This window comes from Microtus oregoni, unplaced genomic scaffold, assembly GCF_018167655.1.
Source record: "Microtus oregoni isolate MIOR12 unplaced genomic scaffold, Mior012 000074F_ref0000038, whole genome shotgun sequence".
Classification (NCBI taxonomy): domain Eukaryota; kingdom Metazoa; phylum Chordata; class Mammalia; order Rodentia; family Cricetidae; genus Microtus; species Microtus oregoni.
This window is the reverse complement of record NW_024544004.1, coordinates 7,340,726-7,484,904: the sequence shown is the minus strand read 5'-3', so window position 1 is coordinate 7,484,904 and position 144,179 is coordinate 7,340,726. Positions and strand designations below refer to the sequence as shown.

Here is a 144,179-nt window from a genome sequence, read left to right as displayed (position 1 = left end):
TGGCCCTTCCACTACTGCACTGTGATCTGCCTGAATTTTCTCACTGTCCTTTCCCATCTCACTGGATCCAAGGCCCTTAGAACACTTGATTCCTTTGAAGTTTTGGGCAAGAAAAGCAGACCTGGAATGCACAACTAGATTGTTAAATCTGTACTGATGTCAGTTGAACACAATGTTACCTTTCTGATGGGTAAAAGGAAAACCGGTTCAAGTCCACTCTGGACTATATAGAACATTTGAAGCCAGCGTAGTTGTCTTAGTTGGGGCTACTATTGCTGCAATAAAACAACATGACCAAAAAGCTAGTTGGGAAGGAAAGGGTTTATTTGGCTTACACTTCAGCACCTGAAGGAAGTCAGGACACGAATTCAAGCAGGGCAAGAACCTGGATGCAGGAACTGATACAGAGGCCACAGAGGGGTGCTGCTTACTGGCTTACTTCCCACGGCTTGCTCAGCCCACCTTCTTTTTTGTTGTTGTTGTTTTTTGTTTTTCGAGACAGGGTTTCTCTGTGGTTTTGGAGCCTGTCCTGGAACTAGCTCTTCTAGACCAGGCTGGTCTTGAATTCACAGAAATCCGCCTGCCTCTGCCTCCTGAGTGCTGGGATTAAAGGTGTGCGCCACCACCGCCCGGCTCATCCCACCTCCTTATAGGAACCAGGATCTGCAGCCTAGGCATAGCCCCACGTACAATGGGCTTGGCCCTTCCCCATTGTTCACTAATTTAAAAAATGCCTTACGGCTGGCTCTTATAGAGGCATTTTCTCAATTGAGGTTCCTTCCTCCCTGATGACTCTAGCTTGTGAAAAGTTGACATAAAAATAGCCAATATAATGGTCTACATAATTAGGTCATATATCTAATCAGACAAACAACTGCAAAGACAATTTCCTGAACCACTTAAGGAAATATAGACCCAGCCTGAGTACCTTTCAAGACCCCATCTCAAAGTGAAAATTTAAAAAAGGTTGGGAATATGATTCAGTGGTAAAGGGCATGCTCCATTCATGGTCTTTCTTTCTTTCTTTCTTTCTTTATTTCCTTCTTTCTTTCTTCTCCTTCTCCTTCTCCTTCTTCTTCTTCTTCTTCTTCTTCTTCTTCTTCTTCTTCTTCTGTTTGGCTTTTTGAGGCAAGGTTTCTCTGTGTAACAGTCCTGGCTGTCCTAGAACTCACTTTGCAGGGTTTCTCTATGTAACAGTCCTGGCTATCCTGGAACTCACTTTGTAGATCAGGCTGGCCTTGAACTCACAGAGATCTGCTACCTCTACCTCCCGAGTACTGGGATTAAAGGCACTTGCAACCATTTTTCAGCCCATTCATGTTATTTCTAATAAAATCTTCAGACGCCTCTCAGATTGAATTGGAGGTCTTCTCATGATCAGCCTTCATTCATCTGAACCTTCACCTCCAATTCTCCTGTCTCCAAGGTTAAGCTGTGCATTTTGATCTTGCTATTCAGCACAGGTCTCAGGCACATGGTGGCATCCCCTCTCGTCATTTCTAAAACTTGGGCTCTTTCTTTTGATTGAGTTAGGAGTTAGTTCCTTAAAGAACTTTGTTCACCTTCATTGCCCCCACCAACCATGTGACTTCATCTTTCAAAAATATTTAAAAATTTTTAAATTAAAAAAAAAGAGGGCTGGAAAATGGCTCAGTGTATAAGCGTACTTGACTGCTTTTCCAAAGGATTCCACTTCAATTCCTATCACCCACATGGCAGCTTACAACTGTCTGGAACTCTAGTTCCAGGGGATCCGATATCCTCACACAGACATACATAGAGGCAAAACATCAATGCAGATAAAATAAATCAATCTTTAAAAAAAACAACAACAGACCAAGCCAAAAAAAAAAAAAAAACCCCAAAAAACAAAAAACCTCAGGCCAGGTATGGTGCTGCCTGCTTACAGTCTTAGTACTCAGGAGTCTGATGCTTGCAAACGGCCTTGAAATGTGAAACCAAACTGGGCCACATGGTAAGTTTGAGAGAATGCTAATCAGACCACCATGCTAGTCAGACCCTGTCCCCCCAAAACAAAAGCACCAAGCAAAGAACAAAAATGTGATAGAATTTGAACCTAAAAGGGGGGGGGGGGGGCGTCACCAGTAATCCCAGCATCCAGATACATTTTATCTTGTATCTTCGCAACAGGTTTCATGATAGACAAAACAAAATCATACTATAGTATGTACTTACTATTCTCTCTCCATTTTAGATTATTACCTTGGTTCCCAATGGTCCTCTGTTTGACATGTAATAAGTGAAGAAGTTTGCTTCAGGTAATGTACAACAGAGAATTGTATATATTTTCCAGAATTGCATAATCTATTATGTTTAAAATTAGCAATTTACTTATTCATTTGTCTATTCATTTAATAGTAGGTATATTGGTTTTGTAGAGACAGGATCTCATTATGTAGCCTTGCTGCCCATGAACATCACCACTATTACAAATAGTGCTTTGATGAGCATCATGATGGGCAAATATTTGTGGTGAAAGGTCATTGTGTGTGTAGACACACAGAAGCAGAACTGTTAATGCCAAGTGTAATGGTGCACATCTTTAATCCCAGCACTCAGGAGGCAGAGGCAGGCAGATCTTTGTGAATTTAAGGCCAGCTTGGCATACGAAGTGGATTCTGGGACAGCCAGAGCCACAGACAACCCCTGTCTTGAATAAACGAAAAAAAAAAAGTGGAACTGTTAGGGAGTGTGCGTACTGTCAAGCTGTCAGTAAATCAGCCAAACTCATAATAGCACATCCTCACTTTCTCAAGCCTAACCAATTCTTCCCTCCTGGTAGTGGTCTCCCCGGGAATACCGTCCTAGGCCTAGGGAAGACCTAAGCCCACTCTTATGCTTTATTCTATTTGTTTACAGTTATCCCGTGTTTGCTGTCACCATGTTGTTGCTCAGCAGAAGTGCCAACTGTCAAGTCGGGGGATTTGCTTTGGCCTGCATAGCATGGCTCCTCTGCAGCATCTCCACAGGCCTCCCACAATGGCGAGTCTGGTACTTTAATGAAACAGTTTTCTCTGAGCCTACCACAGCCTTCATAGGGATGTGGAGAGTCTGTTTTTACCACCAAAACATCAAGCCCAGCAATGCCAGAGGGTGTCATGAATATACCTACCTTGACAACTTCATTCCATTGGATATTCGTATCGTTCAACATTTGTTACTGGGCTCCAACATTCTCGGGTTATTTGGAACAGTTGCCACCATTCTTGCTGTTCGAAATATGTACACAGGGAAAGTGCAGAAGAATACCACCTACAATCCATTCGTCATTTCAGCCATTCTCAACATCATTGCCAGTACCTTTGTTCTCCTGGCTGTCTTATGCAATTATTTCTCTGTCATTCACAAAGCAGCAATTACATTTCCACCATCTTTCCATATTCCTTTATATCCATCTTATCAGAGAATTGGAATTGCTAATGTAGTGGCAAGTCTAGCTGCCCTCATGTTTTTAGGCAGCAGCATTATTTTTCTGTCATACACTTCTGTGGTGGAAAACCAAGTGTATCCTGAAGTTTGAAAATAAATTCACAGTTTACATCATCCTTTAATTCCCAGGGATTATAGGAAGAATTCTTTGCTTGTTGCATGTTATTTGTTTTTACATTTCAACCACGGCCCCCCCTCCTCCTAGTCCCTCCCTTCATCTCCCCTCTTCCCCCACCACCCGCCCTTCTCTCCTCCCAGTCCCTGCCATCCAACCTCCCATCTCTCCACCCCCATCCACTCCCCTTCCTTTGTTTCTCTTTGGAAAAGGGGTAGGCCTCCTACGGGCAGCAACCAGCCATGGAATGTCACGTTATAGCAAATATTCTTAAGGCATTTACATAAATTTTTCCAAGGACTCAAAACCACACCAGAATAGTCTGTGACAGAAAATGGTCAAGTTGGCCTTCTATTTTTGTCTTGTTTCATCATTTCCTTGGTTGGATTATGGGCTTTTGCTAAATAAAATCTTGTTAATGTGTTGATTTTGTGAGATCCAAGTTTTGACTGTTGTTGGCAAGGGTAAATAATAAGCAAACACATTATTCATGGAATTGAATGTTGGAGTTTACTAATCTCTCACATCACCTTCTGAATCCAGATGAAAAACAAAAACAGATCTATGCTCCCTGTCATGATGCTATCTTTGTGATGTTTTCCAAATTTTGCCTATATGTTACAGGACTCAGCAACTCTGAAGGTTTATGGATTTCCTCCTTTCTTCAGCCCATTTAAGCATTTTTTTCATCCCCATATATTGGTGTAGGAGGTGCTTCTTTCTGTATGTTGCTTGTATGAAGAAACTGCCTTGGCCTGATAAGGGCAGAACTTAGGTAGGCAGGGAAAACACAATCAAATGCTGGAAGGAATAAGGGTGGAGAGAGAGAGAGAGACGCCATGGATCCTCTGCCTGAGACAGATGCCAGTTCGAATCTTACCCGGTAAGCCACTGCCATGTGGTAATACACAGATTAATGGAAATGGGTTAAATCAAGATGTGAGAGTTAGCCAATAAGAGGCTAGAATTAATGGGCCAAGCAGTGATTTAATTAATACAATTTCTGTGTGGTTATTTTGGGGCTAAGCTAGCTGGGCAGCCAGAACAAACAAGCAGGCCATCACCTTGCAACAACTGGCACTCCAACATGGTCAACTAAATCCACATTAAAACCTGAGAGTGAGCCGGGCAATGGTGGCGCACGCCTTTAATCCCAGCACTCAGGAGGCAGAGCCAGGTGGATCTCTGTGAGTTCGAGACCAGCCTGGTCTAGTTCGAGGACAGGCTCCAAAGCCACAGAGAAACCCTATCTCAAAAAAGCAAAATAAATAAATAAATAAATAAAACCTGAGAGTGCTGCGAGAGCTCCATCTGTTTCTTCAGCCAATAGCCATTGAGATACCAGCCCACTGGGGCTTTGTCTCTTTCTCTTTAAAAAGCAGCAGCAGCCCTCCTCTCTCTCTCTTGCTTCTGACTCTGGTTCCGACGACTATACTCCTTTCCTGGTCGTGTAGTAGGCTGTTGTCTAGGATGGCATTCTGTAAGTTTTTTTCCCTCAAATAAATAATCTTTTTAATAATAATTTCAAACTGGTGTGGGATTTTTTTGTGCACTATCTGGCACCCACTGTTTGGTTTTAGAACCACCCCCCAACCCCCATCCCCCTGCTCTACTGCCTGCCGCCAGCTCAGCTTGGCATGAGCCCTCCCTCAGCCACGGCCTGTGCATGGAGTCAGCAGTTAAAAACTCCCTGTCTCCTGAGATTCACAGCCCGGACAGTCTCTGCCCACCTGGTTTGATCTTGTCTGAGCAGGTGTTAAGCAAGGCTTGGGCAGCGCAAGTCAGCCACATCTGACAGAAGTGCTGTTTGAAATCCCCGCCAGTCTGGGCAGTCAGCCATTCTTGCAGCTGCTGTGTCAGGACCCCCTGTATCAGGTGGGAGCAGGGCAGGCACCCGGGGTGAGCCACGCTATTTATCAGCTGCTGGAAGCTCCCTGGGTTTTTTTTTTCTTTGTGCCTGGACTCTGGGTTTTCTTCCTCTGTGTTCATCTAACCTCTCAAGTACCACAGGATCTATCCTGACACCGTTCCATTGATTCAGGTCACGACCAGAAACAACGCCATCTTCTGGTTAACAGCTAAAATGGCAGGTTTCGTTTATAATGGGACTCTAGCCAAGGTTTTTGCTGAAATCACACGAGGCCTCTATGACCTCAATTTACCGGTTATTAGGTTTCAGTTTTCTTCTCCATATTATGTCATTATGGAAGTATATGACATTGATAGGATTAATACCATGATAGGCAAAATTGACTCCATATCTAAGGGTACTAGGAACTTACCTGAAAGGGTCCAGGCTGTTGAATTTGACTTTCAGAAGTTATCACAGAGTTTTGATAAGGTAACAGACAGAATATACCTGCAGGATGGCAACTTACATGATATCTGGGGGCAGTTCAAGGAGGAGATGTTATCTTTGAAAGGAAACAGTAAGACATTGGAATCACAGGTGCAGAATGGGGACCAGAAAATTAGTACCATAGGGAAATCACTAGAAACCTTTGCAGGTCAGGAGATTCAGGGCTTATGTGAGACAATGATTAAGAGATTTGAAGTGATTGAGGAAATTATTAGGGGTGATGAACTGGGTGAGAAGACACAAGGGCAGGATACACTGTCACCACCAGCTGTCAGAACTGGTTTAACCAGGGTTTTAGTGACATACCCTCTAATTTATTCTGACAAAGCATCAACTTCTAAAGGTTCAAAGGGAGCCAAAGAAGGTAGATGGACATTGATAGGACTGAATGATCTGAAAAAAATTAAGCACATCGTCATTACTTATGGCTTGCACTCTACATTTGTCAGGGAAATGATAAGGACTTGGGCTTCTAATGTCAGAGCTACACCCCATGATTTCTCCCAGTTATCATCAGTGGTCTTGGAAGATGGACCTTCTTTGATGTTTGGAGTTTATTTCAGAGAAGAATCCAAACATATGGAACAGCAAGGAAGAGCAAAACATGTGGAGGTTTCCCAAGATCAAATTCTTGGCATAGGAGTGTATGCTGGTCTTTATGATGAAGAAGTATTGTCCCTATGCCACAAAGCAGCCATGAATGCCTGGGATATAATACCAGAACCAGAGGAAAAATAGAATCATATACCAGGGTTAAGCAGGGACAGGGGAAAAACCCTATACTGATTTTTTGCTAAGATTAATTAAGGCTCTGAACATAGTAGTAACAGACCCAGAAGCTAGATGACTAATTCTTGAATCACTGACTTTTGAAAATGCAAACTTAGATATAAAAAAGATAATTGGGCCTTTAAGGTCTAGATCAGCACCTATGGATGAATAGATCCAGCATATTATGAATTTTCAGACCTTTAACTATGATAATGAATCTTGGGTAGGAGAAGTGATTTCCAAAGCAATGAGGGGACATCAACAGGCCAAATGTTTTAGTTGTGGTAAATTAGGACACCTGAAAAGGGATTGCAGGCAAGGAATTTCTAGGAATACCATTTCATCTAGGAATGGCAAGAATAGGAGACCTCGGCCTTCAGGTATATGTAGGAGGTGTAGTAAAGGACAGCATTGGACCAATGAATGCAGATCAACAACAGACAATAAGGCAACCCAATACCATCGGGAAACTCCTGGAGGGGTCTCTCGCAGGCCCCAAGCCAAAAGTGGCTCAGGTGTTCCCAGTAACCATGGAGGACATGTCACACCAGGAAAATTAAAAACTCTAGAACCTTCTGTGCAAGAGCATAAGGTTCTAAATGATGGCTCAAAATTGAAGCATAAGTCAGAAATTCAAATAGAAAATAAGAAGCATATATTTTGGCAAACTTCTATAAATGATCAGAGATCAAAGCTGAGAGTGTGTATAAATGGAATTGTGATTGTTGGCTTGATAGACAAAGAAGCAGATGTGAGTATCATCACTCCAGAATCTTGGCATCCAAATTGGCCTTTTCAAAAGGCAGATGTTCAATTACTAGGAATTGAAACCATATCTCGAGTTAAACAAAGCAAGAGATGGGTTAACTGTATTGGTACAGAAGGTCAAAGAGGAAAGCTAAGGCCATATATAGTTGATACTGCAATAAATTTATGGGACTGTGACCTGCTACAACAATGGAATACTCAGATTAACATTCCTGCAGTCTCAAGAACTCATAATTCTGGGAAGGATGTAATAAGGCACTATGCACAAAGGTGACCAGCCACCCAGGCTGTACAAGAACATAAAGCAACTAACAAACCTTTAGAGGTACCAACAGCCCTACCTTTAACATGGCTAACTGAGAAGCCAATGAAGGTTAAGCAATGGCCTCTAGCTGAAGATAAATTCCAGGCTTTAGAACAACTGGTACAGGAGCAATTAGATGCTCAACATATTGAGAAGTCAACTAGCCCTTGGAATTCTCTGGTGTTTGTTGTAAAAAAGAAATCTGGTAAATGGAGAAGGATAACAGATCTAAGGGCTGTCAACAAGGTGATTCAACCTATGGGCCCTCTACAGTCTAGAATTCCGCTGCCTTCTTTTATACCCAAAGGATGGTCTCCTATAGTTATTGTTTTGAAGGATTGCTTCTTCACTATACCTTTACAAAAAAAGGATAGAGAAAATTTTGCCTTTACAGTGCCTACTTATAATAAATCTCAGCCTACTAGGAGATGCCAATGGACTGTCCGACCACAAGAAATGCTCAATAGCCCCAGGCTGTGTCAATATTTTGTAGGTCAACCACTGGAAATAATACATAAGCAAATCCCTAAGTCTATAATTTACCATGACATTTTGCTATCTGATTCAAACATAGATACTTTAGAAAAAAATGTTTGAGGAAGTAAAGATAGTTTTGCCTAAATGAGGATTACAAATTGCTCCTTAAAAGATTCAAAGAGGAGATTCTGTTAATTACCTAGGTTACAGAATAGGTTTACAGAAAATTAGGACACAAAAGGCACAAATTAGGAGAGACCGGTTACAGACTCTTAACAACTTTCAAAGTTTGTTAGGAGACATTTCCAGTCTACGACCAGCTGTTGGGATAACACCTGATCTAATAATTCATTTAAACAAAACCTTAGATGGTGACAAAGTTTTTAATAGTCCCAGAGAATTAACAGCTAAAAGACAAAAGATAAAATAGATCTAAATATTGTAACTGTAATTCTTGCTTGATAACTGGTTTGTTATATGTAATTTTGCTATGTTAAAGTTAAAGCCTTCCTTTTTGTTTAAACAGAAAAAGGGAAATGATGTAGGTGGGTATTCTTTCTATGTGTTTCTTTCATTGGTTAATTAATAAAGAAACTGCTTGGCCTGATAGGTCAGACCATAGGTGGGTGGAGTAGATAGAACAGGATGCTGGGTAGAAGGCAGTGAGGAAGATGCCATGGCTCTCCTCTCCGAGATGGATGTAGGCTAGAATCTTCCCAGTAAGCCACCATCTTGTGGTGCTACACACATTAATAGAACTGGGTTAATTAAGATGTGAGAGTTAGTAGCAAGAGGCTAGAGCTAATGGGCCAAGCAGTGTTTTAAAGAATACAAATTGTGTGTTGTTATTTCGGGGGCTAAGCTAGCCATGCGGGAGCTGGGCAGGACAAAAAGAAGGCCCGCAGCTCTCACTACAGTGAACTTATTTGGCAGAGAAAATTTCACATAACATGTATTCCATGGCATGGCTATTACTGATTATTCTTAGGTAGATCTACAACCAAATAAAGCAACAAATGGGGCAAAAAATGTGCAATTTGGATAAGAAAAGAGCACTAGGATGTTTAATGTTATGGCAAAGTCATGTGCCAAAGAAATTGTGATTTTTCAGTTTAGATTATTAAATGGGCTTTAGGATATCTGCCCAAGAGGGCACTGTGACCTACCCTACAGTCCAAGGAGCTCTGGGACTGGTCACATATACATAAGGGCTCTATCACCTTCACCGTCTGCTGAAAGGGCTAATTTCCAAATACACACAAGGGTCTCTAGGACCTTCCTTTACTGCTCAATATGCTCTGGGACTGGCCACCTATCTACAAGGGGATTTAGTATTTTCCTCATCTGCCCAACGGCCTTTAGGAATATCCACATATACAGAAGGGTTCTAGAACCTTCCCCATCTGCTTAAGGGACTCTTAGAACTCTCATATATATTCAAAGGGCTCCATGACTTTTTTCATATGCCCAAATGCCCCTGGAATCTTCCTTATCTGTCCAACTGGCAATCTGGGATCATCTGAGTCTGCATAAATGGGATTCAGATCAATCATCTCTTATGAAGGGGACTAAGACATTCACCCAAGACAGAACTGTTTTATTTCTTCCAAAAGGAGCATGAAGCATGCTCTCTATGACAAAGGTAGCTTCAGAACTTTCCACATTAGACCAAGAAGGCTTCAAATCTACCTGTTCTGCCAAAGGGGAGCTCATATCTTTCCTTCTTACAAAAAAAGAGCTGAAGACCCTACCACTACTTCCCAAGGAAGCCATATACTTTTCACATCTTCCAATGGGCCCTAAAACCTTTCCTATATGCCTAAGGAGCTCTGAAACGTGCTACATCTGATAAGGGGCTTTGAAACCTTCTACATCCACCCAAGGGGCTCAAGAACCATCCACACCTTCACAACAGGGCTTCAGACATATCACTTCTCATGAATGCATCCTCAGACATTTCCCCTCTCCCCGATGGGCCCCAAGCATTCTAATTCTAATATCCAAAGGAGATTGAAACATGACCCCTTTGTACAAGAGGGCTTCAGAACTTCCCCATCAGAACAAGAAGGCTTCAAACCTTCCAATTTGCTTCTTCCAAATGCCAGGGAAAGGTTCTCAGATTCTCCCCTTCTGCTAAGATAGGCACAAGGTCTACCACTACTCAAAAGCGCCTTGCATTTGCCAGATCTGTCCAAAGAGGTCTCAGTCATCCTTCTTTTACCAAAGAGGGTTTGAGATATTCTCTTTCTATCCAAGGAGCCTCAAACATTCCATTTCAGCAAAAGAGGGTCTTAGGGCTTTCCATTCTGCCCAAGAGAGTGGCCAGCGATCTCTTACTAATGAGGGTCTCAGAGTATTGTATTTTGGCCTAGAGAGCCAAACAGCAAACTCCTCTGTCCATGGAGACCTCAGATCTACCAAGAGAGACACAAATATTGACCTTCCATCCAACAGGGTATGCTCCGCACCAAGCTAAAACAGCATCTTCCCTTTCTATCCAAGGAGGACTAAAAAGTGGGGTGCTGAGATCTGCTCTCACCCCTAGGGTGATGTGGGAGTGATTTCTTATTAATAAAGAAACTGCCTAGACCCACTTGATAGGCCAACCCTTAGGTAGGCAGAGTAAACAGAATGGAATGCTGGGAGAAAGAAGCTGAGTCAAGGAGTCGTCATGATTCTCCCACTCCAGGAAGACGCAGGTTAAGATCATTCCTGGTAAGCCAGCTCTTGGGCTACATAGATTATTAGAAATGGGCTAGTCCAGGTGAGAGAGTTAGCCAAGAAAAGGCTAGATATAATGGGCCAAGCAGTGTTTAAAAGAATACGGTTTCCGTGTAATTATTTTGGGTAAAGCTAGCCGTGCGGGCGGCCGGGTGCCAGGAAAGTAGCCCACAGCTCCTATTACTACAGAGTGGCGCCCAGATGTGATGGACTAAATCCACTTAAAAAACCTGGGAAGGCTTAAAAATAAGGGAGAGAGAGTTTAACACAGATTTTTGCTGTTTGTTGGTGGCGTGCTGTAGAGAGATTTCCTGATTCGGCAACAGCAGCAGAAAAAACGCTGTGTCATTTTAAAGCACAGCTTTTTGGGGCTGTGCTGCCAGCGTGAACTCTGGCTTCAAAGCATTTCAATGGCTTTTATGGGACTGGATGTTTGTGTTCCCACTTGGGATTGGAAGGAAAGTGCTCTGAGACTGTGCTGATGGCTCAGCACTTCCCGAATCAGGCTTAGGCAGGCGGGAGAGCATGGAGGATTAGGACTGCGCAGTGCTCTGCGTGTCAGATTTGGATGTAACTTGGATGAAAAGAATTTCTGTGCTGCACGCTCAGTCTCAGAATTAAAATGCTGAGTGTCGCTCCTACCTGGCGGCCCCAGACCTAGCATAAAATGGTACGTCCTCCATATTGAATTTTCCTGACTCAGCAGCAGGAAAAAACTGGCTGTTTTAAAATGCCGGCTTTCTGGGCTGTGCCGCCATTGTGATCTCTGTCTGGCTCCTGCGGGAGACAGAGCTTTTGAATGGAGCATTTGGAGAAAAGTGCTACGATTTGTTTGATGGCAACTAGACTCGCTGTGTGCCTTAAAGAAAGTCATTGCCTGCTGCGGCTCAGAGGCACGAGCAGCTCCACCATGTTGGACTGGGCGGGGCAAGCTGGCAGTACCTGTTTTTGACTTAGGAATGTCACAGCTTAGATTCTTATGCGCCTAGTGATTTAAAGGTGCAAATCAAAAGTGCTCCAGAATAGTAAAAAATTGCAGATTCACAATAGGACAGATTCAGACCACTAAATGAGTCACAGTGTTGGATAAATGTACTTAGGCTTGGGAAAGAGAAGAAAAAGAATATAGAGAATAAAGTTAATGGTTTTAAAAAAAGGTAAAGTCTTTAAAGAGACAGAGTACAGATAGTTAAGAGATTAAAAGAAATAAAGGAAAATAAGCCACGTAAAAATGGAAAATTCACAGAGAGTCTGGATTATGTACATTGTGTTTTCTTTAAAATTTTTGACTGTGACGGAGCAAAGTACAGAGACACATTTCATTACATGGGCTGCCAAGCTAAACCAGAATGGATATAAGGGTATTACAATTTCAAAATTTGGGTCTAAGGATATGATGCTTTGGAGAGGGTCTTCTTTTGTTTTCACAGAGGACCAGTGATGGAGGAAGGTCATTGGTTAAAAAAATAAAGAAACTGCTTAGCTGGCCCTCATAGGTTAGAACACAGGTGGGTGGAGAAAACAGAACAGAATGCTGGGAGGAAGAGGAAGTGAGCTCAGACTTGACAGCTCTCCTCTCGGGAGCAGACGCCGCCCCAGAGAGACGCCATGCTCCCGGCTCCTGGGCAGACACACATGATGAAGCTCCAACCCAGGATGGACGTAGGCTAGAATCTTCCTGGTAAGCGCACCATGGGATGCTACAAACATTATTAGAAATGGACTAGTCCAGGTGCAAGAGTTAGCCTAGAAGAGGCTAGATAGAAATGGGCCAAGCAGTGTTTAAATGAATACAGTTTGTGTGTTGTTATTTCGGGCATAAGCTAGCCAGGCAGCTGGGGTGCTGGGGATGCAGCCCCGCCGCTCTTATTACTACAAAAGGCACCCAGACGTGATGGACTAAATACACTTAAAAACCTAAGAAGGCTTAAAAATAAGGGAGAGAGAGTTTAACACAGATTTTTGCTGTTTGTTGGTGGCGTGCTGTAGAGAGATTTCCTGATTCGGCAACAGCAGCAGAAAAAACGCTGTGTCACTTTAAAGCGCAGCTTCTTGGGGCTGTGCTGCCAGCGTGAACTCTGGCTTTAAAGCATTCCAGTGGCTTTTATGGGACTGGATGTTTGTGTTCCCACTTGGGATTGGAAGGAGAGTGCTCTGCGACATGCTGATGGCTCAGCACTCCCCGCATGCACCTGGGCAGAAGGCCGAATCAGGCTTAGGCAGGCGGGAGAGCATGGAATACAGAGACATGTTTTCAGACTGTGCAGTGCTCCGTGTGTCAGATTTGGATGTAACTTGGATGAAAAGAATTTCTGTGTTGCACGCTCAGTCTCAGAATTAAAGTGCTGAGGGCCGCTCCTACCTGGTGACCCCAGAGCTAGCACAAAATGGTACGTCCTCCATTTTGAAATTTTCCTGACTCAGGAGCAGGAAAAAACCAGTGTTGTTTTAAAATGCTGGCTTTCTAGGCTGTCCTGCCAGGGCAAACACTGACTGTTTGAGGCAGGAGGGCTGGCTACAGAGAGAGGACTTGAGTGTTGTCTGTTGTAGCTCGCTGGCTGGCAGGGAACTTGAAACGCCACAGAGTTGTGGCTATAAACATGGCTACAGCCTGTATCTCCGCCATGAGGCTGCAAAGCTAAGGAATAGACTGGATCTAGCTGCCAAAGCCACGGCTTTAGTCCTACTGATATTGGTTGGTAAATTAAAGACTCATGTGGTCAGAAAAAGAGAGATATAGAGTAAAGAGAGATTCAAAGACAAAGAAAATTTTTAAATGATTTACAGTGTGTTAAAAATATATGCAAGCTAAAAGTTGAAGTTCTTAAAAAAAAGGAAGAGAGTTGTGTGTGGTAGTACACACCTTTAATCCCAACACTTGAAAGGCAGAGGGAGATTGACCTCTGTGACTTCAAGGTGTGGTAGCACACGCCTTTAATCCCAGTGCCTAGAATGCAGAGACAAAGAGATCTCTGTGAGTTCAAGGTGCAGTAGCGTACACCTTTAATCAGAATGCCTGGGAGGCAGAGACAGGCGAATCTCTGAGAGTTCAAGGACAGCCTGGTCCACAGAGTTATTCCAGGTCAAAGATATACAGAGAATATAAAATAGAAGTAAAAAGAAACGAAATAGAGGTTAAAACAAAGCTGTACAAAGATGGAAAATAAACAGAGAATTTTGATACTGTATGCTATTATGCTCTCTTTGAATTGTTTGAATGCTGAGGAAGGAGCAAGAGCTGCTAAAAGATATTTGTTTATAAATGCTGCTGAACTAATCCAACATAGATATTTTGAAAATGCCTTGACTTTGAAATTTGGATCTAAGGACATGATGCTTTGGAAATGAGTTCCTTATTTTGTTTTCACAGAGGGTGAGAGTCTGTGGATTTCTTCTATCCAAATATAGTATGATGGACCACGTCCTCCTGAAGGGTTGCTGTGAACATCTTCAGAAAATTGCTTCGCTCAACTGCCAACTGAGATGAAACTAGCACACAGGTTATACCATGAAAGACCTAATTAACGATGCCCCCATTCAGCAGGAAGCAGTTTGGAGAGAAAAAGCTGCGCCCATGTTCCCAAATATGGTTTATAAACGTTCTTTAACATTTAAAGGGGGATATGATATAGATATGAATAATTTGCATTGGTATGGATTTTAAGGTCAATTTTGTTATATGTATATGTATTTCTGGTCTTGATTAAGGTATTGTGATTGTGTAGTTCATTTTTAAAATGTAATGTATAATTAGGAAATATAGGTTGCTGATAGATAATCATAAAAAATAGTCAAACTTGTAGTCATGTTAGTTAGATTTTCTAGATATATAGAGATATATTTCAGATAGGCATTCTTCATATCTCTCAAAGGCTGCAGAATATGGCATTTAAAATGTTTTAATAACTTAGCACTTTTCATGACAATGAGACACTCTGCTCCTGGCAGCACCAATCTACTTCAAGAGGAAGATGGGCATCGAAGATGATCCTTATGGAGTTTGATAGCCATTTGGGCAAGAAACTGTTCTTGCCTGGACTATTTCATAAACTGGACACAAAGAACCCGCAGAGAGAGGACTGCTAAACTTGCCTAAAGGTGAGATGGTCTTTCGGGGTTCCTAATTCATGAAAGAGTCTGAAAGACATTCTTCAGGACAAGCAGATAGTGACTGCCTTTGAAATTTCCTGCTTTGTGGAAATGTCTGCTGGATAGCATGGGCCTGAAGGCTGAAGATGGATGCCCCAACGGTACAGAGGAACTTTGGGTGACTGTCGAGGCAGTGAGATGTCTCTGTCATTTCTAGAGTTTGCTTATTTCTTGTTTGCTTAGGTAATATTGTATCTTCCTGGAGTCTTTGATGGAGTTAAGAATAGTTAGTTATAGTTATAGTTTTCCTTAGTTATGATAAAGATAAAATAGATATAAATATTGTAATTTTTACTTGATAACTGTTTTGTTATATGTAATTTTGCTATGTTAAAGTTAAAGCCTTCCTTTGTTTTTGTTTACACAGAAAAAGGGGAAATGATGGAGGAAGGTCACTGGTTAAAAAAAATAAAGAAACTGTTTGGCTGGCCCTTATAGGTTAGAACACAGGTGAGTGGAGAAAACAGAACAGAATGCTGGGAGGAAGAGGAAGTGAGCTCAGACTTGACAGCTCTCCTCTCGGGAGCAGATGCCGCCCCAGAGAGATGCCATGCTCCCGGCTCCTGGACAGACACACATGATGAAGCTCCAACCCAGGATGGACGTAGGATAGAATCTTCCTGGTAAGCGCACCATGGGATGCTACAAACATTATTAGAAATGGGCTAGTCCAGGTGCGAGAGTTAGCCTAGAAGAGGCTAGATAGAAATGGGCCAAGCAGTGTTTAAATGAATACAGTTTGTGTGTTGTTATTTCGGGCATAAGCTAGCCAAGCGGCTGGGGTGCTGGGGATGCAGCCCGCCACTCTTATTACTACAGACCACACCCTGTGGATTGCATCTATCCCGATATGGTATGATAGACCACGACCTCCCGAAAAGTTCCTGTGAACACCCTCAAAAAATTACTTCACTCAACTGCCAACTGAGATAAACCTGGCACCTAAATGGTAAGTTACACCCTAAATGATTTGATTAACAGCGCCCCCATTCTGCAGGAAGCAGTTTGGAGAGAAAAAACTGTGCCCATGTTCCCAAAATATTGTTTATAAACGTTCTTTTACATTTAAAGGGGGAAATGATATAGGTATGAATAATTTGCATTGGTGTGGATTTTACAGTCAACTTTGTTATATGTATATGTATTTCTGATCTTGATTAAGGTATTGTGATTGTGTAGTTCATTAAAAAAATGTAATGTATAATTAAGAAATATAGGTTAATGGATAATCACCAGTAATAGTCAAGCTTGTAGTCATGTTAGTTAGATTTTCTAGATATATAGAGATACTTTTCAGTTAGATAGACATTCTTCATATCTTTCAAAGACTGCAGAATATGGTATTTAATGTTTTAATAACTTAGGACTTTTCATGACAATGAGACACTCTGCTCCTGGCAGCACCAATATACTTCAAGAGGAAGATGGGCATCAAAGAGGATCCTTATGGAGTTTGATAGCCATTTGGGCAAGAAACTGTTCTTGCCTGGACTGTTGCATAAACTGGACAAAGAGAACCCACAGAGAGAGGACTGCTGAACTTGCCTAAAGGTGAGATGGTCTTTCAGGGTTCCTGATTCATGAAAGAGTCTGCGAGACATTCTGCAGGACACAGCAGAAAGTGACTGAACTGTCTTTGGAATTTCCTGCTTGATGAAAATGTCTGCTGGATACTATGGGCCTGAAAGCTGAAGATGGATGCCCCAACGGTACAAAAGAACTTTGGGTGACTGTCCAGGCAGCGAGGTGTCTTTGTCATTTATAGAGTTTGAAGTTTCTTAGTTCTTGTTTACTTAGGTAATATTATATCCTTCTGGAGTCTTTGATGGAGTTGAAGAATGGATATGTAGTTATAGTTTTCCATTGTTATGATAAAAGATAAAGTAGATATAAATATTGTAACTGTAATTCTTGATAACTGTTTTGTTATATGTAATTTTACTATGTTAAAGTTAAAGCCTTTCTTTTTTGTTTAAACAGAAAAAGGGGAAATGATGTGGGAGTGATTTCTTATTAATAAAGAAACTGCCTAGACCCACTTGATAGGCTAACCCTTAGGTAGGCAGAGTAAACAGAACGGAATGCTGGGAGAAAGAAGCTGAGTCAAGGAGTCGCCATGATTCTCCCACTCCAGGCAGACGCAGGTTAAGATCATTCCTGGTAAGCCAGCTCTTGGGCTACATAGATTATTAGAAATGGGCTAGTCCAGGTGTGAGAGTTAGCTGAGAAAAGGCTAGATATAATGGGCCAAGAGGTGTTTAAAAGAATACGGTTTCTGTGTAATTATTTTGGGTAAAGCTAGCCGTGCAGGCGGCCGGGTGCTGGGAAAGTAGCCCGCCGCTCCTATTACTACACTAGGGAGTACCAATCTCTCCCATGACAAACAGGGGGCCTCAGGCCTGCCCCTTCTCCCATTGGAGACCATAAATATCCCTACATTTTCCAATGTAGACTTCAAAGGACTTCCATTTTCCAATAGGAAATGGAAATATATCTGCTGTTCCTAAGGAGCCTTAATACCTTTTCCTTCCTATCAACAGGGCCTTCGGCTTTCTTACTCTAATGAAGGTGGCATCAGACATAAGCCTTTTAATAAAAGGGACCTCAAATTTTCCCACCCTGGACAAGGCGGCCTTAGACTTGCCCCTTCTAATAAACTTGGCCTCAGATATGCTCTTTGTAACCAAGGGGAGGGCACTCAGAAATATTCCCTCTGATCAAGGATGGATCAGACCTTCACCCTCTGTCCTCAGAGGTCTCAGACTACCCTCTTCTGCATAAAAAGGCCTCAGATCTTCTCACTCTGTTCAGTGGGGATTTGCATGGGTCCTATTTAAGAGGGGGTGTCTGTTACCTATTCTCTCTTATGAAAGGAACTTTAGTTCTTCTCCTTCTATGCCAAGTCCTCAGACTTTTCTATTGTTCCCAAAGCGGCCTCAGACATGCTCCATCTGATCAAGGAGGGCTTTAGATCTTCCACTTTTGGTAGATGGTGAATCAGACCTATTTCCACCCAAGAAGGCCTCGAAACTTCTTCAATGGATCAAAAAGACCTCGGACCTATACTTTCAGAACTTGGGGGATTCACATCTTTGACTTCTGCCAAGAAAGCATTAGATATGCTACCAAGGATCAAGAGGCCAAGAGCTCTAATCAGTCTGATTAAGGGAGCCTGTGACTCACTCCTTCTACTTAACAGGGTCATGGACCTGACACAACTAACCAAAAGAGCCTCATACATTCCACCTGTACACAAGAGGACCTCAGAACCTCACCTACGGGCCTACATGGCCTCAAATATGCCCCCTTTAACAAGTTGGTCTCAGAATATTTTACTCTCCTCAAGCAGGCCTCAAACATTCTCTCTCTTAATGAGAAGACCACAAATCTCTTTCCAAGGGGACTTTTAGAGTTTCTTTCACAACGGGGGCCTTAGAACCCCCACTACTGCACAAGAGAACTTGAGACCTAGCTGCTCTTACCAAGGGACTCTGAAAGAGTGTTGGAGTTACCACTTATGCACAAGAGGTCTTCAGATCTATTAACTAAGAGGACTTTAGACCTTTCCCACTGCCAAAAGGGACCTTAAATCTACTACTTCTAACCATGCGAACCAACCACTTTCATGTTTTGCCTAAGGGAAATCTATGGACTCTCTCCTTTAATCAAGGAGACTTCAGACATTCCCTTTCTGCACAAAGGGGACCTGAGATATTCCCCTTTAATCATGTGGGCTACTGACCTGGCCCAGTGACCAAAGGGATCTCAGACCATCACACTCTGATCAAGGGTGCCCCAGGTATCTCCCACATGACCAAGGAAGCTTAGAGCCTTCTGTCCATGAGTGCCTCATATCTACCTCTTCAACTAAGAGGGCCTTAAATTTTCCAGGCCTGAACTAGGTGGCCAGGCAAATAAACACACCTGTGCCCAAAGGGACCTCAGAGAACTCTGGATTGAAGTGGCAGAAATGTAAAATGCTTAGCATAGAACCTATGCCATCTACATTCAAATCGGTCATGGGAAGTGGAGAGGCTACATTTTTCATGGCAACACTCATACAGCTGAATGTGAGCGTAAGGGGAACACGGAAAAAAAGGACTGCCATTGAGCTTGTTACAAGAATGCTCAAATTGCTGCTAGTCCTGCAATGGAGTTCCCAAAGATTTGTAAACTGGTGAGGGAGTGCCTGACCCTTTCTACATCGTGCAATTTACCCTGAGACACTCACTTTCTCCAAAGGTCTTAGACCTTCCTTCTCTGTCCTATAATGCCTAACACTTTCCCCTTACTGACCAAGGAGGTCTCCCACCTTATAGTTCTCACAATGGGGCCGTCATGTGGAATTCCCCTCTGTATGCTGTGAATACCATTGGTTAATAAAGAATTTGTATCATCCAGTGGCTTAGTAGAAAACTAAACTGAATGCTTGAAGAAAGGAGGAGTCAGGGAGAAGCCATGGAGCCACTGCCAGAGACAGATATGATGAAACCTTGTCCGTAGGCCACGAGCCTCATGGTAAAATATAAAATAATGGAGATGGGTTAATTCTAGATGTAAGAGTTAGCTAGCAATACGCTTAAGTAAATGGCCAAGCAGTGATTTAATTAATACATTTTCTGTGTGGTTATTTTGGGAGTCTGGGCAGCTGGGGAAATGAAGTGGCCTTATTACAACAGGACTGTGAGAAATTCTCTCTCTGAACAAGCCTAGAGTCTAGACTCTATAACCAAGAGTCTGGAACCCCAGTTACCTGCCTTTAAGCCAGTCATGAGAAGTGGAATGGCCTGCCCATAGCTGGACAGACGAACACAAACTAGAGGAGGCAATCTAGCCTGGGACAGACATATAACTTGCTTGAAGAATGATGAGAGCTGGGCGGTGGTGGCGCACGCCTTTAATCCCAGCACTCGGGAGGCAGACGCAGGCGGATCTCAGTGAGTTCGAGACCAGCCTGGTCTACAAGAGCTAGTTCCAGGACAGGCTCCAAAACCACAGAGAAACCCTGTCTCGAAAAAACCAAAAAAAAAAAAAAAAAAGAATGCTGAGACTGGCGAATGGTCTCCTCTTGGTGAATATTCTAAACTGAAGAATTGGAGCATGCTGAATCAGTGCTGGGAACTTACTCCATGGTACAAGATAGAGGGAACATTCCATTTCCTTTCCTTCCAAGGCTGTATGGGACTTTTCCTTTCTGCCCAAGGGTTCAGACCTTCACTTTTGACCAATTCAGCTGCAAAATATCCTCACAAGATGATCTTGGTGTTTCCTCTATTCCCAAGGGCTCTTACTCCTTCTCACTTAATAGGAAGTCTGTCTCAGACCTAGGTATTTGTCCAAGGGTGTCTTAAACATTCATTTTGTGTAAAGAAGTCTCACACTTTATCGAGTAGACCTCAGACCAAGGTAAACTTAAACCATTCCCTCTGCACAAGAGAAAAGAGGTGGGGCTATGATCTTTCCACTTTGACTAAGAGAACTTAAGACATTCCATTTTTGCTCAAGGTGGTCTGGAACATGCCATTCTGGTAAAGGGACCCTGTAAATAAGGGGCCTCAGACCTATATTCTCTGTTTAGTGGGCTTCAGGCCTACCCCTCTGACAATGGAGGCTTTAAAAGATCCTCTGTCTGTGACTAACTAATACCTATTTCATTCTAATGAAGATGGCCTTAAAGCATCCCTGTCTCAGCAAGATAGCTAGGCAAATATTCTTGAGACCCATGGCACCTCAGACATTCTTAGTTTAGATCACAAAGTTGAACGAACCTGGCCATCTGCCTTCAAGGTGGTCATTAGAAAATGACCAGGTGGTGGTGGTGCACGCCTTTAATCCCAGCACTTGGGAGGCAGAAGCAGGTGATCTTTGTGAACTCGAGGCCAGCCTGGTCTACAGCGCAAGTTCCAGTACAGGATCCAAAGCTACACAGAAACCCAGTCTCAAAAAAACAAACAAACAAAAAAAAAAAAAGAAATGAAATGCTTTCATCTTTCATTCATAGACCTGAACAACTGAACAGAACACTTGGAACATCAACAAGTTGGGACAACCACTCATTGTGTTAAAACCATGTTCTGATTGTTCTTTGATCTAAAGATTCCATGACATGTATGGATATTTGGAACTGGGAAGTGCTGGAAGCTAATGTGGTAATGCTGGGACCTTTCTCTACTGTACAAGGTAAACTGGGACCTTCATCTGTCCAATAATTAGGGAACTAGATCTTTCTATTGGGCCAACTCAGCTAGGGATTTTGCCCCTCTCTCCAGAGAAATTCAAAATATCCCCATTTAGTTCTCAGAACTTCTTTTTGACAAGGTTGTGTCCAAGCCAACCTCTTCTTAAGAGATACACATTCCTCATCTGATAAAGGTGTCACTAGAACTATCCCTGGATCAGAATTGACTTTCTTTCTTCCTCTTTAACAAGGTGAACTCAAGACACTCCCTCTACTAAGAGGATATAAAAACTTTCTCTGACCAAGGGGAACTTTTCCTTATTTCCCAAGAGGACATACAATGTGTCCCTCTGATTCAGGGAGCATCAGATCATGCCCAGTACTCCATGGGGCCTCAGACCATTCTCTCATATCCAGGGGGACTAAGACCACTATTCTTTTAACTAAAAGAATCTTACATCTTCCCACCATGACCTATGTAGTCAGCACCTATGACAAAAACAACTTCAGACCATTGGGCCAAAGATATGGCCATTCTAGACTGTTAGGAACATGGGGACTGAGTCCTGGGAGTCCCTAGACTGATGGAGGAAGGTCATTGGTTAAATAAAAAGAAACTGCTTGGCTCTCATTGGTTAGAGATAGGTGGGAGAAGTAAACAGAACAGAACGCTGGGAGAAAGAGGAAGTAAGCTCAGACTCCACAGCTCTCCTCTCGGGAGCAGACACCTGAGAGAGACGCCATGCCCCGCTCCCAGGCAGACACACACCATGAAGCAAGCCGCCAGGTTAGACATGCTGAACCTTTCCCGGTAAGACCGGTGCTCACAGATTATTAGAGATGGGTTGATCGGGATAACAGAATTAGCCAGTAAGGGCTAGGGCTAAAGGGCCAAGCAGTGTTTAAAAGAATACAGTGTCCGTGTAATTATTTCAGGGCATAAGCAAGCCGAGCAGGCAGCTGGAGTGCTGGGGACGCAGCCGCATAGCCCTTATTACTTCAATTGGTGCCCAACGTGATGGACTAAATCCACTTAAAAAACCTGATAAGGCTTAAAAATAAGGGAGAGAGAGTTTAACACAGATTTTTGCTGTTTGTTGGTGGCGTGCTGTAGAGAGATTTCCTGATTCAGCAACAGCAGCAGAAAAAACGCTGTGTCATTTTAAAGTGCGATTTCCTGGGGCTGTGCCACCATTGCGATCTCTGTCTGGTTCCTGCAGGAGACAGAGCTTTTGAATAGAGCATTTGGAGTAAAGTGCTACGATTTGTTTCATGGCAACTAGACTCACTGTGTTCTCGGGTCTGCTCTGCTTGTTAGAGGCAAGCAAGCGCTCTCATTCTAAGAGAGGCTTCCTGACGCAGCTTTAGCTGCAAAGCTTGCAGCTCTTTTAAGAGGTCCTGCCATGAAACATTTAAACAGTGTTTGACGAAAAGCTGAACGCATGCTTTTCAGTTTTCAGCCGTAGCAGGAAAAAAGCTGCGCCGCCGTTTAAAAATGCCAGCTTTCTGGGCTGTCCTGCCAGGGCAAACTCTGACTTTTTTACGCAGGCGGTTCGAGCCGTTTGCAAGCACAGGCTGCTGAAGCTCGCTTGCTGGCAGGGACCTTGAAATGCCATAGAGTTGTGGCAGTAAACATGGTTACAGCTAGTACCTCCGCCATGAGGCTGGAAAGCTAAGGAATGGGCTACATCTAGCCGGCAAAGCCACGTCTTTAATCCTACTGATATTGCTTGGTAAATTAAAGACTCATGTGGTCAGAAAAAGAGAGATATACAGTAAAGAGAGATTCAAAGACAAAGAAATTTTTTATATGGTTTACATTGTGTTAAAAATATATGCAGACTAAAAGTTGAAGTTCTTAAAGTAAAAAACAAAAAAAAAAGGGAAGAGAGTTGTTGTGTGTGGTCCCAACACTTGGAAGGCAGAGGGAGATTGACCTCTGTGACTTCAAGGTGTGGTGGCACACGCCTTTAATCCCAGTGCCTAGAAGGCAGAGACAAACAGATCTCTGTGAGTTCAAGGTGTAGTAGTGTACACCTTTAATCCCGAATGCCTGGGAGGCAGAGACAGGCGGATCTCTGAGAGTTCAAAGACAGCCTGGTCTACAGAGTTACTTCAGGTCAAAGATACAGAGAACCTATCTCAAAAAGCAAAAAGTTAAAAGTAAAAATAAACAAAATAGAGGTTAAAATAAACGAACAAAGATGGAAAATACACAGAGAATCTTGATACTGTATGCTATTATGCTCTCTTTGAACTATTTGAATGCTGAGGAAGGAGCAACAGCTGCTAAAAGGTATTTATTTATAAATGCTGAACTAATCCAACATAGATAATTTGAATTTGGATCTAAGGATATGATACTTTGGAAAGGAGTTTCTTATTTTGTTTTCACAGAGGGTGAGAGTCTGTGGATTGCTTCCATCCCAATGTGGTATGATAGACCACGTCCTCCTGAATGGTTCCTGTGCACGCCTTCAAAAAATTGCTTCCCTCGGGGGCTGTAGAGATGGCTCAGTGGTTAAGAGCATTGCCTGTTCTTCCAAAGGTCCTGAGTTCAATTTCCAGCAACCGCATGGTGGCTCACAACCATCTGTAAAGAGCTCTGGTGCCCTCTTCTGGCCTGCAGACATGCACACAGACAGAATATTGTATGCATAATAAATAAATTAATTTAAAAAAATTGCTTCCCTCAACTGCCAACTGAGATGAACCTAGCACACAGGTTATACCATGAAAGACCTAATTAACAATGCCCCCATTCAGCAGGAAGCAGTTTGGAGAGAAAAAACTGCACCCATGTTCCCAAATATGGTTTATAAACGTTCTTTTACATTTAAAGGGGGATATGATAGAGATATGAATAATTTACATTGATATGGATTTTGTTTTAGTGATTTAAATTTAAGGTCAATTTTGTTATTATGTATGTGTTTCTGATCTTGATTAAGGTACTGTGATTGTGTAGTTCATTTAAAAATGTAATGTATAATTAGAAATATAGATTGTTAATAGATAATCATAATAGTCAAGTTTGTAGTCATGTTAGTTAAGATTTTCTAGATGTATATAGATATATTTTAGATAGGCATTCTTCATATCTTTCAAAGATTATAGAATATGGCATTTTAAATGTTTTAATAACTTAGGACTTTTCATGACAATGAGACACTCTGCTCCTGGCAGCACCAATCTACTTCAAGAGGAAGATGGGCATCGAAGAGGCTCGTTATGGAGTTTGATAGCCATTTGGGCAAGAAACTGCTCTTGCCTGGACTACTGCATAAACTGGACACAGAGAACCCACAGAGAGAGGACTACTGAACTTGCCTAAGGTGAGATGATCTTTCAGGGTTCCTGATTCATGAAAGAGTCTGCGAGACATTCTGCAGGACACAACAGATAGTGACTGAACTGACTTTGAATTTTCCTGCTTTATGGAAATGTCTGCTGGATAGCATGGGCCTGAAGACTGAAGATGGATGCCCCAACGGTACAGAGGAACTTTGGGTGACTGTCCAGGCAGCGAGATGTCTCTGTCATTTCTAGTTTTAAAAGTTGCTTTTTTGTTTGCTTAGTAGTATTGTATCTTTCTGGAGTCTTTGATGGAGTTAAGAATAGTTAGTTATAGTTATAGTTTTCCTTAGTTATGATAAAGACTATTGTAACTTTTACTTGATAACTGTTTTATGTAATTTTGCTATGTTAAAGTTAAAGCCTTTTTTTGTTGTTGTTGTTTAAACCGAAAAAGGGGAAATGATGGAGGAAGCTCATTGGTTAAATAAAAAGAAACTGCTTGGCTCTCATTGGTTAGAGATAGGTGGGAGGAGTAAATAGAACAGAACGCTGGGAGGAAGAGGAAGTGAGCTCAGACTCCACAGCTCTCCTCTCGGGAGCAGACACCTGAGAGAGACGCCATGCCCCGCTCCCAGGCAGACACACACCATGAAGCAAGCTGCCAGGTTAGACATGCTGAACCTTTCCCGGTAAGACCGGTGCTCACAGATTATTAGAGATGGGTTGATCGGGATAACAGAATTAGCCACTAAGGGCTAGGGCTAAAGGGAAAAGCAGTGTTTAAAAGAATACAGTGTCCGTGTAATTATTTCGGGGCATAAGCTAGCCAAGCAGGCAGCCGGGGTGCTGGGGATGCAACCCCATAGCCCTTATTACTACACTAGACAAGATCATCTACTCAGTGTTCCTCCACTGCACAAGGTATCCTTTAGCCCAACAGGACCTGGAAACCTCCTGCTCTACCCTACTTTGCCTGACACTTTCCCACGGGGGCAACCCAAGGGGTTTCACACCTATTCATCTGGTCCAAAAAGTGTCCTCGATCTTCACTCTTATTTGAGTGAGCTTCAATATCTCCCTAACCATGGGGTGGGGCTTTGAGCTTCCCCCTTTCTATGATGGCCTCACATTTGGGAGGTTGAGAGGCCTTGGTAGCTGGTTTAGCTATGGTGCTTGTGTCACTTACTGATCTATGGGTAGATAAGCATACCACCTCATAGTCTTTCTACCACGGATGGGGCCCAAGACCACCACAACCTCTCTACCACGATGGACTGTGCCTTCTCCAAGAGCCAAAACAAATCTTTCCTTTCTAAAACTGTTTTGTTGGGTATCCTGCCACAGAAACAAGAAAAGCTATTCACATCGTTCTTTCATTTGTCAGATGTCAGAGATACCAGGCAAGACGAAACGAAGAAAAAGAAAACAGTCACTATGTTCTCTAATATCAAAATAGAGCAATTTATTCAAGACACTGAATATGATCTGTTGATTCTCTCTTGAAACAAATGAGCTACAACACACAAGGTGATTCTTTTTTCTTCTTGAAGAGCGTGAGGGGTGAGCGGGAGTGGGGGAATAGAGGACAGAAGGGGAGGGGAGTTTTGATGGTGCTTAACAGAATGTGGAAGATGCGGAAAGAGGACCATGTCTGGCTGTACGTCTGACACAGACAATAAAAACTGCACAAGCCAGAATTCAAAACTTCAGTGAGCTGCGGAACAAACATTTATGCATTTGACAACAGAATGGAAAGGTAGAACGAAAGGTTTGAAAAGGGAAAAGCAACAAGGAACAAAGCAGATCCTTACATGTGACAAAGTGCACTTCACTTGGCTCCATGATCTATTTCTTAGTTAGACAGAACAAAAAGTCAAGTCCTACGGTGTTGAGTGGGGTCAGAGAGTTGAACCTTGTAATGTCCATCTGGCCCTTCGGTCCTCTACAGGCAACATCCTGATGTGCTGGGAATGGTGTGTGGTTACTTCAAACTCAAGGAAAAATACCTGTAAAGGCTATGTCACTACACTGCTTTCAAGGTTGAATTTGGTCACAAGACTTTAACCATTCCTCACAATGTTTTAGGAGTTATAAACAATGTTAGGTAACAAGCATTACACACGGGCCACCCCTTCACCACAAAGATGATGCACATGCCCTGTGACAGCAGGGCAAATGATGGTGTCCAAATGCTGGCTGCTTCAGAAACAGCTGTAGATTTAACTGTTTTATGGGGATGGACTTCAGGGGTGTGGGCTGCATTCTTCTGCTTGGTCCCCTTGTGGCCAGCACTAAATTCCTGTCCATGTTTTACTGCAAGGCCAGGGAAATAAATGGTCTCTAGGTTTCTCCTTGTGTAGATTGAACCTTTTTGTCCTAGTCTCACAGCCATTGACACCAAAACAGTAATTCTTATGTGGCTCAGATTCATCTGGGTGGGTGTAGCCAGGACACCCAGAGATTGTCTGATGAACCCCTTATGTGCCATTTACCCATCACCATCGTTCAGCAATGTGGAACTGTCAAATGACAGCCATGTCCCTACAATAGGCTGAATTTTAACAGCTGATCTTCTATAGAGATGAACAGAAATTTGGGGAAGAAAGATGGGTTTTAAGTGGACTTCCAAAATTATATTCTAAAGCTAAAGCAGTCTCAGGGCAGGAAACATCATATCCACAGAGACACCTGCTATAATCAAATTCCCCATGGAACTCAGGCTTTCTTTGCTAAGTGTTTAGGTGCCAGAGTCCAAACACACAGCTCAACTCAGTAACACAACACTTGCATACGAGGGCTCACATAATTTACATGTGAAAGCAGAGGCCAATTCACATTCTTGGTCTTACATTTGTTTGTTGTGGAGGAAGCGCCTCACCTTCCTGCTGGTTGATTTTTGGCTCCATATATGGATACTTTCCTCTAAGTAACAACTTTGCCTCAGCTGTAGACTGGACCCTGTATACTGCCATTTGCAGCCCCACTGACTTGGCCCAGCCCCCTTCTGGTCTACCTATCCCCCTTTACTAATTAAAAAAACAAAAAAAACCAAGTCTGTATCAAGTTATGACAAAACCAAGGTCACCTGATTCAATGATGGCAAACTTTACCAGGCACACAACTCCTTAGTTTAAAAAAAAAGAACAGAAACCAAAAAACTTCTTCCTTTTCCTCATTTTTTAAAAAAGCGTTGTCCTAATCTTCTGTAAGAGAAATTGTAAAGTGGGCAGAAATGATTTATGACATTCTACCTGGGTCATAATTCATTTTTAGGATTCAAAGTCTCCCTTGATACTCATTGTCTTCACAAGACTGAGTGGCACTGAGGCCCTTGGGTCGGTTTTGCGAGATTCACCTAGCACGCTCTTGATAAAGTGCCCATCTGTAGCTACACTGCTGTGAGAAAGTAGCTGGCAGGTGCCATGGAGCCACACTGTGGATCAGGGTGGCTTCTTCACTGTCTTCCTATTGGCTGCTGAAGTAAATGTGCATCGAACAGTTCAGCATTCGGCTTGGTGCCGAACTGGTGGGGCTCTTCCCCACCAGCTGCCAAAACAAATCCCTTGTTCTTCCATAGGACGCTTCCCAATCCACGGTTTTCCTAACTGCCTTTCATGAAGCTGAAGGGAAAGGGGTAATTAGACACCTCAGACTCTGCCAGTGTCTTCTTAGTCTCTTAAATATGAATTTCACAAAACTCTCTATGTCTGATGGCCATTTTAGGATTTTAAAGTCATTTTAACATAAAAATATTTTTTTCAAAAAATACTCCAGGTTCTTTCTCTTATAAGTCTTTTTTTTTCTGTAAAAAGTCGCCCTCCCCGCCTTCTTACATAAAGCACTTACTAAGCTCTGAAAGTGCCTTTGGGACCTAATGTGAAGCAACTATGAGAAAGGGACAGAGAGTAAGCGATGGGAAGGGGTAGGATGAGAGGGAAGGAGAGTGCTGTCCATCAAAGATCCGTTGTGTGCATGTGGCCATATCTATGTAGGATTTCATTAAAAGTGAGACCACACCAGAGCAAGGACATCAGAGGAAGGAGTGGGGAACAACAAGGGAGGACAGAAAGAATAAGCCAAAAACAGTATCCATCTGAGGTGGGAGGCCCCCAGACCATAGAATTTTAGCAGATAGAAAAACCACCAAAGAAGGTTCTAGAAAATACAGCGTTGGGATTACAAAGTCACACGTTTCATTGGTACAAACTGGTCTTTTGGAGAGCAACTGTAGTATCCAAATTGATAGGAGGGAAATACCATAAGGGACAGGTTTTTCCTCCCTTTTGGTTTATCACAGCATTTTTCTTTTTTGTTTTTGTATTTTTTTTGTTTTTGTTTTTCTTTTTTTTAAACCTTTTATTTTTTGGCACAGCTTTATGTTCTTCCTTCCCTGTTCAGTCATTAGAGCCTGTTCTGGATGGAAACCAAACCATGCATCATGTAGCTGATGGCTTCATCCTTCCCCAGATGAACATTTTAGGTGGAAACCATATTCCTGTGATACAACCATGTGTATGACTTTGTATTTGTTTGTTTTAAACTTCTGGATGTAGATTAGGGGTGGGGTGGGGGGGGAAGAATCCTGTGGCCAGGGACAGGTGATTTCCAAGTAGACTCGAACAAGTCAAGTTCACACAGTTTAGAGCCCATCATAGGAAGGATGCTGCAATCCTACACATTCACTGCTGGTCCATTAGAATGGTTTTCTACATTTTGTGTTTACTTTCGGAGATCTAAAACACAGACCTGGAAGGAAAGATAAAAGTGTCTGTTACTTTGAGAGATAATATCAGGTGCCTTCAATCAAATGCTGGCAAGGTACAGTTTAGCTACCAACTTGATGCTTGTAAAGTTTTTATAATGGAAGACTCAAAAAGAGAGAGAAACCCTAGGGGCTAGTTTCTGAACATCAGAACAACCAAATTCTAGCAAAGAGCAGGGAAAGGAAAAATCAAGTCATGGATGATTCCAGAACTCACAGTGTCTAAGGTAATCAGCAGGGGTCACAAATAGGATGCCTACATAGTTGAGCAGATAACAACAAATTTCTGGCCACACTAATAACTTGGTCCATCAGTCAGAATTGCACCTCATCCTAGAATTATTGCAACCTCAAGTTCAGAGGCAAATTAAAAATTACACATGCTAATGGACCCAATAAGATCCACAGAAACCAGGAGGCCTATCTGATGAAAGCTATGGCTTATCATGACGATGTTTGGCCAGAACATACACATAGCAACGGAATAGGAACAAGCTTCTCAGCCTATATACTAATGATATTTGTGGCCAGATATTTCTTGGCCAAAGTGGGGCATCTAGAGCATTGTAAGAGACTTACCAGCATCCTTTGACTCCACCAGTAAATAGCACCCTGCGCCAAAGTAGTGACAACCTAGTATGACTCCAGATATTCCTTAATATACTAGGGTACACACATGTGTGTAGAGTCACTGCAGCTAAAAATAATCAAGTTCACTGACATTCTGGGGCAAAGACAAGGCTATTTTCAACCCAAAGAGAAGCCTCCTTCCCATAGTCATGCCTGCACGTGCACATAGTATGTGGTAACCAAGCACCTGTTAGGTGATAAGGCACAGCAGGACAGAGAAGCCTTACAAGGTCTTTGGAAGGATCTAGTGCTGGATCAGGGGATCAGCTGCCCTGTACCCCTAACTCCCAGTAGATCAGAGGTGCCACTTACAGAGCAATCCGAAGCACTGGCACCCACTTTGTCTCCTCGAGCATTCCAGCACACCTCAAATATGCCGCCTGTGCCTCGGTAGCTGTGGACGAGACCTCCACTCTGAAAAGCAAAGCATTTGTCATGATAACTCAGAAGAGGTCCCCAAAATGACAGTAGTAAAAGGGGGCACTCTTCCTCCATAAACCTCTATCTGATCAGTGAGCTTTCAAGAACACAAAAGTTAAGGGATTTCCATAAACACCAATCTATTGTTACCCACAGAACTGCCACCACATTTCAGCTAGTCATGACTATGCCCAGCAATGTCTCATGGCACTTGGGAGCACAAGAAATGATGCATACCTACCAGAGGGGGAGCTTTAACTCATGACCTCCTCTTGACCTTTTCAGGGCTGGATTTAAAAACGGCATCAGGGTGATAGGCATGAGTTCTACCACTAAACCACATTCCCTGCTTTCCCCACTGGCTTTGCTAAGTCGTTATTTAGCTTCTATGGCTACCCGAGCACCCTCTTATTAAGCCATCCTTTCTTGTCTCCTTCCTAGAGCTTGGGTCAGTCCTCTGGGCTGAGGTCTTTCTACCTACTCCAGTCCCTACCTAGTTTCTGTTCTGATTATCTGTCTCCTCCTTAGAGCACTTGCGTGAGCACACCACCAGCCTACCAACAATTAGACAATTAGATGCATTAGCATATCATGAACTTAAAACTCCCATCAGTTTGAATATGTAGTTTGGAAGGATGAATACATACATTTGTGCTGCGGTATCTGTAGTGGTTGGCTTGACGTATGTCATGAGATATGGGAGTCAAGGTTTCTCTAGACTTGCCTAAGCCAGTTCAGCTTATCTTTATAAAGCATGTATGAGAGAGCTAATCTTGGTTGTCCACTTGACTATGTCTGGAATCAACTAAAACCCAAGCATCAGGGACATGCCTGTGAAACAATTTCCTGATTGGATCATTTGAAGTGGAAAGACCCACCCTAAATCTGGGCCACACTTTCTGGAGTCAGCCCACATAAAAAGACATGAAGACGTAAGCTTTTGCTGTTGGCTTCCTTGTCCTCACTGGCAAGTTTATCTATCCTGCTGCTAAGTAATAATTTGGCTGGTAATACAGCCTATGTCTTCAGAATTCTAATGTAGACTGAAGACCAGCTGAAACATCCAGCCTAGTGGCCCGATCAACTACTAGATTGATTCTTGCTTGGCCTTTCCTTTTTGATCAGACAGCTATTCTTGGACTAGCCAGACCATGGCCTAACAAATCCCTCTTTGGTACAGCTTCATTTTATCAGCTGTATTCCTTCAGTGAACTAAGACTTATATACAGCCACTAACCCCAGTGGTCACCAACTATTCATTAGTTCTTATCCACAACAATGACGTATCGATGCCACACACATATTTACTTATTATAATTAATATATATGTATATATTTACCATTATCAAGCTACAGCAAGTAGTAGCAAAACATAATAAAAATGCATTGAAATTAATATTAGTTTCAGTTTACACAGAAAATAAAGGGTAGTAAACACTGTGGCTGTGGACAACAGAAAGCCAACAGTATTATATATGTTTATAATAAGAGAATTAATGTGGGTTCTAAGATGTCTCAAAATAATTAACTCCCTGGCTCCCTTCAATATGAACCTAATACCACTGGTTCATTTCACCATTACCTCCCACCCCAGCCCCTCAAAATCCTACAATATAATAAGCCAGCATGCAATCCTAGCTACTCCAGAGGCTGGAGGAGGATTCAGTTTAAAGCCAACCTGGGCTATACAGTGGGTGAGTTTTAGGACCCTGGATCCAATCCCTAGTATTAAATAAGGAAAAGAAAAAGGAAAGCAAAGCAAAAGAGGGAGAGGAGGGGTGGGGAGGAGAGAAGAGGGAGGGAGGGAGGGAGGGAGGGAGGGAGAGAGGGAGGGAGGGAGGGAGGGAGGATAAGAAAAACCAAAAAGTCTAACAACTATTCCTATAATATTCATGTCATATTGTACCAAGTGTTGTGAGTCACCTAGTAAATGTATATGTGCATCAGCTCTACACACATACCATACCACACCGTCTTATACAAGTGAACTGGGCTGCACAAATTCAGGTATCCCTGGGGAGGGGTAGCTATCCCTCAAAGATATTAAGGAGCACCTGCATTTTCATCTTGCTGGCACTTTTAAAGTGAGCTATCACTAGCAAAATCTGTTTTCTCTGTATGAGGATGTTATTTCTGCACACGTTTCTACCTTTTGTTCTGTTTTGCTTCTTGATAATATAGCTCATGCAGGTCACAGGCATCTATGGGCATACCCGGAAACATGCTGCTAACTTTTGGGGTATGTCCCTGAAATGTCTGTGGAATGCTAGAACATGGCTTATTTACTGCTTCCCCTGCCACAAAGGGGCATGAACTTAAGAATTCATATCCTTCTAAATGTCAACCAACCAAAAGGAATGAAAAGGTGGGGCACTGAATTCTCCTCAAGTCTAACAAATTGGCTCTTTCTTCTCAGTAACTTACCCTAACTAATTTTCAATTGGGATGACCAAGGGTTTAGACATAGCACAGGGAAGAACGATTGCCTGCCACCTCCAAGGCTCTACATGTTGGATTCCCAGCACCAAAAAGAAAACCAAGAACTGCCCAGTGTAATACTTCCACCCATTCTACCCCACTAGTTTTCATCCACTTCTGCTCAATAATCAGAATTCTCTCATCTCTGTCAGGCCAGAGATATCCAGTGGCTATACTGATTCCAACTCCTTCCTTTTTCAGTTCCTGCTGAAATGACAATCTAGTATTCAAAGATCCTGTATTAAACAAGTAATACTTTCAAATGTTAAAACTCCAAACCTCATATTCCTTTATCTCTGAGTTGTTCCACAGTGGACAGGAAGAAGATAAAGTTGGTTGTCCTGTAGTGTCTCCCTGGGAAGGTTTTATAAAGGCCACCTACAGGGGCTTCCCACAAACAGCAGCATTTCTAAGGTGACAAAACTAGGTCATGCTTTTTCTCTAACACGAAGTAGGTCCCTGCCAGGATAAGAAAGCTGAAGACAGTGGTTACTCCAAGAGAGAATGCTCCTGAGGTGACAAGCTAAATGTTCTGGCTGGAAGTCAGATGGAAAGAGTCCAAAGGACTCCAGGCTTGTACGTAGGGAAAACCGTACATCATTGGGGAACACAAAGACTACACAGAATCTGTGATCTCCATGGGAAGGCTCACTCTACTCACTCCTGAATAACTCATTCCCCCAGCCCTCTTGCCAGCCCAGGAACTGAAAATATGCTTTTCAGGAAGGATTTGGCCACAGGAAGTCAAGACATTACCTGAGTATTCCAGATATGGACACACTTGTCAAAGGATCCACTGGCCAAATATTTCCCATCAGGGCTGAACGCCACACTGTAGACGGGCTCCTGATGCTTGGTCAGTGTGTGGATGCAAACACCTCGCTCCACATCCCACAGTCGAACCGTAGAATCAAATGAAGCACTAGGAAGACGGCAGGGAACACAACCACAGAAATGGGTTGGCTTTCAAGATCTTTATGATGTATCTCATGCGAACTGCCTATTAGCAATATTTAAAACATACTTGAATTTGCTTCAAGAGAACATTCTAGTGAGCCTTTTCTCTCCAGAGAAAAGTGAAGCTGCCACCAAACAGAACCCAGGACATTGTACAAGCCAGATAGGTACTTTCCCACTTAGCCACTGTGTTCATTTCTTTCTCTAGTTCCCTCACCTCTGAACACAAAATGTTTTTGTGTACTACTCAACTAACCTTTCTAAAACACCATCATTGTTTATAATATACCTGCTTGAACAACTACAAATCCAGCCAGATAGGACTAGAAAAAAAAATTTAAAAGCTGAGTAAAGATGCACTTACACATAAGAAAATCCAAACCCACATGTGCATATACAACCACAGTGGCAAGGGCTACAGAGTTTAATTATTTTCAGATATAAAACACTACATATCACATAGCTGTTACCACCTGGCTTTCTGTATCTCCAATGGTCTCACGAGGTTCAGTGTGTCCTTTTGTTCTTTTAACAGGATAATATATTTGTTCCTGATATGTATTATGTGATAGAAAGAAGCATCTCCCTAGTCATTAAAAATGACCGCTACATGTAGTATTACATCACTGATATGCAAGTGGGTTTTTGGATAATTATTGAAAAAAAAGAATTAAGACCTTGGGGATCTTCTAGTTCAGTCACTCAGTGTTTATAATATTTGTGTGTATGTGGCTTAAGTTTCTTTTGGGATGAGTTTTTGGTGATGATGTGTATTCCAATCAAGTGATCTACCACTGAGGTATAGTCAAGTGTCACCATCTATTCTTGGAGACAGTCTTTGGTTGAACACTTACCACAAAGCTGTTGGAAAGACTGCTCACTCGACTACTACCTTATAGAAGAACTACCTACCTATTGTCACTTCCTCCTCAGCCTCTGGAACAACACAGACCAAGCTTCCCATTGCTCCTTAGAAACCAAACTTTCCTTTGGGGGTCTGGTCTTGTCCAGACTAAGTATATGAATAATTCAAACCCCTAAGATCCATTATCATGGTTTCCAGATCATTCTAAAAGTCCTGGATTCTGGCTCATAATTGCCTTAGTTCATCTGTCTAAATGCTTTCACTACCAAGAGGAGGGATGGAGTGTATTCCGTGGTACACTACTTACCCAGCATGCACAAGGCAAGAGCTTCCATCCCTGCACCAAAAGCCCAAGAATGGATTGTTATGTTTCCTGGACTCTAACATGCATCAGGATATAACAGTTCTGCTGTCTAAAGTCCAAAGTGACTTGGTTTGGATGAGGTACCTCTGGCCCCTTGCTTCTGGGCCTTGGCTATTCAACAGTTCCAATATTAAGAGATCTGGGTCACCTTTGGCTAAAGCAGGGAATCACTTATATATAGTCAAAATCCCAGTACCACAGACCTGAATGGAGCTTCAAAAGAACAAACTTGAGCTCCAAGCTAAACACTTATTTTCCTTTCTTTGCCTTAAAAACTTTCACTCTAGTAAGCCAGCCCTCTATACCTGCACATTCATAATTTTATAACTACGGATAAAAAACCATTGAGGGGGAAGGGAAAAATGCATTATTGTGAAGGCCTGTAACATTAGTGTCTCAGAGGAAGTGGTACACAGCAAGTTCCAGGTACTCAGGGCTACATAATGAGACTCCATCTCAAACAAACCAAGCCAAACCCATGAAAAACTGTATTGGACATGTGCAGACCCTTTTGTTGGTCACTGTTACCTAAACTACATAGTCTACTACAGCATTATCATTGTATGGGTAATAGAGGACACTTAGAGATATTTAAAGTACAGGGAATGCATTTAGAGGCTATAGGCAAAGGGAAGTAAGCATCTATGGATTTTGGTACCCATAAGGGGAGGGGGTCCCAGACCCACCTCCATGGATACTGAGGGAGGTTATACTTCCATGTCCTTGGCCCCCTTCGCAGTGAATTCCCATGTTGTTCAGTGTGGAAGGGATTCAACCCTGCTATTTCTAAGTGTGAGTGAGTCTTCCCAGCTGAGCTACTCACTAAGTAACAGAGAGTGAAGGTGTGCTCAGGAAGCAGACAGAGCTGTGAAGTTGCCCTGCTTTACCTTGCTAACATGATGTTAGAGTTCGGGTTGCTGGTGCCTGGTCCTGTGGGACTCCACTTGATGGTATATATCTCTTTGCTGTGAGCTTGGAGGTCATGGACACATATATCCTGCTTTATACTCCAGATCTGGAAGAGGCATTGGTAACAGTGTGAGCTAATACTGTGTCCCTAATTGAGAATGTCTCAGTACCATTCATTCTAGTGCACCTAAGGTATCACTTAGGCAACAGGTCTGTGAGATATTCACAAGCCAGCAAGCAGTCAGCCAGGCACAGTAACTCAGACAGGACCTTGTTCTCTTAAGTTCCAGAGGACTCCAGTCCAAGGAAAGTAGAGGTCCTGTCCTTTACTCAACCCTCTTGTGCCAACATATTTTCCTTTCTCCTCTTTTTCTAAATTTCTGAATAACCACTCAGCTGTCATTACAGGATTCATCATCAGACAAGGAGCCAAAGGTTCAGGTGGTAAGCAAATTCTTAACAAAGTTCCTTGACACAACAGGTTCACCACTGTCTGCAGGAGTGTCTCCTGGATGTTAAGGCAATGCCCAAAATATAATACATGGTTAAGAATTTATTTCTTTTAAGACATTTCCCTTAGGCTCCAAGAAGCCAGCCCAACCCACCTGATTGAAGCAGGCCCAAACAGATCATTAACAGAATAAGTACCATTCAATTTTTTATTATTCTTAACCCCAAACCTCCTAAAAACCCCCCACCCCAAATCTCCCCTTTCATTTCCCAAAATCTCCTCTTTAATTTCCCAAACCTCCTCTTTTCTTCTCTACTAATTTTTTCTCTACTAATGCGACTTTTGTTTTCCAGCATCTTAACAATGACCCAGCTACCCAAGAGCCAGACAGATGCGATTTCTTCAATCAGCCACCTCAAAACCCCAGTGGACAGGACATAATCAACAGGACATCGTCAGAATAATCGGACACTCCCTGGATCCCTCGATCCCCAAAGCCAGCAGGAAGCAGTCATGAGAGACCGGGCTACGCCCCCATTCCCTACCCTTTAAGACCCCCTTCCCATTTTTTTTTTAATAAAACCAAAAGGGTGGAAAAAAAATGGAACCATGCCCCAGATGTCAAAAACTCCATGGAAGAACAAGACATTTAGTTTAGAAACCAGGAAAATCAAGGAGAAAAGACAATGTCAAAGTAATGGTCCACGTGATGAGGGTGTAAAGGGCTGTGTGCCATACAAAGGTTTGCATAGGATTAACCACCTCATCCCTTTAGGAACCAACATTACCTTTAATGTCATGTCATCAGAGCAGGAGGCTAACAACATTCCAGAAGGATCCCATTTGATAGCATTGACCTCATTCTGCAAGAGAGCACAGCATTTCACAAAGAAATTAGAGCCTTTATGTAGAAAGGCTGGCATCCACCAGGGGCAGCAGCATGCTGCCAGCGCTGCAGTGCAGAAGGACTTTCAGGAGTTCACAGAATATCAAAGACCACAACACAAGATCACACCCACATGATTATTCTTCCCTCAGTTTGCTTTTCATTCATGAAAAAATACTGATATATATTACAAAAGAAGAGCTATACTCATAGTCATATTTCTTTAGGGGAAATTTCCTTATTAAGAAAGCCAAATGAAGAATTTGCATACAATAAGCACAGCTAACTAAATCATTTATTGCTTCGAGACAGAGTCTCATGATGCAGAACAGGCTAGCCAGGAGCTCCTTATGTATCCCATGATGGTCTGGAACTATTTTGTCATCCTTCTGAGTATTAATTAGAACTACAGGTATATACCATCAAGCAGAGCTAAAGCTAGTTTGTTTGATTCATTCATTCATTACTTGGCTTTTTGAGACAGGGCTTCTCCATGTAGCCCTGGCTGTACTGAAACTCATTCTGTAGACCAGGCTAGCCTTGAACTCAAGAGATCCGCCTACCTCTGTCTCCTGAGTACTGGGATTAAAGGTGTGCAGCACTACCACCACTGGGTTAAAACTGTTTTGTTTTTAAAAGTGAACTTTGATCATCACTTTCTGTGCTTTTAATATAACAGCTCCTCTTCATCATACTGTTGAAAGACCTGTAACTTGTTGGATAGAAGGTAAAGGTAGACAAAAGTTTCGGTGCCATCCAAATGCACAAAGATACACACAAGCAATTCCTATGTACAGGGAAACTACACCCAGTCAAGAAAAGGCACTGAGAAATAAAATCCATTGTCTTGTGGATTCGTGTTGTGTAGCCATTTTTCCTCTGAGGTTAAAAACTTCCACTTCGAAGGGAAACTTCTTAAGACAGGATGTTTTCAGGAAGTTGTAAGTAAGATGAAATACTACAGGGAAGCTCATTAAGACAGGAAATGAGCAACTCAAAAAACCTCCAAGAAATCCCTAAAACTAACCAGATCCACCAACCCATCAACTCCAATCACAAGAGTGTATATATGCGCAAAAATAAAAAAAAAACTGCTGAGTCACTCTCAGACAAACATAGGTCCCTGGAAGCAGCAGAGGTCAGCTGAACTGCCTAGAAGAAACAAAGACAGGCTACTTGACTGATCAAGCTACACAGAAAGGGAGAGTCTAATGGTTGTTACACTGAGCTCCAGGTTTTCAGCTTTCAACAGGTTATCACCCATACTGAAGTGATCTTTGATGGTGCAGCTGTCTTTGAGACATTTCTACTTCTGTAAGTAACCCCTCTAAAACCCACTGGTTCATCAAGCTGAATTTTGGGACCATACAACAAGGAAACTGTCAGGTTTTCTTTGTTTCTGAGTACCAGAAACCCCAAGACTAGAGGAGAAAGGCTTCTGGTACAGAAGGAAGAAGGGGATGTGGTTATATAAAGGGCCACCTGCAGCTCCACCATACAGACAGGAACAGCATACAGAGCAAGGGGCAGAGGGAAAGATAGTGCAATTTATTGTCTAGGGGGTCTCTTTAGAGGGGTTTTGGGAACACTACTGCCATTAACTGCCTCCTCTACCGAGCCAGCTGTCTTGTCCTAACAAACAGCTTCACACACCAGACTGTTTTCTAAATAATTTCATACTTCAAAATGTTGTGGTTGATCCCCTTTGTAAGAACACCAAGTTTTGAAGGGTGTGAAATTGGAAGAAGCTGGGGAGAGGAAGGGTGTGAGCCACAGCAGTGTAGAAGGTTAATGTGACAATGTGTATGTCTCCAACTAACTGTAGCTGTAGAGAAAACTCACAGGCAGATCTCTACATGACCTGTCTGTCTCTAGCTGATCCATCTGCAATTCCCCATGGGAACTCTCCATGCTTCCTTCCTGGGAGTAGAGCTTTCTTTCTTGCTGTCCTTTTCCATCTCAAGTCAAACTTCTAGAACCTGCACACAGTCTTAGGAAGTAACAGTTCCAGGACCCAAATAGGTGGAGCACTAGGAGTGCTCACAGCACTCAGCATCAGTGAGAATCATTTATGGAACCAGGCGGAAGGATATGAGAGAAGTAAATTCTAAGCAGGGAAACAGAAATCAGACATAAAATGGGTACCCCTATTAAAAGCTGGGAAACAGACTGGAGTCAGAAGAGAAACAGCTTCAGGATAAAACAGAGGTTAGCAGAACGCCACTCTGAGGTATTCCCAGGACCACTGACACTTCAGCTGGGTTAATTCCATCACTCAGGGCAGGCACTGTGGCTCTAAGCAACAAAGCATGGTAGATCAAGTGGTCTCCCCTGTGCAGTTAACTTTTAATGCACTCACTGAAAAGATGGCTTCTACATCACACTTTTACAACTCCCAACTCTGAGAATCAGAACTGCTACTTACAGTATGTCCTTGGAAGGTTTTGACTGGGCGGTCACAGCTAAGCCTGCACACATGAATGCACATGTCTGTGCTGCATGAGGCAAAGGTAGTGTTGTTTTGCCAGTCCACATCCAAGGCAGGTGCTACAGGGCAAGAGACAAGAGAAAGAAACCATGAAAACCATCTTTCATAGACCTTAAAGACACTTTCCTTCCAATTTACAAGCATTAAGATGCCTCTGCAGAGAGACCCCACCTTTTTATGAAAGAGAAAAACAAAACAAAACAAAACAAAAAACAAAAAACACAGGGACAGGCCCAGTTACGTGTAAAAGGGAGGTAGCAGTTATTTTTTGACCAGAACACCAATTTTGTTATTGCCAATACTTTGTTTCACATTAGTCCCAAGGTTCTTGACATGTTTCTGCTCTTATACAATACTATGCAAGCTTAAATAAAAAAAAAGAAGAAGAAGAAACTCTTGGGAGTGCCTCTGTAGAGCCCCAACAACAAACCTACCTGAATGAAAAGGAAACTGCTGTTTGGCTTCTCCTGTGTGGGCATCCCAAATTACTGTTGTCTGTGCTCCGCAAACAGAGGGAAAAGTCAGTTACTATTCTTCTCAAAGAATTATCTAGAATGTCTTGTAATAGAAAACACAACCAACCCCCTTTCCTTCTAAGAAATTAATTTAACAACATATTTTATTTTATCCCTGTGTATAGCCAAACTGATATCATTTATACATGCAAGAATGTAAAATATTTATACTTGTCATTTCTGTATTTCTGACCTAAGTCTATGATGTACACTGTGCATTCCACACTCAATAATGTGAATGTCACATTAATGAAAGTAACTAGTACACAGTAGCCTTCACCAATATGTGGGAAATCTACCAAAACTGATGGGAATTTCCCCTCAGCTTTCAAACCTAGAAAACCATTAAGTACCAGTTCAGAAGGCACACCCACATATCCTTTGGACATTGTTCCAAAGGACTGCCACAAGAATGAACATCTCCAACAATCCCCCATCACTCTATAAACTGGGGGAACAGGGGAACCGCCATAAATTCAAAGTATGGACTGAGAAATCAAACTCTAAATCAGTCTCATGAGTTTCTACGAAGTATGATCCTGTATTGGGTCTCAGAGAATTCTGCCATCTATAATGGGAAGCAGTGGTTTATCAGGTGAGGAAAGGTTTAGCCAAGGGAAGGAAAAAGAGTCTGTGATTACGAACTGTTTAGTGGATGAAAGTCAACACAGAAACTGCTTCCTGGATTAATAAACTCCATTTTACTGCCGCCTAGATTAATACAACATTTGGAGATTTTTTTTTCTTCTTTTTATCACTGGGCTGAGAGCACATTCTGAATGAAGGTCTACAAAAGTAAATGTATTATGAGGTGATATTTTGTTCAAAGTCAGCAGTAAGATCAAACCAGAGAAATCTGAACCTAAATGAGTTAACAGGCTAAAAATAAATCCAGATCCATAGCTAAAAGGGATGCATTAAAAGTTGATACTCACCTTATCTACACCAGCACTCAAAATATAATTCCCCTTTTTGTTCCACTTCAAGGCAAAGATGGGGCCTTTATGCTGACCTAAGGTGCTGGCTAGGTTACCTGAGATGGGAAAACACAGAGATGACGACTTCACAGTCACCAACTGTTCACTCATAAAGTCCACCTTACTTAACACAAGAGGGATGAGGAACGTACCATCTTCTGTCCATATTCTTGCAAAACCATCATAGGAACCTGTTGCCAACAGTGTTCCATCGGTCTGGGGGACAGAAAAAAGACAAAGCACATTAGTATCTGGGTACTTTCCTGGGCCTCCTTTCCACATGGAGCTGTGTGAAAAAGTCAGCCCTCTCACAGGCAACACATGCTCACGATGATGGGAAGAATTTCCCATTCCCAGACTGCTATCTGCCCAGTAGGACCTGATCATGAGCCCCTGATACCAGCAACCCAGGGTGGGAGCTGAGACAGAACTGTCTGCTTCTTTCTGTTTGCATATGCTTCATCAGGAGGGTAGCTGTGTAATCATTTAATACATGAACTGCAGAAGCTGCTTACGTTCCAGTCCAGTGAGGTGACATCCTTATTACTGGGAACGTCGTGTCCACCTTCGCGTATACAGTGCCTTAGCACGAGCTGTGTGGAGCCCCCGTTGCTGTTCTCATTCAGGTTCCATATCCTTGCAGTGGAGTCTCCAGATCTGCAAAACCAACATGAAGTATTAAGTTCTGGTTCAAATGGGACTAATGTGCTCTGTCTTCTCCACCCCTCTTGCTCAATTTTCATCCTCATCCCCCTCTTCTGCTTACTGACTTGAGATGTGTCTGCCTTGCTCCCCACCCCACAGAGAAACAGCTGAACCACTGGCTTCACCACAGTAGAAGGTGCACAAAACAGCCTGTTCCTCAGTCTGTACACATTAGGAAGATAAGACAAACGTGTGCTTTCCTCAAGGAACTGTGCAAGAAAGCCCTCTCACATCCTCCAGACCAAGGTGCATTCCTGTTCCAAATTCTTACCCAGAAGCAAGTAGGTCACTAACAGGATTCCAGGCACAAATGAACACCTCAGACTCATGGCCTCGAAGGACCGTCGCTTTGCTTGATGGAATTTCAACCTCCCCATCTATTTCCATTGGTTTTGAATGATTATCTGTCAAGCAAACATGAAAACATACATGGCTCACCAACCCACTAAAAAATTGCATCCTTAGACACTACTGTTTTAAAACTACTTTGTTTTTATGTACCAAAATCACAATACATCGAATGACTGCAAAAGTGGACATTTCTGTAGTTTGGTCTACAGTCTGTGTTTCTGTTTAGAGAGTGATATGCTGTGTATTTGTTCCCAAAGTGATCGTGTGCTGGAAACTTGGTGTCCACATGTAGATACAACAGCAGGTGGTGTCTAGTGGAAAGTCACTAGTAGCCATTTCTAGGATGCTCTGACTTCTTTGTCTCCCATGATGCTCTTCTACCTTGTGTTTCTGCCTCCACGTTCACCATGGTCACGGCCATGTATAAGCATTGCCTGTGAGCTGACCCGAGTCTTTTCTCCTTCTAAACGAGTTGCCTCAGATATGTCATTACAGGAACACAAAGCGAACTCGCACTGCTACTCTCAAAAGAATCATGCAAGAAGGCCAATGATTTGGCTCCACCAGACAGAGTACTAGTCCTGGAGGACTGATGGGCCTGAGTGCACTGCTCCAAACCCTTGTTGAAGAAAGAGAACCACTCCTGAATGTTGTCCCTCTGAACATAGCCCGCCACTGTAGCAGCAGAAAGGAGAAGCTACCTTGCAGTAGTAACACAAAAGCAGACCGTGAATCTTGTGGTCTGCACTCCAGGTGCACCAAGCCCAAGGAACGGTGTGCAAATCAGAAACCTCAGTAGGTGGCAGCAGGGGTATGCCTTCAGAAAGCACCATGAACAGCCACCAGAGCTGTGGGTGCACACAGAACATACCTTCTCTGTTGTAAGTTGCCAGTATGCATTAAGACATGTGTTCACCCCTGCTCTGTCCAGGTGCAGGGCTGATGTAGACGTCACCCCACCTGTTCTGACAGTACAATTTATCCCTTAGTATGGGACACCAGTGGGAAGCTGGGATTGAAGGTTACTACAAATGACACACTTTTATGTTGGGTGACTTATAGAAGCTCCCCTTGTAAAGTGGATACTCACAGAGGAGCAATATTTTCTAAAACCAAGGAATATGAATGAAGTTGTAGAAGATGGAGATCTTGTGGACAGATCAGAAGCAAAGATGAGAAAGCAATTTAACAGACTGGCAGTGGTCAGCACTTTAAAGTTTCCTTTAGCTATATACAGATTCACGAGGAAAAACAAAGAAAAACACAACCATGTCTCTTGAAGGTCAGATAACTCTCCACTTACTTATTGCATGGGCTCCATTCTCTTCCCCATTCACGGTGGCTTCTCCATTCTTTGGTGGGTTCTGCTGGGCAGCAGCTGCTGGTGTTGTAGCTGCTGTGGTTGTGGCTGTGGCTGCGGCAGCCGCCGCTGCTGCAGCCGCTGCACTGGCTTGCTGCTGAGCGAGCTTCTCCCGAAAGGCTTGCTGTCTTGTCTGTACCACATCAGGCATCACAGCATCAATCAACGATAGGGACTCAATGGGACGCCCATCAAATACCGTGCCATCCTAGGAAAGCAAGACAAGGGCTACCCATCAGCTACCATGGACCAGAGAAGTTGGCATGAACTAGGAATAGGTGCAAATAATTTTTGTGGTGGGACAGGGTTCGAGAGCAAAGAGGAACAGGGAAGAGGATGAGGAGGACTATTCATGGACAGTTAGCAGTGAAGATCATCCTTAGTGGAGATTTGATAGATGTCAAGCCAAATTTTGGCATTAAGGACATCTGAACAGTATTCCTTTTATCCTATGATAAAACCTACTACCATCAATGACTATTTAACCAGTAGGGTAGGACTACCTACTTGAAGGATATGTCTCAATGTGGGTGAGCCATTTTCAGTCATTGCAACAGTGGGAGCATGGGTTTATCTTGCCACCTAGTGGGCAAAGCATGGCATGCTGCTCACCATCCTAAGGTGCACTGTAAATCCTTCCTCTGAGCACTACTGCCACAGAACCCTGACTGGATGCTCCCACCAGAGTGAGCATCTCTCAATGGCCACCATTAACAATGAAGGAGCAATGAGCCCAATATGAAGATAACTAACTGTACTACTCACAATAGGCTTCCTAGTCCATTTGATTTAATAAGCACTGGATGTGCTCGACAATGACTCTCTCGTCTCTGCATAGAGATGAAATAGCACCACGATACACCAGACAACAGATTCACTTGATCCTAATGCATACGTTTTACTGTACTTTGTGTAGTTCCTACCATTACACAAACATTTCCACACATCCTTAAAAACACAGAAGTTCCTCCCTCAGGAAACATTCCAGGTATTTGAATCAGGAATCTCCACATAACTCCAGGCTGTCTGCTGGATGAGAAACCATGTTCCCATATGCTCTGAACTTCAATTATCCCAGAAACGGAGAGGCACAAATTTTGGTTGAATACCATCTAAACAACACATCGCCCCTGGTGGGTTTTTTGGTTTGCTTTTGTTTTTAAATTATAATACAATGTGAAAAATAAGGAAAATAATACAACATGGTATAATATCACCCATCAGTCTCTTAGCCCTGGATTCTGGCCATTAAGTGGCCCAGGCTGATCAGTCTTGATCCGTCCATATTACTTTCCTCTTTCATGGACAGCCTCAGCAAACAAGTGACTGGGGAGATGTCTCAGTCGGTGAGAGAACTAACTGCTCTTCTAGATGTCCTGGGTTCAGGTCCCAGCACCCACATGGTAGCTCACAAGTATCTGTAATGTCCATTTCAGGCAACCCCATGCCCCTTCTGGCTGTTGCAGACACCAGAAACCCACTGTGGTATACAGACATGGATATAGGCAAAACACACATACACATAAAACACAAATTAACTGATGAATTTAAAAAAGAGGTCACTGTCAATACTGCCACATTTAAAACATATTCTTGGGTTTTTTTTTAATGCCTGGAAATGTGACGAAGATTATCTACCCACAGATAAACAAAAACCTCTTGGAAGATGAGAGAAATAGAAATCAGACATTACTTTTGTGTTCTGAAGGACAATTTTTAAAGTTAAAAGAGAATACAGAAAGAAAGCCTGGGCAAGATATTTCTAAGGGTGGACTAAGGGTGGAGAGAAGGAGATAGGTGGTATGTGTTAGAGCAGGTCAATCAAAGTATGTATGAAAAAGTAATAAGGAAACTTGCTCTTTTGTAAGTTAAAATAAAGTATGAGCTGAGGTATCCTACGTGCATAGCTAAAGCTGCTCCAAGAAGCCAAAGTATTTTTAAAAAGCTGCCAAAGGTGTGCTCTTTATAGATTGCTGGTTTGGTAGGCCCTAAAAACCAAAATAATACAGGCTATTTATTGCTACTGCTGTCCATTTCCCACCAGAACTAGTTACTGGTCTTTAAGAAGCAAGACACAAATCAAGCGGGAACTGAGATGGATAGGGTATCTTTCAGAGGGCTAGAAGGTACTATGAAAACTTCAGAGAAAGAATTGCTACTCAGCTATGAACCCCACACGCTTTATACCACCAACCTGCCAGGCAAGATGTGTCCACTGTTACAACAGTGGCCCGACTGTTATAAGGGTAGTTAACTGTTTTCTGATTGGATTTGAGACCTGCTTCACAAGTCAGAATTCGTATCTGCTACTGTAAACCTGGCCAAAAGCCTGTGGCTGGAGAAGGTACTGTTATGCTTTTGCTAAATGGACATGATGTGCTTATCAAATTCTAAATATTTATGTTTAAGATCATAGATTAGTGCTGTTCTTAGCTTTGCAGTGGGTAATACTCACTATAGAAACTTGTACTGGTAAAAGTGCTGAAAATAAATGATCACTGAATGTGCAGCTCTAAATCAGACATCTATATCACTTACTCCAAGGCTCAGTCAGGGAACATCAAAGAAGGATGGTGACAGCGAGAAAATGTAAGAACAGGAGAAATGGGTAGAGTGTCAAGAAAAATTGCTGGTCAAATTTCCCTTTGGTTATGTCCCCTGTCAGTTTCACACAAAATACAGACTCTTCATGAGTATTCAGTGAGCTCTCTTTGGCCAGTGTGCCCTGGAAAATCAGAAAGAGAGCTTGCCTGCCCATGCATATGCTGGGCCAAAGTACATAAAAGAATGAATTGATTGTTTTCATTAGTCAACACCTTGTGATTCTGCAAACCTACACAAGGGGGCACCCAAATCTTGCTGATGGTGCAGTGGCCTGTCTGTAGCCTCCACTTTTTCCCAGGTACCTTAGAATGCATGCCATACCCATGTAGTAGAACCACACATTCTCCAGAGATCTGCTGGGGGGTGGGGGTGGGGGGTCCTGGAACTCTGCCACATTCTCAGGAATGAACATACCTCATTGATACTGATCTCCGCCTCCACATACTGCAGTCCCTTCTGAAGAATGGAGATGAGGGCAGCCGGCGGCACTAGTGTCCCATTGATGTTGGACTGGCTAATGTGGCTTTCGATCCCAAACGTGAAGGCGGAGTGGGAAAATCCTGCAGTTAGAGGGAAGCAGAGGTAAGTGAGAGTAAAGTAGGGAGAGGGGTGTGGGCTGGAGATGTGAACATGGAACTGTGTGCACTAAGGGGCTGCAGAATGGAAGCTCAGCTTCTGAATGAGGGTTGAGCAGGCAGGGGGAATAGGAAACGCAGGAGAAAGGAAGAATGGTGCTGATGTGTGAGTAAAACTAGCCTTTGATGGCAAAGCTTGGCTATTACATGGGTGTTGGGGAAAGGAACACAGATCCACACCCTTGCAAAGCAAGCACTTTACCTACTGGACCATCTCTTCAGCCCTTAAATGTACTCTGACTTGCATTTTCAACTTAAGATAGGTTTAAGGGAAATTAACTATATAACTATATAACTGTGATGTGTACCCAAAGGCCCATATGCTAAAGGTTAGAGTGACAACCAGTGGCAAAATTGGGTGGTGATGGGGCCTTTAAGAAGTGGGAGAAATCAGGTCATCAGGTGTGACATTTAAAGGGGGCACTAGTGACTCCCCTATCCTTCCCATTTTTTTCTCTTTGCTTCCTGGTCATCATGAGGTAAGCTACTTTGCCATGCCATATACTCCCATTTAGATGTTCTCCCACAAACAGTCCTAAAAGCACCCGAAAAAAAGCCAAAATGGACTAAGGCTTCTGAAGACAGAGAAACCACTTCCCCTTTAATTTGCTTTGCTTGAGGTATAGAAGAAATCTAACTACACATGTAACTCTGGAAGGTGGGAACACAATATATCTCGAGTGTGACCATTTGAAAATAGGTTCATTGTGGGTATAATTTATTAAACACAAGTGTGCTGAGATCCTAGAGTAGTGGTTCTCAACCTTGCTAATGCTGTGACCCTTTAATACAGTTCCGCACTGGGCGGTGGTGGCGTACTCCTTTAATCCCAGGATTTGGAGGCAGAGGCAGGCAGAACTCTGTGAGTTCAAGGCCAGCCTGGTCTACAAGAGCTAGTTCCAGGACAGCTAAGATTGTTACACGGAAAAAACAAAATAAATAAAAAACAAATAGAAATATAGTTCCTAATGCTGTGGTGATCCCCCAACCATAAAATTATTCCATTGGTATTTCATAACTGTAATTTTGCCACTGTTATGAATCATAATGTAAATATCTGTGTTTTCTGATAGTCTTAGGTAGGCGACCACTGTAAAAGGGCTACTTGGGGTCATGACCCACAGCCTGAGAACCAGTGATCTGAACCAATATGACTTTTTCTTTGCAAAAGGAAATGTGGATACATTGAGACATCAGGACCAAGGTAATGCAGCTTTAAACCAGAGGATGCTAAAGATTGCCAACAGGCCGTCAAAGTAAGGAGAGACATGGAACTGACTCCCCACACAGCCCTCAGGAGTCACTTGCCAACAACTTCACCAGGGACTTCTTTTCTCTATTAGGGAAGTGAACATTGGGGGTTACCTACTGGCCCCCAGTGGCTTGTTGCTTAAGCTGCAGGCTAGATATCAGAATGGGTTTCCATTAGTATTGTTTTGTAGGTCTTAAATATCTTAAAGTTGTTAGAATTAAAAAATAATTTACTTGAGAACTACAGTCTCTCATTACAGAAATCACATTGACCATGACAAAATAGAATTTTGTCCCACATGAGGCTCTCTCTGAGCATATCTGCTGCTACTACCCACATGGCCTATTTTGTCAATAGGAGACTTATGTGTCTAGTCTTTTTATTTTGTTTTGTGAGACTGGGTTTCTTTGTGCATCAGCCCTAACTGTCCTGCAACACAATATGTAGACCAGGTTGGCCTCAAACTTACAGAGATCCACCTGCTCTCCCTACAGAGTGCTGCAATTAAAGGCATGCACCACTACCACTTGGCCTAGTCTTCTAACTATATACCATGAAGCAACATTTTGACCATGTCTCACTCATTATGTTGACTGGGCTGGCCTTGAACTCAGAGATCCATCTGTCTTTGTTTCCCAAGTGAGAGGATTAAAGGCACATTTGTCATCAGGCCTGGCTCAACTGCTCTTGATAGTAACTTCAATTTGATTTACCTCTATCATGAGGAGAAAGATCATTCTCCCACATTCCAATCCAGTAATGAAGTGCCCCCCAAACCACTCTTTCATCCCTAATACTCTTACAAAGGGGGTCCTTAGTTATTTTTGATGATCCTATAGCCTGGTTTGCACTGGTGGTTAACCATTCTGCCCAATGAACTTCCTTCAGAAAAAACAAGCTATTACCTGATTCCTGGAGGTAGCGATATACCAGAAAGTTCACCTCGTCGCTGGTAATGCTCATCTTAGCCTCACCTTGCGGCGATGAGGTCTTCGTCTCTATCAAGTGGGAGCCACCCTCTGTTAGAGAAACACCAGAAATACTGTTTTGAATATACTGTGTGTATTTATCTTCTGAATATATGTATGTGTGTGTTTGTGTGTTGGGGAGTGCTACAGATAGGTCCAGGGCCTTGAGTATGTTAGGCAAATGCTCTACTACTGAACTACACCCCTATGATTTTTAAATAATGTTCATACTTTTGTATACATGATGGAAATTAATGACTGATTCACATTATATTTTGTAATTGTGTGATTATCTAAAAATTTCATTGTAGCTCAGGGCCTATCCTACCTATAGCCCTGGTTGATCTCCACCAAAACACGTGCACACAGAATAACTACATACAAATATGTTAGACACAGATAACAATACTAAACTGCATTTGTATTTACTATCATATATTAATTACATCACATATATTATAGGTTGACCAAGATAACAATACTAAACTGCATTTGCATTTACTATCATATATTAAAACATCACATACATATTATAGGTTGACCAATTACCATCATATTATAGAATATAAATGTATTCATATGTGCATATATGTGACAGTTGGTTTTAATTGTCAACTTGACACAATCTAAAGTGGCTTGGGAGGAGAGTCTCAATAATAGACTATCTAGATCAGCGTAGCCTATGGCTGTTTGTGAAGGAGTCTCTTTATTGTGTCAATTCATAAGGGAAATCCCAGCTCACTGTGAGTGGTACCCAGGTGGGGTAGGGTCCTGAGTGTAGGAATAAAGAAAAAGCAACCTGAGCACGTGCTCACATTCAAATTCTCTTTGCTCTTCCTGTGGACTAGCTGCTTCAAGTTCTTGTCTTGACTTCTCAGTGTTGGACTGTATCACAAAATTGTAAGCCAAATAAACCCTTTCTCTCTTAAACTGGTAGGTATCTTATCATAGAAATAAAAAATGTAATTAGGAGTGTGTGTGTATTACGTATGTGTGTTAAACATACCCCAGATAAAATGTTTTTCCCCAAAGAGAAAAGTTGGTATAAATTTTAGGTCCGGATAGACTAAGATATAAACCATACTAAGGAAGCCAGATTCAGGGTCAAGAGAGCGCACAATCAGCTGACTTTGTATTTAGTGAAACTGCACGGCATTATAATTAAGAATGTGCTTAGTAATGGAACCCTGCACATATAGAATCGTGACCAGACATGGGCAGATGTGGCTGGGTCAGGCACTAAGCACTTGCCCAAACAGAACACATCTGAGCAGACAGAGTAGTGATGTCAAATCTTCCTTGGGAGAATGATGATGTGGTCCTGGGGAAATAACGCATCACAGTGTCTTCCCCTGAGGTATTTTAAAGGGGTCGGTACCATACACCTAAAAGTTACTCTACCTACAGGGCATGAGCAGCTCCAAGGAAGGTGAATAGGTGTGTGGGACTGAGTAGCTTACACATGGCACCTTGACATCATTTTTGTGTCAGGGCTCCAGGTGAAGAGATGCAGTGCAGGGACCATGAGGGACAGAGAGAATCCTATGAAAATAGACTCTGCTGCATCAGTCTATTAAGAATTGATGAATTAATAAGAAAATGCATTGTATGCATGTATGAAATTGTCAAAGAACTAATGAAAATATATCTTAAAAATGCTTATTTTTCCTTAGGTGATAGTAATGTATTTGTGCAAACACTGCCACAAAAATTTGACCTGAGATTTCTACTTGATGCCTTAGGGGGAAGAAATAGAGACTCAGTAAATACCTATAAATTCAGTGTAACCTCACAAAAATGTAACTTAAGAAAATTAGACAATTCAATAATGTGTACAGGAAAACACTAGGGCCTGAGCAGCCCAGCAGACCCTTGGTGAGGCTGAGTATTATCATAATGATAACAGTCTAAGCTGCAATGACAGGCATACAGTCTCAGGGTTTCTCTACCTCTCACAATGCTGCAAACCTCTGATTTTTTTTATCAACAATTTGTTACGACAAGGTAGTGGAAGTGCAGAGGTCACACGGAGTTATTAGAATGACAGAAAGAAAATAATTTGGAAAATGGGTTTTTACCAAAACAAGTAAACTATAGTTTTCAGTATTTTTCTCCAGGCTAGCTATACATTTGTGGAAGGAAATAAAAACAGGTAATATGGTGCTGGAGAGTTAGTTCAGTGGTTAAGAGTACACACTGCTTGTGCTAGCACCCATGCCAGGCGGCTCACAACTTCCTGTAACTCCAACTCCAGGGAATCCCAACCTCATTTCCCCTTTGTATTTTTAAAGAATACTTATTTTTATTTTAGGTGTATGAGTGTTTCTGCCTGCATACAGGTATGTGTACCAGGTGTATGCAGTATCCAAAGAGGCCAGATGAAGTGTCACAGCCTCTGGAACTACAATTATATACTTGTGAGCAGCCATGTGGATGCTGGGAACAGAATCTGGGTCCTCTGCAAGAGCAACAAGTGCTCTTAACTGCTGGGCTTTCTCTCCAGGCCCCATATACTCTTTTTTTTTTCAATTAAAAATATGCATAGGGTATATTGCATGTCAGTGTCTGCAGAGGACAGAAGGGGGCATCTGATGCCGAGAGACTCAAATTATAGGCAGTTAGGGGCTGCTGAGCCCCATGTCCTCTGTTTATACCACAGAGTTCATAAATTAATGCTGCCCATCTATGCATGGGTATGGGGCCATCCACTGGAGCGTGAACAAATCATCCTTAAATAGAACTGATTATTCCTCATCTAGTAGCGCTATCAATAGCTCCTCAGCTGGGTGGGGGAAGCTTGTGAGTCTCTCTCCTACCCATGCTGGAATGGTGACTGGTTTGATCTTGCACAGGCAACAACTATTGTGAATTTGTGAGTTCAATGGTTGTGTCAAGAAGATACTATTTTGCAGTAGTCCCCCAACCACTGGCACTTACAGTCTTTGCACTTCTTCTTCGGCAACATTCTCTGAGTCTTGGGAATAAGGGCTATATGACAGATATTTCATTATGTTAGCCAGTATTCTTATCTGACAGCTCTGAAAATGTTGCTAAAATTACTCAAAGAGGCCTCGTGAATGAGTCAGGAAAACATACCACAGTCATCACGTAGACTCAGGCCCTGTTTCCTAGTAACAGTTCACATCACTGATTGTCACTCAGGAAAGGAGAGGCTGACAAAGCCCAGCAAAGGAAGCAGCAGTGCAGAAACCCATGCTGGCCATCTGGTATCCGGTCACTTGCAAGTGGAAACCCAGCTCTCCTTTAAGACTTGACTAGTTAGTAGGATGGCACCCACTTCAGCCTGGAGCTCTGATAGGCTCCAGGAAACTTTCTGCAACCCTCCTAGTTATGAACAAAAGAGAACATTTGCTATGTTCATAGATATATGCCCAGCCTCAAACAGAATGGGGAAGACAAGAGTGTTTCATCTGAGTTTATTTTCTCGCCTGAACTAGTTTTCAATAGAGACACCTTCAAGTAGTTGATGTGATGTCTTTGGAGTTGGAATTGTACAGGAAAGGAAATAAAAAAATTCCATTTGTAGTTGAATCCACAACTTATCAATCCCCTCTCCCCCCTTTCCTGTCCTGCAAAACAAAAGAAAAAAGAAAATGGCATTAAGGTTGATGGCATCTATGAACCTCCTGCACTAGAGAGAATTATCAACAGAAATAGTAATTTGGTGTTAAAGATTTCAAGAAATTAAGAGAACATTATACCTACTGTTTTTGTTTGTCTGTCTTCTTTTCAAGACTTTAAGGTTGCAGAAGTTTCTGTTCCTTCACAAAACAGGTCAAGATTTAGTATCCACAGACCGTTAAGTGATTTATTTATTATCAGTTTTCAGGTGTGCTTAACAGAATTTGATAGCTATTAATCGTTGGGAAACAAGACGATTGCGCAAAATCAACAAGCTCTAAATTGCTATGTAATATCTTTAAAAATGGAAACTGGAGACTTCCCTATCCCAGAGAGATGGTGCTGCTGTAAATTCATTACTTGCCACCAGAGGGCAACCTTGTTCTGCAGTGCAGAAGATGGTGCAAAGTGCTCAAATTTTAGCGTGGGTGATACATCTGATATGTCATTATATGGCAAAAATTCTCCTTTCACAGTTTGTCTCATGATACAGAGAACTTTTATGGCCATGACAAACTGTCTGTGTTTCTCAGGGAGGTAAGAAAGTGTCTTGTTCCTGCTATTAGCCTGCTGTTCTTTATGCTAAAAGAACCTGCAGTACAAAGGAACAAGTACTGAGACTCAAACTTAGGGGGGTCCTGTTTCCATGAGGACCCAAGATAGCCAACCAGTGGATGAAAATGGTCTCAAAGTACCCCTTCTAGCAAGGACAGGCTCCAAATGCATTACATGCATGTATGGATACTAAATAACTTTTCATAAGGGTACTTCTCTCTGCTGTATTAGTCTCAGCAGCTCTTACCTCCCTGGCTTCTTTCTCCATAACATCTTTATTCTCTAAGTTAAATCCATGTGCATTCCATAATTGGTAGTATTTCAAGACAAAACTCTTAATTATAGGGAGCTGGCTTTCAGAATTTTCTTATGGCCACAAAAGTGAACTAATACAATGATCCTTGAGTCCTCTCTCTTTCCTGTTCTACGGTAGATGTTTCTTTGTACATCAGATTAAAAATGGGATAAGGGGAGGAGATAAAACCAAAAAGGTGGCCATATTCATTTTATAGTTTGATCCCAAACGTGGAAGATTTGCAAACAAGGAAAGGATGGGAAGAAATAGCACAGTGGAATAAAATGCTGTCATTAAAACAATATTTAGGAGAAAATGCCTGTGCTAGTGTTGTGCAGGAAAAAAAAGTAGTAGGTGTGGGTTAGGGAGGTGGCTCAGTGGGGAAAGCAGCACCTGACATATACCTCTGGCCTCTGAAAGAGCCTGCTTGTATCAAGAACAAGCACACTCCCAGTCATGGGTGCACACCTTTATACCCCCACCCCACCCCCACACAAATCGGTCAATCAACAAAAAAAGGAGGTGTGTGCATGGTACTACATTTTGCTTTGCTTTGGGTGTTTATACTCTCATCTTCATTCATAACTAGCTCTAGGGATAGTTACATTAATTTACATCACTGTGTGGTGCTTTTTGTATTTTTCATTTTCTATTACAAACATGAACTGTTTTTATATTTATTAAAATATAATTAAAATCCAGCAAAGATTAAGTACAGGATTGAGAAAGGAGAAGAAGGGAGTCTTCTATTAGAAAAAGAACTCTGCTTTTCACATAAGATTATCCTCACCAAAAGGCATGCCAAGAAAGTTGTATTGTGCCTGGCTGCCTTATTTAAGTTAATTAAAATTTGCCCTCCCAAGATTTTCTTCTAGACCCCATGTACACACCCATGACAGATGCTAATGTTACACAAAAGGCATGCAAGGAGGCAGACCCAGAAGGCAACATTCTTGGACACGTTTACCTGGTAAGAGCAGACATCTGCTAAGGAAGTCCACTTCACACTAGTGGAGGATGTGCACAAGTCAAGCAGCAAGATTTTCTTAAAATCTTCTCTTCTAAACACAGATTTCTGTCCCCCACGACTGGCAAATCAGGAGGCTTGGAAGATACCAACAGACAGACATAAGCCTGTCTGGGAATCAGGCTCAGCTATAATTGTTGAGGCTTGGCCCCAGTGACCTACCTCCTCTACCTAAGCCTCACTTCCCAAAGTGGCCACAACCTCTCAAAACCATACCACTCACTATCTGGGGACCAAGTATTCAAATACACAAACTTGTTGGGGCATTCACATCACAATATCTGAAGAGCCTCTTCTCTCTACCTGCATTCACAGGCAATTACATTTGGTGATTAAGTGTTTACCAGTTTAAATTCCACAGGCAAAAGACTGATAACATTTTTGTGGTTTTGTTTTATTGCTTGTTTGTTTTTTTTTTGAGACAGGGTCCTATTATATACACCAGGTTGTTATATACACAATTTTCCTACCTCAGCTTCCCGAGTCCTCAGATTAAAGGAATATATCACCATACCTGGTTCAAGACTGGTAATACTTTGTGTGGTATTTGTGTGGAGTATGTGTCTAGGCACATATGAGATATAGGGGTGCACATGCACATATGTGCAAATTCAGAAGCCAGACATAGAGAATGGATGTCAATTTCTATTGTTTTCTGCCTTAATTTTTGCCGCTGGGTATCTCACTGAACCTGGAGGTTGCCATTTGGGGTAGACTGGCTGGCCAGTGGGCCTCTGGGAATCTACCAGTCCCTCTCCTGCCTCAGAACTAGGTTTACAAGAGGGCACACAGGACCACCACAAGATTAGGAGACAGAGGAGGAAAGAGGAGGGGCCAGTCTGTGACTTTGGTAGGCCTTGCCTCTTAAATATATACTACCACACTGCTGCCAGCACCTAAACCCTTGGGACACATTCAAACCACTGGAGTCAGTATTTACTGCACCCAATTTCGACTTGGGTGTTATTAGGTCCTTATGCTTACCTGACAGGCACTTTACCATCTGAGCCATCTCCCCAGCCCCAAGACTGATTATATCTGAAATGCAAAATAAAATAAAAAGGCAACAGCAGCAGTGAGCAGGGTTCCTCAATCTCAGTCCTGATAGCAGAAGGCAGCACCTTCTTTGTTGTAAGTTATTCCCATCAAGGGCCTTTGTGGAGCATGTCCCTGACAGTGGAGATTTTAGCTCCAACTCAAAGGGCTACAGCTTAAACAATTGGGAAACCACTGTGTTCTTCTACCTTAAAGTTAGCAACCATTGCCAGAGTCTATATATACAAGCTGATTGACCTTCAGCAAGTTCAAATGGCTTCAACATATCACTTGGCCCATAAAACATAAACCATTAGAAGATGCTTGCTGACCACTATGGACTGAATACAATGGTTTGAGTGTGCCCCCAAGGATTCAGATGCTGGAAGCAGTGTGGTAGTAGACATATAAGAGGCAAGCCCTCTTGAGGTCACAGACTGGTCCCTCCCCTCCTCTGTCTCCTGGTTTTGTGATGTAATCCCCTCTTGCATGCATTCCTACCAGTGAGATATGATGACCATGAGGTTAATACAGCTACAGGGGTCCCTGCATGAGCCAGACCTATACTGTTTTGAACTTTAAGATTCCAGAACTGTGAGCTAAACAAACCTCTCTATTTTAGTAAGTAGCCAGCCTCACATATTTCCTTTTACTAACAAAACACAGACTAAAACAATAACCCCACCCAATCTCTCTTGGTCTTTCCTAGGCAGGTTTTTCCATTTTTACTACAGAAAACAACTGCTTCGGCCCATCCTGCCTAATGATCTTTACAGTGACATCTCTAAGTGGACAAACCTCACAAACACACCCAACTATTTTAACAAGAGGTCCAAGAAAGGACTATGAACAAGGGATGCTGATGACTACATACTCAATCCAACACCTAATCAAAACACTGAGGCAGAATAGTTCCCCTTCCCCATGTTTTCCTTGACTAATCAAAATACAGTCCAAAAGTTCCCAAAACAGGGGGCTGAAGAGGTGGTTCAACAGTTAAGAGGACTGGCTGCTCTGTCAGGACTCAGGTTCTATTCCCAGCACCCCCATGGCGGCTCACGATCTCTAACTCTAGTTCCAGGGGCCCTGATGTCCTCTTCTAGTGGGCTCCAGGAAAAAATATGTTGTACAAACATACATGCAGGCAAAACATCCCCACGCATAATAGATAAATTTTTTAAACTCCAAATATTGATGGACACAACAGTCACTTAAAAAAATTAATAATTCTCCACTATTCCAGATCTGGAAACTATCATATGGTCCAGAAACCCTACCCTGAAATAAATACACCAAAGAAACAAAGCATGTCCATACAAACACTTGCATTCAAGTGTTCAGGACCTCATTTTCTAGAGCAGACAAAAGATGTCCGTCAACTAATAAACAGAAAAGGAAATCCAAAACTGCCTGAAATATCATGTATCTCCTTTTATTAAAAGTTAAACCCATTTTCACTAGTTCTGCTTTAACTTCTGAAAATGACATTGTAATATTTTCCAAAGGTCTATTTAGTGCATGGGTGTGTGTGGTGCACATGTGGATATGCATGAGCATATGTAGGTCAGAGGTCAAGCTCATGTGGAATTACACACACAACTGCCTCATGTGACTCTTACATGAATGGGTTCTGAATCCAGGTCCTTATGCTTGTAAGGGGTCATCTTGTGTTTAAAATTAGGAAAGCTTTGTGGGTTTTTTAAGTGAATCAGTTACTTTAAAAGGTATTAAAAAGGAAGCTGAACATATAAAATATGGAAATAAAACTCTAAAATAAAAGGAACAATCATTTATTTATTTGTTTGTTTACTTGCTTATTTCACTACAGTGCTAGGGATGAAACCCAGGGCTTCATGCATGGTAAGGAAATGTTCTACAGTTGAAGTGCATGCTAACTCCAAGGTAAAAACTTTACAACATCAGTTTTGTTTTGGATGTGCATTTAACTTGATCAGTTGGTGCGCACACCACTGCCTGCTCTCGGATAAATTCTGGTCTGACTAGATTTATGCAGAGTAATCTGTATGACTTACTACAAAATTTCAAAGTCAGCCAGCAAGTCAATCTGTAGACAGATAGAAATCATATTCACAAACTAATGAAGCAGAACATTCACATGTGGGATCCAAATAAAAGCTATACTCCTGTGCCCCATCCCAATAAAAGTTGCAGCTTACATGTAGCTATTGTATGATATTACAAGAAAGACTGATTATTGAAGGTGTTGTCTCCTTATAGTGACACTTGGAGAAGCTTATTTTAACTCAGCCAAGATCAAAAACTTTTAGACAGTCATAAAAGGTGAAAAGTAACCATGGAAACCATAGTAGGTTACTGATATTCCTTCCTTCCTTCTATCCTTCCCTCCCCCCCCTCCTTCAATTTCAGCAGAAAGACCTGCAACTTCTTCCTAAAATATAATTTGAAATCAAGTACCGAGCTTTGCAGAATGGATGGCAGGCACAAAACAGAGGGACCCCATGAAGGAGGGTCTTACCGTCACAGTGAGTGCATATGTAGATCTCTGAAGCAATAGGCCACCCAGCATCCAATCATGGACCTTGAGAGGTACCCACAAAGACCAGGACCACCCTGCAGAGAAACAGAAATACTTGAGAAAAAACTGTCATAAAAATCCATGAATCCATGCCCTTCTCATTCCTATTGTCCCTTTACGGATCCTTCTCATCCTAAGTCAAATTTTACATTTTATTCATTCACTTTTGTCTTCAACTTTTATATTAAGACACAGGTTCTAAATTTATAGAATACAAAATGGAATAGGGATTAAAATAGCTGGTCAGAAATTATTATACATGTAGCAATTCTGACATGATAAAAATCACTACTAGCACAGATTCTGCTGGTGCTGCTTTCTTTCACTTAATAATAATGTCCTAGGAAGCACCTTAGTTTTATGACAGTAGTTTATGCAACGTGTGCACACCCTCAGGTAAAGACATGCATAACATTTAGGGTAAGTCTAGCATGTTTGTTGGTGCATCGGCATGCCTACTCATATTGTATCTTTGGCTCCTCTAAAAGCAAAGGCACTATCAACTAATAAATGTCTTTATTCTTTTGTTTCCCTTGGTGCTAGGGGTTAAACCTAGAGCCTTTCAGGAGTCAGGCAAGAGTTCAATCATACCCCAGCTCCATTTCAACCTTTCGAGTGATGTTTTTTACACACTGCCATTTCAAAGGGCTCTGCCTGAATTTACTTCTCTATTTTTACCTACTTGTTTACTAATTTACTGAGTACCTATCTGTGTGTGCACTTGAGGCCCCCAGAAGACAACTTTCCAAAGTCAGGTCTCTCCTTCCACCATGTGTATCCCTGGTATCCAACTGAGGCTAGTTAACAAGCTTGCTGCTGGGTACATTAACCCTCTGAGCCATTTTGCAGGACCCTGAAGTAATTCCAAAGAATCTAGGCTCCTAGTTCATGAAAACATCATACTGTACATCATACCAACATTTTCTTTAAGGGGCTGGAAAGAGGGCTCAGTGGTGAGGAACACTGGTTGCTTCTGCAGAAGACCCAGATACAATCCCCAAATTCCATATGGTGAGCTGGCTCATAACTGTAACTCCTGTTCCAAGAGATCCAATACTCTCTGGCCTCTATAAGCATGACACATGAATGTGGTACACATACATACATACATGCAGAAATTCACACATACACATAAAATTTTTTAAAAACTTATTTATTTGTTATTTTTCAGTAACTAGGAACACAAATCAGCTAACCAATAATTGCCTGACAAGATGTACTCCTAGCCTTGTAAAATTTCTTTAGTTATAAATGAACCCAGCTCCTGGAGTTCAAACTATCCAAAACCATTGGAATATGCAAGAACCAAGGAAATTAAATTCCTGCCTCTCAAATTCTTACTTGATCATCTTGAGCAATAGTTGAAAGGTGCAAGTTTGTTGTAACTCAAAGCCACCAGTGAAGCTGTGAGGGAGGGTGCTGCTTATTACCCATCATAAACTGTTTTCAGGAAACTCAAACAAATCAGTTCTACAAAGTTATGTTTATAGTTCTGCTGTTTAAAAGAAGGAAATGAAAGAGATTTGACTCTTTCTTCCTGGCCCACCCAGCTTCCGTCCAGAGCCCTCCCCACTTCACCCCCACTACCCTCTTTTGGCGCGTGGCATCGCCCAGCGCAGCCTATCTGGGCGCTGGGTCCGAGTACCCGGGGCTCCCGGGCGGGCAGCAGTTCCTTTGTTTCTGTGGCCTGCCTGCACCAAGCGGGGTAGGCGCTTTGTCTGCGAGCTGCCCAACCACCACGGAGGCCTGATCTTTTGGCGCCAGGAGACCCAGCATTGGGGTGAGTTTCTGGCCCACGGCGCCAGCCTGGGACGGGGAGCTCGGGGGTTTCTTGGCCCCCTGTCCTGCTTGGGCTCTCTGCAGGGCCTCTACTCCCCGGGTGCTGCCTCTTTCTTCCTGGCCCACCCAGCTTCCGTCCAGAGCCCTCCCCACTTCACCCCCACTACCCTCTTTTGGCGCGTGGCATCGCCCAGCGCAGCCTATCTGGGCGCTGGGTCCGAGTACCCGGGGCTCCCGGGCGGGCAGCAGTTCCTTTGTTTCTGTGGCCTGCCTGCACCAAGCGGGGTAGGCGCTTTGTCTGCGAGCTGCCCAACCAGCACGGAGGCCTGATCTTTTGGCGCCAGGAGACCCAGCATTGGGGTGAGTTTCTGGCCCACGGCGCCAGCCTGGGACGGGGAGCTCGGGGGTTTCTTGGCCCCCTGTCCTGCTTGGGCTCTCTGCAGGGCCTCTACTCCCCGGGGGCTGCCTCTTTCTTCCTGGCCCACCCAGCTTCCGTCCAGAGCCCTCCCCACTTCGCCCCCACTGCCCTCTTTTGGCGCGTGGCATCGCCCAGCCCAGCCTATCTGGGCGCTGAGTCCGAGTACCCGGGGCTCCCGGGGGGGCAGCAGTTCCTTTGTTTCTGTGGCCTGCCTGCACCAAGCGGGGCAGGCGCTTTGTCTGCGAGCTGCCCAACCAGCACGGAGGCCTGATCTTTTGGCGCCAGGAGACCCAGCATTGGGGTGAGTTTCTGGCCCACGGCGCCAGCCTGGGACGGGGAGCTCGGGGGTTTCTTGGCCCCCTGTCCTGCTTGGGCTCTCTGCAGGGCCTCTACTCCCCGGGGGCTGCCTCTTTCTTCCTGGCCCACCCAGCTTCCGTCCAGAGCCCTCCCCACTTCGCCCCCACTGCCCTCTTTTGGCGCGTGGCATCGCCCAGCCCAGCCTATCTGGGCGCTGAGTCCGAGTACCCGGGGCTCCCGGGGGGGCAGCAGTTCCTTTGTTTCTGTGGCCTGCCTGCACCAAGCGGGGCAGGCGCTTTGTCTGCGAGCTGCCCAACCAGCACGGAGGCCTGATCTTTCGGCGCCAGGAGACCCAGCATTGGGAGAGCCAACATTGGGGAGAGACAGCGTTTGGTAGGCAAGGAGACCTAATCCGGTAAAAGAAGATCCATAGGGAGCATTTGGAAGAAGAGATGGGCCGACGTCAAGGCAAGAATTCGCCCAACAAGCTGAAAAGCAACATGAAGCTACCAGAAACAAGCGACCCCACAACGGGAGGACAAGAACCCCTTAATCAAGAGGAAGGAGAAAAGATTGACTTCATGAAAGTGATTGACACCCTTAAACAGCATGTAAAAAACGCCCTTATAGAAATGGATGAGAAATATAACAGAAAGTTTGAAGAATTGAATAAATCAGTGAATGATACCCTAGAAAACCAAGGAAAAACAATCAAACAGATAATGGAAACAGTTCAAGACCTGAAAACTGAAATGGAGGCAAAGAAGAAAACACAAACAGAGGGCCGTCTGGACATGGAAAATCTAGGTAAACGAATAGAGACTACAGAAACAAGCATAACCAGCAGAATACAAGAGATAGAAGAAAGACTCTCGGATTCTGAAGATACCATAGAGAAAATAAACACACTGATCAAAGAAAACAGCAAGTCCAACAAACTCTCATCACAAAACATTCAGGAAATATGGGACACAATAAAGAGACCAAACCTAAGAATAATAGGAGTAGAAGAAGGAGAAGAAGGGCAGCTCAATGGTCCAGAAAATCTATTTAATAAAATTATAGAAGAAAACTTTCCCAACCTAAGGAAAGATTTTCCTATGAAGGTGCAAGAAGCATACAGAACACCGAATAGGCTGGATCAAAATAAAACATCCCCTCGCCATATAATTATCAAAACTCAAAGCATACAGAATAAGGAAAGAATATTAAGAGCTGCAAAGGAAAAAGGCCAAATTACTTATAAAGGTAAACCTATCAGACTTACACCTGACTTCTCCATGGAAACCATGAAAGCCAGAAGGTCCTGGATAGATGTACTGCAGAAACTGAGAGACCATGGGTGCAAGCCCAGATTACTATACCCAGCCAAGCTTTCATTCACTATAAATGGAGAAAATAAAATTTTCCAGGATAAAAACAAATTTAAACAATACGCAGCCACAAATCCAGCCTTACAGAAAGTAATTGAAGGAAAATCACTAACCAAGGAGTCCAACAATGACCACAATAACTCAGATATCTAGAGACCCTTCACCAACACAAAACAAAGAAGGGAAACACACAAACTCTACGACTAAAAAAAAAATGACCGGAGTTAACAACCACTGGTCATTAATATCACTTAATGTCAATGGACTCAACTCACCTATAAAAAGGCACAGGCTAAGAGATTGGATAAGAAAACAGGATCCAACATTCTGCTGTTTACAAGAAACACACCTCAACCACAAAGACAGGCACCTACTCAGAGTAAAGGGCTGGGAAAAGGCCTATCAAGCAAATGGACCTAAGAAACAGGCAGGTGTGGCCATACTAATCTCTAACAAAGTTGACTTTAAACTTAAATCAATCAGAAGAGATGGAGAGGGGCATTTTATACTCATAACAGGAACAGTTCATCAGGATGAAGTCTCAATCCTGAACATCTATGCCCCTAATATAAAAGCACCCACGTACATAAAAGAAACATTGCTAAAATTCAAGGCAGCCATCAAACCGCACACACTAATAGTAGGAGACTTCAACACTCCTCTCTCACCAATGGACAGGTCAATCAGACAGGAACCTAACAGAGAAATAAGAGAATTAGTGGAGGTAATGAATCAAATGGACTTAACAGACATCTATAGAACATTCCATCCAAATAGGAAAGAATATACCTTCTTCTCTGCAGCTCATGGAACCTTCTCGAAAATCGACCACATAGTCGGTAACAAAGCAAACATCCACAGTTACAAAAAAATATTAGTAACCACCTGTGTCTTATCAGATCACCATGGATTAAAGTTAGAATTCAACAATAATGCTACCCCCAGAAAGCATACAAAGTCATGGAAACTGAACAGTCAACTATTGAACCATAGCTGGATTAAGGAAGAAATAAAGAAAGAAATTAAAGCCTTCCTGGAATTCAATGAAAATAAAGAAACAACATACTCAAACTTATGGGACACTATGAAAGCAGTCCTAAGAGGAAAGTTCATAGCACTAAGTGCCCACTTAAAGAAAACAGAGAAAGCTCACATTGGAGACTTAACAGCCCACCTGAAAGCTCTAGAAAAAAAAGAAGCAGACTCACCTAGGAGGAGTAGAAGACTGGAAATAATCAAAATGAGGGCTGAAATCAACAAAATAGAAACACAGAAAATAATACAAAAAATCAATGAAACAAAAAGCTGGTTCCTGGAGAAAATCAACAAGATTGACAAACCACTATCCAAGCTAATCAAACGGCAGAGAGAGAATTTGCAAATTAATATGATCAGAAATGAAAAGGGGGACATAACCACAGACACAGAGGAAATTCAGAGAATCATTAGATCTTACTACAAAAGCCTATATGCCACAAAATTGGAAAATGTAAAGGAAATGGATACTTTTTTAGATAAATATCATATACCAAAGTTAAATCAGGACCTGGTGAACAATCTAAATAGACCTGTTGGTCGCGAAGAATTAGAAGAGGTTATCAAAAACCTCCCTACCAAAAAAAGCCCAGGACCAGATGGTTTCAATGCGGAATTCTACCAGATCTTCCAAGAAGATCTAATACCTATACTCCTTAATGTATTCCACAAGATAGAAACAGAAGGGTCATTACCAAACTCCTTTTATGAAGCCACAATTACTCTGATACCAAAACCACTCAAAGACTCAACCAGGAAAGAGAACTACAGGCCAATCTCACTCATGAATATCGACGCAAAAATCCTCAACAAAATACTGGCAAATCGAATCCAAGAACACATCCGAAAAATTATCCATTATGATCAAGTAGGCTTCATTCCTGAGATGCAGGGCTGGTTCAACATACGAAAATCTATCAATGTAATCCAGCATATAAATAAACTGAAAGAAAAAAACCATATGATCATTTCATTAGATGCTGAAAAAGCATTTGACAAAATTCAACATCCATTTATGTTAAAAGTCTTGGAGAGATTAGGGATACAAGGGTCATACCTAAATATAATAAAAGCTATATACAGCAAGCCGACAGCTAACATCAAATTAAACGGAGAGAAACTCAAAGCCATCCCACTTAACTCAGGAACACGACAAGGCTGTCCACTCTCCCCATACCTCTTCAATATAGTGCTTGAAGTTCTAGCAATAGCAATAAGACAACATAATGGAATCAAGGGGATTCGAATTGGAAAGGAAGAAGTTAAACTTTCGTTATTTGCAGATGATATGATAGTGTACATAAGCGACCCCAAAAACTCCACCAAAGAACTCCTACAGCTGATAAACAGCTTTAGTAATGTGGCAGGATACAAGATCAACTCCAAAAAATCAGTCGCCCTCTTATACACAAAGGATATGGAAGCAGAGAGGGAAATCAGAGAAGCTTCACCATTCACAATAGCCAAAAACAGCATAAAATATCTTGGGGTACATCTAACCAAGGAAGTGAAAGATCTATTTGACAAGAACTTTAAGGCATTGAAGAAAGAAATTGAAGAGGATACCAAAAAATGGATGGACCTCCCTTGCTCTTGGATTGGTAGGATCAACATAGTAAAAATGGCAATTCTACCAAAGGCTATTTATAGATTCAATGCAATCCCCATCAAGATCCCATCAAAATTCTTCACAGATCTGGAGAGGACAATAATCAACTTTATATGGAAAAACAAAAAACCCAGGATAGCCAAAACAATCCTATACAATAAAGGATCTTCTGGAGGCATTACCATCCCTGACTTCAAACTCTATTACAGAGCTACAGTAATGAAAACAGTGTGGTACTGGCATAAAAACAGAGAAGTCGACCAATGGAATCGTATAGAAGACCCGGATTTTATCCCACAAACCTATGAACACCTGATTTTCGATAAAGGAGCTAAAAGTATAAAATGGAAGAAAGAAAGCATCTTCAACAAATGGTGCTGGCACAACTGGATGTCATCTTGTAGAAGAATGAAAATAGACCCTTATCTATCACCGTGCACAAAACTCAAGTCCAAATGGATTAAAGACCTCAATATCAGCCCGAACACACTGAACCTGATAGAAGAGAAAGTGGGAAGTACCCTACAGGAGCTGGGCACAGGAGATCGCTTCCTATGTATAACCCCAGAAGCACAGACATTAAGGGCAACATTGAATAAATGGGACCTACTTAAACTGAGAAGCTTCTGTAAAGCAAAGGACATAGTCAATAAGACACAAAGGCAACCTACTGATTGGGAGAAGATATTCACCAACCCCACAACAGACAAAGGTCTGATCTCCAAAATATATAAGGAACTCAAGAAACTAGACTTTAAAATGCTAATTAACCCAATTCAAAAATGGGGCACTGAACTGAACAGAGAATTCTCAGCAGAGGAAGTTCAAATGGCCAAAAGACACTTAAAGTCGTGCTCAACTTCCTTAGCAATCAGGGAAATGCAAATCAAAACAACTTTGAGATATCATCTTACACCTGTCAGAATGGCTAAAGTCAAAAACACCAAGGATAACCTTTGCTGGAGAGGCTGTGGAGGAACGGGTACCCTCATCCATTGCTGGTGGGAATGCCATCTTGTGCAACCACTGTGGAAGTCAGTGTTTCGGTTTCTCAGGAAATTCGGGATCAACTTACCCCTGGACCCAGCAATACCACTCCTGGGAATATACCCAAGAGATGCTCTATCATATGACAAAAGCATTTGTTCAACTATGTTCATAGCTGTATTATTTGTAATAGCCAGAACCTGGAAACAACCTAGATGCCCTTCAATGGAAGAATGGATGAAGAAAGTATGGAATATATACACGCTAGAGTACTACGCTGCGGTAAAAAACAATGACTTCTCGAATTTTGCAGGCAAATGGATGGAAATAGAAAACACTATCCTGAGTGAGGTGTCCCAGACCCAAAAAGATGAGCATGGGATGTACTCGCTCATAATTGGTTTCTAGCCATAAATTAGCGCCACGGAGTCTACAATAGGTGAACCTAAAGAAGCTAAGTAAGAAGGTGAACCCAAGGAAAAACATATAGTTATCCTCTTGGCTAAGGGAAGTAGACCCAATTGCCGGGGAGAAAATTAGGATCTTGGGGGTGGGGTGGGATGGGGGTAAGGGGAGATGGGGAGAGAAAAGGTAGAAGGGAAGGAGGGGGGATTTGGGGAATCAGGAGAATTGGGATAAAGGAAAGGTGGATAGGGGAGCACGGAACCACAATTCTTAGTTAAGGGAACCACTTTAGGGTGAGCAAGAGATTTGACCCTAAAGGGGCTCCCAAGTGCCCAACATGAGGTTCCCAGTTAGTTCCTTGGGTAGCTGAGGATTGGGAACCTGAAATGACCCTATCCGAGAGCAATACTGACGAATATCTTGCATATCATCATAGAACCTTCATCTGGTGATGGATGGAGACAGAGACAGACCCACACTGGAGCACTGGACTGAGCTCCCAAGGTCCCAATGAGGAGCAGAAGGAGGGAGAACATGAGCAAAGAAGTCGGGACCACGAGGCGTGCACCCACCCACTGAGACAGTGGAGCTGATCTACTGGGAGCTCACCAAGGCCAGCTGGACTGTGACCGAAAAAGCATGGGATAAAACCGGACTCTCTGAACATGGCGAACAATGAGGGCTGATGAGACGCCAAGGACAATGGCACGGGGTTTTGATCCTACTTAATGTGCTGGCTTTGTGGAAGCCTAGCCAGTTTGGATGTTCACCTTCCTAGATATGGACGGAGGGGGGAGGACCTAGGACTTACCACAGGGCAGGGAACCTGGACTGCTCTGTGGACTGGAGAGGGAGGGGGAGAGGAGTGGGGGGAGGGGTAGAAGGGTGGGAGGAGGGGGAGAAGGGTGGGAGGAGGGGGAGGGAAATGGGAGGCTGGGAGGAGGTGGAAACTTGTTTTTTGTTTATGTTTTTTTTTCTTCTTTTCTTAATAAAAAAAATTATTAAAAAAAAAAAACTCCAAGGTAAAATAAAAGATGAATAAGAGAAAGAAAGGAATAAAGAATTGTATTATTACTGAAAAGCAACAAATGTAAATTATTGAATATCCGTGGACAAGAGTGTTGTCCATTGAACATTCCTCGTATGTGAGCACCCATTGCAATCTCATTAATTTTAGACAGAATTAATAAGCCTTCAGGGAGACTTACAAATGACTCAGTTGTGACAATGAACCTTTGGCCATTGAGTGAATGGGGAGGACGTGCTGTCTCCCTTTGATTCCAAGCCTAAGGCAGAAAGTCTTCTGTATCAAAAACACATGGCTTAACATTTTTGCGTCGGAGCCAGCAACATTGATGGAGTTTTATGTAAAGAGATAAAAATCTTTGCATGGACTGTCACAAGCTGTTTGGGTGAACAGTGCTGCTGCTGCAAACCCACTGTTGATATTCCTAAATGGGCTGCAATGAGAAACACCTGTAAGGCGGGCAGGTTTGGGCATAGTGAAAATCATCAAGAGATCCAGGTCAAAATATAATGAAAATAAGGAAAGAGAGAGAGAGAGAGAGAGAGAGAGAGAGAGGAAAATAAGGAGAGACAGGCAGACAGAGAGAGACAGGGAGACACAGAGAGATAGAGAGAGACAGAGACACACACAGAGATAGAAAATAAGAAGGTAAGAACAATTGTGAGTGAGTTCAATAAAGAAGAAAGCATCATGAACCAGGAGCCCAGAAATAGGTGTAGCTTCTTTTGGAAGCATGAGAGGATTCAGAGGGAGGAGAATGCCGTCTGCCTGTGGTACTCAAGAACATCTCAATGTTCCTGAAACCACTCCTAGTTCATATTACCTAACCCAATTATTCCAGACCCACAGTGCTCAGGAGACAATGTAATTCTGGAAAACACATACATTATTGCGAAAACAGAGCAACAAAATTTGAGGTGAAGACTTCCTAGGGAGATACTTGTTAGTGTCCGTGGCTGTCTTGTTTGCAAGAGATAAGCAGGGAATCAGGAGAAATTCAACAATTTACGTGTTCCCAGTTGGAACCCCACACTTTATCTCACCCTGCATTCTCGAGGAAGCTAGTTGACAAGGGTTGGCACCGAAAGACATTCATAAAGTGTTTTGTCCTAGATATTTTCATGAGGCATAATGGAAATAAAGATGAATTGAATTAAATTGATTAAATTGAATATTCCTCTTCTGAGCACTTGGTTCTTAAAGATTCTGATCTGATTTTTGTCAGATTAACAGTAATAAATGTGCTAGATATTTGTGAAATGGTTAAAGCGTTGTGGATGTTTGAAGGGTGTGTGTGTTCTGAGAATTTTCTTAAACCCAAAGCATTCTAGTGTAGAAGAAAGAAATGCATGTTAATAATTAACTTTAAAACAAGCAAAAAATATGATAGCTGGTAGGGATGGGGGCATTGCACAAAGGTCAAGTGCATGAACTCTGTAATCAATGGCTCAGCTCTGCCACTTATTAGTTGGGTAAGCGCTCCGAGTTCTTTGACTTCACTAAGCCTTGATCTGTCTCCCCTTTGGCAAAGCAGAGTTATCCAGTCTCTAGCTCTCTGACCACAGAGCCTGGTGTACTATCTAGCTATTGTTATTAGCATCACAAATTAGGTGCAATGATTGGGAACATTCTGGAAGAGGTTTTGGCATGTCATTAGGTCTGATTCTCAACTTTACAGAGTGATGAGTGCCCTTAATTAAAACAAAGCGAAGCAAATGGAAACAGTCCTGGCCTTTGATGTTGAAAGACCTTGTGCAGCTTCCTACTTCTGGCTGATCCTTATCAACATCCCACTGCAGTGCCCATACTCGCCCAGCATGGGTGAGCTTCAGTTTCTGAATCAGAAAGTTGAAATACGGAACGTATTTGTTTCTCAGCATTGCCACTGTGGAGAAGAGCCAAGAGAAGCCCACTGTGACCTGTAAATAAATGTTTCTCTTGTAATTATTTCATTGAGGTATATAGAAAACGATGAAAAGGGATGATTCAGCCCAGAGATTAGGATGGGTTAAAGGCATGGAAATTGAAGGGCACACATTGATGTTCAGGAATGGCAAGACGGGAAAATCCATCTGAAAAGCAGGACATGCTGCCTAGTAGCACAGTTTTGCTTTATGGAAACTGTGAAGCCCAAGTTACAGAATGTGGCTCTACTTCCTTTCAACTTATAGTGTAAATTAGCGTCTTCTGTAGAACTTCCTATTTATTAATGTCTAGACATAGCTCTATTCATTTGACTTAAGATTTCAGCAGTAGGGCCTAGATTATGACTCTGGAAAACAGTACAGGTGATTCTTTTGTCCACCTAGGATTAAGGGAAATTTTCTGCAATTTCTCTCCTTCCTTGTTTTTTTTTTTTTTAATATCGAGAAATGCCAACACAGTATAGTGGTCAATTAACACACAAGGAGACAAGGAGATATATTTATGACTCCAAGAATCCAAAAGAATAGGGGAGGCCACAGCAGGCCTTATGGGAGAAGTGGGAATCCTAATATCCTTAGGCAAAGTGATGGATCACAGGTGAGGCAGGGAAGGGATTCAGTCGGGAGAGTAATGCAGAGTCATCAGGAGCCCTGTATCCTCTCTTATGGTTTGCTGGGCCTGCGACTCAGCAACTGTCCCAGCCTCTGTGGATTTTTCTGGGAGACAACCCAGTTCTGCTCGACTATCTGACTGCCTCTGAGACTCTTCTATTCAGATCCCAGAGAGAGAGGGTCAACAGCTCTAGCAACAGGGGGAAGGCAAATTAAACTGCATCGAGGGACCTGGGACAATAGTTCAGGAGTAGCCCTGCTAGCACATGACCTGGGTTTAGTTGCCAGCACCCACACAGCCAATCACAACTGTCTGAAACAGCAGTTCTGGGGATGCTATGCCTCTTCTGACATTCTAGGTAACAAGACATGCATTTGCTGCACACATAAACCCACAGGCAAAACACTTATACACACAAAATAAAAATGAACAAATCATCCATCTTAAAAAACTACATTGAGATGATATCTCAGTGAGACTAGCTACCAACAAAACAAGAACAAAAATAACAAATGCTATTGAAGATGTAGAGATGAAGGAGCCCTTATGTATTGTTAATGGGAATGTAAATTCATACATAGACTATGGAAATCAGTACGAAGGTTTCTACAAAAAAGTCATAAAATAGAAGTACTGTATAATCCAGCTATATGCTCCTGAGTATATATGTGAAGTAATCAAACTCAGTTTACAACGGAGATACTGAACATCCCTGTTTATTTTAGCACTAGTCACAGTACATAAGTCTTGGAATCAGCCGAAGTGCCAATCAATGGATGAAGACACAAAAGGAAATATGGTGTGTATACAAAGAGGTGTTATTCAACTACAAAGGTGAACAAAATGACTGCCATTAAAATGGATGGGATTGGAGAGCATTATGTTAACTGAAATAAGCCAGACTGAAAAAGATAAATATAATACAATTTCCCTACTATAAAGAATATCTAGATATAATCTATCTCTATAAAAATCTATATTTCATATTTATATATGCATATATTTCATATATATTATGCATATATATTCATAAAAGCAAAAGAAGCATTTTTGGGAGAGAAAAAGAGTCAGGTGAGAACAGAGGATAAAAGAGGTTATGAAAGAGATGAATGTGTTCTCAGCCTGGTAGGCTCAAATCATCCTCCTATCTCAGGCTCCTGCATGTTTGGATCTGTAGGAATTTCTGCCTGAGGATTGTCTATTAAAAAAGTAACTACTTAGAGAATGGATAAATGACTCAATGGTTGCGAGGGAGTAATTGATCATGCAGATGACCTAAATTTGGTTCCTAGCACCCATGTTGTGTGGCTCACAACTTACTGTAACTCCAGTTCCAAGGGATCTGCCACCCCTTTCTGGACTGACTCTCATAGGTTCCTAAAGTCATGTGTATAAATCTAAATCCCGACTAACAATTAAAAATAATGTAAATAAGTAAAAAAGAGTGTTTCAATTTGAATGTCACGTCTGACACTCAGAAATACCACTGAGACCCAGCCTGTGTCCAGAGAATTCTGTATGCAGTCCTCCTATTTTGTTAGATTTTAGCAAGTCTATAAGTCTACATTCAGTAAATAACTGCTGATTTTTTAGGTAGACTCTTAGGAAATCAGTCTTCGTATATTATTTTGTTCTAAGTCATGATCCTTAAAGAAACAATAAAGAACGTGAGGGGTGAAAGTTAAGAGAAATCTTATCACCTTTGTAGCATAGGCATGTTGATGCCTGGTAGGTCTGCAATCTTACTTTATATGTTTAAAGGAAAAATATAATCAATGATCGAAAGGAAAATCCAGACTGTTTGGAAACATTTCTGAGTATCAACCATGGAGGCAATGCATTTTTGCTAATTGGAAGGCAAGGCTGCCATCATGAATGAACAGAGAAAGCTCACCGCAAAGCCAAAGGTACAGCAATGGCTACTCAGTTTATTACCTAACTGTGGTGGAAGCAGCAAACAAAAGAAAGGAAAACACTTGTAGATGCAGTCAACAAATGCAATGCACAGAACTTGATGGCAAATTAAACCTGTGTGTTAACATTGTTTGTTTCTTTGTTGTTTAAGGCAACACCACCATCAAATAGACAAGCCACAGAGAACAAGCTCTGGTCAGATGAAACTGGATTCCCCATCAGAGAAGGGTTTTGTGTGTTCTGATTAAGAACTTGGCTTAGACAGCTTTGCTACATGGTAGACATCAGCTCTGATCAGGGAGGGACACATACACACGTGTGTGTGCGAGAGACAAAGAGACAGATAGGGACACAGAGAGACAGGGACACAGAGAGAAAGACAGAGACAGCCAGTAAGATACAGAGAGAGAGAGAGAGAGGGAGGGAGGGAGGGAGGGAGGGAGGGAGGGAGGGAGAGAGAGAGAGAGAGAGAGAGAGAGAGAGAGAGAGAGAATATTCAGACATTGCTATAAGATGCTCACAGATTCCCTCTGGGCTTTAAATGGGATAAAACTGTATCTGATTATTCTATTTTTTGGGTGCAACCTGACTAACACAACACCATAGGGTAATAAGATGCACATGCAACAGACTTATGTTATATAATACTCTATGTTGTTTGCATTTTTATTCTTTTTCAATAAATCAAAGCTTGCTTTTATTTTCAAAAAAAAAAAAAAAAAAAGAAAGAGATTTGACAGTCAAGTTCACAGACCTCCATGTTTCATTCCAATATTAAAAAAGAAAGAAATCATAAGAATCTAAGAAAATAAAAATTCACCTACAAAAATCTCTGAATGGAAATTAAAAGGCACTAAACCACATTGAACGAGGCACAAATATGCTTATAAAATAAAAACAAATAAATGCAGTGGGAAAGAGGGACTGGAGAGATGGCTCAGCAATTAAAGAGTACTCTGCTCACTTGCAGAGGACTGAGGTCAATTCACAACACCCACATGGCAGATCCAATTATCTGTAACTCTATTTCCTGAGAATATTGGCTTCCTCTGGTACTGCATATGCATGTGACACCTATACACACATACAGGCAAACACTCATATACATCAAATAAAGATAAAAAAATCTTTTAAAAAAGGAAAAATGTGGTGGAAAAGCACAAAACTCTTTGAAGAAAGCTGAGGGGAAAGCAAATGACTACTCAGAGTATGTTGTAAATTATGGGGTGGGGGATAAGCCTTATGATGAAATAGCTAAATGCTACAAAGTATCAAAATATAAGCAGCTGTCACCACAATAAGCTCCAAATTGCCTGTAAATTAAAAGATTAAACCCTATCATAATTCAATAAGCAATTAATATACTAACAGTTCCTATTACAAGCTGTTCTGAAAAAAAAAACTTCAGAATTGAATCCCTTTTCCTAGGTCCAAGACAGATGGTAACTCACAAATCAGAGTTTCAAAACTGAAAACTATCTTTTATATATGTTATGAAACTCTGTAAGCCTAATTGATTTTATCATCTGTGTGTGATCAACACACACACAAACACAAACACAAAAGGGAATTATAACTTTGGTTAATGGCATTCTTCTGGTTATACAACCTGTCAAAAATAATTAGTTGATTGCTAAACACAGTAAATTAAAATGAGAAACCAGTCCTTTAATAGTTGGTTTGGACTGATTTCCCCATGATTAGTACCATAAACAGAAGAATCATCAATAGTTGATGTTCTCAGGGCTGGCTAGATGGCCCAGTGGATGAAGTGCTTGCTTTGCAAAAATGAGGACCAGAGTTCAGATTCTCCAGAATCCATATAAAACCTGTGCATGGCACTAAACATCTATAACACCAATGCTGTAAGGCAGGGACAAGCAGATCATTGGAACTCACTGGCCAGACAGTCTAGCCAATCAGTAGCTCCAGGTTCAGTACAAGTACAAGTTTGCCTTGGTCATGGTGTTTTATCAGAGCAACAGAAAAACAACTAAGAAACTCATTGTATTTTTACTATTTAGTTATTTTCCTAAATTGGACAAAGAATTCCTGGAGCATAAGGTAACCCCCAACCTTTCCACTGAATCCTGTGCTTCCTTCCGTTATGTTATTCAAAGAATCATTTTTATGTCTCCTAATAGGAAGAATACTATCCCATGTTGATCTCTGCACTCTAGGTTGGACACGCGGTAATTACAGTAAATGTAATCCAAAGGAAGGAGAGGGAGGGAGAGAGAGTAGGAGGATGGATGGACCATATATGGTCACAGAACTTTGCAGTAGTTGATAACACAGATTAACACAGTAATCATACAATCTCTCTGCCACATTTGTTTTCTTTCTTTCTGTCTTTATTGCAAAATACCAGAAGGAAGTAAAATATTTTCACAAGGATATTAGAGTTCAGAAAGATTTCTTTGGAAGTTTTCCTGTGTGGGTTGGAATTCAGGGACCTGCACACGCTATGCAAGTTCTCTACCAGTAAGCAGCATCCCTGCCCCGTTTCACTTTTCTTCAGTGACAGCATCTCATTAAATTAATGATGCAGAGTAGCCTGGAAAATGAGATCCTTCTGCCTCAGCCTCCTTAATGCTGGGACTACAAGATTTTAAGTAGGTACTCTTTCTACACCCCTGGTGACATCTCAGCACACTGATGTCCTATCTGAGCCTGCCTGATCCAGTATTCACCTATTTTTCTACTCTCTAACTCTTCATCCAGTTACTGTTCAACACGGCTGAGAAGTCACAGATGTAGCTAAATGTCCAAACTCAGGAATACCCTCTGTTAAGGCCCATTCTAAAGTCATTCCCACTTTGTTCTAAACCCTGTTTATTATTTTACAGAGCTTCAGAACAGCTCTGCACATTTGAAAAATACTCTGAAGAGTTTTTAGTTGTTTTTTTTTTAAATGTACATTTGTGTTTTGCCTTCATGTATATCTGTGTGAAGATGTTGGATCCTGGAGTTACAGACAGTGAATGTGCTGGGACTAGTTATGAGTGCAGGGACTGTGGGCCAGTGCTGGGACCACAAATGAGTGCTACAAAGAGTACTTGGGATTAAAAACGAGCTTTGGGACCACAGGGATTTCAGGTATAGGTACTGGATTTAGTTAGGCTTTTCTGTAAGCTGTGGGGATCCAAAGCCTGGTCCTCATCCTCGTCTAGCAAGTGGTTCCCCCACTGAAGCACATATGATCACATGGATCTTTTAAATTGCATATAAGAAACCACAGAGATAAACAGCAAATGATATCTCAAAGTGTGTTCCTCAAAGGCAATCAGTCATTTTGGGAATTATATTCTTAGCCTATGAGAAGAGCATTAGCAATTAAAAGAGTCCTCCTTAAAAATGATGTCAAATTTAAAAATATTTTCAAGACAAGAGGAAATCCTGCCTTCAAGACTCATTTACCCCAATACAACAAGAACATTCCAATTGGAGCTCGCTATAACTAAATATACCCCAGCATCCTCAAGATTGCACTTTGTTTTTAGTTGAAGTAAAATGAAATCACTTAACATAAAATTAACCATTTTGAAAATGTGCACTTTGGTGGTATTTAGTACAATGACATCTTAAGGAACCACCACCCACAAAACACTTCTATCGCACTAAAGGAAAACGTTCCTCCTACTCACAGTCATTCTACCCCTCCTCTCGGGAGTATCAGAACTGCTAGTTGGATATCTGTGCCCATGGATTTGCCTACTCTGCACATTTCACATAAATACACATCACACAGTGACCATTTGTGTCTGGCTTCTCTCACTAACCATATTTCTAAAGCTCTTCCTTCCGCAGCAAGGATCTAGCCTCATTCCTTTTTATGGCCTTGCACCATGTTGTTTGTGTTAAGTGACTTCCCTTCCAGGGGCCATAAGGCAATGTCAGGAGAGACCAAGTGGAGGTGAGCTTCAGGACAGTGACAGAGACAAACAAAAGCACATATGCACAAACACATATGGTCCATCTGTTCTCCAAAAGAAATATAAAAATCAATGTGCAATTCCCAATAGGCTCTGGAAGCCTGAAATCTATGACAGTATTTTACTGAAACAAAAGTATGCCAAGATGCTAATGACTTAAAAAAATAAGTATAATAATAGTTACAAGAAGTAGGGCAGGTCTCCATGAATCTTTATCCACAGGGAATTAAAATCAGGCCACCATCCTCAATTTTCTTTTTACTCATGAAACTATGACATAGGAACAGGAAGGTGAAAACTGACTATCTGAATTGTTTTCTCTGACCACCTATCATTTTATTGATTTCTTTATGTTAAATTACTGTGGAATAACTTTCCCTCAGACCAGACCACAGCTTATTAAACTGTATGTGTATGATCCCATATGGTGTCACGTAACCAAATGGAGAGCTTACCAAAAACAATTGGCAATAGTCCAAGGTTTCTGAAAGTACAACCAAGAATCAATTCAAACTTGGAAAGAATACAAGGGGCTCCCAACAAGGCTCACCCATGCTGTGTGTGTAACCTCACTTCAACTTTGGTTCTGAACAAACAACACATGTACTGCCCATGTCTTCACAACATTCTCTGAACTGAGACTGTTATATGTTATGATCTACAGTGCTTTCCCCAGGTATACAGACTTCTGCTCTCATAGAAACTGCATGGCTTAATTATGGACAAAGACTTCATATTTTTCTATACCACTGCTCAGCATGCTAGTATCAAGTTACCATATTTTTGGATGTCATAAAAACTGATGTCTGAGTTGCTGAACTGAGTTTCTCCCCTCTCCCCTGTGTATATGCAGGTTTGACTTCTGTGTAGAAGGCCTTGAGGTGGATCTTAGGAATCTTCTTTGATTTCTCCTCCACCTTACTGATTGAGGTAGGTTCTCAATTAAATCACTGGGATGGCTACTCTTCCTAACCAGCTTGCTCAGGGAAATCCCAGGACAGAAGTATTACAGGTGGGGATCCAAACTCAAGTCCTCATATTTGCTTTGTACACTGAGCCATCTCCCAAGATCGGACATCAGTTTCACAAAGTAATAATAATAATAATGACAATAGGAATAGTGGGATGTTGGCTTAGGACAGAAATTTCCAAAATTTTCTGAAATTGCCTCAAATATTTTGTTCTACATATTTATACAAAGTGGCATTCTTGGCAATGAAGATTATAAATTCAAAATATTGATCAACTTTGAAAAACCAATGAAGATAGCTCTACATAATACCACAACATGACTTAATTTTTATGTAAAATTAGGCACATCCATCTTATTAGTATAAAAATCTGCTTTCATGTTAATGATAAAGTTGTACCAAAAAACTTTTTTAGAATAAATTTGTTTATGATTTATCATCAATAAATGTTTTATATTTACTATATATGCAGAATTGTGTAAAACTTACATGTGCAAAAAGGTTTCATGAGTAGAATTACAACAAAAGCAGCCTGACTTCGGCACAGTCTTTTTGTCATTGCTGTACATCAATGCCCTATGTTTAGACACATTCCTGAATAAAGAAGAAATCTCTCCCTTATTAAACTTAGATTTATAGTGTATATGTATGGTACTGCCATTCTGAACTATAACTCTAATTTTGTATACAAATTCTGAGGGCCTAAATTTAATGTCCTTTAAAAACTGAGCCTATACAGCATAAACACAATGGACAGCTATAAATTTAAACCAAAGATCACTGAAGAAATATATAATTTAAAAATAGTATAGGTAAAATGATTTAAAAAAACAATACTGTTTCATGTCTACAGGCTGAATTGGAGACAGAGTGTCTCTGTGGGGCAGGGGTAACATTTCAGTGATGTTATCTGCAGGTGGCCTTCTTGGTTTATGACATCAATTTTCCCTTAACATGTGGAAGGAACCCTCTGTGACAGGGTCTGAGCAATATCTGAACATATATTTAATAGGAAAAATGGGGACTGGAGGGATAGTTCAGCAATTAAAACTAGCTATTCTTTCACAGGACCTGGGTTCACTTAACAGCACCCATAGGTGGCCAGAACCACATGTAACTCCAGTTCCTGGTATACCTGTGGTACTCAGAAGTACATACAAGGGAGAGGCAAAACACCTAGATACGTAAAAACTTAAAAAAAAAAAGATTTTAGAAAACCTTTTAAGATTACTTACATAGTAAGTTAGCAGGTACTGCCAACTGCTGTTGATAACACAAGTGTTCAATGTTCTATATGATACCTACAAACAGGCAAGTGCTTTCTTGGTAACCCCAAGTCTGCAGGGTGCAGGAAGTCAAGACCTAGTTAAAAGCACATGAAAACACAAACGCGGAATTTTCCACCATTATCTTCCCAATTTGTGTTAGAATTCATAAAAATGAAAGGAAAAAACGCAGTTAACTACAGGAATCAATAGTCAGTGTTTATAACATGTATAAAAATGAAATATGTGACAATAGTTCAGGACTAGAGATAGATATTGTGAAGTTCTAACATGATAGAGCAATGTCAACAGATATAATAGAGGATGACAAAGATGATGGCTTTAAACACTAGAACCACACAACAAAAAAAAAGTGAAAATTCAGCTAATCAAAGAGCAGAATTGTAAAATTCTCTAATTCATTAAAGTATATAGGAATGGTAAAAGGATAGAAACAAATGCAGAAAATGTAAAAACACAAAGTGAGTGATATTAAGTGGTGTGTTGAAAGAATACAACTGGGTGATAAGCCAAGTACCACTGATGTCTATAACAAACAAACTGTGTGTGCATGTGTAAATGTATATGGTAATGATATATGGCATGCTTATTGTGATGATCATATCACTGAGAGTATTTATATATTAATTACACATATTCACATATATTATATCAATAAACTGAATGTGAATGAATGTGAATCACACACATTCATATTAACCTATGTGGTAGTTAGTGTTAACTCTCAGCCTGACAGGTTCTGGCATCACCTGGGAGACAAGGCTTCAGGCATACCTGTGAGGAACTATTTGGCCTCTGGGCATGCCTGTAATTAGCCTAACATTGATTAGGCTAATTAAAGTAGGGAAGATCTATTATTGAGTGGCACCATTTCCTGGGCTGTGGTCTTGGACTGTATAAAAAAGTAGAGAGCTAACTGATTTCCCAGCTTCCTGATTGTGGATGAAAAGTAATCAACTGATCCAAGTTTCTGAGCCTTTGATTTTGTTTGAAGTGTGTGCCAGAAAAAACCTTTACGCCTTCAAGATGTTTTGAAAAATTGTTTACTATATGTGCGTGAATGTTTTGCCCCTTGCATGTGTATCTGGGTATCACAGGCATACCTGGTGCCCTCAGGTCAGAAAAGGACTTCAGATTTCCTAAATATGGAGTTACAGATAGTTATGAGTCATCATGTGGGTAACCTGAACCCACATGATGGAGGAAGGTCATTGGTTAATTAATAAAGAAACTGCTTGGCCCTAATAGGTTAGAACATAGGTGGGTGGAGTAAACAGAACAGAATGCTGGGAGGAAGAGGAAGTGAGCTCAGATGCCATGCTCCCCTCTCCTGGGCAGACACGATGAAGCAAGCCGCCAGGTCAGACATGCTGAATATTTCCCGGTAAGACTGGTGCTACACAGTTTATTAGAGATGGGTTGATCAGGATATCAGAATTAGCCAGTAAGGGCTAGAGCTAATGGGCCAAGCAGTGTTTAAATGAATACAGTTTGTATGTTGTTATTTTGGTGCATAAGATAGCCAAGCAACCGGGAGATGAGTGGCAGGAACGCAGCCCCCAGCTCCCTCAAGAGTAGAGAAGCAGTGCTCTTAAGTGCAGAGTCAGCTCTCTAGCACCTCCTAGTTGTTTTTTTGTCAGGAGTATTTTACCATAGCAACAGCAAAAGAGAGTATTACTAATACTAGCTCTGAAAACATATATTATACTCAATTTATCTTCCTGAGTTTTGTGACTTCTTTTATTTCCTTACTGAGTCTGGAGAAAGTAAAAAATAAAGACAATAGGGACTAGGAAGATGACTCAGTGGATATAGTGCTAGCCTTACAAGCATGAGAACTAGAGTTCAGATCCTCAGAACCCTTGGAAAGTCAGATACAATAGTGTGTATTTGTAATCTCAGTATGCTTACAAGAGGGCCCCTAGGATCTTACAGGCCAGCTAGCTAGAGAATAAAGCAAAAAAAGTGACCCTGTCTCAAACAAGGTGAAAGATGAAGACCCAGACCTGAGGTTATCCTCTGGCTACCATATACGCATCCTGCTGTGCTCTCGCTCTCTCCCCCTCTCTCTGTCCTCTCTCCTCTGTCCTCCCTCTCCAAAAATAACATACAGTAGAAAATATAAACTGGATATGGAGGTGCATGCCTGTAATCCCAAGACTTAGGAGGGTGAGAAGAGAGTATCAAGAGCTTAGGACCATATAGCCAAGACTGTCTCTTTTAAAAAAAAATGAGGGCCTGGCTTGGTGGCTCAGACCTATAATCTGGGAGGTCAGAGCAGGTGGATCTCTTGAGTTGAAGGCCAGCCTGATCTACATAGCAAGTTCCAGGACAGCAAACACTACATAGTAAGACTTTGTCACAAACCATTTAAGGATTCTATGGAGTTCTGCCTATATCTAGTATGGTTGGTAAGTGAATATCCCATCATATACAGAGAGCACTCTACTGCAAGAAGACTGAAAAATGATCTGGCCACCAGGCTCCTTAAGGAGTACAGTCAAATCACACTGGGGCATTTGAGAGATTCACTTTCCTCATTTTCACGGGGGTAATTCAGGTATCCACACACTCTACTGGGGATGATATTGGCAGGAGATAGAGAGTGCTAGGTAACAGAAATCACACACAACTGCCACCATGTACCTTTATTATGAGTGCTGTTCTCATTCTTCTTAATCAAAGAAAATGACGATGTTCTTTATCTTTCAAGTTATGCTCCTAAGATAGGCATTTTAATAAAGTCATTGGTTCACATTATAGACATCTAAGAACAAAGAAGCACCCAAGAAGTCCATAACATAAATCAATGAAGGTAAAATGTACATCTTATTAGGCTACCATAGATGCTATGACTATACTATCAAGGCAAGTATTGTAATCTAAGTGGGAGCAGAGCCAATAAGAAGCAAATGGTCAAATGAGGACATGTTTCAAGGCATCTCTACCCACAAAGACAAACTATGGCTGAGGGGTCCTACAGGCCATAGTTTCCTGACCTCTACCATGAAGCAGTATCACCACAGCCTAGATAATCCATGTACTGCAAACACATGGAAAACTTAAAATAGATAATCTACAGCTGTCGTCAGGGTGAACACAGACAGACATTGCACACTGGGTCTAGAAAGTTCATGCACATCACTCTAGGGTAACACAGGTCTGCTTTCTGTCACTGCAGAACATACCAGTGAAGAGGAGAGGAACACAAGAGGGCCTGTGGTCCCGCATTCTGGTCCCTGGGATTTGCACCTTAGGAATTCCAAAATATGTTTTGATAAGGCTCTGAGAACATGGACACAATCAGCCTTGCAAAATCTTCCAGCTATTCTGAAGGCAAATATTTTTCAATTCCTAACATAAACACTCAGATCTTCTGCAAACACTGATCCCTCAGTGCCCTTTCTTATTGTCTGGTGTTGCTAATAGGAATGGACTCAGTGTGTGGAAAACACTAAACCAGTAAAAAGCAGGATACCCTTCAAAAACCACATTCAATATGACTTCTCTCAGGTACGTCAATAATGTGGCTGCGGGTCCCACTTTGCATATTACCTTTGTTGTGAATAAAGAACAGGGACAACAGCTTATTCTCAGAGGTAGCAGATACAAAGGAGATGGTTTACAGCGTTACACCACTGGGACAAACACAAAGCAAGAAACCTGTCACTTAAATAAAAGCCATGTTCATCATGTTTCACGGAGCAACTAACATATCTCTCATGAGATTCCAGGTATTACGTACGGATGCTATACTGTAAGTACCATACACTAATGATATAGACCATGTGAGATAATGGATCCAAGCTATACATATTTGCCACACAAGTCTCACAGCCCGAGTTCAATCTCCAGGAGCTACTTTGGAAGAAGAGAACTGACTCCTGTAAGTTGTTCTCTGACCTCCATTCCTACACTGTAGCACATCCATGCCCATACTCACACATCAGGCACTTATATTTGCTGTCTCTCCTACCTCTCCTGTCCTCTCCCCTCACAATAATAAATAAATAATGTAATTAAAAAGAAAGAAAACTCTAGAAGAGTAGCAGGGCCAGGAACACAGAAGATAAGTTTTGCTCTCATCCAAAAGACCAAAAGAAGCTCAAAACAGGAGTAAAAAATATTTTTAAATAACTGCCCATTTAATATCTTTCTAAGTAGGGGAGCAGAGTCCTGTCCTATCATCACGGCTGGTCTTTTTATCCTGTCCTATCATCACGGCTGGTCTTTTTAGGATTACTAGTCTGGGTATGCAGTACTAAAGCCAACACAAATACAATGAACTTCATTTGAAAGGATCAATAACATGTCAAGTACCATGTACTACAAAGATACATCTCATCTTAAGACTTTCAGGAAAATCTGACCACCTCCCCCAGAATCATCCACGGAAGCCTGATCATAGGTCACTGACATTGCATTCCATCGACATTCCATTATACCACATGGCCTGTGTCAAGATGCCTTAAATAACTCAAAAACTAGGTGAAAATAATAGTCATGCAGAGCCTGGCCTCCCAAGTTCCATCCCCAGAACCCATATAAGATGCACAACTGTAACCCCAGAGCTGCTGCTCCTGGCAAGAAGCAAAGAGAAAACAGTCATTAGCTCAAAGGTCAGACAGCCCAGAATACCAAACATGGCAGAAAGAGTAAGAGAGAGACCCTGCTGCAAACAAGGTAGAGGCAAGCATGCCCATGCGCGCACAGACATACCATGACACAATGTGCCAGCATTCACACATAAATAAACAGGATAAAGAATATTCTGACTTCTCAATTTCTTTGTGTTTTACTCTAAAATCAAACTATTGACTACATTTCTTGTTAATATTAATCACACTCTCCTTATGCACAGCATAAGCTGCCTTGATTTTCCTGTCTCTGAATTCCAGTGTGGTCCTATTTCTTGGAAATTATACCCCATATCATTAGGAGGACACTGTCTCCCCAGCCATGTAAACTAACAAACTCTCTCAAGAGGAGTTTATTTCCCAGGGGAAGCTGTCATTAGATGAGCTACAGAATTTTTCATGAAGGCTGGGTATCTTGTAGGAAATAGTCCAAGTTTGCTGTGTTGATGAATGGGCAAAAGGCTCTCAACTTCTACTACATGAAGCCATAAGATACAATGCAGGTAAAGCCACACATGCAGTAAGAACACAATGAGTAGAACTGCACACATATCACCAGAATGCTGTGTAACCTTTTCTGTGAATCTGTGTGATATATATTTATATGCATGTTCACCACAAATGTAGGCACACATGTTTGTGGAGGTCATAGGTTGACATCAAGAATCTTCCCAGATCTCTCCCCAGGATCTCTCTATTGAATTCAGACCATTCCCAAATTCAGCTAGTTTACCTAGCTACCTTGCTCCTGAAAACCCCACCCTCCTTTCCAAGCTAGCACTACAGAGAGGTTGGAACATCACAACTTTTAAGGTATACATAAAATGACCACATAAGGGGATGCTACACAGATTTGTCCTCTGTGTAACATAAGTTTTATTTTTTTAAAGAGCAAGGGGAGTTTAGTGAGGCAAAAAGGACCAAACAGGAAAAAAATGCTAGCAGATTATGCTTCTGGAAGAGAACATTAAAATCTTTACTAACTCTCAAATTGAATTTGTGTGCATCGTGCCAATCTGACTACATGAATGGCACTCTGAACAGTTCTCCAGGCTGGTTCCCAGATGATTTTATCTGCCCACCTTTCTCTTTTTTTAATCTTCTCCTCTTTCCAAGCAAAAGTGTCTTTCATACAAATAAAATTTCCAAATGCAGTTTCAGAAAAGTGAAAGCACACGTGCCCCATTTCCTATAAAAACTAAATTCCAAATGTGCTAGCTATTTTTGCAACTTTATTTTCCTTTGAGCCTGTCAGGCCCTAAAATAGTGATTTAAATAAAACAATATGCTCAAATGTAAGCTACACAGATATAGGTATGACGGTTGGAAATTATGTTCCTGACAAGAAATCAAACACAAAGTGTAGTCCTAAACTGGAGAGCTGGGGAGATGGCTAGCGGGTAAAGCCCTGGACACAAAGATCTGAATTTGGATCCACAGAACCTATGGAAAAGCAGCTGCAGCATATATCTATAATTCCAGCAGACGTACAGAGAGATGGGAAGAGGAGATAACAAATCACAGGCCAACTAGCCTGGGATATATAGCAGCCAACAAGAAACTGTCTGTCTCAAAAAGTGTGGAAGCTAAGGACCGACTGAGGCTGTCCTTTGACCTTGAGATGCAGATCATGGGAAGCGCATATGTGCACACAAATATAGACACCACATACACATACAAAATGTAAAACTAATAAAAATAACATGATAATGAGGACATAGTTCACAGAGGGAATACATGCTCTTTCAAATATCCCAGTGTGAAAACCACGTTAGTGTTCTCAGAATGACATTTATACCATTTAGTAATATTATAATGGGTTAACTTAAAAAAGACAGTACCTCTTAGCTGCATACAAATCTTGTTCCCAAATTAAGCATGAACAAAGGAACAGAATTTTGAAGACTCATCCCAAGTTGGGCACCTTCATGATTTTGTAACATACCTTCAATTCAGTGGGAATTGACAGAAATGTGAGAAAGCTAAGTTGTGGAATCCCAAGCACAAAAGGGGATACAACTAAAATGAGCAAAACTCAAGATTGGTTTACTTAATTTTTTCTTTTTAAATACCTTTCTATCCCCTTGGGGTCTTAAACAACTATAATTGATTCCTGTAGATGGGTGTATCAGTCAACAGACATGTATGTACGTAAGTGTCTAACTTGGGTTAGCCAATTAACTCTTTCCGCCCCACATATCTCTTATTTCTATTTTAAGACAAGGCTTCAAATTGGTTATACTGTCTGAAATAGCCTAGAACTATGGATTTGCCTGTCTTGGCCTCCTGAGTGCTGGGATTATAGGCATCTGGCTCAAATTTATTCTTAGAAGATAGAGCAAAAACAGCCCGAGGCTATGTTTCCTCTGCTATCACCTCTCTATTCTGTTGTTGCATCAAACAGTCACATTCAATATAAAAAAAAATCAATGTGCAGAGCCAAGTTCCAGGAAGACTTCAACTATAAACAAAAATTTCTAAGTTTCAAAGAACTGTATGTATCCTAATACATAGTAAGGTAAGTCTGTATTAGATAATATGACTACATATGGTTACATTAGAAATGAACCTTTAAATCAGCACAAATATCAGAAACACTTAAATGTTCACCTTTACTTCTATAACATTAATAACAGCCAAGATATAAAATTGACCAGTCTTAGAGTTCCTACTGCTATGATAAAACACCATGACCAAAGCAACTTGGAGATGAAAGGCTTTATTTCAGCTTAGAACTGCTAGATTCAATCTGTCACTAAAATAAGTGAGCAGGAACTCACTGAAGGCAGAAACTGAAAAAGAAGTCATAGTGGAGTGCTGCTTGCTGCTTTGCTCAGTGTTTTCATATATAACCCAGGACCACCTGTCCTGCAGTTACACTACCCACGGTAGAATGGATCAATCCACATAAATCATTAATCAAGAAAATGCCCACACAGACTTGCCTACAAAGCCAATCTTAATGGAGGAATTTTCTCAATTAGGATTCTCTCTTCGCAGATATGTTTAGATTTGTTGGCAAATATCAATCAGGACAGTATCTATCAACGAATGGATGAGTAAAAAACTGTGGTTTCTGTATATGAAGAGAGCGGATGAGGGAAGGGGAGGGAGGGGGAGGAAGGGATAGAAGAAAAAAGAGGCGGGAGTGAGGGGAGAGAGAGAATCCTATTCAAGGATAAAGAATGAATTATATCATTTGCTGGAAAATTCTGTTTAAGAAAAGTAAGCCAGACTCAGTCAAATATTGCATGTGTTGTCACATATGTAGAATAGGGGCAGGGGTAAGAAAGGGAATTAATACTGTACAATATTAATTTTAAATTATTATGTAGCAGAGCTACCTTCAGAATTTAGTGTACCTTTAATGTATACCAGGGACATGAGAATCAATCAATATCATCTTAGGCTTCCAGATTAAAGGTGACACAACTTCAAGCCATTACCATTTTAGAGGTATAGAAGCCCAATTCCATAAGGTCCTTTCAGCTGTAGACGTTTGGGGGTGAGTCTCTAGAGATGCTAGGTTCTCTTTTTAATCTAGAAATGGTTGTATGTGGAAGCTGGTAATGTGCAGGCTCTTTGTAAATCTGTATTGATTCTATGAATGAAATTGTGACTCTGCATCAAACCTTGGCATTGTAACCCTAACTGCTGAGAAGCTCACAGCTTGGTAGTATGTATACACACCTCTGAAGGTGTTTTTTAAGACTTTAGACAAATCTCCACAACCTGTTTCTACCTAGCCCATCAGTACCTGTTCTACAGTGAAAGCAGTCTTTTGTGTCATTTAGTGGTAGGGAGGGTGGGTGGGATGAAGCTAATCATTCAGGACTTAATTATTCTAATGTTGGGCTTTCTTCCTTTCTTTTTAGATTGTTCCCTGCCCCACCTGTCTTTTCACCGAGTATGAACTAGCTAGTTTCCAGGATCTACAGGTCTAGGCAAGGCAGAGTCTACATGATCTGTAATTACAGAGACACACTACTCGGGATCTAAACTGGACTTCTGCTGTAGTCTCACCACTTTTGGTAGTTTAATGGGTACATTTTTGAGTCTTCCATTTTGTGTGGATTGAGAACCTCTCCTTCAAATGCTGCGATGAACATCACAAAATAAAACATTGAAACCTAAAAAAAGAATGGACATTCTGGGTTGAAAGAGTTAAAATAATTTACAAAGCTCTGTTAAAGGCAAATTTATGCTAAAAGATTTAGCAAGAAATAAAGGGTTAAGGCTGGGCAAGGCAACCCAGTATGAGGAATAGGACTCAGGGACAGACCCTGCTTCCACCACTAGTCCCATAAGTAGATCAAGTTAGACAACTGTCACACATACATGGAGGGCCTAGATCATGGCTGGGATGTAAAATAAGTGAATTTAAATTCATAAAAATAATTAAAGGGTTAAATTATTTTTAATGTTTTTAATTGAAATAAGAGTTTTATCACTGTCCCTTGAGCCCCTTCCAAGACACCCCCATTATCAATATAATAGCTTTTTTCTTTATTACATGTGTACATGTATGTGTGTACATACAAATACATATAATTCTTTTTTTTCTGGCTCAGGGTTAAGTTGTCAGCCCTGAAAGCATACATACAAATAATACTATATGGACTGAGCAGGTTATATCCTGGATGAGATAATATGTGGACAGAAACATGACATTTGCTAATGACTACAGCAACTACAGGAAAAACCAAATTTCTCTTTGTAGTCTTTTTAAGAAAGAGGCCCTGAAGAATGTTCTTTTCTCTGACTGAGCAAAAACAAATGATATTCTACACATTTCTTAAATTACATAGGTCAAAACTGTAACACTCCAATCATACCAAAATAATACTATATGTTCAGCAATGGCTGGGGATACAGCTCAGTGGTAGAATGCTCACATCCTGTGCTCGAGACCCTGGGTTCCATCCTCATTCAAACAATATTTTAACAAGCTGTATGCTTCTTTGGTGAACAATGTCATATTAAAACACAAAAATCACATTGATTTTATAAGGTTTCTGTTCTTAGCATCATGACATGCCAAGTGCTATGTGTGGCATATGCTTTACCTAGTAGGATTCAAGGTGTTTGCCTGATTTGTGCATTGTTACCTTCTGTGCATGTCACCCAGTAACTGCCCAATGAATAGTCACTGGGTTGTTCAATCTGTTAAACAAAGAGCTAGTCACAAAGGTATAGGACCACAGTATGTGTGATGGTTAATAGTGATTATCAATTTGACAAGATCTAGAATCTCCAACATGAAAGGAATAATCAAGGTGAGACTAGCCACTGGGCATGACTGTGAAGGATTACCCAGATTAGATTAACAAAGGTAGAAGACTCACCCTGAATCTGAGTGGCACCACTCACTATATGGACTGGGAATTAGAATGAATAAAAAGGAGAAAATGAGCTGAGCCTTGGCCTCCATTTTCTGTTTCCTGAGACTGGGTGCAAGGTAGCAGATGTCTCATGCTCATTTCTGGAGCCATGCCTTCCTCACCATTATGTTTTTTCACCAGACCAATGGGCCAAAACAAAACTTTTCTCCCTCTAGCTCCTATACAAATTTACTTTTTAAAACCAGGCATGACGGTGTACAAAAGTAATTCCAGGATCCAGAAGGCTGAGGCAGGAGGCTCACAAGTTAGAGAGATGCTTGGGCCACATAGTGAGACCTCATCTCAACATCTAAAGTACCCAAAAATATTATTACAGCCTTATACATTTCTTTTTCTTACTACTCAAACTCCAAGACCAATAAAAGTGTCTTCACTTTTTACATTCACCAAATCTCAACTTGGATGTAAAATTTTCACTGAAAATACGTGACTGAAAGAAAGCTCATAAAATGCACACTTGAAAAGGGGAACTTTTCGGTCATAAAATTCTTCTCTAATTGGCTCACACACAAATTTTTAAATTACATGTCTACAGCATTTTTCTTCCTGAACCACTTCCAAATCCATTAATAACCACAAACTTGTCCTAGTTTAACACTAACCCTTGCCTAAAAATAGAGCAACTTTCCACTTGAAAAGTATTTTCCATTTTATGAGTTGGTTTGCCTAGTTTTAAAAAGGAGCCTGAGAGCTTCAAACCCTGACCATATCATCACTGTAACTGTAAACATATAACCAGATGACATGCAAAATACACACACTGTTCACATGGGTAATATGAAAGACAAAGGGCAGCTATAGAAATTACATTATTCTGAGCCAGGCGGTGGTGGCGCACGCCTTTAATCCCAGCACTAGGGAGGCAGAGGCAGGAGGATCTCTGGGAGTTCGAGGCCAGCCTGGTCTACAAGAGCTAGTTCCGGGACAGGCAACGAAGCTACAGAGAAACCCTGTCTCGAAAAACCAAAATAAAAAAAAATTACATTATTCTGCATAAACCAGATATATCTGATTTTTATGTATAAGTGTATTTTTACTTGTGTGTATGTATTTGTATCATGTATGTGCAATTCCTGCAGAGGCCAAAAGAGGGTGTCAGACTGTCTGAAATTGGAGTTAAGGTGTGTAAGCTGCCATTTGGTTCTAGGACTGGAACCCATCTTAAACTGCTCACTCTAGGTCCATTAAATAATTCTTTTTCAGATTTATTTTTATTTCCTTATATGGTGGTTTGACTGCATGTATATGCCCATGTGTGCAGTGCCAGCTGAGACCAAAAGAGGGTGTCAGACACCTGAACTTGGGTCACAGTGTGTGAACCACCATAGTGACTGCTAGAAATCAAACTTGGGTCATCTACAAAGGCAGCAAATGATTTTGACTGGAGAGATACCTCTCTAGCCTTTAGGTAAAGGTCAATGTCGTGGTGCTATTATATATGAAAAGAAGCCTTAGTATTAACACAGGGCCTGGTATTTAAATATAAATTTACTAGTTTCTTTCTACTATTTCATTCACGGCTGAGTTCCAATTCTTACTTGGTGAAGAAAACAGGGAGTTCATGAAGACTGCAGGCTCTGAAATACGCTAATGGTAGCTGGGAACGTTGAAGAAGTACTTGAAATCTGTGCGTCCAGTCTATATGTAAGTACGCAAGCATGTCCCCAAATGTGCATGGAGGCCAAAGGAGGAAATGGGTGCTCTACTCTATAACTTTTGGCCTTATTCCCTTGCAGCAGTCTCTCACTGAAATTGGAGCTAGCCCAGCAGCCAGCAATCCCCTGTGATCTTCTTCTCTGCCCCACAGCTCTGGTATTGTAGACATATTCCCCCACTGAACCATCTCCCCAGCCTCCAAAGGTGAATGTTTTCAAGACTATATAATCACTGTTTTAGTTCTGTGCTCTCAGCATCCTTCTCTCTCCTTGACCAATCTGAAACACATTAATAATCTCACAGTGTTCTGGCAAAAGAGAAGTCATCCCTAAGGAAAAATTTAAAAAGTAGTTTTCTCTGAAATTATTTTTAATATACTAAATTAGTATAACTTCCCTTAGACACTAGATCAAGTTGCAGGTAGAAGCTGTGGGTATTGGAATAAAATGTTGTGGGCAAGTGGTTCCTGCACTGAGCTGACAGCAACCTCCCTGCATCGAGCTGTGTGACTCTTACATATTTTAGCTACTGCTGTAACAGGCAGCAAGGTGAACTATAAACACACAATGAAGAATGACTCTACCTATGTGAGGTTCCCTTGTATACTGAAACAATACTCATGTGATATAATTTATGACCTTCCTAACAGGTGCCAGAGAGGACAAATGGTGACATTAGTGAGGTCTTCCTTCAGTTAGTTGCACTAGTCAAATCTCAAATTTTGTTGGATGACTCCCACTAAATTGTTGCACCTTGGACCACTCTCTGCTACTGTACTTATTCTTATTAAATCTTTCAGACAGGACATCCTGTTGCTGACATTTCTCAGCTTTGTTACAAAATCTAATCATGTCTCACTCCTTAAAAACACAGGAGGGCCTTCAGAGATGGCTCAGTGGATAAAGGGCTTGGCATGCAAGCTTGGGGACAGGCGTTCAGATTTATAGCACTCATTTAAATACTGGGTAGGTGACCTGGCCTGTCTAATTGTTCCAAGGGCAGAGAGAGGGGCATGATCCCCAAGGAAAGGTGGCTAGAAAGAACAGTCATACTGGCAAGCCATGGGCTCAACCGAAAAATTACCTCAACAAACAGTGTGGAATAACCCAGGAAGGTTCTAGGTATCAATTGCTGGCTTCCCCACAGACACACAAGTGCACGCACCTGTGTGTGTGTGTGGGGGGGTGTCATGAATCACACACGCACAAACACGCGGGGGGGAGACTAGTATTTTTGCCTCATAATGCTTTGTCTGGGCATTTAAAAAAAACAATAGGTCTTTTGCTTACACACTATGATTTCTGAATTTTGTTTTTATGGGGTTTCTGTGTGTGTAAGTATGTGTTTCTACATCTATGTGTTTCTTGTGCTTTTTCTTTGACTCCTTTTTTCTGTTTGTTTGCTTTGTCTTATTCTGGTTTATTTATTATTTTATCTCTATTATTATTTTATTATTATTATTATTATTATTATTATTATTATCATCAGCCTATTTGTTTTCTAATGAAAGAGAAAAGGTGTAGATTTGGGTGGGTGGGAAAGTGGGGAAGATTTGGGAGTAGGAAGGGAAACCATAATCTGAATATATTGTATAAAAATCTATTTTCAACTTCAAAAAAATACAAAAGAACAAATTTCTTCAAATGTTGGGGTATGCAGTGTTGAACAGCTGCATTTACTCTATAGTGACAAATCAAACTCCTTGGGAGCCCTTGTGCCAGCAAGGGCAATTGAAAACTAACCTAGCACATGATGGATCTATGCAGCAAGTATGCAGCTCTCTTCGTGAGATGGAAATTACAAAGCACAAGAAGAGATATGCTTCTGGGTTCATTTGATCACAAGCTATTTGTTCCTGGATGAAACTGGCAGTGGTCACACAAACCCTATGTGGCTCAGTTCAAAATTATCATCACCCACCAGGAACCACAATCTGAAAGAAAGGTGTGAGTAAGTGTAGCATGCTTTCCACCCTGACCAATGTCTATGCCGACAGCACGAAGTGGCACCATGTAAATTCCTATTGATTTAAAAAAAAAAGGAATCACAAGCCACATCTCTACAGATTAGCTCAAACTATATTGAACCTGGCAGGAAATGATTCACTCAAAGCCTGGCTTACCCAGTCAGCATACTTTTGAGCAAAAAATACGCGAGCGTCATCAAGAAGTTAAATCTGTAAAACATAGACCATCTACTCCAAAATTATCAGAGAGACCCAGCAGTAATTTCTCAATCATTGCTCTTCTCATCTTTCTTCTGTTTCATTTAAAGATTTGGAATTCTATCTTAGGAAGAAATAAAGAAACACGTCTAAAGTAAATTCTGCTTAGGGAAAAGCTGGAATAGATACTAAGTATGCTTTGAACAGAGTGGTATCACAATGTCATAAAAGGAGATCTGTTAGCTGAAGCCTAAATGATGTGGGAGTGTCATATATCAATCTGTTGATTTCATTGGTTAAGCAATAAAGAAACTGCTTGGTCCTGATAGGTTAAAACATAGGTGGGAGGAGTAAACAAAACAGAATGCTGGGAGGAAGAGGAAGTGAGCTCAGAGAGACACCATGCTCCCCTCTCCTGGGGGGACGCGAGAGCTCTGCTCTCTGAGGCACACGCGATGAAGCTCCGACCCAGGATGGACATAGGCTAGAATCTTTCCCGGTAAGACTGATGCTACACAGATTATTAGAAATGGGCTAGTCCAGATACAAGAGTTAGCCGAGAAGAGGATAGATATAATGGGCCAAGCAGTGTTTAAATGAATACAATTTGTGTGTTGTTATTTCCGGGCATAAGCTAGCCAGGCGGCCGGGGTGTAGGGATGCAGCCCCGCCGCTCCTATTACAACACCTAAATAACAGTGCAGGTGAGATGGCTTGGTGGTGAAGTGCTGACACACAAGCATGAGGACATGAATTTAGATCCCCAGAACTCAGGTAACACAAGCATCTGTGATGCTGGTATGCCCCTACCAGGAGACAGGAGGTAGATACAGGAGAATCAAGGGATGCTGCTAATATCAAGTATGAAACTGCAAATAAGAGAGACCCTCTTGGGGTTGGAGAGATGGCTCAGCAGTTAAGCGCACTGGCTTCCAGAGGTCCAGAGTTCAATTCCCAGCATTCATACATGGTGGCTCACAACTGTCCATAATGAGATCTGGTGCCTTCTTTCTGTCCTGTGGGCAGACAATACAAGCAGATCATTGTATAAATAACAAATACATAAATCTTTAAAGGGAGGGAGGGAGGGAGACCCTCTCAAGGTGGAGCGAACAAATATCCAGAGTTGTCCTCTGACCTCCAAATGGTTACTGCCCCCCATAACCACGCGAGGTTTGAATGATGCCTTCAGAGAAATACAGATGACAAGTTCTTCTTTCCATGTCATGAGTACAAGCCACCTCAGTGCTTCTAAGATAGTGTACAGCTTGCCACATCAAACACTCAGCTAACTTGTATGTAACTCAAGACATATCAACACATCCACATTCTCAGAACACTGAATACTGGTGAATGACCAGCAGAAACAAACTATATGCTTGTTAAATCATACCTAAATTTGAAAACAATATTTTATTGCCTAACATCATAAGAGTCTGCAATTTCAACAACTGCCATGCTATAAACAAACAGTATCTTGTGGGGGGGCGGGTGGCTAAGTAATATTTGTGGCTGTGTACACACATGTGTGGGTATGCAAAGAGTCCAACTATCTGGTGTGTTCCCCCATAGCTTCCACCTTATTTTTTGTTGTTGCTATGATTTTTGAGACAAAAATCCTGTGTAGTCCTGGCTGTAAACCAGGCTGGCTTCGAATTCACAAAGCCTGCCTCCTGGGTTAAAGGCATACAGCACCACACCAGGCTTTCTCTACCTTATTTTAAAGATAAGGTCTCTCAATAAGCCAGAAGCTCACTGACTGACAAGACTACCTGTCCAGCAAGCTCCAGAGACCTACTGGTCTCCCAATACCTCACCACTGCTAGAGTTAGTTACATTAGTGTAGTGTAGTGCCTGGCTTTTATTTTACATGGGCCTTGGAGATCTGAACTCATGTCCTTGTATGAAAGGCAATTTAGCAGCCAAGTTACCTACCCACCCCCACCCTTAAAAATACTCTACCGATCTCGGACTAGATACTAGAGCTAGGAGATGGGGGCTCCAAGCATATCAATTACCATGAATAACCAACTAAAACTGTGGTATGTAGCACTGACTTTTCAGGAAAAGAAGTATCATAATTAACTACACAGATGCAGTGTCCAATCTTAGCACAATGAGTTGTTAACTTGTTCTCTTAAGCCTTTGTTTAATATGCAGCTCTAATACTTGCTAGTCAGCATTTGGCTCAAGTCCAGGGACTAATATACCAACAAATGTCTGGTAGGGTGCCTTTAGGTAAAACTCTGACATTGCAGTCCTTGAAAACAGCCCACAGGAAACCCATATAGCATATAGCTCAAAAGAACCCTACAGTTTTCAAGTACAGGGAAAGAAATGCAAATGAAAGATCAACATTCCACCCCATTAAAAATCAAAGAAATGCAAGGGGGAAATGCAAACACAGGATGCCATGCATGCCTGCTTCTGTTAACTGTGAGCAAGTGAGCAGTCTCCTCTGACTGCAACCCCTTTCGACTCCACCCCAAACCCCTCTGACCTGCCCCCATGGTTCCAGTTCTTTGACCTTTCAACAGAGCAATCTGATAATCTGCCTCAAGAGCCCTACACTTCTATTTCCAGCAATCTCCCCTAAAGCAAAAACTGGAAGCAGTCTAAAATGCAAGCATGTGTGCTAAATAAATCATAGACTGTGAGCTTGACAGGCGGGATGTAGGCATGTATTTTCAGTCCATGTGTATTTTCTCCAAGTTTAATGGGAAGGTACTGAGGTCACCTAAATGAGAATGCCTCACAACCATACTCACATACATTAGAATGCTTGGTTCACAGCTGGTGGAAATAATTGAGAAGGATTAGGAGGTATGGCTTAATAGAGTAAAGTGTTTCACGAGGGGTGGACTTTTGAGGTTCCAAAATCCCTCATCATTCCCAAGTTGTGGATCAGATGTGAGTCCTTAGTTACTGCTCCAGTGCCTTGCCTGCTCTCATGCTCCCTGCTGTGATAATGATGGCTGCTAACCCTATGGAATCTGAGTAACGAAATTAAATGTTTTCCTTTATAAATTGCCTCTGTTATGCTATTCACAGCAATAAAAAAGTAACTAAGATACATATTTCAAAGCTAGATAAACAGCCAGTTGCATACCCATAAACACACACACAAAGGTTGAGGGAATTTCTATGGATGTTTGTATCTATGTCTTTGCATGTTTAATTTTATTTTCCAAATTGCTAACAGAAGACTGATTGATTGATTGATTGATTCAGTCATTCATTCATTTTTATGTCAGTAAAGTCTCTTAAAGAGTCTAGTACCCAAAGAGTAAATTCATTACTGATACTTTCTCTGTGATTTCCTTAAAATGAACTACTTATCTCCTTTCCTATGAATGTTGGAGATAATTTCTTTATACAAGGGAAGGTTCTAGAATACTCTCTCCAAACTCTGTGCATCAAGCTCCCCTACAGTCATCTCTTTTGTACTTTTGTGAAGCTAAAGTCTATAAACACAGCATTAAATATTTATGGTTGATATTTGCTGCTTCTAAAAATACTCAGTGGAGAAAAATATGGACTTAATGAGGTCTCTGCTTAAATTTCTTGCTGAATTAATGGAAGTATTCTTTCGCAGAGGGTCTGCCAACTGCCCACAGCATCTAGACTGGGCTCTTCACAACATCCACAAAACCCCTAGAATTCCACCGGAATTGGTTCAATGGGACTAAATAGAAACACCCAACTGTGGACTGTCTCCAAACGTGCTCCTGCCAAGTGGAATTACATTATTGGTGCATCTATGAAAAGTAATGAAATAATACATAAATTCATGAGTTACCAGAACACATACATTTTTCCCACTGAAACCCATCTGAATGCTTTCTTATGGAGTTAATCAAAGCAGATGTCCAAGCTAAAATGCAAAGACAGGTGGACCTCTGGGGCTCACTAGCCAGCCAGTCTAGTCTATTTGTAGAGTTCCAGGTCAGTGGGGGGAGGGCTATCACACGAAACAAAGAGAGTGTCTAAGGAACAATACCTAAGGTAGATCCCTAGCCTCTAGGGGCACACAGTCACATGTTCATGTGCAATTCTAAAGCACATGTATGTACATACACATACCACTAAGATAACATTCTCAAAGGAAGCCCAATGCTTTTCATGGAGAGATCAGTGAACAGATATATTTTCATGTACAACATAAGCAAAACACCTCCGGGAAGTAAAATCTATCACATCAAACCCAGTGTGGACTTAGAATGAACAATGTATAGAAAGGGGAAAGCATTAACTTCATAATGCAGACATTTATCTCCCACAACTTAAGTAAAAAGGCAAAAGTGAACAATATCAGCATGTAATGTTTACTATATACCCCCTTGATAGGAGAGAACAGTGAGGTACTTCACCCTCAGGATACCCCCCAAAATACACTATCCCATTCTAATTACCCGAATAACACCAGACCAACCTCAACTGAAGAAAACATAAAACATAAGACCAGGACTCCTCCAAACTGTCCAGGTCAACCCATACAAGACGAGTTTGAAAAACTGCCACAGATGCACAAAATAAGAGGACACAGGAATACTCAGACAACAAGGTTTCCCAGATGGTATCATCAAACTGAAAAAGAACATTTGTGGGAAAACGAGCAAACCCTGAAAAAGTCTAAAATATAGTTAATAATTTAAGATAAAGGGAGCATCTATGTGCAGCATTTGTTAAAATTACCAGTGTTGCTCATGCTTTTGATGAACTGAGCATCTCTGTGGATCAGTCCTCCAGGTAAGCTCTTAAGCCACTGTAGAAGCACTGCCACCTGTGATTCATGAGAAAGCTCATTCCCCAGCAGAAGTACATCATACAAAAACCAACCAGCCCAATGTGTGTGTGGTGGTTTGCATAGAAATGGCACCCACAGACTCATATGTTTGAATGCTTGGCCCATAGGGAGTGGCATTATTAGGCTAGCCTTGTTGGGGTAGGTGTGGCCTTTTCTGAGGAAGTGAGGGCAGGCTTTAAGATTTCCTTTGCTCAAGCTACACCCACTGTGGCAGTCTCCTGCTGCCTGTGGATGGAGATGTAGAACTCTCAACTCCTTCTCCAATACCTGTCTGCCTGCACTCCGCCATGCTTTCTGCCATGATGATAATGAACTAAACCTCTGAATTATAAGCCAGTCCCAATGAAATGTTTTCCTTTATAGGAGTCGTGGTCATGGTGTCTCTTCACAGCAACAGAAACCCTGAGACAGTGTGTTAACAGCTGCCACAGGGGCACAAATGAGTACCTAACATTTTGTTTCAAAGCTTGAAGATTTCAACATACGTCTGGGACCAACAAAAAATTCTCCCCTATTACCAGCCCACATTTACAAACATCCCCATCTTGATCATTACAGATGTCATTCTCTTCAATGTATAATTTTGGATTTTATAGTTCCCAGATCACTCCTCACATCAGAAAATTTTGGCGACCATCTCAGATATTTTAGATTGGGGGATTTGAAAATTCTTCACCGAAAAGTTAGAAGGAGAGGATGGTATCAAAGCCTTAATTCTCAAAGACAGGTTGCCCTTCATATAAAAACACTGACATCAACACACTTCAGAACAAAGTAATTCACAATACTGATTATAAAGGTCAGGGTTACTAGGTGCAGAAGCAGAACTTGGAAGTGAACCACATGGTAGTTTCTCACCCACAGACCTGGACTGATGTGATGCATGCCTTCTATAAGAAATGTAGGGAGTTGACCCAGGGCATACTATACTCCACCATCCCAGCCCTTGCTGTACCTAATAGGAACCATCTCCTTTTGTGGACCACAATGGCAAGTCCATGAAATACAGAAAGCTACAAGAGCAACTCAAAGCTTCTCTCCAACTGTAAGATCTTAGGATCTTACAAAAATATTCAGTTTTGCATAGTAGTTTACATATCTGTAATCCAGCTACAAAGGAGAATGAGGTACACAGAGGCTGAGTTCAAGAAGAAGCACTGTTCTCTCTCAAAAAGAAAACAACAGACTTCTGTTGATTACCTCTATAAACTTGACACAAACTTAGAAGGGAGGAGTTTCAGTGGTGGATTGTCCACAATGGGTTAATCTGTGAATATGTATGGGTGACAATCTTAAGTTATGTGATAGGGAAGGCCCTGTCTACTCTGGGTGGCACCAGTCCCTAGGTAGGGCATTCTGAACTGTATAGGGTTGAAGAAAGCTAGCTGAGCGCAAGCAAAAGAGAATGTGTGAATTCATCTCCCTAGGGTTGTTAGTGAGGGTGTGATACAACTAACTGTTTAAGTTCCTGTTACTAAGGCTTCCTACCTATAATGAACTGCCAACTGCAATTGTATACTAAAATAAAACCTCTCTCCCCATGTGGCTTTTTGTTAAAGTATTTTTTACCACAGCCAACAGAAGACAAACTAGAACATACCCCCCACACCAAAATATTCATTAACTCATTGCAATTTTCCAATATTTATAAAATGGTATTAGCACAAATGTAGATCATTTGTTGGAATTTAGTGTGTTGCAAATGGGTGTTAAATACTGTCTGTCTTTATCATTTTTCTCTGCCCACATAGTCCCATTTCTAGAACTTTACCAGATGAGTGGGACAAAGTTATCTAGTGAGTTCTCCTGAATAAATTAATGAATTAACAAAATCATTTTAGTGTTGAATGACCTAAGTGTAATAAAGACATTGTCACTTTTTATTTTCTTAATGTTTGTGTGTGATAAGTATGTGAACATGCTTGTATTAGTCAGGGTTCTCCAAAGGAACACAACTGATAGAATGAATATATATGAGATTTATTCAATTATCTTAGAGGATGAAAGAGGTCTGCATAATCCAACAATATCACACACTTGGAGAGGCTAAGAATCTCCACATGGCTGGATGTCTCAGGAGTTCCAATCTGGTGCTGAAAACCTAGAGAATTTCTGAAGAATTGCTAGTCTCCAGTTTACACCAGAAAGCCAAAGAAGTTGGTTTTAAATTGGTGAAAGTGCTGCAGCACCAAGACAGATGGACTTGCATACAAGAACGAGGGTAAGTGAGCAAAAGAAGAATGCTTGCTTCTTCTACGTCCTTTTAGCCGTGTTGCCACCAAAACATACCACCTAGATTTAGGGTCTTCTTGCTTCAGTTAGTCTGATCCAGCAAGTGGTAATTTAGATTCAAGATGCAGTCAAGCTAACAGCCAAGAGTGGCCATCACAGTGTTCGAGTGTGTGTGAGTGTGAATGCAGTTGGAGAGGTCAGAAGACAAGCTTTGGTGTCAGCCCTTCCCTTCCACCTTATTTGAAACCAAGGCTCTTATTGTTCACAGCAGCTGCATACAGCAGGCTAGCTGCCTATGAACCTCTGAGCATTCTTATCATAGCATGACATCTTGCTAGAAATGCTGCGACTACAGACTCTCTCTGAAGCATGCAGCTTTTTTTATATGGGTTTTGAGAATCCAAACTCAGGCCCCTACACTTGTACTCAAGCCCTTTGACCCAGCAAGCCATCTCCCCAGTCACACTGTCAACTCTTAAATCATGGCCAAGAAGTCTGTAATGCAGCTCAATGACAAACTGTCTAGTATAGTATTACGAGGTATAAAATAACGACAATAATAATAATAACAACAACAAAATAAGAGCTAGAAAGATGGCCCAGGTATTTACAGTACTTGTTGCTCTTGCAGGTCATCTGGGGTTCAGTTCCCAAAACCCACATGGAAGCTCCCAACTAACAGTAGCTCCAGGGTCCTCCCTCTTCTGGCCTCCATGGGCTATGCATGCATATAGGAAAAACACCCTATGCATAAAATAAAAATAATAACCAAACCATTAAAAATAAATAAAACTCAAAGAAAAAGCACAATTCAACTATGACTGAGAACAGTCCTAAACAATTGGTGGGTGTGGAAATGAGACCTCCCAGATGTGTAGATTGAGTACACTATATATATAGCCAGTTCCATCTGCCTGTGTGGACTGCACCTGGTCTCAGGACACATATAAGAGCATCAGTTACTTGCAGAGGTTCAAGGTAATCTGTCACTTGGCCTTCAAAAGATAATTCATATAGTGTTTGAAACTGGTGCACATTTGTAGACAAGAAAACTAGACATAAAAACCAAGTTGTGACATCCTGTCTCTTCCAATCAGTATTACATCATTCTGTGTGTGTATCTTCAAATAAGCATATAAACAATGAACACTACCAACAACAAAAATCAAGCCAGTATGAAGGGCCGTAAGTTACTTTGCTTTTGGTGTAGTCCAAATCTAATGAGCTATTTACTTACTTTTCAGATGTTCAGATGCAGAGCCTTAGAAACCAGGAAACATTTCTACTTGCAAATGTTATAAAAGACATGCCTTGTTAAGTTCATAGCAAATGCCCTGCTCAAAGCTCCTCATGTCATCTAGTTCATTTAGTAAATTATTTTAGTGTTTGTTTGAGACAGGATATCTATGTAGCTTTAAACTCCAGATCTTCCCCTTATCACAAGGTCACACTACCACACACAGCTATTTCTTAGCAAACTTTTGGAATAAAAACTAAGGAAGACTAAAGGAAGCTATTGCCCTGCCCTACATTACAGATTCATGCTGTATCATGAAGCAGAATTGAAACTTCCTTCCAAAGCACACTTCTGAGGTATTTGGTCATTGTCTCCAGCATCACAGAACCAATGACTGCACACATGCCCACTGCCTTAGACTCCCTATGAAGCAGGATCTTCTTTGAGGCTTCTAATCATACAAGATGCAAGGTGCATCTCCCACCCATAACACTGCCATTGAAAGCTGAGTCTTTAGGGCTTGCCATTCTGTTGCTTGATGGCTGGTGACACACCACCAAGGTAACTACGTTTTGTTTACATCTGAAGTCAACAGCACTAAGAGGAAACCCCCAGGTCAAGGCCTCCCCTGCTGTGCCCAAGACTTCTAAACACAGAGCATTTCTCAGCAGGCCATCTGTTTGTATAACACACTTCCCTGAAAAGAGCTAAAAGTGTTGAAAGATGTTGAGCTTAGCACCCAAGACTCAAAAAAATCAGTTCTTTTGGAGAAAAATGCACAGTACTCTTTGGAGTCAGCACTTTTAGCTTCTTCTCTTCCTCTGTACCTACCACTGGAAGAGCATCACAGCTCTGTTCCCAGTCAGCTGTCTCAGAAAGCACCCCACCATACTCCCACAATGAAGCTGAAGGCCTCACAAAACTGTCTGTGACCTGAGTACTAATACAGGGGTGAACAGACTCTCAGCCCATACCTATACCAAAGCTCACTGCATTCCTCCTGTTAAGTTACCTGGACCAAAACCCACCTAAAGCATAAAACCATGAAGATTTCTGAAAAAGCCCCAGAGGGTAAAAACTTACCAACAGCACAGATCATCAACTCATGCCTTGCTGAGTCAAAACCCACCCTTCATTCAGAAAGATATCATCCAGAATACTGGTGGTAAAGGCTGACACAAACTTCAGTTCCAGCATCTGTGTTTGGCTTTGCACCTTGCTGCTTGGATCCTACTCTTGGGAGTAGAAACAGCCTTTTAGGGGTTATTGTACTTGGGAAAGAAAACTTGTTCTATGTACACGCTCACTACAAAAACAGAACATGACCTGCCTGAGTTCCTTTGGCTGTTCTGTAGTGTCTCATAGGTAGCATTGAAATCTGTAACAAATGTGGGGTTGGAAGGGGTGGTGTATGAAAACTGTTATGGGTTGGACTGGGTTCCCCAAAATGACATACTCTTATATACAAACACCCACAATCTAACCTCTTCTTTCAAAAAGAATCATTGTTGAGATGGTTCCAGTAGTTAAGAACACTTGTTCTTCCAGATCCAGGTTCAGTTCACAGCACCCACATGGCAGCTCACAACCATCTGTAACTCCAGTTCCACCTCTTCTGACCTTCACAGGTATTAGGCACACACATGGTGCACATACATACATACATACATTGTAAATATAACTGAACTTGTGTTGGATATGCTGGTGTATGCCTGTAAAAATTCCAGCACTGAGGGAGTAGATCTGAAGATTGGGAGGCATTCAAGGCCAGCCTCAAGGTTACACAGAGATCTGGAATATGAGGTTAGACTGCAGAAGGGGAAGCCTTCAATCTAGTGTGTATGGTATCCTCTTAAAATGGTAACAGAAAGGCAGACACTCAGGAAGAAGGTTATTTTCCCCTGTGGATCCAATGACACCTTGATGTTTATAACCTGTGGCCTCCAGAAAGGGGAGACAATGTATGTTCTAACCTATTCCAGTCTGGGCTAGAATATGACAGCAACTCTGGGGATTTAAAACAAACAGAGACACGACATGCTTCAAGGCCACTCATTTCTACAGGTAGCAAACAGACCCTCTGGTGGGCTTGACCTTGGACCTGGACCTAAGCTTACTGTTGCACAAGCTCATCAATAGCCTACTGTGAGCCTCTAAAGCAGTGATTCTCAACCTGTCTGTAATGACCCCTCTGGGGGGTCGAAAAATCCTTTCACAGGGGTCACATATCAGATAATTACAATACGATTCTTAACAGTAGCAAAATTATAGTTATGAAGTAGCAATAAAAATAATTTTATGGTTGGGGTCACCACAACACGATGAACTGCATTAAAGAGTTGTAGCATTAGGAAGGTAAGAACCACTGCTCTAGAGCCACCATCCATATGCTGGTGGAAATTGGATACCAAATTATGAACTCAGAATTTTAGTGACTCCAATGCACATAAATATGCATCTTGTTTTCACAGATCCAAATATCTACATCCCTGGTATTTATTTTCACAGTCCTAGTATCCACAGCTATACACATGTCTTTGTATTCAGTTCATTATTAGTACTATTCTGAAAAAAATTAAAATTATTCTTAAAAAAATAGGTTTCAGTGAGTTTCAGATCAACAAAAGACAAATTCTGCTGAGGGCTAGATGTTTGCTGCACAGGTTTAAAGACTTCAGTTCAAACCCACATAAATGCCAGGGAGGCACTGAAGCTTACCTGTAATCCCAGCATTCAGGAGATGGAGAAATGAAGTCTCCAAGGCAACCTGACTAGCTACACTAGCCAAACTGGGGAGCTCTGGGTTCGAGTGAGAAATCCTGTCTCAATGAAAAACATGGAGCATAATCAAAGAAGACAATCCACACCAACATCTGATCTCCATATTCACACACACGCACACACAAAATTCTGAGGCAGCAAAACGCTTTCCCAGCATGTGAAATCCGAAGCCCAGAAGTACCAAAATAAAGCACTATAGAAAGTTGAAATGTCTTCTAAAGTAGAAAGATTCATGGAGAAAAGCAGTGAGAAGCTTACATCCCTGAGCAAAATGTAGGCACCTGCTTCCATGCCCACCTTTTGGGTTGTCTGAAAGGTGAACAAATCCTCATTAACTGGGAAATTTGTCCAGTGTATCATCAGGGAGCTCTAACTGAGGCTTCTTGTCCACAAAACAGCTCCAAGAACACCAAGACCACATGGATCAAGACAGATATTCAGTTCTGAATCAAGGCTAAGCCTCGGTTTGTGGTTAGTTTCTGGGCTCTATTGTTTCTGGGTAATCCAATAAGAAGCAATTATATGAAAATGCATAACACTTAGGATGACTAAAGCTTTCCTGACATCTTCATAAAGTATTAAGCTCATTATATTACGTGTGTTAAGTACATACATTATAGTTTTTACCTTAATATTCGCCAAATGCCATGTATCAAATGTTGGCCTTCAGCCTGTGATGCTAAGTAAGATGGGGGCTAATAAGACCTTTAGAAGGTGGGATGGAAGGGAGTTAGACCATTAGAGGCATGCCCAGAGAGAATAATGGGACTTCAATCTTGTCCTGACTCTCTCTAGGTACATAGTTTTACTTTACCCCATGAGACTTTATCCAAAGTGACTGTGCCAACCAACTGAAGAACTCTCAAATAAATCTGTCTTTTTATAAACTGATTTATACCAAATTATTAATTTCAATGAAAGAAATCTAACACAGCATACATCATCTTGTAAGAACTTAAGTGCAATGAGATTCTACATGGGAAAAAGATGAAGAAATTTTCGTCAGTTGTACTACAATACTCAGTATACACGAAGTAGAAAAATAAAGCATACACTCTCAATTTACTAGAGAGCCTTCCATTAAAAAGAATATATATGTACAAAAATTCCATAATCAAATCAGAATGTAGAGTTATGGATCCCAATCCCAATGATAGATCTACAATACAACTCCCACGCCTAGGGCTCAGTGAACATTGTGGAAGGGGTGAGGAAAGATTCTAAGAGCCAGATGATCAGGAAGACTGCTGTGAGACTGTGTTGCCTAAAAATATCAAAAGCTAAAGCCAAGAAATCTCATTAACATGGCTGCCTAAGCATGACCTGAACACAGACAACACAAGAGGCACACTAATGTGGAAAAGGGAAAGCACACAAGGCCTCAATCCTAAACAAAGAACTACAGGCAATGGAAAAAAAAACTTAGAGCAAGATAGTGTTCTCAGGGAAGAGCACACTAATACCAAATGGTCTGCCCTGAAAACATACATACAAGTGATATTATAAAGACTGAGAAGGTCATACTTATGTATTTAGGAATAAATATCTATATCTGTGTATATGTGTGTATGTATGTATGTATGTATGCGTGTATGTATGTATGTAACAACAGCTAAAGAAATAAGACCATGCATGAGTTTGAAAGACAGTACAGCAGAACTGAAGGAAGAAAAGGAGAGGTAATATGATGTGATTATGTTATAATCTCAAAAACTAAAATGCTTAAAATGTATGGGTATTATTGCGTATGTGTACATGCTGAAGGTGTAACTCAGTTGGTACAGCATATGCTGAACATGCACAAAGAGACAAGTTCTACCCCAGCAAAAAATAGAACAAAAGAAACCCATGTGTGTGCTCATGTGAGAAAGAGAAACTTCAAAACCATTCAAAGGCAGGCAAGCCTTTCCCAGTCAATGCTATTCCTCTGAGTGCACATATCTTAACTCAACATACACGACACAGCTTTCGACAATGGGATAGTCTCAGGATTCAAAGAAAGACTTCCACTAAAAACAACAAATGGCTAAAAATGATTCAGGTTCATCAAGCTACCTGAAAATTGGTGGGCAACTATGCTGAGATCCAGGCTCTTAGGTACAAAAACAAGGTAAGGAACTCAAAGACACAGCCAGGATTTGAATGGAATGATCCTGCACCTTAATGCTTCTCTGCCCTGAAGTCAACTAACTGCATTACCAAGAAAACAGATTATTTTCCCGTATCAATCAATCAGTAACTACCCCACACACTTGCCTGTAAGCCAATCTGATGAAGGCAATTTCTCAGTTGCGAGTTCCTTCTTCCCAGATATGTCTAAGCTTGTGTTAAGTCAACAAAAATGAGCAAGTTCAAATATTATTTTTATATTCAGCACTGTCACACATACTAAAAACATTCTACTACTGGGCTATACCTCAGCCTTTAAACTCTTTAACTTTTTTGGTTTTGTTTCATTTTTTCAACACCAGGTTCCTCTCTGTAGCCCTGGCTGTCCTGAGAACTCACTCTGTAGACCAGGATGGCCTCGAACTCAAGAGATAGGTCTGTAGCTGAACATAGCGGACAATGAGGAATACTGAGAACTCAAGAACAATCGCAGTGGGTTTTTGATCCTACTGCACGTACTGGCTTTGGGGGAGCCTAGGCAGTTTGGATGCACACCTTACGAGACCTGGATAGAGGTGGGCGGTCCTTGGGCTTCCCACAGGTCAGGGAACCCTGATTGCTCTTCAAGCAGATGAGGGAGGGGGACTTGATCGGGGGAGGGGGAGGGAAATGGGAAACGGTTGCAGGGAGGAGGCAGAAATCCTTAATAAATAAATAAATTAAAAATAAAAAAAATAAAAATAAAAGAGATAGGTCTGCCTCTGCCTCCCAAATGCTAGAATTAAATGCATGCACCACCACCAACAGGTCAGTTCTAACTTTATATGTTTCTGTATATTTTACAATATCCATAATGTATGTAAATGGAAAGACTATTCTCTACATATATTTCATACATTCGTTACATTTTTTTCCTGATTCTTCTAGGCTGTACAGTTCATAAGTTTTCTCAAAAATAAAATTCCATGTACATGCAGATCCCACACTGTCACTTAAGGTTCAGCAGTAAATAAATGTGCAAGTTGCCCAGAGCTAAATAGCTTCATCATCCTCTTGCAATCATGAAATGAAATAAAAACCCAAGCCTAGGACTGGAGAGATAATAAATAGCTGAACTGGTGGAGTATTTGTAGAGAAAGCATGAGAACCAGAGTTCCAGTCCCAGAAACCAAGTTAAAAAGCTAGGCATGTTTTCACAGAATTACAATCCAAGAGCTGGGTAAGCAGAGTCAGGTGGAGCCCTCGGGTTCACTGGCAGGCCAGCATGGCTTTATCAGCTGAGTTGAGGGCAGTGTGAACTCTCATCTACTCTTGGGTAGAATCTGAGGAATGTTACCGGAGGTTGACCTCTAGCCTTCACACATATGTGCATACTATGTACCCACACACGTGAAAAAACATACAAGTGCAAGTAAGTCTAACTCAAGCCCAAGGGATATAGCCTCCTGAGAAGATTCCTGCTCTCAGTTCACTGCATCTTCTGAAGACTTCTATGGGGTATCCATGTGGCACAAGAAGCTTTCTTTGGAGATCCACATGTTCATACTATGAGGAAAGATTAGCTGTGAAGGTGGTGGCTGATTTGGTGCCAGTCCCCTTCTCCTCGTCCTCTGAATTCTGCCTGTATGGATTGATTTTTTTTTTTCAGCCAGAAATTTGTATTTCGTGCATCATTCTCCATACAACAGTGCTCCATGGAGCACATGCAGAATGCAGTGCATGTACTGGCCTGAAGTTTTCTTGTAGGCTTCACTAAAAAGCTGCCTTCCTTCAGACCCTCTCTCAGTCCTGGCTCCTGAGACACTGGGTTGGTACACTGATTAATTTAGTAGTGTTGTGGTGAGAGATATGTTGGCGCTTTGGCTGATTCCCCCCACTCATACTATAAAGAAAACAAATTTCAATCATCATTTCCCTTCCTGGATCCCGCAAAGCACCTGTAGTACTCGCCCTGGGTTGGCTGCATTAAAACATATTCAGAAATGATTACCATGGGTTTTCATGGTGCTGGCAAACAACACAGTTTAATAATGACTCTGTTTTGTTTTGTTTTACCAGTTTGTAAAGAAGTATTTCCAAAGAGACCTGCTTGGTCACAAATGTGCTTATTGATATGATCTAAGAAGAAAGGTATGCAAGTTTCTGTTGCAAAGGAAAAATGTTATTCTCTATGACACTCATTCTAATCTACAAAGCCATGTGCCTAGATGACAGTCCCTCCAAACCTGGTCAAACTCCTGTTATAGCCTCATCCCCAAAGTGATACATTCACTACTAAAAGACTGGGTTTGGGGAAGTGATGAGGTCACAAACATGGAGCCTTATGTGTGGAGTTAGTGTGCTTTAAGAGATTCCAGAAAGCCCCCTGAACCCCCACTTGTGAAGATACAGTAAGAAGAAGAAACCATCAATGAACCAGGAAGCAGACATCACCAGATACCAATCTGCTATGCTGTCATGTTGGATTTCCAACCTGCAAAGAAATAATCTCCTGTGTAAACTACCCAGTCTCGTATTTTATGATAACAAATTCAATAAGACACCCTGCTATAATGTGTGGTAGGTTTGATGAACTAAATGCATTTGTGCCTTTATACTATTTCAACTTATAAAGGGTTTATTGAATCTGAGCACCATACTAAGTTGAAGAGTGCCTGCCCTGAATGATTAAAGATAGGGCTTGCATTTCAGCAAGAAATAGAAACTCCACCCCCAAGGACTAGAGATGTTCCAAAAGTTACACTACAAAAGCACTCCTGAAGACCATCCTTGGCTTGAAGCCTGCTGCATGTCAACTTTTCCATAAATTTCAGAGATTCAATTTTCTTTGAGAAGTCATTCTGCCCATGTCTTTATCTTTCAGCATTTGGAATACATTCTGCCTTGTGGGAAGTTAGGCATGTATGTGTGATGGGGTGGTGGTCGTGGTGGGTATTGACAGATCTCAAAATGGCATTCAAGAATACTCTAAATTAGTATCTTTGGGAGAGAAAATGCTTGCAGAATTTCACAGGGAAAGGCAACAGGAGATTCATAGGACCATAATTCCAGCCTTTTAAACATATCACTAATATATGATATATTAGATAGAGGTAAAGCAGTTGAGTTCTTGTCTAGCATGCATAGATACCTGGGCTTCACCCCCAGCGTTGCAAAAAAAGAAATCAGTAAAATACAGAAGGCAAAAGCATTCTATTTTAAGTAGTAAGTGCTCTGAAGCCCCACAACTGTTCATAACATCTTTTCTGCATAGGTCATCATCTGTGTGTCTGTCCCCATGTCTGTCCCTGCCCATCCATGTGTACGCACAGGCATCACCCACTCTTCTTGTCTGAGACAGAGTCTTTCATCACCATGACACTATCTAGGTAGGCTACGTTGGACAGATGGCCAATGATACTCAGGGAATCTACCTGCCTCTGCCTCCCCAGGGCTGGCTGGGATTTTGCCAGACTTTTGTATGTGGTTGACGACAGAACTCAAGTCCTCATTCCTGTAACTCCCCAGCCCTGTTTCCCATATTAAGAAAAAAAAACTGTATGTGAATATATTTAAAGTATGTGTGCATTTTGTTTGTTTAAGATGAGTTTCACTATATAGCTCAGTCTAGCTTAGATTTCTCTGTCCTCCTGCTTCTGCTTTCTGTGCTGTAATTAGTGTGCACCATCACACTAATCTCCTTTGCTACCACTGTTAACTCTTATTTCTAACACGACTAACCTCAAGTCTTCTACTCACTTCAGTCTCTGTTCTCTTCCTTCCTCATTATACTCATTTACACTTTTTCCTTTATGAATATTTAAGAGACAATGTCAAAAATTTATCATTTCAGACCAATTACTTCTAACTAGGTATTTCAGATCCTATTACCATTACAGGGAACTATAGAGCCTAATTCTTCAGGTCTTCAAGATTGGTTTTTGCCACAGAACTAGTCTGAGACCAGCATATCTCAAACACAACAAAGTTAAATAAACAATTCTCCCACCCCACTCCCCTCAGTGTATCCCCCCACCAGAAACCCAGCCAAGGTCTTTTACATGCAACACAGTTACTCTATTATTGAGGGACATTCTCTAAAGTGCATTTTGCTTTGTATGATCACAAGACAATCTGAGCTACCCTGAACATTACCTAGCCTACTTTGGTGGTGCTGTGTTGACACCAGTCCTGGGGAGACATGAAATCCAGATAGGGAACCAACAACAAAAAAAAAAGTAAGGAAGGATACTACCAAATTCCATACTAGTGAACCAATGAGTTTTATTGGGATTACTTAGAAGAATATGGGTGAAGGTCTACTTACAGGAACAGAAATGACTAAGCACAGCTGCATCACTAAAAGCCCACCCCAGTATAAGTGACAGCTCGTGAAAGCTGGAAACCTGGAGCACACAGCACACACAAACTACAGGCAGCTGAGCAGGTTAAAGGTTGTCTGTCTCTTCCAAGACAGAGACCCACATGGGAGCACTGGACTGAGCTCCCAAGGTCCAGTTGAAGAGCAGAAGGAGGGAGAATATGAGCAAGGAAGTCAGGACCAGGAGGGGTGTGTCCACACACTGAAATAGTGTTCCTGATCGAATGGGAGCTCACCAAAGCCATCTGGACTGGGACTGAGTGAGCATGGGATCAAACTGGACCCTCTGAATGTGGCTCACAATTGGGGCAGACTGAGAAGCCAATGATAATGGCACTGGGATTTGTCTGTACTGCATGTACTGGCTTTTTGGGTCCTTAGTCTATTTGGATGCACACCTTTCTTGGCCTGAATGGAGGGGGAAGGGCCTTGGTCTTCCCTTAGGGCAGGGCACCCTGCCCTCTTATAAGGAGGGAGGGAGGAAGGGGAATGGGGAAGTGGAAGGAGGGGAGGAAGTGGAAATTTTGAATGGTATTATTTATAGAGCAATAAAAAGTAAGTTTAAAAAAAAGTTGTCTCTTCCAGGCAGCTTGGCTGGTCTCTATTCCAGGGGGTTCACCTGCTCTGAGACTCGTCTAGGCAGCTCAGCTTATCTGAAAGTGACTTTCAGTGTCCCTTACTGCTTACATAGGCTTGGGGGGAGTCGGTGTTGCTAAAGCCTGTGAGTTGTTTATTTTATGGTCTTAAAGAGGTTCCCAGCAAGATGGAGTGTTTCACTTCCTCTGAGAATATCCTGTATCTTGAGGCGCTTCCAACCAAGACGAAAGGTTTATCTCAGAAGAAATCACCACACAACATATTGTTACACCCTGAAGAATATATAACTTACCTTCTTTTTGAATGCCTTTTCCTTGCACATATATCACAAGCCATCAGTTGCTATTAAGAACTTTAAATTCACATCCACAATAATGAAACATTACTCAGAAAAGCTACCCTGGGGTATCTCGAGAGATCAAGAAATTGTATCAAGAACTGACTCTGTGAGTGGCTGTCACGGTTTGGATAGGTGCTGAAGACTTAGGTATGCAACATTGTGCAGATGTAGGCTTGGCAGAATAGCTACATCATTAGGGTTAACCCCTCAGCAATGAGGTAATCTGCTGATAGATTCCAAAATTGATGGTACTATTAGAAGATGGTGGAAATTTTAAGAGGTATGGTTTAGCAAGAGGAAGGATGTCACTAGGAGACTGTCACTGAAGGATACATCTTGTCCCTCAGGACTTAGGATCCCACTCTCTCCTGGCCACCAAGTGGTGAGCAGCTCTGCTCCTCCACACCCTTCCACCAATGCTTTGCCCACCTCAGCCCAAAACAACTGACCAAACAACCACAAACTAAGATCTCTGAACCTATGGGCCCAAATAAATCCCCATGCCCTCCCCCATTTTGGTGTGTGTGTGTGTGTACGTGTACGTGTGTGTGTATCTGTGTGTATGTATGTGTGAGTACGTGCACATGGAGAATATAGGTTGACAATCAGGGTCTTCCTCACTCTCTTACTATTTGAGGCTCACTGAATCTGGATACTGCCAATTTGACTAGACCGGCCAGCAAGACCCAGGAGTACTCCAGCCTGAACTCCTATAGGACTCAGATTACAAGTATGTACCATCATGTCTGGCTTCTACATGGATGTTGGGGATCAAACTCAGGTCTTCATCCTTAAGCAGCAAGCACATTACTGACTGAGTCATCTTCCTACCCACATCGAGTCTTCTCTTTTGTAAAGGATTTTTGTCTGTGTTACTTTGCCACAGAGATGAAAAATGACATTTAAAGAGAATAAGCAGAAAGCTCTGGAATTTGATTTCTGTCCCTACAAAAAGTCAGGGCAACTGGTAATGTAGTTTAACTTACCTGAACTCAAGAGAAGGGAAGTAACAGCTGATTTTACAGCCTTTGAGTTCAGAGAGGTGGTTCCAAACAAAGGTAATTATCCTCCCCCTCCCTGAGGAAGCATTATATAATGTCTGGAAAGATTTTTGTCATATGAAAGGAAGCACAGTGGCACAGTGCTTATGAAATTGTTCTGGGGGGCATTATTTTGCATGAGGAACGTGTTGTAGGACATTTTACAACACTCCTGATCTTTTTTCATTAAGTACCCTTCCCTGAATCATGACCCCAACTTATCTCTAGATACTACCAAAAGTCCTCCAGGGAGCAAAACATCCCCGAGAAGAGACCGGACCAGTTTACAGGTCTTGGAGAATGGTCGAAAAAGTTGACCCCTCATTTTGTAGGGAATTAGAAGGGCTGACCTAGATCTTAATTATAGCTCCTTATTTTGCCTAGTAGACTTGAGTCACTGAAACGAAGAAGGTATAGATGAACCATTTTTAGTTCAATATTTTCTGAGTCTCAGCAGCTTGCAACACAGGAAACAGTAAAAGAGACCCTGTTTCAAATGAGGTGGAAGGTGAAGACCCACAACCACATGTCTTCTTTAACCTTAATTTGTGGTGGGGTATTATTTTAAATGAATCACAGTATGAAACTCCGTTTTATTTCACCCATTCATAGTCTTCCAATATTGTTGCCAAAATGTCAGCTGTGGGTACTGGAATGACCAATCTACTGTGTTTTTTAGTGGTGTAGCTCCTAACAGTCCAATTCAGGATGTTGGTCCACTTAAAAGAGAAATATGAATTAGATGTTTTAAAGCTATGCGGGTTTGCATGGGATGTGTTAATCATTAACAGCTGCTAAGGGCCAAGTCAGGACTCCTTTTCATCTCTGGTCTTTGAGCAGGCGCTCTGGAAAGCACTGCTTCCCGTGTCAAGGCTCCATACTTAAAAACCTAAACAAGACTAGCATTTGGGCAAAGATATACTCATATGTGGAACACGGTCATTTGTCTCCCCCTGTCTCCAAACACACCACACATCACACTGATTTAACCAGATTACAAGTGGAAAATCTTTCATATTTGAGTTTCTAAACTCTTCCATGCTCCCTATAGTAGCTTGGAAGAGCCGATACATATACGAATTTGAAACCACCACCATCATCAGTCACACAGGACTAGGAATTCCAAGACCCAGCTGGCAGAGACCACCTTACAGCCTCTGAGATGGCTCTACAAGCTGGAGTCCTGTCCTTCTTGGGCAGATCCAAAGTCCCCATGCTGCTAGCAGTACTTGCTCTGCCAGATGAGTTCTAAATCATCTTTTCTCCAAAGGGAAAGAACACTATGGGAGCACAAAGGAGAAAGGAGACTGTCTTAGGGACAGGTCACCGGCTTTCTTTGACCTGGCTCAAAAAGCCTGAGACTCAGGCCTACAATGTCTTTATTTGACTGTAATGTGTAGAAAGCTTTCTAACTCTAGGCCACCTTATTCGGAGATGGCAGAATGCAAGGATAAAATGAAGTTTTCAAACCTCAACGAGTTTCAACTTAGAACTCCTGAAAGGACTTGCTTACTACTTACTACCTCCCTATTTGTGGGTCCCTGCATGCTGATATAGTTAACTACAGATCAAAATTATTACAGAAGTCTCTGCTAAGCATATACATTCTCAAATATTCCCATAAACACTACCATTAACAACTCTGCATAGCACTTTTCAATAAGACAGTATTAGGAATTGTTAAGGCATCTAGAAAGGAATTAAATCCTAGAGGCAGATGTGCATGGGTTATATGAAGACACCACATCACTTCACATACAGATCTCACACACCTGTGGCTGTGGTGTCCATGGGGTGGGTCCTAAAGCCAGCAGGCACCACAGGAGAAGATAAATGTCAACTGTCAAATTTGGAAGGCTGAGTTTATGAAGAGATAAAGCAGCTTACAAATAGTTCAAGACAAAAAAAATAAAATAGGGTCTAAGTGTGTGGCTAGCAAATGAGAAGTGCTGGGATCCATCCACAGCAACAAGAAAAGAAAGGGGAGAGGAGAAAGCCTGTTCTGAACAAACCTGGAGGTGGGGGGTGGGGTGACCAGAAGGAAAAGAGAAAGGAAGAGGGATAGAAGGAGAAGGGAGGAAAGAAAACACACTAGGGCAGTACTAGAAATTGATTTAAAGAGAAATATATTTTACATCTAGATAAAAGAAGAGCAAAAATGATTTAAAACAACCATTCACCTTGTCAGTAGTCCCCTATCTTCCTTAAATTGTAGCTGGCTCTGGGGCAGGGGGCCTCATAGAAGATAAAGTAAGATTCCTGTGAACAAAACAGATTCCTGAGGTCAAAATTGCTATCAGTTCTGGTTAGGGAATCTTCTGGGTCCATCCCAGCAGGCAGATGCTAGACCATGATCTTATCTATCACTTTTATCCCCATAATTTCCCTACCAACAGACAGACAGACAGACACATACATACATCAAAAAGCAGATGGAAATGTCAGGCAAACATGAACAGAAAAAATGTGGCCTATATATCTAACAGCAGAAGAGCAGTGTGAAATAAAGAAAAATGAGGTTTAAACAATGACTGCAATAAGGATGAACCCCCGTACATCAATGAATGAAGTCTGATATAAAGAGATAGAACTGCAGGATTCTCCTTCTATGCAGTCCCTGAAGTAGAAAAACAAAAGAAGTGTAGAAGTTGGTGAAGTAGTAAGGGCGTCGGCGGGGCTGCGTCCCCAACACCCCAGCCGCCTGCCCGGCTAGCTTATGCCCCGAAATAATTACATGGACACTGTATTCTTTTAAACACTGCTTGGCCCAATCTCTTCTAGGCTAATTCTCACATATTAATTTAACCCATTTCTAATCATCTGTGTATGGCACCCCAAGGTGCGCTTACCGGGGAGATTCTAGTCTAGTCCATCCTGGGTCGGAGCTTCATCCGGGGAGCCCGGGAGCGGGGCATGGCGTCTCTGCTGAGGCAGAGACGTCTGCGCCCGAGAGGAGAGATGTGGAGTCTCTGACCTCACTTCCTCTTCCTCCCAGCGTTCTGTTCTGTTTACTCCACCTACCTATGTCCTAACCAATAAAATGGGCCAGGGCAGTTTCTTTATTAGCCAATGACCTTCCTCCATCAAGTTGGCAGGGGTGGGACAATGGGGTGAGGTGTAACTGCCACTGACTGGGAGAACTATTTTCAGAGAATGAACTATTGCTATAAGCTAATGTAAGCATGACTGCACATTTTTTTAAATATATGCTACATGTAAAGTAGATGGACTGTACAGCTCAAGTGAATTACATTTCTCAATTAACATAATTTCTCTTGATGTCGGTGTGGTTTATATCCCTTCTGCTCCCAAAGTGGGTACCTCACTCAGTTCTTGGCCTAGGCTTCACAAATAAGCAGTCTATTGTTCCCTCCATGTTCACCAGGCCAGGGTCTTGGCCCTCCCCAAGGTGAAATTCCACCTGACAAACCTTACAGAAACATGGAGCCAGTAGAGAATACTGCAGGACATCCGTACTTATATGAGCATTCCTGGCATTTGGCAGAGCACCCTCTGTCCTTGAAGTCTGTCTGTCTAAACAGGAGGGTGTTTAGAAGCATCCAGAGACTCTGCCCATCAGATGCCTGTAGCACCTCTAAGATGTGACAACCACAAGTATTTGTAGGCCTTGCCAAGATTCTGCTGAAAGACACAATGTCCTTCACCTGTGCCACCCTCCTAAGAAGCCTCACAGTGTACAGACCAAAGTCCTACTATTCTGGACCATCTGAAACAAAGTGCAAACTAATGTCCCACTTATTTTTATGTATCTATCTATCCATTCATTCACTCACTCATTTTTGAATAAACTTTTACTGGAAAGAAGGGCCCTAAACCGTGTAATTTAAAGAATATGCATTTTTTTCAAAACTTAGTATTTCTTATTCCATAATATCTGTCTGACAACCTACGTTTTTCTTTTATTGAAAATAGGTTCCTTTATTACATAATATATCCTGATTATAGTTTCCCCTCTCTCTACTCCTCCCAGTTCCTCCCAACCTCCCCTCCCCTCTGGATCCACTCCCTTTCTGCCTCTCATTAGTAAAGAACAGACTTCTAAGAGATAACAACAAAGCACAACAAAATAAAATATAGTAAGATAAAGCAAAAACTATCATATTGGAGTTGGACATGACAACCCAACAGGAGGAAAAGACTATCAAAAACAGGCACAAGAGTCAGAGACCCACTCATTCTCATAGTCAGGAGTTCCTTAAAAATGCCAAGCTGACAGCTGTAACATCTACACAGAGAACTTTGATGCAGGCTGGTGTAGGCCTTTGCAGTTTCAGTCTCTCGAAGCACTTACTTAGTTGTTTCAGAGGACCTTGTTCTCCTGGTGTCTTCCACCCCTCTGGTTCTTACAAACTCTGCAGGATTCCCTGAGCTGTGTCACTCACCTATTTTTTAAGACAGTGTCTCCAATAACCCTGACCAGCCTCACTCACTCTATATCTGAGGCTGGCTTTGAATTACTGTTTCTCTGTCTCCACCTCCTCAAGAGATGGAACTAAGACATATGGCACCAAGCCCAGGCTTCTGTTCCCTTTTTATTCAAGAAACACAATAAATCATCCACATACAGACCATAAGAAGAGAACGTACAGATAGACAAGGAAATTGGATACACTCAGATGAACTTTGGAGAAGGTAAAATGAAATTGCTTTTGAACAAATACAGCATATGAAAGGGGTTTTTAAAGTTTTAGTTCAGTTATGGGCAATTTCTAAACACCTGGATGTTGCAACTGTTCTTTATGGTTCTTAATTTCTCAAAGTGGGAACAGCTAAAACAACACAAACACTCACTCACAGATAGGATAAGGGACCGGAAAGATAGCTAGTTCAGTGGTTAACAGCATACTACCACAAAGGACCAATGTTCAATTCCCATAACCCACAAGAGGTGCCCCTCACAATAGCCTGTAACTCCAGCTCCAGAGGATCCAATGCCCTCCTCTGGCCTCCACAGGCAGCAGCACACACATGCACATAAACAGACACTAACACACAGGTAAGACTCATATATAACATAAATTTGCTTTTTTTAAGGATAGGGTTAAGGAGAGCAGAAGGATGGGAATGTGCGGATTGCATATGTGTGTGGAGCTATGTGTTTATAAAGACTAGAGGAAGATTGCAGGAGGAGGATGCAGGTGTGGTGAATGCACACGTGTGTGGAGCTATGTGTTCACAAAGACCGAAGGAAGACACCAGGTGACCTGTTTTATCATTCTGCACTTTATTCCCTTGAGACAGAAACTCTCAGTGAACCTAGAGCTAGGATGGCAGTCAGCAATACCCAATCTTCCTGTCTCTAACTTCCACAGACCAGGCAGGGTACAGGCATGGAAAGTCATGCCTAGCTTTTTACATGGGTGCTAGAATCAGAAGTCAATGTTCATGCTTGTGCATCAACCAAGCATAATTATCCATCTCCCCAGAACTTAAAGAGGGTTCTTACAGTTTTAATTTTAATTTTACTTATTTATTTTGTGAGGGAGGAGGGACTATGTATGTGTGAATGAAAGAACAACTTTCAGGAGTACATTCTCTCCTTCCACCACGTGGGTCCGAGAACTCAGGTCTTCATGTTTGGCAGTAGGTGCCATTACCCAGTGAGCCATCTCTCTAAACATTAGACAGGCCCTAAGGGCTCTCAGCACACATCAAAACTACAAACACGAGTGAGAAGAGTCTATCTAGCTCAACTGGTAAAGTTCTTGCCTTGTAAGCATGACGACCCAAGTTCCATCCTCAGCATCCACTTGGAAATCCCCAGGCCAATGAGACCTTGTCATCATTTCTGAGCAAGTTTACCCTCTGGCCTCAAAATGTACATGCACATGAGTACCTGAACACACATGAACATGCACACATACACCCCAAATTTTTAAAAAAGGAAACATATGGCATATGAATCTTCTTAAAGCATTCCCTAATGATTGTATCTCCTTCAGGAATTACCTCCCTAGTCCTTTTCTTCATCAAGGTGGTTGAAGAACATTCCAAATCCAGGATGAAAGAGGTACTTCTGTGCCTGCGACATGCTCAAATGAGCAGGCTAGTGTTCTAGGAAAACACCTACATATTAAATAGCAGGCAACTCATACCATGTGCTATAGCTCTTTGCTACTACGCAGCATGCCCAGTGAAAGGGTTTTCTCAGCATCAACACACAAAGACTCCTGACACACAACATGCAGCTGGACTCCCCAACACTGACGTTTGACTTTTGCACTGTAAAGGAAAAAGACACCTGCATCTCAGTCACTGATCCCTGATCTTTTCTTCCCTAAGTACTCTTAAAGAAAAAACAGAGCAGGCTTTGGATCCCTTCCTTGCATGCAGAAACAATCTGTGGTGCCCAACAAACTGACTCTGTCCTGATACAAGGCATTTGGCATTAGGAGAATAACACTTGATTAAAATGTTGTGGCTTGCTATTCCAGTCAACTATATTTTAATTATTAAAAAAGTCAAATTTGCCAGGTGGTGGTGGTGCACGCCTTTAATCCAGCACTTGGGAGGTAGAGGCAGGAGGATCTTTGTGAGTTCAAGGCCAGCCTGGACTACAGAGTGAGTTCCAGAACAGCTAGGAGGGATACACAGAGAAACCCTGTCTAAAAAAAACAAGAGTCAAATCCTTGTTTTTGAAAGAGTATCTACACCTGTAAGCAACACATAATGCCACTGGCTTTTGCTTCATAGAACTGCATATCTGATAATGCCCACATCTCCTGGGAACTTGTGGTTTTCCAGAACGCTTATTTTCTGAATGATTTCAGTTTCAATTCTCGCATAACCATCTTACTACCTGGCTGACATAATTGTCATATGCTACTTTTCAGTTTCTGCCAAGCAGTACATGAACAGGCTTCATTTCTAAGTAGTGCAGTTTCTTCTAGTATGATAATTATTATCAGTGTTGTTCGTTTGGCAAGCTGATCTGCCTTCGTCAGGGGGAGAAACACTACAATAATGTGCAGTATCTCAAACAAATGGAAAAATCAGTCTGACAATGCCAGCAGCATTCTCCATGCCAAGACCAGCCCTGTCTTCTGCCACAGGAGTCCCAGTTGTACTGGTGCACAGGGAATCACTTGTTTTATTGCAGTGCCTAGTTCTACATGGCATTAACACAGCACTGTTTTAGCTCTCTGTGGATCTGTGCTCCCTTCTGTCTGTGCCAGCTTGGCACAATTGAGAAAGTCAATCCCAACACCTAGACCTGCAAGTATTAGTAATGACCATACCTACAATTTTGTCTCTCCAGAGGCCAAAGCTTCCTCCAGGGTATGTGACCGACAGTGGATAGGGATTATCCAATAGGAATTTTAAAAATTCTCTTGTAGCTTTTAACAAATAAGTCAAAATCTTTTTGTCATGATCCAATTGTCTAGTCGGAGGTTGCCCAGACTGCTATACCAAATTGACTTTCCAGTTGCTGTCTAAGCGATGTTTGTTAAAGACAAGGACAAAGAGGTACTGCTCAGCTATCCCTCTTTACCTCGCCATGGTAATGCTGCAACACAGGGCCTGTGCACTCTAAAGCAAATTGCAGGGGCAGGGCCTAGGGGCTTGTTCTATCTTTGCCTTTAATGCTTACTGGTAGTTTTAAAAATCTTTATGTATATGTCGTGTACATGCATGTGGGTATGCATGCCAACCTGTCGGGGGTGCATGCGCACATGTACGGTGATGAATGTGGAGACCAGAGGTTGGCACTGGATGTCTTTCCCAATGGCACTCCTCCTTATTGAGGCAGTGTCTATCAGCTGAACCCAGAGCTCTGAAATATAGCCTGGTTTAGCTAGCCAATTTGCTTTGAGGATGCCATTTCTTCTTTCTGATAGCTAAAATCATAGGTGGGCTGCTTTTATAACCACCCAGTATTTATGATTATTATGGTTATGTGGAATCAAATACTAACCCTCACATTTGTACAAATGTTTTATACGCTGAGTCATGTCCCAGTCTTCTTTGTTTTCTTTGGGGGGAAGGTATTCATGTAGCTTATGCTGTCTCGTAATTTGTCATGTGGGCAAGGAATGGCCTCCTGCCTCCAACTCCCAAGTGATGGGAATACATGTTAGGATTCTAAGTATGTATCCCACACCCAGCTTTATGAGGGCCTGAGGACTGAACTCAGGGTTTTGTGAATGCTAGGCAAACATTCTACCAATCAGCCCCCTCACACACATACACATTCCTTAACAACAGGCAATTAATTATACAACATCAAATCTATAGTTTACACTTAGCATAAATCAGAACAGCAAAGGAAAGATAGCCTGGGAAACTACATGACAGTCAGATGCCTGGCTTCCTATCTGAGCCCTAGCATTACCAGTCTACCTGTGCGTGCTACCAGAGTTCTGACCTCATTCAGAGTCCCTTGACTCCTTGCTTATAATAAACAGGAGTTGGCTGCTTATACATATCTTATTGTAGGGATACTGCCCAGTCTGTTCAGCATGAAGCAGTTTCTCCGAGTGGCAATGTAAGATGGTGTATCCCCACCTTCTGTGTGTACTGTATGCCAATAGCATTGGGAAAATACTCCGATGTACATGTGTTAATAAAATCTTGCTCCCTAGGGCAAAACTACCTGGAAGTAGTGGAACCTTTAAAACACAGACGTGTACAGGAGCAACTTAAGTCACTGAGGGGTGGTGCCTGTGCAGGAGATAAAAAGACATTGGCCCCTCCTCTTCTACTCTACTTCCCAGACATCACAGGTATCTTTGTTACTCAAGCTTGATGAGCCAAGTTTCATCTCTAGAGCCCACAGTGGAGGAAGAAAACAAACTACAAAAGTTGTCCTCAGGGCCAGGCGGTGGTGGCGCACGCCTTTAATCCCAGCACTCGGGAGGCAGAGGCAGGCGGATCTCTGTGAGTTCGAGACCAGCCTGGTCTACAAGAGCTAGTTCCAGGACAGGCTCCAAAACCACAGAGAAACCTTGTCTCGGGGGAAAAAAAAAAGTTGTCCTCTAACTTCTACATGAAGGTCATAGCATAAATGCACTAACAATCACACACTTATACAATAATAGTCTATAATATTTTTTAAATTATCTAATTTTTTTACAACCTAACTGCTCAATATTAGGCGAGCTCATGATTTTAAAAATCAGTTTTAAAAATAAGCAGAAAGCCAAAAGAGAAGGTATTTGTCACTCTAACTTTATATAATTTAAATGCAATTACTTCAAAGTAAGAACATGGTAAATACTGAGCCAGGTCTAAAATGATGGCTTTGGGGAAAAGAAGAGGGCTGGAGTCCCCACTCTTTCAGGCATACTGTCTGGGCCTGCAGAAATGAATCTCTTTATCTTACCATGTGAATCAGTCTTCTCTAATGGATGCCAGCCCAGTTTGCTCTCCTGGAGTGCATAGCACCTGAATAAACTCTGAGACAAAACACCAAGCACATGAACAGAAAGAGACTCATCAGTGACACAGACCATATTCTTGTACAGTTAACTGTCACTCAGGCCATCTTATTGCATTCTAACTGGGTAAGCACCTTCTAAATCCAAGCTGTTACCTTCCAGAGATGAAAACAGCTCCCATAAGCTACTCTTTAGGAAGAAAAGAGGGGGCAGGGGCAAGACCTGCAATAGGTTTGAAGCTATAATTAACTCAAAATCTTTGCATACTTCATTTATGATGTTCTGTTTTGGGTGACAAAAACAAACAAACAAAAAAAAACCCTCTATCATTCTCTACCTTGTCTTTTGACAAGGCATCTCACTAAACCTGGAGCTTACCAATTTGTTGGCTAGACTAGCTTGCTGGCAAGTGGGATTTGGTACAATGGTACCTGGGGCACTACTGTAGTGAAGGTTAGTAATGTTAGTAGAGGAGGATAGTGTTCAGTTGTTTTTCCGGGGTAACAAGAATGCAACACACAGCACGTTTTTGCCTTTCCAACATCAAACCTTTCCAGGCAAAGTTCCTCTGTCTGGGAATCCATTATTTAGATGAAACCTTCCTAGCTGGACTCACCAGAAAATGTGTGATTGTTTTTAGGCCCTTCTAAAAGCATGAAACAGGTTGTCATGCTGGAAGTAACTCCATAGCAATGTACCCCACTACTTGTTGCCTGCAACGCTGTCTTTCCAGGAAGTTGTCAGCCCTATAAAGAATGGTATGGGCTTCATTTAAATAAAATGCATCAGAAGGGAACACAATCTCTTTTATCTCCTGGGCATCCTGGGCCCTCACCTAAGTTACAGGAGAAAAGAGATTGGAAAGAGGCTTTCTTCAGCAAGAGATTAAACACAACTGAGAAATTGCTTTTGGTATGAGAATTCCAGAGTCATCTTTAGAATACAGAATACCTGGGACAGCTCACACACAGATTTTTGATTCTTATACAAGATGAAGGTATCACACCAGTTTCTCTTTACTAAAAAAGAAACCAATTCAACTCCATAGTACCAAAAAGGACAAGACATATCAGACAAGGTATACACAGCATGTTGTGATGTGGTCTTTGGCCAATTAGGTCAGTCCAGGGCTCACTGAGACAGCTAAGAGTTTTGTATATGGAGAAGGAAAGGTATGTGTCAAAGCATAACCTCAGGTGACATTCCTAAGGATGGCTATCCAGCCTGTTTATTAAGACAGGACCCCAAGTAGGTCATCCTGGCTGTCCAGCAAGCCACAGGTCCATTGGTCTCTACTGCTGGGACAAGCTCACACTACAATTAATGTCTGAGTTTTTTTGGGTTTTTTTTTTTTTTGCTTTTTAATGTGGGTTAACTCAGGTTTTCATGTCCATACACTAAATACCTTACTGACCCATCTCCTCAGCCCTCCCAGAATTTATTTATAATTCACCAACTAGCCTCAACTGCAAAGCCATAAATCTATCCATTCCCTCCTTATCTGAATGTCACACAAGATTAATATTATTCCCCCCACTCATTGACAAAGACAAATATCCACAGAGTGCAAAGTAACAAATATCCATGTAAATAAATCTGCAAAAAGATCCAGTCAAAAAGTGACACATGCAGACAAAACATGCTATTTGGAACATATATATATACTATAAATTAAGCATTATTCATATGAAAAAGAAAGTGTCTTTAAAGTGGATGTAAAGAAGCTTACACAGCAGTAAATACCATCCTTCCATTGTCGTCAAATATGTTGCCTTTAATTCAGGTTCTTAGACAAAACCATGAAAGCAGCCCATGATGTTTTCAAAAATATAAATTAAATTCTTAGCCATATTTAAAATTAGTGATATAAAATAAAATAAATAACTATGCATCCCAGTAGATAACCCAGAAAACCTGGCTGTGAGGATATATGCCCCCTACAAATGAAAATTTCTCTTTAGTTTTTCAAAGGAGGAAAGGGACTTCAAAGCTGTATTTTATTTAGTTTACAACAACTAAATTATATATATATACACACACACATATATGTATATATATATATTTATAGTTAATAAATGTAACAGAAGGCAAGAATGTGCTTGAAAATGCCAGCAGAGCACTCAGAGATAACATAAAGGACATTATCTCCACAACATATTACAGATCACCTTACTTTTTAAAAATGTATATGTGCACACGCTTCCATGTGTGTGCCAATATATGTGTTTGTGAGTATCTCTGTGTGTATGTGTAATGGATAGGTGTCAGCTGTCTTCCTGGATCACTCCCCACTTTATTCACTGAGACAAAGTCTCTCACTGAAACTGAAGCTTGCCAATTTGGGTATTCTAACAAACTAGCTTTCCATGGGAATCCCATCTCTATCTCCCAAACCCCGGGGTTACAGGCGGGCCGTTGTACAGTAGCTATTTTGTATGAGGTGATGATTATCCAAACTCTAGTCCTCATGTATGTACATGTGCTTTATCCCCTGAGCCATCTCCCCAGCACCTGCAGCTTACTTTCATTATTTCAAAGAGCCTCACACTTGCTTCCTATGTATTCTCCATTCTCAACCAAGAGTCAGATGAAACCTAGGCTACCACAAACTAATATACTAAAATCCCTGCTGTTATCTATGAAGCAGGTTATTCTCTGTGTGTATTCCTCTGTGTGTGCGCGCGTGTGTGCACATGCTCACACACACGTGAACATGCCTGTGTAGGCCAAAGGTAGACAGGTGTTGGGCATGCTCCTCCAGCACACTCCACTTTCTTTAACAGGGTCTCTTGTTGAACCTGGATTTCACCACTGGCTAGAGTTGCTGGCCCATGAGCTCTAGGCATCCTAGTCTCTCCCTCCCCCAGCATTGGTATTACAGGTCCACTCTGCCTCATGAAGCTTTTCAAAAACAGGTGCTAGGAATAAAGCATGCATAGCAAGCACTTTTCTAGCTGTACCATCTCCCCAGCCTGGGAGAGGAGGTATCCTGTGCTGGGCAAAGGAACAGTGAATGAAGATCAGGAGATGCTCTATAGGTTCATACCAAAATAGCAAAGAAGTCTGTCTCAATTATTCCATGTACATAAAGTCAAACCTTTGGCCAAGAAACATAATACCCCTGGGATTACAGATTCTGATAACAAGCTGGAATTGAGTCAGATGCAAATACAGAGCTGGGATTCCAGTCAGATGCAACCTGCTAAGAAGTAAATACCATATTTCAGACTATTCAAGAACCCTTTCACATGAAGACGAAACCTCATCACCCTGATTGCAGGAGTCATGCAACTCATCCACACAGAGCCAAAGTCTACAGCTCTTCATGGAAGTAACCTTATATGGGGTGGGAAAGAGGAATGTCTGAATTAGGGTTAGAGTAAAGGAAGACAGGCAGGGGACTGCTACTCAGTCCTGAAAAGAGGGTCCTAGCAAACATCTTGTGATGGGAGGGCAGCAGATGAGATCATGTTTGCACTATAACAACAAAAAGAACCATTAGAGAAGCTTCTACTGCTTTTATTCTTCTGTTGTTCTTTCCTTTGGAAGCTGGAAGGCATAAAAAGGTAGAAGTTGTCCCAAAACAGTAGCAGAGAATTTTGAAAATGAATTATGAAAGAAGCCTTTGAGAAAAGCAGTCTAGAATTTTCCATGAGAGTACATGTCCCACCTCAAATTCCTGTCATAACATATAACAGATCTATCTTTGAAGTAAGTCTTCGCACAAATGGCCTGATTTTAAATGGGCAATAGACTTTAGTAGGCATTCTCAAAAGAAGATAGAAAAATGGACACACACAGGAAAAAACTTTCTGACAGAACACCATTAGCACAGCCACTAAGATCAATTCACAAATGGGACCTCATGAAACTGAGAAGCTTCTACACAACAAAGGACTCTGCCATGCAAAATGGTAGCCTAAAGAATGGGAAAAGGTTTTTACCAACTACACATCCAATAGAGGACTAATATACAAAATGGACAAAGAACTAGATATCAAAAAAAAAACAATTAAAAACTAGGATACATGAATAAACACAGAATTCTCAATATAGGAAACTCAAATGGCTGAGAAACACTTAAAGAAATGTTGAACCCTTAGTCATCAGGGAAATGCAAATTAAAACAACTATGAGATTCCCTTCTACACCTGTCAGAATGACTAAGATCAATAAAAACAAGTAGGAGCTCATGCTCGTGAAGATGTGGATTAGGAGGAACACTCCTCCATTGCTGTAAAGTCAGCCCCTATGGAGATTAATGTGATGGTTCCTCAGGAAGATGAAAATTCATCTAACTCAAGATTCAGCTAAACCAGTCTTGGGCATATAGCCAAAGGATTCTTCATCTTACCATAGAGACTCATGCTCAACTATGCTCACTGCTGCTTCATTCATAATATCCAGATATAGGAAATAACCTACATGTCACAAGGAAATAACCTACATGTCCCTCAACAGAAGAATGGATAGAGAAAATGTGGTACAATTACAGGATGGAGTATTACAGAGCCATTAAAAATGAAGATGAAATTCACACATAAACACATGGAGCTTGGGGGAAAATCATCCTGAGTGAGGTAACACAGACCCCAAAGGACAAAAATGCTATGTATTCATTTATATGTGAATGTTAGCTCTTAAGTCTTCAATAAGTAAGCTACAATCCATAGGCCCACAGCAGTTAGTTTTAAGAATAAAGGACTAGAAGGGAGGGATTAATTTCCCTAGGAAAGGGAAATAGGATAGTTATGAATAAATGGGGGCAGAGTGTAGAAGGAGAATGTCAAATGGGGAAGGGAGAGAAGAGGGGACAAGGGAGGGAATATGGGGAGGGATAGCTTAAACTAATGGCCATTTGGGGGTTCATATGGAAACCTAATACAGTAAAAGCTTCTTAAAATATGTATGTATGTGAAAGTAATCTAAATGGAATCACAAAATAACGGGAGAGACAAAATCCCAACTAGACATTTCTCACGCCAAATTAAACCTCTATGCCAGTAATGGATAATATCTAATATAGTTGTTAGCCAATGAGGCTCCATGGACACCCCACACAATGCAGGCAATTGCCAAGGCTGTTGGTTGCTTTCCACAGACTGATGCAAAAGCCCTGTTGTTGAAGACAGCACCTACATAACTCTCTGAACATGGAGAAGTCAAGCTGGTGTACACCTAGGGCCTTCACCTCTACTGACTAATGTCCATGTTACTGGAAGTTACTCTGCACACAACCAGAGGAGAAAGGTAAACACCAACCCAGGTACAAACCCTTTGATCTACAGTAGTGACTTGCCTGCAAGATACTCTGGTGTACTGGTAATGAAAAGCTGTGGGAGTAACCAACCAATAACTAATCGAAGTTAAGGTCCACACCATGAGATGGAACCTACATCCAATGCTGCTTGGGTGGCCAAGAACCTGAGACCAGGAACCTGGTGAAAAACCAAATGTTACTGTTCTGCTAAAGAAACATAACAGTGAAATGACTCCTAATGTATTCTGCTGAACACATACATCAGTGCCTTGCTCAGTCATCAACAGGCAATCTTCCTCCTACAGCAGATGGGAACAAATACAGAGACCCATAGCCAGACATTATGCAGAGAGTGAGATACCTTAGAATACTCAGCACTAAATGAGATGTCGCCATCAAATTCTTCCCCTCAGGGATCAGGGAATGGGTCGGAAAAGGAAGCAAAAAGACTGTAAGAACTAGTGGGGAGGAAGACACCAAAAACAGTTTCTTCCAAACACTTAACAGGATCTACAGATATACAAACTCACAGAGTTTGAGCATGTACTGAGTATACAGGGGTCTGCATCTGATGGCATCCTTAGAACTGAGAGAAGTGGATGGAAATCCCCAATCCCTAACCTAGAAGCTTTCTCCAATTGATAACTACTTGCAAAGGAAAATTAATTTTATTCAACTGCATCTCACTGAGTATATAAACCACACTGAAAGGCAAGTCCCATGCCTAGCAGTAGTTGGCCAATACAAAACAAATTCAATGGTATTTTTGGAGGTTCCCTGCTTGTATCATAATGCCTTGACTGGGCATTATCTTTTTCCTTCCTTACAAGTCTTTGAGTATATATTATGGTTTCCTGTGTTGTGTTTTTATGGGATTTCAAACCAACACGTGTGTGTGAGAGCATGTGTGCACACGTGTTTAGGTGATTCTTGTACTTTTGTTTTGGCTCATTTTCTTTTCTCAGTCTGTTTCATACTACTCCAGTTTATTATTATTTTAGCTTATTTTATTATTATTTTTAAATGCCCACATGTATTCTAATGAGGAAAAAGGGTATGTATTTGGAGGGGAGGATTTTAGTTCAACCTGAATGACCTAATATAGTATGGTGATTATTTTCCCAATGTAGTTACACTGAGAGCATGCACATTAGGGGATCTAAGGACATGTCGCTTCTTCCTGAAGTACTGTATATTGTAAGAATCTGCTCCCTCTGTGTGTGTGCATTCGCGTGTGCACGCGCGTATTTCTGTCTCTCTCTTTCATAAATGCACACTCAAAAGTACATATACTGACAGATTGTCTTGTAGGACAATAGGACAATGTGACTACTACTAGAAAAGGTGAAGGACAGGAATCACAGTAATATGTTTGTAACTCGCTGGTGAGTTTTCCCAGGTTTCAAAGTAAAAGGTTTTGAGCAGCATGGTGGTACATACCTGCACTCCAGAGGGTAAAGCATGAGTGTGAGTTAGAGGTCAGGCTGAGCAACACAGAGAGACCTTATGTCTTATTAATAAGAAAAATAAAAAGGCTTGGAGAACACAGTTCATTGGTAGACTGCTGGCCAAGCATATGCAATGTCCTGAGTGTGGTATCCATCACCACAGGAAGAGAAGAGAAAGTTTCCAAAATGACTGTATGGTGCATGAATGAGCAGATGACGGAATAGCATTTGAGTCTACTAAGAAATGAAACATAGATACCAAACCACACTTTAGTCCCTGAAAACAGTCTTCGAGTGGAAACCAGCACACACAAAAGGCTACACACACAAAAGGCTAAGCAAATGCACACACAGAAAGTAGGTGTATGGTACTTATGAGCTGGGGAGAGACTGGTAACAGAGTTTCTTTAGGGATTGGTAAACTATTGTAAACATGATGGTGGGGATATGATTTCTTGAATATAGTAAAAATCACTAAACTGTATGCATCAAATGGGTAAACTATCTGTATGCATCAAATGGGTAAACTATCTCATCTCAGAAAAGCTGCTACCAAGAACCAACAAACGTTAGGTGGGAAGTGCTTAGCAAAAGGCACACACCCAGACATACCCTGCAATCACACCCTGTGGCTCCTACTCCGAATAAACTCAAATCTACATCACATAACTCTGTGTTCTCTACAAGACAGAAGTAACAGGTCAAGGACTGCCAGCAATGAGACTCTTTATTAAAAGTGTCTATAACAGATGCTTTCCATCAAAACCTAGTGACAAAGGAAGGACAATGAGCATATCAGCTTCCAAAGGTCCCATTCTACCAGAGGCTGCCTGCTTCTGGTTTTGATAAACAACCCATACCAGCACTGCTGAAAACTGCTTCCCCAGCAGCCATTTACTAACCATGCTACCTCAGAATCTGGCCAAAAGATGTTTATGGAAAAATCTGGCTGACATACACAGACTTTCAAGGCTTAGTTCACTTCCACACTAATTTCATGAGGAGCATCTGAAAGCCTGGGATATAGAAATCAGAGCCAAGTGCTTTCAATTTGTTTTTAAAAGTCAGGGTAAAATAAGAACTTCATATGTACATGGCAAAAGAGATCAGCAGCTATGCTCCACTGAAAAGTACACACACTGTGGTCACTCTCCATGTTTGTTTTCTAAAATTGATACAGGACTGAGGGTGTAGCTTGGTGGCAAAGCACCTGCAGCATACACAAGACAGTCAATCCCAGTACTGTAAAATTTTTTTAAAAAGGTATAAATCTCTAACTTCCTAAAGCTAAACTAAAGGTTTTATGTGTTTAGGAGTGCAGCTTGGTACCTTGCTAGCATGTACAAGGTCCAGGGTTCCAGGTCCAGCACATCTAAGAAAAAAAATGTGAAAGCCGTTTATTATGAATTACTGCTGATATTGCTCATCCTTTCCTTCTCAACCATTTGCTAGTAAAATCAGCCAATTGCAACAAATGTTGGTAAATCACCATTTCCAATGCAGAAACCCAACATTGTCACATTTATTTTTTTTTAAGCTCAGGAAACACAGGAAGACTGACATGTTAAGTCACTACATAGTGAGAAACCATTTTACGATTTCACTTACTCAGAAGTAAACGCAGGCAAATCCTTTTCTTTCAGACTTCTCATCTATCTTCAATTACCTGTTAATGAATAATAGCCAAAGTAAGGTAAAAATGTCAACCAATACATGCTGAAGTATATATGTCAACATCTTATTACTGGACAGAGGTGATTTAGTTAAATCTAATCCGTCTGCATGTAGACGCTTTAGTCAACAAAGGACCACATATAAGACAGTGACCCCATACACTTTTATCATCTGTGGCATCACAACTAGGTTGCTTCCAGTGCACGTACTCTATGGATGCCCACCCAGCAAAAATCTAAGGACGCATTCCTTTGCACATACCCCCTGAAGAGCTCCTCAACTATACAATAGGAGCATTCTGTAGCTTTACTAAGAACCACATAAGGTGGCAGGAAGCCGTCACTAATGAACTTAATGACTATACAGCTGCATAAAGTACACAGACAGTTCACACAAACTTGCTCAGAGTTTATCCTGATCTCAGAATGCTCAGGAGCAGCCTATAAATGACATTTCTCAGTTACAGAAATCCCTCCAGGAACCTTCTCAATGCTAACACAACCTCCTCTGTCATCCAAAAGAACACCAAGTGAAAACTGAAGATCTTTCAAGTAAAGGTAAGACTAAAATAATTTTAAATGGGCAGAATGCAGTGATACACAACTTTAATCCCAAGAATCAGAAACCAGAAACAGAAGGATCTTACGTTCAAGACTAGTCTGGGCAACATAGTAGCCTACATAGTCACTCTGACTGTGCCGATTGAAACAGCTGTTTCCCAGATACACAAAGCACCCCAAAGGACATAAACAGCCTGTTTAGAATTTTCTGCTCTACGAGCATAAGGTAGGGAAAGCATAAGGTGGAAGAGATGGCTCTCACTGGGCACAGGCAAGGGAGGAGGATAGTCAGAACATGTGATGTCCATATTTTGCAGTGACAAATAGTTCTGTGGACAAATTCAAACACACACATGTGCACATGCATATAAAGAACCATGGTCAACTGACTTCCAGAGAGCTCATATCTATACCAGCACAGGTAACACCTCAAGGCACACTCCAGAGCAAGCTAAGCTTGTAATCCCTACATTAGCTTCCAAAGTGGGTAGGGCTAAGAAGTCATGACTATGAGTAAGTGTGTCCACCATGCATGATCCCTACTGCTGAACCATGTCCACTGAACTGTGAGCTTCCTGTGGTATCTCAGAGAACAGCAGCAATTTCTCACTTACCCTCTGTGTCTTTTGCATGTAGAACAGTCTTGTTTTCATGTCTACATATTCTCAGCCCAGGGAAAACCTAAAGGGCCTTCCTGGCCAATGGGGCAAGGACAAAGAGAAAGGGAAACTGAGGATTCTAACTCTTTGGTGTGTTGCCTTCCTCTAACCCCAGGCAGGGAAACAGAGCCATTTAGATATAGACAACTGCTGCATGCCCAGCCAGTGTAGGCTGAAAGAATTCATGGCCAGCAGCTTTGAAACATCTGCAGCTGGCAAAGTCAGCTCCAAGATACCTGTTCACATATTTAAATACATGGTCTCCCGCTAGTAGCACTGCTTGGAAAAGCTATGAGACTTTTAAGAACTGAGTCATGGCTGAAGTAAGCCACTGAGGGCAGACCTCAAGCTATAACTGGCACTAACACAGCAGCCACACTGTAGTGGACTGCACTCTTATTTATTTTTATTATATATGTATGGTGTCTCTCTGCATGTGTGTGTGCGTCACGCGCATGCATGAGTATAGTCTCCACAGTGGTTACTACAATTGAATATGAAAATGTTCTTAGTGTGGAATGGTAGAAAAGTAGGGTCGCTGTTACAAATCCTATAATCACATACAGCAGTTCTCCCTTATCTGAGATGTTAGTTTCAGCTATATGTGGTCTAAAAATATTAAGTGCAAAATTCTGCAACTAAACAATTCCTTTGTTTTAAATGGCACACAACTATGATTTGTATGGATTCTTGTTCTGTCCCCATCTCATCCAAAGTAAGATTCATCCCTTAGTTTGGCACATCTACACTATACATACCAGCCCCCACATTGGTCAATTAGAGGACATCCATTATTATATGGCTTGTCACACATAACACTACAATACTCATGTAATCAGATATTTCTTATTTTACTTAATAATAACGTTCGTGCTAAACTTACTTATTTACCCACCTCATTTCACTTCATTACAAAGGCATCACAAGAACAGTGGGTACCACATAATGATATCGTAAGGGAAATTCACATTCATGTAGCTCTTATCATAGTATACTGTTACAACTGTTGTATTACTGTTATATATTATATTATGTATCTTACTGTGGTAACATACATTTCATTTTCTTACACATATATAGTTGGCATAGGAAAAATAAAATATAATACAAGCTTTATTAGGAATCTACTAGAGACCTTAAGCTAAGTGCCCCACCTACGGGAGAGGGGGAAACTATTTTATTTCTATTGGAGTGGTGCATTCCACTGTGGACAGTGTGAGGAGCTAAAAGGACACAAACATGAAGTTATTATCTGAGGAAGGTAGGGAGAAAAAAATGAACACAGGCAATGGTTTCCTATGATCAGCAAACTGGCAGATTGGCTTCATCCACTGCTTTGCAATCTGTGCTCACCAGTTTTATGAATGCCATATGTCTAGACCCACCCACCCTTCATTCCTTGTTCAAGGTAACTAAGCAGGTCTCCTAACCGGTTTCCCATTGCCTAGTCTCACGCCCTTGGAGAGAACTTACTTACCCTGTTCAGACCTGCAACACAGTCATCACCTCTGTCCTTCACACCCATTTCCAAACCCTCTGCTTCTTATGCAGAGTCCAGGGCTGTCTTGTCAGATTTATTCTTTGCAGAATACACCCTTTTGGTTCCTTGACTCAAAACTGACAAGAACCCGCAAGGAGCACTATGGTCTCTGAGTCTTTGTCTCTGGATATGAAGTAGACAGTTTTTATGACTCTATTCTCTCTAGGAATTAAGAGCACAGATCCCAGGTCAGAGAAGCTAACACAAAATCTGGGCTTAACATCCCAGGGTCCAGCATGCTCAGGGCCTTCTATTCCTTGCCTATATAGAGTAAATGACTTCCTGAAGGATGACACAATGTTAGAGGATAGCTTCTACCACATTCACTAAAGAGCCTAGAGAATCCTTTGTGGCATGCAGAGAATGTTATATACCTAAAATTGGTTTTGGGATTGAACTCCATTGTGTGTATGAAGAATTTCCAGCCTTGTCAAACAAAAACCTGGTGTGTGGGGGGGGTCCCCTCATGAGGGGCACCTATATTACCCAGGTGCTGGGAGAGATAACGATATATCGAAAACACATAGTGTTACTCCTCCTAGCTCATCAATATCATCAGCTGACCAAACTGGTAGCACACACCTGACACCTCACCACTCAACAGATAGCAGGAGGATCTCTAGTTTGAGGGCAGCCTGGAATGCGGAGCAAGACTGTGTGCCAAAACAAACAAACAAATATGCTGTGTGGTAAAATAAATAACTAAGCAAGCAACTGAAAGACATCATTACTAGCTATCATTTTAAAAGGTTTTTTTAAAAAGTATCAAGGATACTGAAGAATCGATAAAGTATATTACTCTAAACTTTCCCTTCTTACGTCAAGAAAAAGTTATTTCTGTACCAATTCCTTGTATTTATCTCAATGGAAACACTGAAGAACTTGTAGCTCTTTCTTTGCTTTTGGGGTGTGGGGCATGGGGTGTAGGGTGTGTGTATGTGTGTCAGAGTCTGTATCAGGTGTCTTCATCTACTGTTCTCCATGTTTGTTTGGAGAGTTTGAAGTGAACTTGCAGCTCACCAATTGGGCAAAACTGCCTGACCAGCAAGTCCCCAGTGTCTATGTGTCTCTGACCCCCAGCTATGAAGTTACAGATGCATGTTATGTTAACACAGCCACCTTTTACATGGGTGCTGGTGATCTGAACTACAGCACTTGACCCACCAAGCCATCCAGTTCCTGTGAACTATTTTAGTTCTAATACCTCACTTTCATTTTCTGCTTTTCTGTAAAGTTCATGAAGCCTATTTAATGTACAAATTTCAATGGTGTTTAGAAAAATATCACCCTCTAACAGGTAAGGAGACAGAAAATAACTAAGGTGTATGTAATCTAATGCCTCCAAAAAATTTTAATTTTTTTGTGTATACACACTACAGAGGTCAGAAAAGAACATCAGATCCCCTCAAGTTAGAACTGTGAGCCATCTGACATGGTGCCTGGAATTAAACTTAGGTCCTCTGCAAGAGCAGCAGTGTGCTCTTAACCTCTGCGCCATCTCTCCAGCACCCAAGACTCTTTTAATTGCACTGAAATTCAATGATTTGGGTGCTTTGTTAGTCACTAAGAATCTTTCATGTAAAAACTACTTTTGAAGAACTTTATCCTTCATGTGCAGACCTGAACGACCTCCAAGGCTTTGCCTAGGGTCTGGCAGAAACTGTGTGATCCATTATCCATCACACTAAATTTAGCAATACACTGTGTCCCTGAGGCACTTCCACAGGAAGCAAGATTAAAATAGGATGCATGCAGCTAACACACCAGAATTCAAATGCTACTGCCAGCTAACAACCTCCAAGAAACCACAACCGTCTCAGCCAGTGAAATCCTTATCTTTCTGCACCCAGGAAAAGAGAGGGAAAATGATCATGGCTCTCACAATCGCATATAAAATAGCAAAAATGAAATAACAAGATGGACCACAGCAAACAGAAGGGAACCACAGCAGGGAAATGAAGCTGAAGCCAACAAGAAGGCAACTGTATAAAGGCTGCCAGTGAACACAACTTTGTACCAGGAGGATGGGAACCACAGATCTTACTCTTGGTTTCTCAGGAGTCTACTAAGGGAAGACAATGAGGTGATTATTCAACAGTAAAGACAGACTATCAGAAACTCCACTCCTAGACTTTTTATGCATGTATAAAATTTCATCCACAAGTCCCAGAAAGAAAATATTCTGAAGTAGGAACAAGCTAGGCTTAGTAAACAAAAGGGGCAGTACTTTCAATAACCCTCAATCCTGGCTAACTGGGCAAGACCAAAAAACAGTTAAGCAAACAAAACCTGAGTGGCTACAGTGCAGATCGCTGCAGCCTGGTTTACTGCAGAAGCACTCACAGGCCCATATGAGCTAGCTGCCTGCCTGTCCCTGGGGTTTTCACAAATACACTGTTGTATCTTGCAATCACATTTTGGTGTCAGTTCTGTATTTTTTTTTAATTTTTTTAAGGGGAGAGTGAGAATGCAGTCCTCTACTATGAGTTTCCCACCTTTGGGGAAATCACAGGGGCCAACACATCCATGGTGCAATGGAGAAGCCTCACACTTTGAAAACCACATTCATGATCACGGTATCTCCCTTCCCTGGCAGGAAAATATCAATAATATTATTTTTAACATTTGCTTGGTAATCCATAATATAGCTAGATCAAGGTCTTTTGCCATTGCCTTCAACTTGCTAAAAGTAATAATAAATGAAAGCAAGAAAAATTAAAAAAAATGTTTATCTATTTTTACAATTTTTATTATAGTACTAGAGATTAATCTTGGGGCTCCACATGTTCTAGGAAACTGCTTTACCACTTAACTGTACCCCCAGCTGAAGAACCTTTCTTTGTTGTTCTTTTGAAACTGATTCTCACTATGTGGTTCAGAGTATCCTTGAAAACTCTCAGCAGCCAGGGAGAATCTGGAATTCCTTATCACCTGCCGTCAACTAAGCTCCAGCATTATTATAGGCATATGCTACCATATCTTTATGGAGTGCTGGGGAACAAACCCAGAGTTGGCTGCATGCTAGGCATATTAACTGAGCCAAACATCAACTGCTGATTTGTTTCCTTTCTTTTCCTTTGAGATAGGTTCTCCTTCTGTAGTTCTGACTGACCTAGAGCTTGCTATGTGAACCAGCACTGGCCTACCACTTCCAGCATTCTTGCTGTTTCTACCTCCGAATGCTGAAGTTTCAGGCATGAGACATCACACCTGGCATCCAAGAATAAAATTATCAGCATCAAAAAATGTCTGGATTCTGGTGTGGGAAGTTCTTCTGTATATGTTGTTTTTATTGGTTAATGAATAAAGAAGCTGTTTCAGTCAATGGCTTAGCAGAATAGAGTGAGGCAGGGAAAACTAAACTAATGCTGGGAGAAAGAAGGCTGAGTCAGGAGACTTCATGTAGCTGCACCTGGTAACAGTCAATCTGGAATCCTGCCAGTAAAGCCACAGCCACGTGGCAATACACAGATTAATGGAGATGGGTTAATTCTAGATATGAGCTAGCTAGCAATACGCTTAAGTGAACAACCAAGCAGTGATTTAATTAATACAGTTTCTGTGTGGTTATTTCGGGGCTGAGCAGCAAGTAACAAACAAGTGGCTTCTTACAACAGAATCCCATATACAGTAAAACCCAAAGCTTGGGTTAGAAAAGCATATCTAATAACAAGATTACACTACACAATGACATTATATTCCAGGATGATGTTTAAATAATCTATATTCCCATTTATTACACAAATTTTTGGGGATTTTTTGAAAAAAAAAAGTTATACTTATGAGACAATGGATTTAAGATTGTCAACAATAGCTGGTGGGTGCATAAAAATTCCAGATTTCTTGGGAAATAATTTTGAAACATCTAGCATTAAAACATTTACATAAATTTGGGTTGGGAATTTTGGAAGGAAAAACCATAATGAGCAAATTATGACTAACATTTCAGTCTAGCAACATATCATTACAAGATACAAATTAGAGGCATCAAACTTCAATTGCAGTATCTCTGGTTACCCTGAATAGACTCTTCCCTGTGCCTGCTCCTCCCTCATCTATGTGAAGACAGTGACTAAATGAATCTACTCTGAGATAAGAACCTAGTGACTGAAGTGACTTTGACCAAGCAGATACAGCAAAGGTGATGTCATTTCTTTCTTGATAGCAAATGTCCTCTCTATTGTTCTGACTAGAATAAAACAAGTATCTTTTGTCTTTCTCTGTCTCTGTAGTTATTTTGTTCGTAGGTTTTATTTTGCATTCATGAGCCTGCATGTATGTATATGTACACCAAATGCATGCCTGGTACCCACAGTGGTCAGAGCAGGGTGTCAGATGTCATGGAATTGCAGTTATGGGTGGTGTTGAACTAGGTCTTCTGGAAGAGCAGGAAGTGTTCCTAGCCACTGAGCTATATCTCTCTAGACCCAGTAGGGTCTGTTTTGTCTCCTCTACAACTTCAAGTCCTGTACATAAATAATAGTCATTTGGTGTGTATGCATTCATCTCAAATGTCAGAAAGCAAGTTTAGTTTAAAAACACATGTCCTCAGTATTCTGCAAGTTGGAAGAGTAGTGACTCTGAACACCATCTTTCCTTTACATTCTTGGGAGTTTAGCCTTTGAGGCAAAAATTTAAGTCAGCTTACTAGAAAAACAGTATTTTGTCATACTGTAGACTGAAGAAATATTACAGATGGAAGGAACTAGGAAGATATCACAAAGTCGTGCCATTTCAGAAGCTGGCACTAATGACAGAAGGATCATTATTAATAGTGATTCTATTTCAGAATTGTCTATATTTGGATGATGTATCACATGGTCACCATATGTTTTACTTGATCAATAACCAAGATGGTGGTTATAGCTGGACCAACTAGGAAAAGTCAAAGCCTGAGCATATGTCTCTACACAGACACTAGGACTTCTTAAATGTGACAACATAAATGAGAAAAAGAGGCCCCAGATTAGAACCATGTGAATCACCAAAGGAGCCTTCTACATCTGCTGTGTTAAAACAATAACCTCAATAAACTCTACAGATGCAACATTGAGCCTCGACCTGCCCACTTCCCAGAACCATCTGGCACTGCTGCTTCAGAACTGCCTCAGAACCGCCTCCATTACTGCCTTATGTAATAGCCACTACATTCAAAGACGGAGTCCTGAGCCTTGCACATGGATTCCCCATTCCAAGCAGACCAGGGCTGCACTGGGGTTTGACCTAGTCAACATGTATGAAACAGGTCAGTATGGGAACATTTGGATAAGGATGGCCCCCAAAGGTTCATATATTTGAATGCTTAGTCATCAGGAAATGGTACTGCTTGAGAAGGATTAGGAGGAGTGGTCTTTATGGAGTATATGTGGCCTGGTTTGAGAAGTGTCACTGAGAGGTGGGTTTGAAGGTTTCAAAAGCCCAAGTCAGGCCCAGTGGCTTCTCTTCCTGCTGCCTGCCTGAAGATCTGGATGTAGACGGCTCAGCTCCTTCTCCAGCACCATGTCTGCCTGCGTGCGACCAGCTTCCTGCCATGATGACAATGGACTAAACTTCTGAAACTGTAAGCAAGCCCCAATTAAATGAGAGTTGCCATGGTCATGGTGTCTCTTCACAGCAATAAAATAGAATAGTTGCTAAGGCATAGTATTATATCTCTACTTGGGTCCCTGTCTGGTACCCAGAAATCATTATGTCAACTTACTCTCTAGCCTTAAGTTGTCTTCAGCATTCTGACTTACCAACTGGTATCCTTTTCCTCCAGGCTCCAAACACTGCCAATGTCATCTTGGATTCTCAACCTTTCTCCCTCCCCATCATCCTCTGCATCAAATCTTAAGTCCTATTGCTGTAGCCATAGTGCACCCTTAATATTTTATACCAGGCTGACTTTGAATTCAGAGATCCACCAACCTCTGCCTCCTGGGTGCTGAGATTAAAAGTGTGTGCCACCACCAGGCTATAGCTGTTTTTTTTAAGATTTATTATTTATTTTATGTATATGAGTGTTCTGTCTGCATATACAACTTACTTGTACTATCATTTCCATTGGTGGTATGCTGTGGTCTCTTCATAATGACAAGAATTGGTGTCAACCTGATCGATCCTTCTGTAAAAATATACAATTCTTGCTACGGCACAGTCTGACCATAGCTCATTATTTAAAAAAAAATGCCATCAGTTACATCACTATCTGAGAAAAACAAACTAGGTTCCTTCCATCAACTGCCTGGACATGTGCTTCCTATGGCACAAGGAGAGGTGGAGATGAGGACCAGTAACATTCACAAGAATTATATACAATACTTCATATTCCATTTGTAGTAAGTAAAATAATGTCCTCCTCACCATCAGTGTTTCCTACACTTCAATCCCCTCAAGCTGGAACTGTCTAGTTACCGACAAGGGGAAGTGAAAGTTGCAAAGAGAAATCAGGTTGCTAAAGATCTGACAGCATTTACAGCATTTACACCCCGGGATATATGAGGGGGTATTTGCTAAGTAGCAACACAAGAGCTTCTCTCCCACTACTAGTCTTCTAAAGCAGGTCACAGCACACAAACCAATTTCATTCTAAACAGTGTTCTCAAAAGAATCCTTTAAACAAGGAAGGGGTAGAAGACCTAATGCCTATGGATCCTTCATGAGAAAAATGCAAGTCAGCTCTACTGGCTTTGAGAGGAAGGGGATGTGGGCTAAGGGATGTGGTAGCTGTCGGCTAAAGAAATATGGACAGGGGGTCCCTTGAACCACCAGAAAATAACAATGAGCTGTCTTCAGATTTGTGACCTCCAAACTGTAAGACAGTAAACATGTGCTACTTTACTCACCTGAGTTTATGGAAGGAAGATTGTTACAGCAGTTGGTGGAATACACCTCTTCCCTCTCACTGCTGAGCACCCACTGCAGAACATTCACACCATTTTACAGTACTTAGCATTTTGCGTTAGAAGCCTCTGTACTGCACAATGAATATGAAGTTCCAGTTCTACACCTCAGGCAGTTCTTTGCTGCCCTTCAAACAAGCAATCCTAAAACTCATCCCTGTGGCTTAAGTGAAAGAAGGACACCTGTGACTCAGGCCACATTAAGTGAGAACCTCCTGTTGTAGTCCTATACCCTGTTGCCCATACTCACTTCACTCTTACATCTTGTCCTTACTTTCCTGAAAATTCTGTTCACACTCCCTCAGGGGCAGGCACGGTATCTTATTTTCAGTTTCATGCCATGCCATCTTGTTCCCTGCATTAAAGTTTCCATTCTGAAAAACTCTGGGTCATTCATTTGGCCTCATTCTTGGCATGCACCTTTGAAATCAAGGAACGTTTGCACTCTGTGCTTTAAAAGTGTAGAATAAAGGGTTGGGGCTGGGAAGAAAGCTCAGTTGGCAAAATGCTTGTCACGCAAGCACAAGACCTGAGTTCAGATCTCAACACCCATGTAGAAAGCCAGGCACAGTGGAGAGAGTTAAATACTATAGCTTAGTGATCAGCCATTCTAGCATACTCAGCAAGTTCCAGAGGCCTTGAGGGTCCCTGGTCTGGAAAATGTAGAGGGCAATAGAGGAAGACATCTGACATTGACCTCTGGCCTCCACACCACACACATAAAAAGAGAAAAAAAAATATATCTTTGAAAAAGTTGAACATGGGGTTGGAGAGATTGCTAATTGTTAAAGAGCACTGGCTGCACTTCCAGATTCAGGTTCAATTTCGAGCACTTACATGGTGGCTTACAACCTTCTGTAGCTCCGGTTTCAGCAGATCTGGTGCTGTCTTCTGGCCTCCCTCAGCACTAAGCATGTGCATGATACACAGACATATGTGTAGGCAAAATACACATACACATAAAATATTTTTAAATTTTTTAAAGTTGAAGATTTATATTTGTTTTCTTGTTTATATTTGTTTCTATGCTCAAATGCCTTAGTTCAGAGAAGAGTTTATTTGGGCTCAAAGTCTGAAAAGATAGTCCACCATGGCAGGGAAAGTGCAGGTAGGTGACATTGCTTACTTAATCAAGAAACCAAAGCAGATAGAAAGTAGGGCATCGGGACTTGACCCCAGTTCATTCTGTGAGGCGAGATCCACTAAAGGTTTCACAACCTTCCCAAACAGCATCAGTATTCAGAGTTCATCAGCCTATGGGAGATAGTTCTCATTGAAACCATAGCATAATCTGACTAAACAGTTCTGCTCCTAAGAATGTAATCAAGACAATGAAGACATATCATAACAGCTATATTCACAACAGAAAAGGGCAGAAAGAGTTTATGACCATCAACTGAAGAAAGGATAAACAAAAAGCATGTTTTTATCAATGAATAAACAAAATATAGTAAAATGGAGTGTCATTAAACTGTACAGTGAGCCATCTACCATCCATCCGTGTCACAATATGAATGAACCCTAATATATTATAGCAGCTGGGCCCACTGGTGCAGGTCTGTCATCCCAGATACTCCAGAGACTGAGACAGATGTGTCAGCTACAGTGATTTTCTGGCCAGCTTGGGCACCTCAGCAAGACCCTGTTTCAAAGTAAGACATAAAGAATGATGGGGGTATAATTCAATAATAGAGTGCTTGTCTAGCATGAGCAAGGCTCTGGGTTCAATTCCCAGTACTAAATGAAGGCAGGGAGGGAGGGAGGTATGGAAGGAGGGGAGAATGACAAGAATGAATGCAGTGGGGTGAGAAACAATTCTACAAAATGAAGGACGCCAAACACATACACAAATAAATTCTACGACCCACTCATTTAAAACATGAGACTAGTTCTCTCCCTCCCCTCTTCTCTGCCCCCTACCCCCTCTCTCTCCTGATTAGATGTAAGCTCTCAGCTACTGCTCCAGCTTCATGCCTGCTCTCAACCTTATCTGGAGATAAAGACCCTACTCTAAATCATGTAAAATGTTTCTATATAATGGTGATCATGTTGACGGTATTTTCTTGAGCTGATTTAGTAAATCTTCATACAGTAATAGTGTTCTTTGTTTAACAGGAAATAAAGATCCATTTTTCCTATGAATTATAATTTGTGGACAATGTAGGCAGAAATGAGAAGTGAGCAAAAATCAAATTAAAGTAGATCTTGCAGGTGAGAATTTTGTAGAATTAGGGGAGAAATGGCAGTACCCTCAAGGAACACCATATGAAGGAGGAAGAGATGAACTAGAGATGAAAAATACCAGAAATGTATCCATTTAATCCTCCTAAGGTCTGGTTATCACTAAGATATGGCATCCTAATATCAATTCTATCATGATGGGAAGGAAGTGCTTTTCTGTATATCCTGAAATGTTTGAGCAGACAGCCCAACTTTAGGCACATGTCTATGCTGGAGCACCAGGTTTTAGTTTAAAATACAACCTTCTCTGAAATAATAAAAATTTAAAAAGAAAAAATAAAGCATGTGCACTATATACATAGTGGCCTTATCTTATCAATAATAATGGCCTTATCTTCAAAATCTTCAAAATCATGGGATACAGAAACAGCAACTAAAGTGGTCCTGAGTGGAGTCAAAGAGATGCCATGTAGCTGCCAAAGGAGAAAGACGTCAGAACCTTACCAGTAAGCCACAGTCTCGTGGCGACACATAAATTAATAGAAATGGGTAAATTTAAGATATATGCCTGAGCCATTGGCCAAACAGTATTATAATTAATATAGTTTTGTCTTCACTTACACCCCACTCTACAAATAAAGCTAATTAAACACCTGTGCAAAAATTTTTTGAAGTTAGATATATAAATCCGAAGACAGAAATAAATTAGTAGCTGCCAAGGAAGAGTGGGTCACAATGTGTTGCTAATGATTTCACCAAGATAAAAAGTCTACCCAATAACACCTACCTACACACATACACACAAAATGGTCACTGGATCATAGAGCTATGAAAAGGCAGATTTTGCTGAGGGCTGGACAGATGGCTTGACCATTAAAAAGAGCACTGGCTGCTCTTGCCAGAGTCCTAAGTTCAATTCCTAGCAGCCACATGGTAGTTTACAACAATCTATAAGAGGATCCAATGCCCACTTCTGTCATGCAGGCATACATGCAAATAGATTATTCATATGCATAAATAATATTTTAAGAAAGGTGAATTTTGTAGTGTATTGCTATTAGAGCTCAATAAAGCTCATTTTTAGTGAGGCACAGGGTGCAAGCCTATAACCTCCACTGCAGAGGCTAAAGCAGGATTGCCATGACTTCTAAGCCAGGTTGGGATACATAATGAGACCCTGTCTAAAACACAAACAAACAAGGGGCTGGTGAGATGGCTCAACACTTGCCATGAGTTCAATCCCTGGAGTCCATATGATAGGAGAGAGGCAACCTACACAGGTTGTTCTCTGATTATTACATTCACACCAAGGAGCTCGCTCACACACACACACACACACACACACACACACACACATATAAACTACAATAATAATAATTTAATTTTTAAAGCAATAACAAAACATGGTTTTCCTTTTGTTAAAGTTCTCCGGGCTCTTTGAAGCCAGAAGTATGAATGTACAAATGTTAAACGCCATATATATGGTTCATTGTTACTTGACAGTCAAAACACTACAATTTCTCAAACATGAAAATCCTTTATATGCTCTGGGATATAAGCCGATTTAACATACATACATTCCCTCTCCTGTCAAATGCATAAAAGCATAATTCAATTTAATAAGAAACACAGAGAATGGCTTTCTAATTCAAATTACATCCAAACAGTAAATGTGGTTATATAGCACAGGTTTTCAGCTGGACTTTGATGAAAAACTGAAATGCATGCAATGTGTTTTGTTAATCACAACAGAACCCAGCTGATGAAACCACACAATGTCTGCTTACTAGAGGGTAAGAACTACCCCTCATTTCTTTTTTTATGTTTTTTCCCCGTTTATTTATTTATTAAAGATTTCTGTCTCTTCCCCACCACCGCCTCCCATTTCCCTCCCCCTCCCCCAACCAAGTTCCCCTCCTACCCCTCATTTCTGAAGTAGATTTTCAGTTCCATCTATGTTAAGAATGCCAATTTTCAGGGCTTGAATTCTGAATCTCCTGAATCCCTCTCTACTCAAAGCACCTTTGCCATTACTGTGCATACAAATGGACCATCTATACATCTTAGGATTCTACCTGCAATTAGGAGTGGGAAAGGGACACCTCTTTGGGGTCATGATTCTACCTACCATGTCATTCCATTTGAAATTACAGCTGCAGAAAGAGCAACAGTAGACAAGAATATTGCTGTGTGTGTGTGTGTGTGTGTGTGTGTGTACACACATGGATGTGGAAGCCAGATGTTGACCTTATTTTTTGAGACTGTGTCTCTCGACAAACCAGGAGCTCAGTAGTTGAGTAGAGTGGATGTTCAATGAGCCCCAGATCCTCAAAGCTTCAGTGTTGTCATTTTGTAGTATTACAGGTGTGCACCACCACATCTTTATGTGGACACTTTTTACACAGTGCTATAGATTCCATTTCAGGTCCTCATGCTTGCACAACAAGCATTTTACACACTGAGCCAGGGGCCATGCTTCCTTTCATACTTTCTGAACAGTTGTCTTTGCTTTCAGCAAATCTACACATCTACACTTGCTTTTGGATAACCAATCTATGTTCTCCACTTCAGAATTCATGGGAAATGCATGAAAATGAATAGTTACATCTGAAGCAAGAAAAGAACAACAAAAAAGACAGACATAGATAGATGCAAGCCCAAGCAATTCCCATCTAACTCTGAACTCAAAAGCTAATAAAAAGCTCTCTAGATTTTCATCCTGTCTCCCTCACTCTTCACACACATTATGATCTCCCCAAACCACATCGAATAGATAGAATGGCATTCCTGAACTGCACAGGCACACAGCATCAGACACCTGCAGGCTACACAGCTTCCATCCTAATGGCACAAAACACCTGCTTGACCTCAGGTGAGGCCCTATCTCCTAATCTTCAAAACACCCTAGTATGGTTTCCTCCTTTATACCTGCTCCACACAGGTCCTGACTGAGCTCAGATCAGTGTCTTTGGAACATGCACCACCTGTCCCCTGCACTGGAGTAGGTATCACCAGAATCCTCAGCCACCTCTCTAGCCTGACTGGTGGTTCTTCAGAGTAAGAAAGGTACACTCTGCATCTCAGAGTTGGCTGAGTACCTGCTGTTTGTTACAGGTACGCAAAAGAGGTTTGTACTATGAATATATTCCCCATCTCTGAAACTTGATTTCTGAAGAAAAACATGGGAAAAACTTTCTTGTAAACACTTGAGAGTGATAACATGTGTATAATGGTTCTGGGCCAACAAAATTCTACCTTCATGCTTACAGGGGACACTGTGTCTACAGGGGAGTCCCTCTATCTCTATTTCCATATGAGGAATTAGCCAGGAAAATCTTGTGATGTAGGCTAAGAAATGAGAT

The 144,179-nt window shown here is 41.5% G+C and overlaps 2 protein-coding genes and 1 pseudogene across 2 annotated transcripts; 1 reads left to right on the top strand and 2 right to left on the bottom strand.

Annotated features, from left to right (window-relative positions):
- Window positions 1-2,902: 2,902 nt before the first annotated feature.
- LOC121441296 (claudin-34-like) lies at window positions 2,903-3,613 on the top strand. Its single transcript, XM_041642434.1, has one exon. It carries the CDS (start codon window positions 2,903-2,905, stop codon window positions 3,539-3,541), a length of 639 nt encoding a protein of 212 aa, XP_041498368.1. The 3' UTR covers window positions 3,542-3,613.
- Window positions 3,614-29,146: 25,533 nt separating this feature from the next.
- Window positions 29,147-128,953, bottom strand: LOC121441346 (F-box-like/WD repeat-containing protein TBL1X). The gene is made up of 19 exons (XM_041642477.1): window positions 128,928-128,953; window positions 113,394-113,472; window positions 58,218-58,312; window positions 54,626-54,762; window positions 52,893-52,948; window positions 49,104-49,217; window positions 46,726-46,871; window positions 43,651-43,915; window positions 42,268-42,400; window positions 41,807-41,948; window positions 41,444-41,507; window positions 41,250-41,347; window positions 40,234-40,294; window positions 39,737-39,858; window positions 37,214-37,288; window positions 35,953-36,080; window positions 33,636-33,801; window positions 30,294-30,395; window positions 29,147-29,335 (listed from the first exon to the last, which is right to left on the bottom strand). Exons 4-19 carry the CDS (start codon window positions 54,640-54,642, stop codon window positions 29,309-29,311), a joined length of 1,716 nt encoding a protein of 571 aa, XP_041498411.1. The 5' UTR covers window positions 54,643-54,762; window positions 58,218-58,312; window positions 113,394-113,472; window positions 128,928-128,953; the 3' UTR covers window positions 29,147-29,308.
- A 5,282-nt stretch (window positions 128,954-134,235) lies between these two features.
- LOC121441371 lies at window positions 134,236-134,337 on the bottom strand (annotated as a pseudogene).
- Window positions 134,338-144,179: the final 9,842 nt, after the last annotated feature.

Coding starts and splice junctions, on each gene's coding strand:
- LOC121441296 (XM_041642434.1), top strand. CDS start 2,903: ATGTTGTTGCTCAGCAGAAGTGCCAACTGTCAAGTCGGGGGATTTGCT.
- LOC121441346 (XM_041642477.1), bottom strand. Junction 40,295..41,249: donor TGAGTGCTGGTGTAGATAAG/GTGAGTATCAAC, acceptor TGCGGAGCACAG/ACAACAGTAATTTGGGATGC. Junction 36,081..37,213: donor CTGATGACATGACATTAAAG/GTAATGTTGGTT, acceptor TGCCTCTTCCAG/ATCTGGAGTATAAAGCAGGA.